This window comes from Globicephala melas, chromosome 1 (assembly GCF_963455315.2).
Source record: "Globicephala melas chromosome 1, mGloMel1.2, whole genome shotgun sequence".
Taxonomy (NCBI): domain Eukaryota; kingdom Metazoa; phylum Chordata; class Mammalia; order Artiodactyla; family Delphinidae; genus Globicephala; species Globicephala melas.
Window position 1 is genome coordinate 90,286,916 of NC_083314.1, and position 144,179 is coordinate 90,431,094.

At 41.7% G+C, this 144,179-nt stretch overlaps 6 protein-coding genes and 2 pseudogenes across 8 annotated transcripts in view; 4 read left to right on the forward strand and 4 right to left on the reverse strand.

The window, feature by feature from the left end:
* Positions 1-10,719: 10,719 nt before the first annotated feature.
* Positions 10,720-27,843, reverse strand: ATP5PB (ATP synthase peripheral stalk-membrane subunit b). Its single transcript, XM_030869016.2, has 7 exons — positions 27,709-27,843; positions 27,396-27,432; positions 23,529-23,674; positions 20,634-20,797; positions 20,120-20,245; positions 15,151-15,330; positions 10,720-14,087 (listed from the first exon to the last, which is right to left on the reverse strand). The coding sequence occupies exons 1-7, from the start codon at positions 27,746-27,748 to the stop codon at positions 14,010-14,012; spliced, it is 771 nt and encodes a 256-aa protein (XP_030724876.1). The 5' UTR covers positions 27,749-27,843; the 3' UTR covers positions 10,720-14,009.
* A 69-nt stretch (positions 27,844-27,912) lies between these two features.
* On the forward strand, positions 27,913-36,126 carry WDR77 (WD repeat domain 77). Of its 2 annotated transcripts, XM_030869015.2 has the most exons (11): positions 27,913-28,231; positions 28,493-28,678; positions 29,464-29,605; positions 29,884-29,933; positions 32,324-32,394; positions 32,531-32,585; positions 33,049-33,120; positions 33,722-33,830; positions 34,372-34,440; positions 35,026-35,101; positions 35,157-36,126. In XM_030869015.2, exons 1-11 carry the CDS (start codon positions 28,117-28,119, stop codon positions 35,217-35,219), a joined length of 1,008 nt encoding a protein of 335 aa, XP_030724875.1. In that variant the 5' UTR covers positions 27,913-28,116; the 3' UTR covers positions 35,220-36,126. The 2 variants fall into 2 exon arrangements, with proteins under 2 accessions (XP_030724875.1, XP_030724872.1); XM_030869012.2 differs by having other exon boundaries at positions 35,026-36,126.
* A 138-nt stretch (positions 36,127-36,264) lies between these two features.
* OVGP1 (oviductal glycoprotein 1) lies at positions 36,265-60,301 on the forward strand. The gene is given in 12 exon segments (XM_060301387.1): positions 36,265-43,002; positions 43,131-50,287; positions 51,268-51,324; positions 52,978-53,143; positions 53,628-53,752; positions 55,041-55,149; positions 55,250-55,435; positions 56,994-57,110; positions 58,314-58,449; positions 59,435-59,887; positions 59,890-60,039; positions 60,042-60,301. Coding segments are annotated over 11 exon segments (1,671 nt in total). The 5' UTR covers positions 36,265-43,002; positions 43,131-50,207; the 3' UTR covers positions 60,134-60,301.
* On the reverse strand, positions 38,517-39,190 carry LOC115859731 (NEDD8-conjugating enzyme UBE2F pseudogene; annotated as a pseudogene).
* A 45,977-nt stretch (positions 60,302-106,278) lies between the features above and the next one.
* LOC138842616 (acidic mammalian chitinase-like) lies at positions 106,279-111,417 on the forward strand (annotated as a pseudogene).
* Positions 111,418-112,119: 702 nt separating this feature from the next.
* LOC115859730 (ciliary microtubule-associated protein 3-like) lies at positions 112,120-116,682 on the reverse strand. The gene is made up of 6 exons (XM_030869017.2): positions 116,664-116,682; positions 116,288-116,430; positions 115,568-115,666; positions 114,703-114,833; positions 113,190-113,307; positions 112,120-112,188 (listed from the first exon to the last, which is right to left on the reverse strand). Exons 1-6 carry the CDS (start codon positions 116,680-116,682, stop codon positions 112,120-112,122), a joined length of 579 nt encoding a protein of 192 aa, XP_030724877.2.
* A 17,074-nt stretch (positions 116,683-133,756) lies between these two features.
* LOC115859733 (oviduct-specific glycoprotein-like) lies at positions 133,757-136,909 on the forward strand. Its single transcript, XM_060293822.2, has 3 exons — positions 133,757-133,836; positions 134,816-134,872; positions 136,520-136,909. Exons 1-3 carry the CDS (start codon positions 133,757-133,759, stop codon positions 136,731-136,733), a joined length of 351 nt encoding a protein of 116 aa, XP_060149805.2. The 3' UTR covers positions 136,734-136,909.
* A 4,442-nt stretch (positions 136,910-141,351) lies between these two features.
* The window catches only part of LOC115859906 (ciliary microtubule-associated protein 3-like), a 5,931-nt gene continuing 3,103 nt past the window's right edge, over positions 141,352-144,179 (reverse strand). For both annotated transcript variants that reach the window (XM_060287246.1, XM_030869314.2), the window contains 2 exons: positions 142,461-142,578; positions 141,352-141,420 (listed from right to left, as the gene is read on the reverse strand). In XM_060287246.1, the coding sequence (XP_060143229.1) occupies positions 141,352-141,420; positions 142,461-142,578 (187 nt within the window). The remainder of the gene's footprint in view (positions 141,421-142,460; positions 142,579-144,179) is intronic.

Sequence of the window (144,179 nt, forward strand, 5' to 3'; positions counted from 1 at the left end):
AAAATTTGTTAAAAGGGAAAGTGATGTATGAAGACAATGGAGCTGAGATGAGAGGAATGGGACTCACGCCTCACTGGAAAGGCAAGGTGAGTTTGTCACTTTAATTTGAGCGTAGACAACGAGTCCGAGTCTGCAGAATGGTTCACGGTCAGGTGATTGCTCTTTTCTTTCGAGATTTTGAAAGTCATGTTGGCATAGGTAAGTGCTTCCTCTGGGGGTGAAAACTACACAGGAAGAAGGAGGAGGAATGAGTGAGTTCAATTTGGAGGAAGGTGTCTCTTAGAAGCAAGTGACATTTAGAAACAACTTAAAGAGATCAGAAGAGCCTTTCAAAGAATCACTTGCCCAGTGTCCAGAGAAATAACACTACTCTAGTCGATAGAAGGAAATTCCCCTGGCAGCAGGCCTCCATATCCAGGAAACAGCGTGGTCGTCTTACCTCGGCTGGAGGAACTGAGAGGGGATCCAGGGCCCGGGGACTGGAGTGACCTGCCACAAGTGCCAGGAAGAAGAGGGACAAGTCTCACCAATGGGGCCTGGAGGAATTGGAAGCTGCTTTCTTCAATCTTGGGTGAAGGGATGGGGTGGTGGGGAGGTGTTGGAGGTGGGCGGGGTGGAGGGTTGGAGTGGCCAGGAGAGAAGTAAAGGGATTTGAGTCCTCGGTCTGTAGAGAGGGTGGGCTATGCAAATTTTACTCCCCCTTAAAGCTAACTCTATTCTCGGAGACAGAAAAAGAAGGGCTGTCGCAGCTCTTGGAGACTTACATTTTCTGTAGCTCTTTATGATGAGGAAGACAAGGGCCATCAGCAGCAGTGTCAGTAGAACCCCGCCAAGAAAGGTTAAGACCAAATATTCTTTGCTGTTGTGGCAAAGAAAATGAGCAGATGACCCGCTGGGCTTTTTGAAGACCTTTCCTAAAGACCAGAGGGTAACCTTTCCCACCTATGGGTAAATCCCTGAAATAGCTTTCACAGTGGTTAATTAACTTTCAATCTCACCCCCGGGTTTTCAACTTTTGGCTTTGGGGTTCCAGATCCATTTGAGGGCTCAATAAAAGCTGTGGCTCTCTTCCCCCTTAAAAATGTTCACAGGACTGCACAGAGCAAATTTTATCTATAAGCTTAGGGAATTCATGAGTCTCTCGAGGCTTGGGGGACCCCAGGTTAAGAAACACACTCTGAAGGTAAAAAAACTGATTTAGTTCCTCCTCTGTTTCTGGTCCCTTCTCCTCAGACCTCCCTCCCCAAGTCCATAAGGCAAAGCATTCAACGCAAAGTCAAATATCATGCGGTATGAGAGGAAACGGGTGGGAGGATGCTTGCTTACTCGGGGTGGCCAGAGAAGCAGGGTGCAGAGGTCACTGCCGGGGCTGCCGTGGAGTGGGTGCTTTGTCTGTCTTTGAGAGAACACGAAGGGCATTAGTGCATCTGCCACGTCTCTCTCCAGCTTTAGGGCACCCACATATCCCACCTTATCCAAGCAACCAGTGGAGACTAACGACAGGGCTACAGCTCCTCAAAAGGAGAGAACATTGTGTACTTTAACGTGAAAACTAGATCAGGAATTTAAACAAAAATCAGCTACACAAATGAAAGAAGAGCCTAGTATTTCTGCAGCCCCATATGTCCCTTTGATAAAGACATTGCAGGATGCTCCCTTAAAGATTTTAATAAGACCCTAGGGACAAATGCTTCCTGGGACTTAAGCAGAGAATTTCAAGGCCAGGGGGTAAAGAACCAAAAGTGAAACCCAGAACTAGCATTTGCCAAAGTCCTGGGGAATCTGACCTTGGGAATAGCTGCCTTTTTTTGTTCATTTGTTTTTCAGGAAAGCTATTAACAGTGGCTAGCCAAAGGCAGCCTTAGTGAGCTTTTCTAATACTTATGCCACAAGTAGAATAGCAGTTAAGGAAGGGAGCCAGAGTCTCGTAAACTACCCAGATGGTCTAATATTGAGCACAGAGATACCCTTTCCTCAAATTTGGAGGATCAGATAATTCTTCCTTGCTCCCCTTTTCACTCTTCTTGGCATTAGACCCTGCATCATGGTAAAATCTGATTTTTCCAACTTCGGAAATGTCTCATTACAGCCCTTCAGCAGTTTCTAGTGATTCCTGTCCCTTTTAACTCAGCAGTGAGGCAGGTAATGGGTTCTGTCCTGGACTTACTATTGTTTGGTTCAAGTTTGGAAATATTACTTCCCATGTTGCTTTCTCCTGAGAATTAAAAAAGGTGCCTCTTAGAAAGCTTGGAAAGGAGACGCAGCAGAGTGGCCAATTCTGAGACTGTGATCTTAAAATTAGAGCCGTAATGTGGGAGAGAGGCAAGTGGTGGGTGGGTGTTCTAGTGAGATCAGTGGTCACATACTTTACAGTGTGAGTACTGTAGCTCAGCAGGCAGTCCTCAGCTTTGCAGGTTCATAAATTTGATCATATCAGGGCACCAAGAATTGACTGATTGCTCCAGAACTGACTCACACCAACCAACTCACAGGAGACTGCTGTGTGAACTAGAATAACATAAGAAACAAGTTGGTATAACCAGTGCATTCTATCAAAATGTATGAGAAAGCCAATTAAAACCATAATTTTGCTTGATGAACATCGAACTGAAGTATGATAGAAGCAGAATGGCTGATTTTAACACTGAGTGCCATCTAGGTCTAATGCATTTGCTTCACTCTTCCCTGGCAGCGCTGGATAAACCGACTAACTTGTGCTTGAAGGTCCTTCCTCTAGGCTGCATCAGACACTTCTATTTTGTTCACACATTATATTTTCGAGTGTGAAAATGCCCTTATCTAAGCTATAGTTCTATTACGTTCAGCTTTCTGTATTTCCCTCATTTATTTATACTAAAAAGTATTAAGTACCTAAAAGCAGAAAAGTAAAATCACTCAAACTTCCACTACCTATCGTTAATATTTTAGTGTATTTCCTTTGTGTTGTACTTCATGCATTTTTAAAAAGCTAGTTGAGATACTTTTTCATATCTCCTTGTTTTGTTTTGTTTTTTTTACTATGATTTTTACCATAAACATTTTCCTATCTTACTGAAAATTTCTTTAAGCCTTTTAGTGGTGATAGGTCTTTCTGTTATAGCTATGTACTATAGCTTGCGTTTACAGTTTCCTGTTTGTTGATAAAAATTATTCCCACTTTTATTTAAACAAAACCAAATAACAAAAAATTTTAGGAGCCCACAATTTTACTTTATACTTAGGCAAACCCATGATAAGACTTTTTGGCTCTGCTATATCTACCGTATTCTAAGGTAATTTAGTTAGACAATAAATGCCATTGATCATTTGTGTTTAATTGCTCAGCTCTCCAAAGTGAATCAGTTTCTAAGTCCTTGGACATAGAGAGGATTGGGAGGAGGACACCTCATTGCCATGTACCAGTTAGAACAGCAACAGCAACATTATCAAGTGCCTTACAATCAAACAAACTTTTTAAGAGCATGTAATCTAAGATAACAAGAAAGGTGCCAACAGGGAAATTTGATGAGAATTCTGAGCCATGAGAATAGAAAGTCCGTCATCCATGGCAGAATCAACAGTGGCGACAATTTTTCCAGCACTTTTTGCTCCTTTTTTAATATAAAAGTCAACGGTGTTCTTTGTAGAGCACTGTAAAATATTTATATAGTATTTTTAAAATATTGAAATACACGTTTTACACTAAACATAGTATAAACATATCCTATGAACTTTTACTAGACTATATCACTGGGGAGGTGGAAGAGGGGAGGATCATAGGTTTCCATAAAATCTTAACCTTCCCATGAGTGGCTCTGAATTTACAACCATCCCAAAGAAATGTTAGCACAGCCATCTGAAACAAAAGCTCGGTCCCCCACCCTGAAAGACAAAACCATCACATGATGCCGCAGGGAAATAGTTACTTACAGATCCAGGCCAAAAAAAGCAGGAAACACATTCCCTTTGAAAACGACACTCCAAACATTTGATAGAAGTATAAATTAAAATAGAAACAGTGCTATATATGTATACTTTTTCATATTTTGTCCAGCATTGGTGAACCTTACTGACTGTCATAAAATCTGCCAACTAAATTCAGTCATTCAAATGCAACCCTTCCTCCATCAAATAAAGTTAAAAAGAAAAAAGTTACAGAAACCACTATAAATTAGGTAGCATTTTCTTTTGGTGATTATTTCGTCTAGATTAAAAGCATGGAGTAAACACGTTTACCTTTTAAGAAAAAGTCTGGTCCTAAGATGTCATTGTCTAAGACTGAACTTTTCACCTGCTGCTTCTGTTACCACCCCTAGTTTTCAGAATGATGCAATAGTGATTACTGCCACTGCCACTGCCACTGGCACTGCTACACCAAGCTGTGTGTCACAAAGATCTTGTCTAAACTCCAGGGCAGACATCCTCTTTGTGGCCAACACTGTATTTTTTTAATTCCATAAGCAGAGAGCTGCTTTTGTATCTTTTGACACATGAATGCCAGAACACAGGGAGATAAGTTTATTTCTAATTAAGTATTTATTGAATATGTGACCACCATGCCAGATATAGTAGGGGTCACAGTGGTGTGACATTATCATTGTCATCAAGCATGTCATAGTCCCACTCATTCTAGCCAGGGAAATGCTCTTGATAAAGAAAAACAAAGAGCAAATGGTGTTAAGAGTTTAGTGAGGGCTGGACAGACTTTTAAGTGTTTTAAGATCATGGAGATCTCTTCAAAGGGAAGGCGAATCATTTACCTTGTAAACATTTATCGATAAAATAATATTAATAAATATGCTTATTAAATAAACACAGTGGGCCATGCAGTGGGCTAAGTGCTGTGGGTATTTCAGAGCGAAGGCAGAAAAGCTCCTCATGGGGCCTACCGCCTAATTGAGAAGAGCAACGACAAACAAGAAAACAACAGATTAATCACGGATGTGTTACGGGCCATGAAGGAAAGAAGCAAAGGGCCATGCCGGAGAGTAAATGATGGGAGAACATCTTTAGATAAAATGGATGACCAGGGAAGGCCTGTCCAAGGAGTGATATTTACCCTGAGAACCAGAGGATGAGAACGAGCTGGCCGGGCAAAGAACCTCCTGGGGAAGACAGTTTCAGGCCGAGGGCAGAGCAACTCGCAGGCCTGGAAGAAGGGAAGGGCTGGCAGAGCTGGCAGAATCAGGCAGGACTGTGTGCAGGGAGACCTGGAGGGTGGATGGGGGAGAAGAAAGGGACTGCGTGAGGAAATGCCCAAGCCCAGGATTGGTTGCTGGGCGTTGAGTGATGGATTTCTGGGATATCAGCATGGTTCAAGAGTGGGGCCTTGGTAAAGGGTGAGACATGGAAAATAGTTGCATAGATAGATTTGAGACATATTGTGGAGGTCTTTAAATCCAAGCAAAAAATATATTTTAAGCATTAATGACAAACAACTAAAGGTTTTTGAACTGGGGTATAATATGATAAACATGGCCTTTAAGGAAGATTATATCACATCAAATAAGATAAATTGTGGGTAAAGAAAGAGACAAGGAAATAAGCTGGAGGAGTATGGCAATATCTCAGGTATTTAATAAGGGCGGGAGCATCAGGAATGGGGAGGCATCCACAGGTATAATAAGATTGGAATTTCTAAGACTTGGGACCTGGATACAGGGAATGAAATAGCAGAATGAGTCCATGATTACTCCAAGTGTTTGAATCTCAGTGGCCAAGAGAATTCATTTGTTCATTCACTCCAAAATTGCTTACTGAACGTTTACTATGTGCCATGTACTGAGTTCTACGTTCTGAGGACATAATGGTGGGCAAAAAAACAGCCTTTTGTGCAGGATCCCTGGCTGTATATGCCTATGATACAGGGAACGAGGGACAGCTTCCTGGAAGAGAATAAGCCAAAATCTTTTGTGAGCTGGAGTTCCACTAGGCCAAGATGGGGGTGGGTGGTGCTGGTGGTGGTAGTAACGATCAAAGGGAAGAGAACATTGAAATTCAAAAGCTCTGTGCAAGAAAGGAGGGCAGGAAGTGTCCCCCCGTGCCCCCTGAAAAAAAGGCTGGCGTGAAAGAGCAAGGAAGTGTGTGAGGTGATGCTGGGGTGCTGGGGTGGGTATGGAGTATGATGGGGATTCAGTTTAAGAACCAGGTGGGGGCCCGTTCCCTGAGAGCTTTTGTCTTTATGACAAGAGAGGTGGGCTTATCTGCACTGAAGGTATTTAAACAAGGGTGATGTGATCAGACTTGCTTTCTAAACAATCACGAAAACTGGGGGTGTGGGGGGGGTGAGAATAAATTGGAAGGGAGCCAGAATAGATATGACAAGACTGGTTAAGAGATTATTACAGCGATCCAGTTGAGGGATAATAGTAACTTGGACTAGGGTGGTAGGTAGCAGTGGAGAGACAAAGAAATGTAAATGAACTTGAGAGATGTTTAGGAGCGTGGTAGAAAAAACAAGGGAGGATAAAAAGTCGAAGACTATGATCAGAGATATCTCCAAAGGGCAGAAGGAGGAAGAGCAGCCAGAGAAGGAAACAGCGTAGTTCCAGACCTAGAGTGAGGATTAATTAATCAGACATTTACTGAGCACCTACTATGACCCAAACATACTGTTAAGTTCGGGAGTAAGTGTAATGAAATGTTGTAGATGCTGTGTCAGACATACAGGATGGAGTGGGACTCAAAGAGAAAGGGCTCAGGTTGCACAATAAGGAGGGAGAGTGGGGCTTCCCTGGTGGCGCAGTGGTTGAGAATCTGCCTGCTAATGCAGGGGACACGGGTTCGAGCCCTGGTCTGGGAGGATCTCACAGGCCGCGGAGCAACTAGGCCCGTGAGCCACAACTACTGAGCCTGCGTGTCTGGAGCTTATGCTCCGCAGCAAGAGAGGCCGCGACAGTGAGAGGCCCGCGCACCGCGATGAAGAGTGGCCCCCGCTTGCCACAACTGGAGAAAGCCCTCGCACAGAAACGAAGATCCAACACAGCAAAAATAAATAAATTAATTAATAAACTCGTACCCCCAATATCTTCTTTAAAAAAAAAAAATTCAAGCCTTCTCTCTTAAAAAAAAAAAAAAAAGGAGAGAGGGTGGGTGTCAAGAAAATCATCATAGAAAAAATGATGTTTGAGTTGCATCTTGAAAGATGAATCACATTTTGTAGGCAGACAGAGGAAGGAAGCATATTCCAGGCAGAGGAACAGCCTGAGCAAACACATGCTTTGTCATGTTTGTGATGTTCAGGGAAATGCAAGTATTTCACCGTCACTGGTGCTACAGGGAATGAGGGTGGGTGGGGATGGGGAATGGAAAGAGAAAGCCTGTAGAGGAAGGACAAGCTCACATGCTGGAGGACCCTAAACAAACCTCACCTTAGAGGCAATGGAGACAGTGCTGAAGGATGTAACATGATTACATTTGGGTTTGGGCAACAGAGTGTAGGAGGGACTGGTGAGGGGCAGTGGGACAGAGAGTGGGCAGGGAGTCCTTTAGTATGGCAGAGTTCTAGGTGAGAAACAGGGATGATCTGATTAGAGGCACAGGCTGTGGGGAAGAGGAGGTAGGGCAAAAAGATGATGAATCTAGTCTTTTTTCAGTTGTGAGAGGAAGGTAAGGGGGAGAGAGGAGCTCAAGATAACTCCCAGGTTTCTGCCTTGGATCACCAGCTGATGGTGAGAATACAGAAGGGGGGTGTAGGATTGGGCATATATAATGAGTTTACTTTTGGACACACTGAGTCTAGGGTGCCTACGGAGCATTCAGGTAGAGATGTCGAGAGGGATGTTGGTTGCACAGGTTGGGGGCTCATGAAAGAGATCTAGATTTGTGTGGTAGGGAGTACTAGTTCTCAACCCTAACCAGAGCTCCTCTCCTCCTGGCCTCCGAGCCTCATTTGTGGTTTAGTAGTGCCATGTGATAAGCTCTGGCTAATGGTCTATGAATGAAAGTGATGTATTTCCCTTTTAGTTGAAGCATTTAATTGCTTAAGGAAGACCTCCTCTGACCCCTTCCCCTTCAGGGTGATTATGGAGATTTTGTGATGAGAAGGTGAGGTTGCAAGCTCTAAAGCTGAATCACTGAGTCACCGTATGGAGGATAGTTTCTCTGGAGGGTCACCTGGACCTGCAGTGGATTCTGTGTGAGCAAGAAATAAACTTTTTCATGTTACACTACTGAGATTTTGGGATAGATTCTTACCTCACTTAACCTAACCTACCCTGCCTAATAGATGTGAGGTATAGATTAGGAAGCCGTCAGCATACACGTGATAGTATCAATAGAAGCCATGGGGATGGATAAGATCATCCAGGTACAGTTTGTGGAATGAGAATAAAACATTCTTAGAACTCTGAGGAATACCACTATTTAACAGGAAGGCAGAAAAAGTGGAGTCAGCTAAGGAAATTGCAAGGAAACAGTGACAGCAGTAATAGCACACATATGCTACTAGAAGCCAGGGAGGAAAAGAAGGAAGGAATAGCTGTGGCCAACAGTGCCAGGTGCTGCTGAGAGAGAGGCTGAGTAAGATGAGGACTGGAAAGAGTTGATTGAATTTGGAAATGAAGAGATCCTGATCTCTTTTGCTAAAGCAGCTTGGGGTGTAGTAGTGGTGGGGAGTCAGACTTCAGTGGGTTAAAGAGTGAATGGAAATCCCTAGACCTACAGCAGATTAGATCTTTTAAAGAGATCCTCTCGTTAAAGAACACCAGCAAATCCTGGATAAAACATTTGAAACACCATAATTTAAAAATGCATGGCTGGGGACTTCCCTGGTGGCGCAGTAGTTAAGAATCTGCCTGCCAATGCAAGGGACATGGGTTCGATCCCTGGTCCAGGAAGATCCCACATGCTGTGGAGCAACTAAGCCTGTGTGCCACAACTACTGAGCCTGAGCACCACAACTACTGAAGCCCATGCGCCTAGAGCCTGTGGTCCGCAACAAGAGAAGCCACCACAATGAAAAGACCGTGCACTGCAACGAAGAGTATCCCCCGCTCACTGCAACTATAGAAAGCCCGTGTACAGCAACGAAGACCCAACATAGCTAAAAATAAAAATGAATAAAATAAAATAAATTGATAAAAAAAAATGCATGGCTGAACTAGATGTTGGAAATCCTCAAAGATCAGAAAGAGAGAGTTGAGTGAGACCTGAAGCTAAGGTTTGCTCTGGGAATAGCCACCAATTTTTTGTGACCTGAAGATTGGGTCTGAAGGCCTTGTATGAGGTCAGGAAACCAAGTCTAAAGCCTGCACCAAAGTGGGAAATTGGATTGGACCCCCTGAAAGGGAACCCACAGTGGGTGAATCAGGAAAAATCATGCTGCATGGAAATGGTAGGGATCCTTGCTGTATCAGTTTTCTATCACAGTATAACAAATTATCACAAGTATAAATGGTTAAAACAGTACACATTTCTTTTCTCACAGTTTCTGTGGGTTAGAGGCTGGGACACAGCTTAATAGGGTTTTCTGTTTCAGGGTCTCACCGGGCTACAGTTCAGGTATTAGCTGGGGCCTTGGTTTCATCAGAGGCTTGACTGGGGAAAATCCACTTCCCCTATTTGCTGGACAAATAAATTTTCTTTCAGCTGTATAACTGAGGGCCCTGGTTGTCAGCTAGAGTCTGTCTTCAGGTCCTAGAAGCTGCCTGCAGTTCCCTGCCATGTGGTCCTGTCCACAGGCAGTTCACAACCTGGCAGTTTGATTCTTCAAGGCCAGCAGGAGAGTCTCTCTCCAGCCTGCTAAGATGGAGTCTTAACACAACGTAATGTAGTGATTGGAGTGCAAGTCTAGAATCATGTTATCTTCCTCCAAACAAGGTTTCTTTTATTGCTTTTGCCAGCCACCTGGGGGCACCAGCAATCTGTGATCACCTTAATCCAAGTTCGGGGCTTGAGTTTTTACTGGGTCATCTGTTCACAGCAGGACACTGTTCATTAAGGACTGGTTATTTATTTATTTATTTATTTTTGGCCACGCCCCACAGCTTGCAGGATCTCAGTTCCCCAACCAGGGGTTGAACCCACGCCACAGCAGTGAAGGCCCGGAATCCTAACCTCTAGGCCACCAGGGAACTCCCAAGGGCTGGTTATTTGTCTTCATCTTTATTCCTAGAGTGCAGCTGACTGTGCGAATGGTAGTGGTGGTGGTAGGCAGTGGTGGTTTACTAGGGTCTCTATTCTTGATGGGTCCTGAACTCCATCTTTTGTTCCTCTAGCCCTGTGAAGCGACCAAAAACATGACTAAGTGTCTTAGCCATATCTTTCAGATGGGCAAATGCTCCCAGGACAAAAATGGTCCTGAGGGCTAACCTCACCTCTCTGAATTTCCACTCTCTCTCAGTTCTTGATCTGATGATTTCTCATGATCTCTTGGTGCTTTAACATTTTTTAATTTTTACTGGAGTATAGATGATTCCCAATGTTGTTAGTTTCTGCTGTACAGCAAAGTGAATCAGTTATACATATACATATGTCTCCTCTTTTTTAGATTCTATTCCCATATAGGTCATTATGGAGAAGTGAGTAGAGTTCCCTGTGCCATACAGTATGTTCTTATTATCTATTTTATTTTATTCTATTTTTTTTTGGGGGGGGAAGATAATCTTTTTAGTAGACTGTGCTGAAACAATTGGGAATTCATATGAAAAACAAAAAAGTCTTAAACTCTTTATTTCACACCATCTACAAATTATGTAACATATCCTTACCTGTGGGAGCTAAAATTACAAAACTTCTAGGTTAGGCAGAGATTTTTAAATTTTTAATGGAGTATAGTTGATTTACAGTGTTTTTAGCTTCAAGTGTACAGCAGTGAATCAGTTATACATATACATATAGCCACTCGTTTTAGGTTCTTTTCTCATATAGGCCATTACAAAGTATTGAGTAGAGTTCCCCATGCTACATAGTAGGTTCTTATTAGTTATCTATTTTATATATAGTAGTGTGTGTATGTCAATCCCAACCTCCCAATTTATCCCCCCCTCTCCCCCACACTTTCCCCCTGGGTAACCATAAGTTTGTTTTCTGCATCTGTGACTCTATTTCTGTTTTGTAAATAGGTTCATTTGTACCATTTTTTTAGATTCCACATATAAGCGATATCATATGATATTTGTCTTTGTCTGACTTATTTCACTCAGTATGACAATCTCTAGGGCCATCCGGTGCTTTAATATTTTTAAGATATGTTTTATATTTCACCAGATGCGAAAAATTTCTTCAGTAGGAGAGTTGGTCTGAATTACCTAGTCTACCATTACTGGAAGCAAATGTTACAGCATTTTGCATCTTAATTGCATTTAACCTCAGCAACAAAGTTGCAGGAATCTGAATCTTAATTTTCTTACTCCAACAAACAGAACATTTACTTTTAAGCCAGGTACGTTTTATAATCTTAATAAAGAATAGAAAGTCTTTAGAATAAATCTTACAAAAAAAGGTACAGGACCTTAACAGAGAACATTAAAAATTTTAATGAAAAACACTATGACCCAATAAATGGAAGCATAATCCCTAATTTAATTACTTCCCCTGGTGTCATTTATAATGTCCCTCTATCTCCTGCATTTCCTGGAAACTGGAATTTACATCTTAAGTCCTGAGAGATTCAGGTTAAATACGTCTGGCTAGATTACATCACAGGTGATACTGTCTACTTCGTATTTCAGCAGATCAGGAAAGATATCTGGTTATTCCACCATGAATGATGCTAAGAATAGCCAGTGAATTAGTTAACTGACCACTTGATGGAATGATCTTCAGATTCTTATTAGTTATCATGGATTAGAAATTATTTTTACGGTCATTACAAAATTTATGACAAAAGAACCCAACATTTCCCTTTTATCATTGACAAATGTAATCCATTTCTTTTGCTAATACGAAAATACTTCAAATCAATTGAACTTTTTCATACCATACATTTAAAATATAACTGTGATACTCTTGAGACTGCACAACCAATTACCATGCAGCCAATTTGTACATACCAAACCACATCCACCACATAGAAATGAATTTCTGGTATTCTGAAGGTAAAGATTTGGGGCTGTAGTCTGGCGTTTCCCCTCTAGGAAACCTGCTCAGCTTATTACCTCCTTTTCATTCCTGACTGGCTTCACTTTGGGTTGTGATACCATGCTCCTTGGGCACAGGTAAGCAAACTCCTCCAGCACATCCTTGTCCAAAAGGAGCAGCATATGCTCTACAGCTGGCTGCAACAGTAAAGTCCAGGTGTCAGAGCATCGTGTTGGCTATCCATACAAACATGTTGTAATTGTTGCTGTGAGTACAGGATGTCATTCACCTGGTTCCCTGGTTCTGGGGACTATGGGGCACACTGTCAGTCTCTGCTTGGATCTGACAGCCTTATGAGGAGACCCAGATGAAACTGTTCTCATTATGAAGTGACTGGCCAGAGGACTTTGACAGCCTCATGCCTAGCCTAGCTGCCTTTGCGAATGCAAAGAAGCAACTTTGTGGCTTATACATACTGGTGCTAATCTGTTAACTCACCAATTGTAGCTGGGCCTATAACTTCCCAACCCTTCTCTGGGTCATCCTTCAGCTTCTCTAACCTTTGGACCAGGTGTGTGAGGAAAGGCTTGGGGTTTTGCAGGACAATCATACCATGAAGATCTGAGGTAATAAAAACTGACAAGGGTTTCAGTCCGTGCTTGTTATTTCTACTTGTTCCTACCCGCTCCCATCTCACATCCACCTTCCCTTCTTAAATGCCTGCTCCATGCACGTCAAGCTCCTTCATCAGAAACAAAGATTAAGAGCTTACAGAGATGGCTTAACCAGCTCCCGTGACAGCATAAAGTCAAATCCCTTACCTATAAACATATATCCTAGTAGCTCTGCTTCTCTGACTGAATGCTGACTGATACAGCTATGTACAAGGAAACTGCTGAGGTTATTGAGACTACCTAAAATGGTGCTTGTCATTACACTCTCAAAACACCTAAAATCTGTACTGTATCACATATTCTTACTGCCTTTCCAGTAGATATTTAACTCCCTGAGGTAGGAACTTTTTATCTGTATGACCAGTGCAGGATTGTGCTTAGCACGGCAATTCTTTGTTTAATGAATAATTTGGAACACCTCTGCTGACCCTATCAAAATCTCCTTTAAGTAACATCTTAATAATGATTATCAGTCTCATTTCTATATAAGATGAATACATTAGCCATCAATAAACAAATAAATACTGACTTAAATGATTGTTATATAATTAAAACCTTAGGAAGTCAATGAATATGGCAATTATCCATATGGTACGTATTTTCAAATATTTCCTATTATGTAAGTTATCCATCTGTTTACAAGTAAATCCTTATACAAGTATGGGAGAATTAAATATAGACAAACCAATGGAAGGGCAGAATCTTCTAACTATCTGCTGGATTCTTCAGAGTGATTTTATGACACATTGAGTCCATAATATTTTCTGTTGACATACTACTAAAATGAAAATAAAGTCAATGATATAATTTGATATACAAGATTTCCTTTAGTTATTTTAAGAATACTGAAGTTTTAAATTCTCCATAACCTGTCAGCAAGAAATAGCTTACCACTAAGTCTTATAAACAATATTATCAGCTCAATGACATCTTTAATTTTACCCGTATAATAAATGTTGAAATAACATTTCAGAAAATTATGCATCTTGAAAAACTTTGTTTCAACCGTCACTTTATTGTAAGATGACTGAATTAATTCAAATTTAAACTCTAACTTGACAATTTTTAGTCAGGTACCAAACTTTATTCAAAGCAAACTGCTTATTCAAAAGTGATCATGGAACAACTCAAAATGCAGAGCAAGAAGGATGAGAGAAACATCCTCCTGGCCAATAGATTGTTTTAATTCTCTCATTACATGAAACTCAAACTTTTCATTTTTAGGAAAGGGAAACTAACTTCAGTATAGAGCAATACAGAAAGATTTTGTCACATAGACTAGTTTCCATTTAGTCAGTCAACTGTTTCTAGCTGTCTCAATTGGGACAGATGCATTTACAGAACTGGCTGTGCTTGAGCCTTCTTTGCAAGCAGCTTTAGATCTGCAATGCACTTGGCAATTGTCTCCTTCTCCTGTGATAAGGAAAGAGAAAGCTGGTTAGAACCTTTCAAATCATGGAAGGGTATAAACACTGTAATTCTAAAGGATACCTCCTATAAGAGGTTCCTCGGAATCTCAAGATGGATTACTGGCTTAATATGATAGACTAAAAAAATTATTTAATTATTTAACATGGGGGAGATGCAAAATTTATTTTAAGCAAATGGAGGGAATTTAAAGTCCCCTGGCTCATAGCTTTCATCAGTGAAACCTGTTTAGAGGTTGAAGCTAGATACTCCTGTAACCATGTGCCACTGATGTTAGGTTTTACAGCTAACAGCTGCTTAAAAAAGACCAACCTAACAAACATTAGTAATAGAGAAATGTTAAGAAAGAATAAAAATAACTTTTAGTCTCTTTTGTATACTTTTGTCTTTTCAAGTTTCTTAAATAAGTATATAACTTTTATGTAAAAGACAGTTTATTTTAAAAAACCCAAGGCATTAAATGTTGACAGACCCTGTTTTTCTAGTCCTGCATGGTTATGCAGAAAATGATCAGAAATGCCTAAGTATACTATAAATCTAGGAAAGAAGAAATAAAGTCAAAAGTAAATAAAGAACATAAAATTTAAAAAGGAAATCACATTTAGGTAAAAAATAGAAAACATTTCTGTTCAAGACCAATGAATTAAGTGGCTGGGAAGAGGAAATGGCATGGAATGGAAATCATGGAATTATTCAGAAAATGGAAGAGGCTCAGAAGAAGACTTGTCCAGCCTCTGTTTTACAGAGAAATGAAATATGTTGCTTAATATTTCCCAAATGTTGGAACTTGAACATACGTCTGTTCAACGAGTGTTCTCAACCATCTTTCCACTCCTCTTGATCCATGAGGTGAGAGACTCTTTGGAAGCCAAACTTTGAGGAGGGAGGCAACCTACCAAGGCAGTTGTACAGCATCTTCTAGGTTACCACTAACCAGAAAAGTGAACCAGGACCACCCCAATGTCTCTAGGCTAAAGACTCCTTACCAGCTATTTTTATCCTGTCAGAGATATCAATACAACTCCAGAAGCTTCAAAACATCATGTACCTGCTGCGCAGAGATGCTCTGTACCACGTTCTTCTCCACCCAGTTTATCATGTGCTCTTGTTCCTTCTGACGTGTCATATTCTGCACAGAGATGTGATAGTCCAGGCGATTCTTTACCTCCTTGTATACTCTATGCAGTCGTTCCCGGTAAGCAACTTCCAAAGCCATGGCAATGTTATTCTGAAGAAAATTAAGAAGTGATGAAAACTGTTTGCACAGTTAAAGGATCACTTCCATTCTGAGGATTCTGCCCATTAGAATACCCATCATTACCTGTATTTTATGCAAAATTCATTTGTTTAATATGAATAGGTAACACATGCATGTGGTAGAAAAATTCTAACAGCATATAGTAAAAATATATTTAAAAGTATATGCAGTAAAAAATAAGTCTCCTCCAGCCCCTCCATAGGCTACCATCTTCCTCTATTTCTTGTATTCTCTCCCAGAAATATTTAATAAACAAAACATAGGTATATGTACACACACAAACATCACTTTTACTGATTATGACACAAAGACCCACCTTAATTTTAAAAGTTACATTGGATTCTACTATTTTGGTGTCTCATAATCCATAATTTATTTAAGCTCTATTAATAGATTAGGTTGCTTCTAATTCTTTAACAAATAATGCTGCTGCGTATATTGTATGTGTCTTTGCACTTATGTGTGAATACTTGCTGGGTCAAATAATAGCTAATAACTGTTGAGTACCTACTATGTTCTAAACACTGTGTGTCAATTCAATTAAATCTTAAAATCACACCATGGGATAGTTACTATTATTATACTCATTTTACAGTGAGGAAGAAACAGAGGCAGATGCTAAGGAATTTGTCCAAGGTTATAGAGCAAATGAACTGTGAAGCCAAGACCTGACTACAAGGAGTCAGGCTACAAAGCCCAGGCTCTTAAAGATCCATTGTAACTTGTGATTAACACTGTCCAATTCCACAGAAAAGTTGTACTGCTTCATACTCTCACCAGCAACACAAATGCTTGTTACTCTAAACCCTGGCCAATGGTGTTTATAAAACGTTTTACTCTCGACTATTCTGATAAGCAGAAAAAATATCAATTTTAATTGTCATTCTCTAAGGAGAAAATTTACATATTTAGAAGCCATTTACATTTACTTACATCTTTATAAATTGTGCATGTCCTACACCTAGTTTTCTACTGGGATGTTGGTCTATCCTAAGGTAACTACCCTTTTGTGTCATATGGAATGCATGTGTTCTTCCTAGTTTGTCTCTTAACTTTGTTTATGGTAACTTCTACATGTAAAACTTAAATTTTTAATGAGATCAACTTAATTTTTTCTCTTATAGTTCCTGGATTTTTAAAAATTGAAGTATAACTGACATACAATATTACATTAATTTCAGGCATACAAACACAATGATTCGGTATTTGTATATATTGTGAAATGATCACCACAATGGGTCTAGTTAACATACGTCACCACACAAGTTTCTGCATTTTGTTGTCTTTATTAGAAAGGCTTTGCCATTCCAAGGGTATTGTATTGTTTTTCATGTTCTCTTTTTCTACTTTTATGGTTTCATTTCTTATCTAAAGATCTTTAATTCATCTTAAATTTGTTTTGGTATAAGGCAAAAAGTAGGAAAACAACTCTGTACCTACAAAGATACCCGTCTGTCTTTCCCCTCTAAGATGAAAATGCCACCGATCTAAACTACCTTATGAGTTTAGGTCTATCTCTAGACCCTCTCTCAAGTGCTGTGCCAATCTGACTTTCTATTCATGTAGTGTGCCAAGCTATTTATTTAAAGTTCCTTTACAATTTTGAGCTTTAATATTTGGTAGGACTGTTCACTACTTCTCTTTTTCAGAATACTCCTGAATATTTTTTTACTTTTTCTAGTAATAATCAATTTGTTCAAGTCCCAACACCCCCTACTCCTAGTCTATTAGTATTTTCTTTCTAGGAATGTGTAAAATTTAGAGATTAAAGTAGGGAGAATTTGATATCCTTATATTATTGAGTCTAGGTTCTCAGAACCTTATACCTCACAAGCATTTCACATTTTTTAAAGTAAAAAGACTCTATTTCTAGTTAAGTTACTCCTAGGTATCTCTTCCTAAATGGTTTACCTTTTTCTCTTATATTTTCTAACTGATATTTATATACAGAAGGCTACTGATTTTATTAGATATTAATTTTGTACCCAAATACCTTACTGAATTTGCTTATGGTTTTAAGAGTTACGTTGATTCTCTCAGCTTTCTAAGGTATATCATCAGGTAATCTGTACGTAAGGATAACTTTATGTTTTCTAATTTTTATACTTCTTATTTCTTTCTCTTCTCTAATATCAGCTACTACTGCCAGAATAACATTGAATTAGTAATGGTGACAGGTATATTGTCATCTTCTAGTCTGTAATGAGAATGCTTATAGGTCTGCCTGTTTTATATAAAGGCTTCAGATATTAATCTCAAGTAGGCCCTTAATACTTCTAGGTACTTTTTTTTTTTTTTTTTTAGTCCATTCACTCTCCTGTTCTTCTTTCTCCTGAAATCTCTAGTATATCTCCTTGACTACTTTCCTTTTCAACAAATGACCTACCTTCCTATTTCACTGAGAAAAAGGAAACAAAGAACTTCACAAACTTCTACCACCATATAAACCAATCTACCTGGACCCATACTCACATACTTTGCCTTCCTTTAACTATGGCTGAACTGTCTCTGCTCTTGAAGCCAACCCTTCCACCTGTGTATTCTAAACTCTCTGGCCTACTGAAGGACATGGCTCCAGCAAATTCCTCCCTACTCCCACCCCTTTCTTGCATCAATTTTTCTCTCTCTACTAACTTCTATCAGATGCTAACATGTAGTTATACTTTCCATCTTTTAAAAAATCTCTCTTGATTACTACATCCTACCTTCTGAGCTACTGAGTCATTTCTTTGCCCAATACAGTAAAACTCCTTCACAATTTTGACAGTGATCTATACTCAGACTCCAATTTCTTTTCTTCCATTTTTTTTTTCCTTCAACTTACTCAAATAGCCCTTACCAAGGTCACCAACCTCCATGTTGCTAAATCCTATGCCAAATTCTTAGACCCTTACTACTTGACCATAAGTAGGGCAACTACAAATTAAAATAATCCTTGTTTCCTCCAGTTATTTTCCTTCATGTTCCAGTCTTACAGCTGTGCCTCTTGTAAGCTCATGATTCCCTCATCTCCAGTCTGGAATTCTTCCCAGTGACTCCAGACTCATATATCTAATGGTCTACCTAACAACTCTATTTGGCTAACTCACTGGCATTTCGAACCAATGCATACAAGATTGAAGGCTACTTTCAACAAGGCAATCAGAGTCGCCCTTCAAAACACGAGCAAGATCATATCACTCCTCTGCCTAAAAGATTCAATGACTTTCTCTCTCATTCTGAGTACAAGTCAAAGTTCTCATAGAAGCCTATAAGACTTTACATGACCTAGCCCTTGGCCACTCCCTGCCTTGCTTCCTTTTACCTTCCTCCTCACTCATTCCACTTCAGCTACAGTGGCTTCCTTACTTTTCCTTGTCTATACCAAGCAAGCTTCCAGGATTAGGGCCCTTGCAATTGTTCTTCCCTCTGCCTGGAATACTATTTCCTCAGAAATCCACACAGCCTGAACCATCACTTTGACAGGTCTCTATTCAAATTATCACATTAGAAGCCTTTCTAGCCTGCCCAATAAAAACAGTAACTCCCTCCTTCTAAAATCCCTTTTCCTTTAACATAAGTTCATTATTCTACATGTACTTCATACCAGTTGACATTCACATCTGCTTAATTATTTTTCTCCTGTCCTTCTCTCAACCCCTGGCTAGGAGAGAGACCCCAGGAAGGCAGACTTTGTTTTGCTCTCTGCTGTATTCCCAGCACCTTGCCTTGACCAGTGTTCACATATAAAATATACCTATTAAGTATTTCATAAATAAATAAAAATTTTAATGACTATCATTTGAATCTTATAAAAAAGCTACATCTTCAAAAGCCAGATTTTGTTTGTGCATACATAGTTTCTATGAGGCAGGAAGCATTTAGATTGTAACCTAAATCTGCACGGAAAGATATTTTAAAAATTTCCGAGGATTTCAAACATTTATGTGCTTAAGAATCTCTCAGGATCCTATTTAAAAAAAAATACAAACTCTTGGATAGCTCCTAACAGAGGTTCTAATCTCACAGGTCTTGGAATGGGTCCAAAAATTTGCATCAAAGATGACTGGTGCACATGGTACCGAGACTACACTAGGAAATACTGGCCCAAACCCTTAATATTTCAGATACTTATTTTACCTTAGCACCTAATTTTTCATTTCATAGGTGTTTCTATACATAAAATTTCAATATAAGCTCATCTCACTTTAAATATCAGGCATAAAGTACTGGGCTCAAAGTAATTAACAACAAAATGCTTGAACACGTTCCTAAAGTTGTTTTAGAAACTAAATATTTTAGAATCTAATTATGCTTTGATCATAGTAAAAAGCTCTCCGGCCATCTGAATCTGCTTTGTGAATCTGGAATGTAAGGTATCAGATTTTCTTATAGCAAGTATGTTAAGTAAGACTTTCTTATAGTGAGCATGTATGAAATGCACAGCATGTATTTCACCTACTGTATTTTACAGTGAATGCCATTTTTTAATCTGCTATAACTTAATGAATTATTTTCCCTCTGTGTGGACTCAAAATGTGTCCTTTTATACTTTTTACTCTTTCTAGTTTTAGAGTAATAATTCTAGTTATTTTTCTACTGGATAGGTCCACTGTATAGTTAATAGCTGTAACTGCTATTTAGACCCCCACCCAAATATTCTCTTTTCTAAACAAAATATGCTCAACTTATCCAACTATTCCTCATAAGATTCTAATTTTTTGTGTTAAATGCACACAAATGAGTAACTTCACTTGCCTTAGAAAGTTCTGAAACCTACCCTCTGGACATCAAAAAGGTAATGGCGCTTTTGAACCAGTGCCTGATGTGACTTCTCCAGATCAATTGCATCTTGGATTTGTCTGATGGAAGCCTGTTTCACTTCTTCCAGTTCGGCAATTTTTTGCTGCAATTATGATATTGATAACAAAGATCAGTGAAAGTACCAAGGGTAATAAAAAAGTTTCATTTTATGCTTCCTCAAAGTCATACCCCTCATTTGTGAAAACACCCACACATAGGGAGAACTATACAAATCCTTGAAAAGAGTTGCCAAAAATAGCTATGCAGTATCTTGTTGAATGAACAAAACTATGGAAAAGCTGGAGAAAGTTTGGTAGATTTTTAAAACTTGATCTCAAGTTAGTAATAACATTAACACTTATAACCGAAATCATTATAATTAGATTCATTTCTATATGCTCTGCCCCTATCATTCGTACCAAAAACATCACTTGATGGCTTTGACACGACTACTACGGTCTAAAATGGGAAATAAGGTTTATGGTTCTTACCTCATTGAGTTTATCAGCAAATTCACCAATAGAGGCACCATATTTTTTAATTACATAGATAAGCACCCCTATTGCTGAAATGGCAGAGAAGGTCTCTGCAGTTATCACATATATTTCTTTGGAGAGTAAATATAAGATAAGCCCAGTTCCAAGCACGTAGGGTCCTAAAAGAAGAAAAAGTTATTTTATGATGGATATGCTATGTCTAAAAGGGGAAGACAGAGATACTTCCGTACTTAATTAGTTGAAGGCAAAGTTAATAATGATTTTAAATAATCAGATTCAAAGATGGAACACTAGATGAGAACCAGTATGGTAGGGTTGCAAGAACAAGGATCTGGACCCATGGAAATCTGACTCTGCAACTTATAAAACACTGAGCAATATAGATGATCTCTGAGCTTAGTTTCCTTAACTGTAATATGGGAATAGTACCTTCCTCATAGGGTTGATGAAATTGAGAAATAATGTATATTAAGTATCTGGTACAATTGCTCAACAAACAGAAGTATTTTATAAAGATGTCAGGTTACTTCCAGAAGTAATTTGTGCAGCAAAATATACTATTTATTGAGTGGGGACATTGGTCAGAATAAAATTTATCCACTCTTGCCTATTTACTGAATAGGAACCTGACACTGAAAATAAGCAAACAAAACAGATACAACTATGAAGCATGTATGTAAAAGAACTAAATAACAGGATTCTCAACTCCTGTAGTGTCTTATTATAATGCTTCAAATATAGCCATCTTTTTCTTTAACCAGGCCATGAATTCTGAAAGGACACAAACCATAAGGTACATTTCTTTAGGATTTTCCTCTATGCCTCATTAGATGCTAGGTAAGGTCAAAGCAGGTCTTTGGGGAAGCAGTTTACAATGTTTTTGAGCAATACAGGTACCAAAGGATGTTAGGATGTACTATGAGAATAAAAGGGTTACATTCTCAAATATATTTTACCCAGTTTCCCATACAAAGTTTCAACAGTTTTTTTTTAAAAAATTTGCCTTCAATGTATAAATTTTAAATGTGAATTGATAAGAAAGGCCTATCATATGTAGCATTTTTATCAGCTATGGAGGTCTGAGGAAATTAATGTTTCCTGCAATTTTAGTTACAGAAATGCTACCTTAGGCCACTCCCTGGAGAGATTAAAAAAAAAAAAAACTTTGGTTTTCAATGTTTCATGGTCATAGCAATATTTGGGAACAGCAAGAGAGGCAGTGCATGTAGTAGAAAGAACACTAAACTTAACTGTAGAACCTGTGTTTAAGTCCAACTCAGTCACTAAAGAGAGAATAAATCTCAGCAAATTCTTTGTTTTCTAGTTCTGAGTAATAAAAATGTCTTCATAGGGCTTCCTGGTGGCACAGTGGTTGAGAATCCACCTGCCAACGCAGGGGACACTGGTTCGAGCCCTGGTCCGGGAAGATCCCACATGCCGTGGAACAACTAAGCCCGTGCGCCACAACTACTGAGCCTGTGTGCCTCGAGCCCATGCTCTGCCAGCAAGAGAAGCCACCACAGTGAGAAGCCGGCGCACCGCAACAAGGAGTAGCCCCCACTCACCACAACTAGAGAAAGCCTGCAAGCAGTAATGAAGACCCAACGCAGCCAAAAATAAATAAATAAATTTATTAAAAAAAAGAAAGTCTCGGGCTTCCCTGGTGGCGCAGTGGTTGAGAGTCCGCCTGCCGATGCAGGGAACACGGGTTCGTGCCCTGGTCTGGGAAGATCCCACATGCCGTGGAGCGGCTGGGCCCGTGAGCCATGGCCGCTAAGCCTGCGTGTCCGTAGCCTGTGCTCCGCAACGGGAGAGGCCACAACAGTGAGAGGCCCGCGTACAGCAAAAAAAAAAAAAAAAGGAAAGTCTTCATAGAACTGTTGTATGGATTAAATAAAGTGAAAGCATATAGTATTATAAAAATGTAAGGTTTCAGTACAGTTTATGCCTTTTTATTTATTTATTTTAAATAAAATTATTTATTTATTTATTTGGCTGCGTTGGGTCTTCGTTGCTATGTGCGGGCTTTCTCTAGTTGCGGCACGCAGGCTTCTCACTGCGGTGGCTTCTGTTGTTGTGGAGCAGGGCTCTAGGTGTGCAGGCTTCAGAGCACAGGCTCAGTAGTTGTGGCACACGGGTTTAGTTGCTCTGTGGCATGTGGGATCTTCCCGGACTAGGGCTTGAACCTGTGTCCCCTGCATTGGCAGGCGGATTCTTAACGACTGCGGCACCAGGGAAGTCCCTATGCCTTTTTAAAAGGAAAAAAAAAACCCTGATTAATATGGCCCAGCTCCTTTTTCGTAATTATACATACAACACAGAGTCTCTATTGCCTTACCTGGCTTTATTTTAATCCACAGCTCTTTCTATCATTACCTGAAAATGTATTATACAGTTACTCAATTTTGGTTTTTTTGGCCGCTCTGTGCGGCTTGCAGGATCTTAGTTCCTTGACCAGGGGTGGAAGCCAGGCCCCTGCAGTGAAAGCACCGAGTCCTAACCACTGGACCGCCAGGGAATTCCCCAGTTACTCATTTCCTTATTGTCTATCCTACAAAAGAATGTATGTTTCATGATGGCAGGCACTTTAGTTCACCACTGTATGCTGAGAACAGTGCCTAGCATACAGCAGGCAGTCAATAAATTTGGTGTAACAAGAAATGGAGACAATGTTATAAAATCAAGTTAAAATCCCAAACAAATTTATTCCAAAGACAAGTTAAAGCAACCATATCAATTCTTACATTGAATCACTTCCACACTTTACTTTAAAAACAACTGACTTGATTTTTCTGGTACACGTGGAAGAGGTTAAGAGACCACTAAAACGCTAGATTAACATAAACCATACCATCTAAACATACTATCAAACATTGGGCAAATGCTCACCTGTTACACCAGTTTTAGGATAAAGGAACTGGAAAAATTCCTCAGGGATCAGCCCAAAACGAACTTTTCCTCCATATTCAGGAAGAGGTGGTACAGGGGCAAGACTTGGCTGCCCTTTGTGAAAGATCCTTGTTGCCTGCAATACCCTACAGGTAGGAATTACACAAATTTAAAGCCTATTCTTTAAAGAGAACACAATGTATGAACAACTGTAGAAAAGAACAAATAGGGATGAGGATTGAGGCTGTTTCCCACTGTCTTAATGGGAACAGAACAGACCAAGAACAGGAAGGTTAGGGTCCCATAATTAGCTGTGTGATAAGGGGAAACAACTTACTTAAAGCTGTATGTAACCTTCTACCCAATACTAGAATTAGCTGTGTGATAAGGGGAAACAACTTACTTAAAGCTGTATGTAACCTTCTACCCAATACTAGAATCCCTTCTGTTAAGTCTCACGGGTCATCTGTCTAGCACTTTATATGTCTATTACTAGCAATGAATTATGTAAGAACATAGACTCTGCAGCGAGACTATCTGGGTTCAAATTTTAATTTATGCTTTTGTAGTCTCTGATTTCTCTAAAGTAAAGTAGGAACAAAGAATATGACCTTAGAGGGTTGCTGTGAGGATTAACTGAGTTAATAAATGTAAAGTATATAGAATAGTGCTTGGCATATGGTAAAGTTTTATGTAAGCGGTTAGCTATTACATGTCCACTGTGCTGTGAGCTCCCTGATGGCAAGAACTTTGACCTTTCTGAATATTCTCTGTATTGGGGTGCTAAATGACCACTAAGTGAAACATGCTTTTTCAGTGTTGGATAGCTCTAACTATGATCATCCTTTGAATTGAACTGCTACATACATCCTTGAAACCTCTATCCATTGGTTCTAATATTATTCTTCTATGTAAGTTAACACTCATGTATCTGGGTTAAACATCTCAGTTCCTTCACTGACTGTCCACAAGCAGCAAACTGGTTTTGTTTACAAAAATGAAGTATACAGAACTGAACATAATACTGAACTGAAATACAGCTTGACTAATTCATTCATCCTACAAATATCAATACATATTGAGAACTTGCTATTGCCATCACTGGGCTTGAACCACTGTACTATTATCATGGATCTGCGAACTATTTTTATCTTTAAAGTAGCCTAAGATTGTATCTGTAGCAGTTACAGCATACTGGTACATAGGATTCTGATGAAATAAAATCCTCTAGCCTTTTCATATCTGCTGTCGAGCTAAATCCCCTTCAAATTCTAAGTATGTTTTTGTCCCTCACCTCCCCCCTCTCTTATCTCCTTGCAATGTAAGAGTTTACATTATTTCATTGATTATTGTTCACTGCCTGTCTTTTGAATATTATTTCTGCTTCCCAATGTACTGAGTTGCCTCACCAACTTTTGAAATCTGAGAATCATGCTCAAGATTCTTTCATTTTAATCAGGGTTTCTAAACCTCAGCACTATTGACATTTTGAACTACTGACAACTCTTTGTTGTGGAAGGCGGTTCTGTGCACTTAGAGTAATTAGGAGGATCCCTGTGGCCTTTGTACACCAGATGCCAGTAGCATCCCCCCTCCTACCCAGTGGTGACAACCAAAAATGTCTCCAGACATTGCCAAAAGTCCCTTGGAGGGCAAAACTGCCCCAGGTTGAGAACCACTGACTTAAATCATAGCACTAAAGAACTTGCTTTAGGGGAACACAAATCCTCTCCCTATCTGGCTGTCTCACTTCAAGCCCTCATCTACTCCTGCCTGAACAAGTAAGTAACCCAAAATCTGTTCTCTTGGCTCTTCCTCAAATACCCCTTGAACCTAGCCCCCTCCCTCCTGCTTTGAAAGTTTTTAAAATGCAAATTTGACTTTAAAACTCTTCAACAGGCTCTCTTCTGCCCACAGAAAACAAACTACTTAATACAGCATACGTGATTCAGCACCTGTCAAATTTTATATCCTCATCTTCCTTCATTCTCCTACTCTCCAGCCATATGGAACTTACAGCTTTCAAAAACCAAAAAAAAAAAAAAAAAAAAAAAAAACCCTCATGCTGCTCCTTCTGCCTGGTATACCTTTCACTTAATGACTGCCAAGACCAACCAGCCTTCAGAACATCTTGAGTATATCCTTTATAAAGGCCTTCCAATCTTGGGTTGACAATTACTCACTCAACAAAACATTTACTGACTTTCTGCTTATATTAGGCACCGGGAGTATAACTAAGCAGACAAAGTCCCAGCCTCTGACATTCTAGTGGGGGTTTGGGAAGTGTGAGTGTATAGGTCCATACACAATTTCAGACAGTTGTAAGTGCCATGAAGAAAAACAGGTGAAGGAAGGGGCTAAGGAGCAATGGAGTGAGGGAAAGGCTTTTTTGGTAGATCAGATGACATTTGAGCCAATGACCTGGGGAAAAGAGAGAAGAGCAAGTACAAAGATCCTGAGGCAACAATAAGCTTGGCAGTTTTCAGAGGAATAGGAAGAAGGCCAGTAAGGCTAGAGAATGAGCTTAAAAGAGAATGTAAGAAGGTAAATCAAGAGGTAGGATGGGGTCAACTCATGTTGAACTTTCTGTGTTAAGGTAAGTTTGGATTTGATTTCAAGTGGGATGGGCAGCTCTAGAGGGTTCTGCAGGGGAAGGGTGGGGGGACTGACAGAATCTCTGTGGCTATTGTGAGGATGGCCTGTAATGGGACAAGAATATAGATTCAAGGAGACGAGTTAGGAGACAACTGAAATAGCCTAGGTGAAACGTGATGGTGGTTCACACTCCAGTAGCAGTAGTAGTGGAAGAAGTGGTCAGAGTCTGGATATCATCTGGCGAAAGAGCCTTACTAATGCATTAGACACGAAATGTGAAAGAGAAATCAAGGATGTTCCTTGCATTTTGTATATGTATTTATTATCTATATTACAATTATTTACTTGTCTATATGGAATCTTTCTTCTCCGAGAAGTTGGAAGCAGCCAATTATAGCCTCACTTTATTGCTTATACAAAAATTACAGATAAACCAAAGCCACTTTTTCAAGCTACAGGATTGTTATCAAATTTTTCAAGATTTAGGACTAAATCTGGAAGTAAAAAGAGAAATCCCAAAGAAAACTGACGTTTTATGAAATATCAGTAACACCTTCTAATATTTACTAAGCACATACTATGTACCAAGCACTGTTTTTAGGGTTCCCAGGAATTAATTCCCTTAATTTTCACAATCCATAATGTACTATTCTATTTTGCAGAAGGGGAAATTAAGGTCCCACAGTAAGGTCCCACTTGTAAGTGGAGGAGCCCGGTGTACCCTCTTTCAGCTGTGGAATCCTCACTGTAAACTACCACTTTATAGCTGCCTCCTCTGGTAGACTGTGCGTGAGGTCCACGAAGGCAGGTACTTAACCTTACTCATTTTTTTATGTTCGGTTACGTGCGTGGCAAGATAAATATCTACTGAAACGACGAATAATTTCTCTGACCTGACAGTAAAAGTTGGAATCTGGGAGGCAGATTAAAAACAATATGCTTCATTGTTTTATTTAACAAAACTTGTCCTAGGGTATGCAATCTAGTAACCCCGACTAGGGATGCCGCAGCTGTGCCTAGCTGAAGGTCACAAGGGAGAGGGGCGGGGCTTAGGGGACACCAAAACCAGTTTTTAGTTTAGTTAGAACACATTAAGTGACACAACGGTGCTCCAGGCAGTAACAGGAGCACACATGTTTGAATGAGACTTGAAGCGTTTCAAAATAACCTAAAGAAAGGTAATTACCGGCCCAAAGCTAAGAACAGATTACCCAGAAGTGAAATAGGTGATAAAACACGGACAAAAGGGAGTATTACACCCCTTACACTTACCCTGGACCGAGGAGGGCTGCGTTCTTCAGAGAGGGAGCTAGAAATACACAAGGCACAGGTTAGCAACGTCACCGTGAAATCTGGTTTGCCCCTTCCTCGGTCCCCGCGGAGCCCAATCACTAAGGCCATGCGTCCCCCATTCCTATCCCCCGAGACCCCACACTCTCCTTCTGAGCGGCACTAATCAACTCTCCACGCAGGCCCAAATCCCGCCGCGCCTTTCATCCCCTTTCCTCCCACCCGCTCCAAGTAACCCTAGACGCGCTGGTTTGCAATCAGTCTGCTAGCCTGGACTAGGGTCTGTACCTCTCACCTGCTGCGGTGGCGGCAGAAAGTACCACCCGGGACAACATTGTCAGATACCGCCCACACAACAGTCTTCGCGCCCCAGTGACCGCTACAGGAGACTCTGTCAGGGGCAGAAACAAGATGGTCGCTCACAAGTCTCGCGAGAAGAGAACAGCGTGCCCTTTTCATCAACTTCCGGTCTTTTTTTTTTTTTTTTTTTTTGCGATAAGAAGCACAGGGCACTGAGAGCCCGCGGCAAGAGGTTGCTCGCTGGAAACGGGAATGGAATCGTAGAAGCAATTCTCGCGAGATGTAGAGAGGCTGTAGCCTGGCCAGAGGGGCGGAGGCCTATAGCGGGGCCACGTGGTGGCTCGCGGAGCTGAGTCTCCGACGGGCGTCCAGTTTGGTCTAGGTTGGAGTTGGAATCGTGGAGATGCGGAAGGAAACCCCGCCCCCGCTAGTGCCCCCGGAGGCCCGGGAGTGGAACCTTCCCCCTAATGCACCAGCCTGTATGGAGCGGCAATTGGAGGCTGCGCGGTACCGGTCGGGTGAGCCTAGGTCCTGGGTTTGGGAGTTCCCTCACCCCACCCCGAATGCCCTTTCCCGGGACTAAACCTTCCAGCCTTCCCCCAGCCCCCCGCTTACCCCGCATGCCATCCTCACCCCTGCCTCGCGTCGCTGAGCTCAGTCCCCAGCCGTGCTCGGCGTTCCTGGGCTCCGATCCAGACCCGGCCAGCTGGCTGCTGGGCGGTCACCAGGGAGATTAGCCCTTCCACTCCTCACGCGCTGACAACTTGTATCTCCCTTAGATGGGGCGCTTCTGCTCGGGGCTTCTAGCCTGAGTGGCCGCTGCTGGGCTGGCTCCCTCTGGCTTTTCAAGGACCCTTGTGCCGCCCCCAACGAAGGTTTCTGCTCCGCTGGAGTCCAGACGGAGGCCGGAGTGGCTGACCTCACTTGGGTAGGGGACAGAGGTATCCTAGTGGCTTCCGATTCAGGTGAGTCACTTTCTCCTCAACCTTACAGGTGGGATGGAGGCCATGGGTATAGGTCGGGCTGTGCTCAATTTTTAAAATCCCATACTCAGTGCTTGAGGGAGCTTGAGGGTGTTGGTCCCGAAGGAGAGTAACTGTGTAGGTAGGAAATACCTTCCCCAAGATTCTAAATTGTTTGGTGGAAATTCCTAGTATAATCCATAACAAAATTAAGAAATTAATTGGAACTATTTTTCTTCTCTGTATCCACCCAACCCCAAACCAAGGATAATCTTGATCTTAAAGATGATGCCGAGGCCAATCTGTGCTCTTTCCATTTCTTCCCATTTTATTCTTAAATGCCTTTATTCTGCTTTCTTTGCCTTGAATGTCAGTCTCAGCAATGGAGGCTTTGACATTAAAAAAAAAAGAAATCAGAATATGGACGTTGGCAGGCATTGCATGGAAGGATAAGTGTGGGACATTAAAGATTGAGCCTCTCTGGCGATTGAGCTTGAACACTCTATATTCAGGGCAGCTGTCTGATGATTTTCTATACTTAGTCACTGTACAACATATTTTTATGTTATTCAACATATTTTTATGACTCTAAGACATTTATTCAAATTGTTCAACAAATACTTTAGTGTCCAAATAACTGGGAATATTTAACCATACGGCCTGTGTGCTACTCAGATCATTGGGGAGATTTCCTCCTTGTCTCCTGAGAGCTTAGAATCCTAGAAGCGAATTTCTGTCTTGGCATAATCCAAGCTTGTTTCCCTCACCCTACTCCCCACCCCCAACAGGTGCTGTTGAATTGTGGGAGCTGGATGAGAATGAGACACTAATTGTCAGCAAGTTCTGCAAGTATGAGCACGATGACATCGTGTCTACAGTCAGTGTCCTAAGCTCTGGCATGCAAGCTGTCAGTGGTAGCAAAGACTTCTGGTGGGTCCCTCCTCTCATCGCTCCTGTTTCTGGGCCTCCTTTGGGTGTCTTTAGCATCATATTAGCCTCATTAAATTATGTTTTGGGCTCATTATAAGAACCCAGTGACTAATTATGACATGCCTATAAGGTTTTCTTAGAGATTTTTGCAATCCATGGTAAAAGTAGGCTGTACCAGAAGTCCAGTAGGCAAAGACATAGGGCGTTCTTATTTGAACACACGTTTTTATGTAGGTAGTGTAGGTCAAATTAAGCCTCTGTTTCCTTTTGCTTCTTAGCATCAAAGTTTGGGACCTTGCTCAGCAGATGATTCTGAACTCATACCGAGGTGAGTGCATGTTCTTTCCTTTTCAGTCCTGGCCTTGGCTGTTTTGTTTTTATTCTCCCCTTTGGGCTCTTTGAACTTTGCTTGCATGTTAGTGATATCAATTCTTTGCTCTCCTGCCTGGTAGTATATTTCTTCCAAAACTACGGTCAGGCTCCAATGTCGATTCTAGCCCTTTTCATAATTTCCCTATATTTTTTTTTTTATTGACAGCCTCACCACCTTCTTGGTCACCTGAGGCTGAAAATCCCAGTCCTCTTCCACTCCTCCTGTTTCCCACTATCAGTTGGTCCCCAAGTTCTTTGGAGTCTTTTTCCATTTCGTCAGTGACCTTCCATTCCATTTCTTATGCTCCCATTTACTTTCAGGCTTTATCTTATTACAGACGGTGGCACTCATCTCATTGTTCTGCCTGTAATCTTTAGTCTTTCATTGGTTTCTTGTGGCTTGCAGGTTAAAATCTCATGTTCATGTCCTGGCATTCAAGCCTTTTTCCTGTCACTCCTTCAAGCATACCATGCTATCTAAACCCAATCACAGTAGATCTTTGGCATTCTCCAAGTATAAACCCTAATACTTGTGAATCTTGAACTTTTGAATATTCACCTCTATAAAATCTCATTTTTTTGGTGAGAACCATCACTTTCTATTAATGTTCCTTTTTCTGCTCACTTTCATTAGCAGCACTAGCAGTTGACTTTATTTTGGGAGCCATTCCTCATGAAGATACCAAATCTTAATGAAGATAATGTATAGAGCGTTAATGTGTGTGTGGCTAAGAGATGTAGATATGGGTGATCACTGGTTCCCCCAGTGACTAAGTGCCTTTCTCTGCCAGTTCTAACTTCAAAGTGCGTGATTCAGATATGAGCGAAGCAAAATCATAAACTCATATATCTCCTGGAGCTTCATGGTCACTTGCAGATAGTTAGACAATAATGTTAAAATGTCAGTGCTCAAAGTCTACTGTACTTGCCTTTTGTTTCCTAGACTTACGATGTGTTTTTCTGGTCAATGCTAAATAACTATTTTTCAGCACTTGTTCCTTTCAGCCTTTTTAATTAGTTCTTTGTGTTTATTCTTATTCCCCCCACTGATTCCAAATTCCTTGAGGGCAGAGGAACCACATATTTTTTTTTCATCTTTTGTACTCCCCCATGGTGTTTGTCCCAAAGCTTTGCTTTTCTCAAGTGAGCAATACATTCCTTTTCCTCGTGTTGGCTTTCCATGGATTCTATGGAAGGTAGTTTGAGCCCACACTTCTGTCTCAGGGCAGAGCCACATTCAGACTATCTCAGAAAGTCTGGCTAAATCACTTTGGAGAAGGTGGTTTCCACAGCCTGTAATTAACATTTAGCGGAGACCTTTAACATTTTTAGCATGTAGCCCTAAAAGAATTTTGAAAAAGTGTACCCTCTCACACATTTTAAAATTAGTATCTAATTTAAATTTAACTAGTTGCAAAGAAAGTTATATCTGGCCATGTCATTTATTGTACACTTTTATAATATATGTTTGTCAAAATTTTGGATTTGCAGATTAAGCTCATTTAATTTATGTAAAACATCTACCAAATAACCTAACTGCCAAAAACCATATGCACTGTTAAGCCAGTTGGCCAAGTGGGACTTAACTTTCAGTCAGAAAAAGTCTGACTTCATTTTTAAATTCAGATAAGCTATGTACGTCCTTATGACAACCACCTGTCATATGTTTCAAAATTCTCATTATTAAAGAGAAGAGATCAGTCACAGAACCACACTTGTGTTTGTGGTGTGGCTGAGAAAGGCCAGCCTCCTTCACAGAATTTTACACAAGTGCTCTTTCTTTGTCTCAGGAAAAGCCCCTTTTGTTTTATGCCTTAGGTTTTTATACTCCTGAGCATCATGGTAAGGTTTGGGGTGGGTGAGAGGTGTGTATTTCTTCTACACATGGGAGAAGGGTGACTGTGAGAGTAGAGGTCAGCACTGCTGGCAGGTTATAGGCAGCTTCTCAGTTCAATATGGAAGAAGAACATTAGAGAAATTCCCTTAAAACTCGCAGTGTCCAGAACTCCCTCAGAAGTCTTTGTATGCTACCTGGAGGCAAGTGTGCTACTGCTATTCTAGGATGTCTTTACTGTAAATTCCTCTCCTGTTCTTATTCAGCATTTAATTTATCTTTCATGTCTTTCATGATTCATTTTTCTCCAGGCCTTTTGAGTTTTTATAATGATATCAACATTTCCTCTTAGGTTTCATCTAATCCAAAAATCTCACAGAATTTGTTAATTTGCATCATGAGACTAGGCCTATTTCTCACACCCTCCCTCCTACCCCTTCATAGTGTCTGGACTGCTTGATAGTAATGCCTGCATCTTCTCTGTCTTATTTCTTGTTCTGTCTCCTTTACAGCTCACTCTGGGCAGGTCACCTGTGTTGCTGCCTCTCCCCACAAGGATTCTGTGTTTCTTTCATGTGGTGAGGTGAGATATAATCTCTTTTTCCCTTCCCACATCCTAACCGCACTCAGACCCTTTAGACCTAAGTCTAGCGTGGAGGGCTTCTGGCCAGCAGCTGCTTCTTTGGATTGTGAAGCCCTTTTTCTGTTCCTTCTTTTAGGACAGTAGGATTTTACTGTGGGATACCCGCTGTCCCAAGCCAGCATCACAGATGGGTGAGTCTGAGAGCCAGTGGTGGGAGAATGATACTAGGAACCCACCTGGAAGAGGCTTTCCTTGGCCAGAGTCAGAGGCAAAGCTGCCAGATGCCCAGTCACTGACACAAATGACACAATTGCTTTCTTTCCCACTGAGGCACATTGTGTGCAGTGGGTCCCAAGAGGAAGGGCTAGTTACTGGGTGGGTCACTTACATTTCCTGGATGGGCGAACAAAGGGGTCAGAGCTGTTATCTTCACGCTTTGTTTTGAAACTTGCCCGTGACTCACGTCTGGAAAGGGCAGGAGGCTGATGGGTAGATGTAGGTTGTGAGGGTCAAGGAGGAGGACAGGACTGCCTTAGCAGGGCTTGGGACACTGAATAAAGGTGCTCCTGGGATTTCGAGTGACTTCACCTGGGAAGCTTTGGCTCAGAGCTGGGCTCGGAGTCTCGTTCCAGACCCCTCTTCCTCCCTTTGCAGGCTGCAGTGCCTCTGGCTACCTTCCCGCCTCCCTGGCTTGGCATCCTCAGCAGAGTGAAGTCTTTGTCTTTGGTAAGGCAGCATGTCGAACTGTGTGTTGACTCTGGGGAGGGGAGTTTGAGTGAGAGAGCTGACCCCATAACTCGAGACTCTGGCTGCTCAGTCTCATCAGCACACCTGGGCGCAAGGTGAATTATATTAACGGGGGTGTAGGGAGGTGGGATGATCCAAAAGTGGTTTTAGTTTAGCTTTGGAGAACATGGTGATTTTTGCCCTCGTAGATTTGATTCCTGACTCTTTGCTGTGGCTCTTGTATTCATGGCTAGAAGTCAGTGGACCGCAAAGCAAGTGGATTGCTACATGGGGAATATGGTTGTATAGTACGGACAGTTGCATTAACACGGTGATATGGCTGTGTGTGTGGTGACATAGTTTATGATAACAATTATGTCATCCATTAATTTAATTTCCAGAACCCCCAAATGACTAGTTATTCCTACTTTACCAAAGAGGAAGCTGATGCTCAGTTTCTCCCCTTGCTCTGTAATGTTTCTCTGTAATGCTTAGGGTGGTTAACTTGTTCAGGATGGAGGACCTAGCATTCAAATCCAAATCTGGCTGAGTCCACAGCCCATGCTCGTAACCTCTGTGAGGTACTCCCTCTTTCCTTCAGGTGATGAGAATGGGACTGTCTCCCTTGTGGACACCAAGAGTGGAAGCTGTGCCCTCAGCTCAGCTGTGCACTCCCAGTGTGTCACTGGGCTGGTGTTCTCCCCGCACAGGTACTGTTCTTTGTCATCAAGGGCCTGGTGGGTATGAATAGGCAGAATGAGGGGGGATGCTTGTGTTGACGTATCATTAGCTGATTGGTAGCTCCTTAAAGCAGGCACTGTCGTAGCTGAGGTTTTGGAATGTGAAAGATCTCTTTAAGACTGTAGTCCATTTTGGGGGTTGTATGGTCTCTGACTGCAAATGGCTAAAATATGGTCTTGTTCCTGCTCGACACCCAAAATGATTAATACTGTGGGCTTGTAGGGCTGTGTGGTTGGAAAACCTGTGTTTCTGAATCATCACTGAAGCTACAGGGAGGGACTAGATGGGATGGTTAGTTGCCAGGATGGCTGTCAACCCTGACTTTGCTCCATTTTCCTCATCTTTCCTTGGAACTTGTACCTAGACTTGAGTGGTAGCCAGGCCTTAACCCAAAGTGGGGATCAAGCCACCTTCTCTGATCATTTTAGGTGGGCTTTGGGGACTGCCCAGTCAGGTTTTGTCTTGAGAACCATGGGCTTTATGTTTCCCAACCTCCTCCTTGTCTCCTAGTGCTCCCTTCCTGGCCTCTGTCAGTGAAGACTGCTCCCTTGCTGTGCTGGACTCAGGCCTTTCTGAGGTGTAAGTGTGCCGTGGAGCCCTGTGATCAGGAATCAGGGAGGGGAGCAACACGTGGCTGGGTCCTTTTTCTCTTTGGAAAACTGGGTTGTCTCTTTCAAGGAGACTTGGTGATGGAAGCAGGCCGACTGCTGACTGTCTCCCTGTTCTGGGGGCTGACTCACAACCAGCTCTGTCCCTGGTAGAGGAGGAATGTGGTGGTGGGTGTGATTTCTGAGCCTGGCATTCCGACTGACTCCCAGAAAGAGACGGTCTACCCTTTTCACACAAAGAACCTCATGTAGGAAATGCAACCTGCTATAGGGTGAAAGGCACCAGACAGAAGATCTGATTGTACTTCCTTCTTTGCCATGAGATGCTGTCTGATACTGGCTCAGATCACCACCCTTGGTCTAGCTATCATTTCTTCTATGAATATAGGGTCCTAGACTGGATGATGAAGTCTTCTGTGGGTAGCTACACCACTATGCTGGTGACTAGGCCATATATATGGTGAGGTGTGCCCTGGGTGTGTTGGGTCTCTTCTTTCCATTTCTGCTTTTTCCTCTGTCTCTTACTATGCCCACACTTTTCTTTGTTCTCTCGTAGGTTTAGAAGCCGAGCCCACAGAGACTTTGTGAGAGATGCTACTTGGTCCCCGCTCAATCACTCCCTTCTTACCACGGTGGGCTGGGACCATCAGGTCATCCACCATATCGTGCCCACAGAACCTCTCCCAGAGCCTGGACCTAAGAGTGTTGCTGAGTAGATTGGATTTCAGACAAAAAGCAAATCCCCAATGAGTATCCACTCCCTTTGCCCCTTCCCTCTCAGTTGGTGAGACAACACAGGAGCCTTTTACAGTATGTTGGTACACCAGATCTGTGCAGTTAATAGGCATTGTCTCTCAGCCTGGGGTAGGCTGGATTCTGGGGTCCTGTAGCCAGGGAAGAAAAACTTCCTTGAACATGGATCTGAGTGTGTATGTGGGTAAATAGTTTTTGTTGATGGGAGGAATAAAAAATCCATCCCGCTTCTTTCCCAAGGCCCAATTCCCATTCCCCCCCGCCCCGCACCCGCCCCAAAGTTAACAAAAGATTTTATGCTTCCCACGTAGCTTTGCATGAGGAATTTGGGCCATGTCTGGTTGAGGTATGGGATGTGGGCATCCCTGGATTCTTGGAAGCAGCTCATAGAGATAGGAGCAATTTTATTTTTTTATAGAGCTTAAATTCACCTTTGTCATGGGCAGTGCTTCCATTCACATCCAGACCAGCTGACCTTGAGGAAGAGCCAGGACACTCACCACAGTTTTGCGCATCCCTTGTTATTAAACTGAGCCAGAAGTCCAGTTTCTGGCTTAATAAGAAGTTTGGCTGGTACCTGTGTAATGCCCCCACCCCACCCCCGACCCCCATGGAGTTGTGTATATGAGAGATGAGTGTATTTCTGTCATAGATGCCATAGAAGAGTTTCAGGATGGAGAGCTTAAAGGCATTTCAATTAAAAACTGACACAGACTTGCATAGGAATGTCTGCCACTTTCCCACCTGAAAACAGTCTGGGGCCTGACCTTTTTTGCCTCTGGGCCCCTGTTTCTGGATATAGGAAGCCTAAATGCTATTTTGGGGGACTCTGAAAATTTGGAATTCAGCATCAGAGAAAGAATCGGAAGTACTGGTCAGTGAAATAAAAAGTTGATTCATTGTTGGCTTGTCTTGTGAAGCGTGTATGTCATGTGCCGTTAGACATGCTACTTATGTGAGTCACCAGGGTATCACTTATAGCCTGTTACTTTTTTGTGTGCTTCCCCAGCCCCCCAGAGTAGCTAGTTGGAACTTAAGGTAAATATTTGGTTACTTGGTTGGTGGCTACTGCCACTTAGAAGTTATGGATCAATTACTGATTGTATTGAAACTAAATTAAATCAATTATGTCCTTTGTGTTTTGCAAGTTTCGTTTAGCTAAAATATCATGAAACTGGGGCAGTTTCATGGGCAAAGTATTTGTAAGTAAAGCTTCTGTGTTTCACCCTTGCTGAGCGTGAGCTCTGTTCTCACAATTACCCTGAAGTAAAAACATGGGAATTTGTTGTCATATGATCTAACTGTCGGGTTTGGGGGGAGATGGAATTGAAGCCCTCACTGTTCGTAAGTGTAACTTCTTGGGAGGTAATAGGATGTGTTGGTAGAAACACTTAAGTTCTTCCCAGCGGTAAAAGCTTAAAATTTGTGATCACTTAGAGAAAGTGAGGTAGAGGGTGAGGTGGGTAGGAATTAAATTTTCATGGGCATGTTCCTCATGGACTGAAGAATGGTAGAGAGAAAAGTCAGTGAAAGAGATAAGAGTCCAAGGAAATGAATATAATGTGTCAAGGTGGTTAAAATGACATCAGCAAAGGAAAACCTAGAGTTTGAAGAACGATGTTACTTAATGTAAAAAATATTAGTTTAGATTCAGATAGATCTGTGCTGATGCAAGTAATTCACATCTATTCATGATCATCACCAAGACATTTGCAAATGTAATCGAAGTCACAGTAGGAATGACCCTCACAATTGTGATTGAATGTGTCTATAACAGTGAGAAAAAAAAAAGATGGTTCAAAATAGAAGGTGACCTCAAAATAATCAAAAATGTAGTATCACATGCAGTGCTGTTTACTAGGCCATTGACTTGGGAGTAGTTTCAGTAGAGTGAGCACAGATTTGCTGACCACAGATGGAAATGGGCTCATTTTGTTTTCTTTGTTTAAAACCATACAAGCATATATTTTGCATTTAATGTCACTGGTTCAAATATCCAATTGCTGGAGTAAGTCCATTTTCCTATCCTTATTCTTACTGTGAAGTCCACTAACCTGACCGATTCCACCTCTGATTTCTGGTGCTCAGAACAACAAACACTGAGGTTGGCTCAAGTACTGTTTCAGGTAGCTCCAGACACCAGGCTGGTTCTCCAAGATCTGTCCTGCCCTACAGGACGGTAGGAGGCTGGTCAATTACCAGCTCTATAGGCATTAACTGCTGATCCACAGTCGCATTGAGGCAGCAAAATCACCCAAGCTCTGACTGCTCTGGACTCCCAGCTATGTTTCCTCTGGGCAGCATTATAGAAAGGGCAGGAGATTGGGACGGTGGGTGTGGGAGGGTCCCTGTAGTTTATTTATTTATTTTTTTTGCGGTATGCGGGCCTCTCACTGTTGTGGCCTCTCCCGTTGCGGAGCACAGGCTCCAGACGCTCAGGCTCAGCGGCCATGGCTCACGGGCCTAGTCGCTCCGCAGCATGTGGGATCTTCCCGGACCGGGGCACGAGCCCGTGTCCCCTGCATTGGTAGACGGACTCTCAACCACTGGGCCACCAGGGAAGCCCTCTGTAGTTTATTTTTTAATCACTCAGTTACAGAGGGCTCCAAAACTCTTGCCACATCTAGACCCAAAAGTAAAGGGCTCTGATTTGTAAAATGCAGATTTCTTGTTGCATTTGGACAATATGAGCAATGTGCTTTCATATTCTTTGTATTTCTGTAGTTGTTTGACTTAACTGTATCTACAAACTAAAAGAATAGAAAAAAAAAAAGGTTTGTTCCAAACTATACTTACATAAGCATTTCTTTCAGTAAGACATACATCAAATATTTGTATGCATCCTAGGGAAGTTTTAGGGAACCTAATGAGAGCTAACATATGTGAAAGAAGCTGAAAGAATTCATATCAAATCACCATTCATAGCAACTTTCTTACTGCCAATCTCTGGGTCACACTGAAATTTAGAATCACTTGTGCAGGGAACTGATTTTGTTTGGAAAAAGGGTGAGGAAGCTCTAGTCTCTATTTTGATGTAATTAAAATCTCTCAAGAGCATCAGCAGTCTATATAGCTTGATTTTGGAAAAGTAAAGGAAGCAGACCAGTTTTGAGCCCCAAACACATTTTCTTATTGAGTTCTCCATCAAAAACGGGCAGTTGTGGAGTTTTTCATCTTCATTACATGGTCGTAGGACTAGTGCAATCCAGGGAGTGAAGGAGGTACAAAGGTCAGGACAGGAAGCGTTAACTCATTTTAAGTTATAGATACAGTCACTGATCGTAAAATCTTTTATCATCTAGAGTAAGGTTTAATGTAGTCCTCAACGTATTCTGGAAACTCTCCTTGTCTTGTAAATGATGTTCTGCTTCTTCAGTATATAAGAGATCGTCAGAATTCAAAAGGTCAGTAAGTAAAGGGTTTCACCCCCAAACACCATCCTTTCAACTTTCTGGTGGGAAAGCCAGTGCTACTGGGTGCAAGTTCCTTCAGTGAATGTAGACATTTCATTGTCACTGTGATGTTGGTTGTCAGATTCTGGTATATTTCACTTAGGGAGGCACCATGTTATAAGCATTAGGAACTTCAAACTAAAATTTTCCACTCCAATGGTAACCCTTATCTAGGATCTCAGCTGAAAGGATTGAAGCTTGTTTGAATCAGAAAATGTACTTTACATGTGTAAGTATATCAGCTTCAAATTCTGCCAGATCTTTAATAAGCAACTTGTCTCTCACAGAAACCCTCTGATTAGGATAGAAACTGGCACATGTACAGACCCCTGGCCATTATCCGATGTCAATTTGCCTGGCAGAGTTAGCATTAATGCTACCTTTGACCTCGGCACCTGGAGACACAGGCTGGGTGCCCCACACCATTCCTGGGCCCCTGTTGCAGTCTGTACTTGGCAGGGCCAATGTGGGCCTTGTTTATTTTTCTTAAGTTGTTTTTTAAAAAAACATATGGCAAAATATAAAATTTACCATTTTAACCATTTTAAGTGTACAGTTCACTGGCATTAAGTACATTCACATTGTGCAACCACCATCCATCATCCCAAGTTGAAACTTTGTGCTCACTGAACAATAACTCTCCTTCTCCAGGACCTTGACGACCACCATTCTACTTTCAGGTCTATGAACTTGACTATTCTAGGTACCTCTATGAGTGGAATCGTACAGTGTTTGTGCTATGTGTCTGGCTTATTTGATTTCATAAGGTGTTGACTTGCTCCTCAGAGTGTGGTCTGTGCACCAGCAGCATTGGCATCACCTAGAACTTGTTAGAAGGGCAGAATGTTCAGACCTCCGAAATCAGAGTATATTTTCACAACTTCCCCAGTGACTCCTGCATGTTAAAGTTTGAGAAGCATTGGCTTTAACTACTGAGAATTCTAGATGGGTCAGGAACCAGGCAGGGAAGTCACCAGCCATTCAAGAGTGAGCAGCTGTGGTGTATCAGAAGCTTTTGGGCATTGTGTGTGGTAGTGAGCAAGACAGACATGGTCAGTCCACACTTCAGCAGCTTAGTCTAGAGAGAGAGACAGGAAGGAAATAATGTTTTAGTGCTAGCCAAAAGAAATAAAGGTTGCTAAACAGAAGGATGATAGCCAGACATGAAGAAGTGGCAAATCTTCCCTGATGAAGTGACATTTGGATTGAGTCCTAAAGGTTGGATGTGAGTTAGCTGATGCTTGGGGCTGGGGAAGAATTCCTGATGGAAGTGGCAGTGTGAGTGTCCTGCTGTGGAAGGAGCTTAGAGCTTTCTAGAGAAGGAGGTCACTGCAGCTAGAGCTAAATATGGAGGTGGGGGTGCAGGATAAAAGGAGATGAGGTTGGTTGCCGCTGGATGGTGGGTGCTGTGAGCCACGCTGAAGATCTCAAACAGCGAAGTAATGTGTTGGATGCGCTTTTGAAATGGATTCCACTGATGTGCTTTGGAGCGGAGACTATGGAAGCTTAAAGGGGCCTAGGTTTTGTTTTTTTTTCTTTGACCTAAGCCACCAGGGTGTAGGCAGCTGAACTAGGCTTGGCCATTTGGCTGCTCCCATGTAGGACTTAAATCTGGAGGCAGTGCAGCAAAGATTCAAAGAATGGGTATCTGGCAGTGACGAGTGACAGCCCAGTGGCGGCAGCACCAGTCCCACCAGTGGAACTTTCTAACCAGACTTTCCATGGCAGGACCCCGGCAGTCTTTTTTTTTTTTTTTTTTATAAATAGTCTTTCTTGGATCCTGACTGTGTTTTAAGACTGGTTCTTGATACTGAGTTGTATGAGCTGTTTATAAATTTTGGAAATTGACTCCTTACAGGTCATATCATTTGCAAGTATTTTCTCCCATTCAGTAAGATGTCCTTTCATTTTGTTGATGGTTTCCTTTGCTGTGCAAAAGCTTTTAAGTTTGATTAGGTCCCCTTTGTTTAATTTTGCTTTTAATTATTTTGCCTTAAGAGACAGATCTAAAAATATATTGTTATTTATGTCAAAGCGTGCTCTGCCTGTGTTCTCGGAGTTTTATGGTTTCAAGGCTCACATATAGGTCTTTAATCCATTTTGAGTTTATTTTTGTATATGGTGTTAGAGAATGTTGTAATTTCATTCTTTTACATGTAGCTGTCCAGTTTTCCCAGCACCACTTATTGAAGAGACTGTCTTTTCTCCATTGTATATTCTTGCCTCCTTTGTCATAGATTAATTGACAATAAGTGTGTGGGTTTATTTCTGGGGTCTCTATCCTGTTCCATTGATTTATGTGTCTGATTTTTGTGCCAATACCATACTGATTTGATTAACATAGCTTTGTACTCAAGCTTTGTGGTATTATTGTTCTGAACACCTGAATTAAGGAAGTGTGATACCTCCAGCGCAGTTCTTTTTTCTCGAGGTTGCTTTGGCAATTTGGGGTCATTTGTGGTTCCATATAGATTTTAGGATTACTTGTTTTAGTCCTGTGAAAAATGTCATTGGTATTTCGATAGGTATTGCATTAAATCTGTAGATTGCTTTGGGTAGTATGGACATTTTAACAATGTTAATTCTTCCAATCCAAGAACATGGGATGTCTTTCCATTTCTTTGTATCATTTTCAAATTCCTTCATCAGTGTTTTATAGCTTTCAGAGTATATGTCTTTCACATACCTGGTTAAGTTTATTCCTAGGTATTTTTTTATTTTTGATGTGATTGTAAATGGGATTGTTTCCTTAATTTCTCTTTCTCATAATTCATTATTACAAACAAAGAACCCAATTAAAAAATGGGCAGAAGGCCTGAATAGACATTTCTCCAAAGAAGATATATAGATGGCCAACAGACACGTGAAAAACTGCTCAACATCACTAATCATCAGAGAAATGCGAATCAAAACCACAATGAGATACCACCTCACACCTGTTAGAATGGCTATCACCAAAAAGTCTGCAAATAACAAATGTTGGTGAGGGTGTGGAGGAAAGGGAACCCTAGTACACTGTCAGTGTGAGATTGTGAATTGACGGAGCCACTATGGAAAACAGCATGCAGGTTTCTCAAAAAAACTAAAAATAGAAGTACCATATGATCCAGCAATTCCACTCCTGGGTATGTATCCGAAGAAAACAAAAACACTAATTTGAGAAGAATCTTGCACCCTAATGATCATAGCAGCATTATTTACAATAGCCAAGGTACGGAAGCAACTTAAGTGTCCATCAACAGATGATGGGTAAAGAAGATGTGATGTACGTACATACAGTGGAATATTATTGAGCCATAAAATGAAATTCTGCCATTTACAACAATGTGGATGGACCTAGAGAGTATTATGCTTAGTGAAATAAATCAGACAGATAAAAATAAATACTCTGTGTTATCACTTATGTATGGAATCTAAAAAATAAAACAAATGAATGTATATAACAAAACGGAAACAGACTTGCAGATACAAAGAACAAACTAGTGGTTACCAGTGCAGAGGAGGAAGGGAGGGAGAGGTGAGATAGGGGTAAGGGATTAACAGACACAAAATACTATGTATAAAATAAATAATCAACAGGGGTATATTGTACAGCACAGGGACATATAGCCATTCTTTTGTAATAACTTTAAATGGAGTTTATAAAAATAATGAATCACTGTGTTGTACACGTGAAACTAATATAATATTATAAATCAACTGTACCTCAATTAAAACAACAGACTGATTCTACAACATGCCCATTGATTCTAAGTTGCCTTACAGGCTTTCCTTTGAATTCCCGTTTTGATTGATTTAGCCAGAGCTGGTGTCTGTTGTTTGCAGCCTCACCACCCTGACAATTACTGTCTTGGTCCAGTGGGGAAAATGCTGCATGTTCTGTGAGGTTGGAAGTGAATAGAAGCTGTTGTCAGAGTTACGGGAATCTTCCAGCAAGGTCATCACTGTCATCAGGAATAACAGCCCCTCTTCGTTGATTTCTATGAAGGGTATTTTCTGTCTTGTTCTGACCCTGCTCTGCTGACTCCACCCCCGCCCCCTTCCCCAAGAGTCTTTCTGGGCCCCATCCACTCTCATGTGCCACCAAAGGTTGGGCAGCTGCCCATTAACATACACTTTAATAACAGTGTAGCAGGCGCAGTTGGCTGTCGAATAACTATTCTCCCTCCTTCCTCCATATTTACCAACAGGACTTTGATTTTGTTCAGATACAGGTGACCATGTCCTTTAGAGAAGAAACACATCAAGAACTTGGGTCCTGGATGATTGTGCTGAACACCTGAATTAAGCAGTGCTGATTAAGCCACCTCTTTTGGATTTCTTTTAATGTGAGTTAATAAGTTTTAATTTTGATTAAATTGCTTCTAGTTGAGTTTTCTGTTGCACCTAACAAATGCAAATAGTTAATAGTGCATTATATTTTTGAGTATTTACCTTTTAAACACTCTATTTAAAGTAATACTTTTAATCATCTGGATACTCTGAAAGGTAATTATTACTACCTTTGTTACGTTGATTCATTTTTTGTTTTTAGATTCCACATGTAAGTGAAAACATACAGTATTAGTCTTTCCTTATCTCACTTCACTAAGCATAATACCCTCCAGGTCCATCCATGTTGTTGCAGATGGCAACATTTCATTTTTTTTGATGGCAGAGTAACATTCCATTGTACATACATACCGCATCTTCTTTATCCATTCATCAGTTGATGGACACTTAGGTTGCTTCCAAATCATGGCTATTGTAAATAATGCTGCTATGAACATTGGGGTGCATGTATTTTTGTCAAATTAGTGTTTTCATTTTCTTTAGATACATACCCAGGAGTGGAATTGTTGGATCATATGGTAGTTCTATTTTTAATTTTGTGAACAACCTCCATACTGTTTTTCATGGTGGCTGTACTAATTTACATTCCCACCAAAAATGTACTAGGGTTCCATTTTCTCCATATCCTTGCCAACATTTATTTTATTTTATTTTTATTTATTTTTTTCCAACATTTATTATTGTTGTATTTTTGGTGATAGCCATTCTGACAGGTGTGAGGTGATATCTCATTGTGGTTTTGATTTGCATTTCCCTGATGATTAGCAATGTTGAGCATCTTTTCACGTGCCTGTTGGCCATCTGTATATCTTCTTTGGAAAAATGTCTATTGAGGTCTTCACCCATTTTTTAGATTGATTTGTTTGTTTTTTGAATTGGCTGAATTTTTTGTGTATTTTTGAATTTACTCCCTGGTCAGACATATCACTTGCAAATCTCTCTCCCATTCAGTAGGTTGTCTTTTCTGAAACATAATTATTAATATTTTAATGTTATAGGTGGGAAAACAGGCTCATAAAGATTAAGCAACATGATCCAAGATTATATGGTCTGTCAGTCAGGGTCCTAAGGAAAACAGGTGGTATACTCAAATTAAGATAATGTGAAGAGGGTTTATTTACAAAGAGACTAACTACAGAGTTTGGGGAGTGGTGTAGGGGAATCATAGAGCTAGTGTAGGAAGCCAGGGCTAGAAGAGTGGAGCTGTTACAGGGCGAGGTTACCTGAAACTGGAAGAAGAGATAGTCAGGTCGAGCAGTCTTCCTTGAGAGGAGCAGTGAACCTCGAAGGAGGGTTATGGTCATCTTGATGTGACCTCACAGGGAGTGATCCTTAGGGGAATAAACACCCTGACCTCACTCTCCTTCCTCCCTCTACTCTTCTGTTAGGCAGAGCCCACTGAGCTATTGGATGTAGTCCAAACAGACTGACTTGCAGGGGCAGAGAGCAAGGTGGAGAAGGATGGGGAGATAGAGGGACAATTGGAAAATATCTGTTGTGGTCCAGCCTCTTTGCCCCCTACTGTCCTCTCTTGTCCGAAATGCAGGTCAAATGTCGTCACCTCAACACAAGAGATGCCCAAAGTTCCATCAGCTATTTATCATCATGGGATGATGTTCATTTGTTCATACTTTCACATTAAACCTAAACAATTAGCCATCAACAGTGCCCTCATATAAAGTAACAGGAGGGAAATGGGAAGATAAAAACAAGTAATATAAAATATAGCTGTTACAATCCCTGCTTCTATAAGTGGACCCAATGCCAGTTGCCTCTTTCTAAGCCAGAGTGTGCTCCTTGGCTGTGCTTTTCCTTAGCTCATTCATTCCAAAGGCAGACCATTTAATTGCTGGTTCTGGAGCTACAAAGATAAATCAGTCACGTATTCTGACTAAAAGAGCTCACAATAGATGAAATAGTTATTTAATTTTAAATTTAGGGTAATAAGGGGTAAGTAGATACCTGATCTCTGGTTTGTGATGAAATTAAAAGAACAAGAACAACAATGAAAGCAACTCTGCTTTAACTGGGTTTTTTTTCACCCTTGGGATTATTAATTATCAATAATGGATTATTCTTTGCTGTGGGAGGCTGTCTTGTGCTCTGTAGGGTGTTTAGCATCATCCTCAGCTTCTCCCCACTAGGTACTAGTAGCACCCCGCCTCCATCGTGACAACCAAAATGTCTCCAGACTTTGCCAAGTGTCCCATGGGGAGCAAATTATTGCCCAATTGAGAACAACTGGCTTAAAAAGTAAAGAAAGAGGCCACTGCATGGATGTGTAGCAACATATTTATATGTCTCCAAATAATGGCTATTTAGTCAGTTGGGATTTCCCTTTTGTTTTGTTTGTCTTTTGTTGTTACAAGTAAACCTGCAGTGAACATACTTTCTTTGCGTACTTGGGCAGATATGTCTGCATGGCAGATTTCTAAAAGTGAAGTTTCTGGGTTATAGGATTGTGATGTTCTCAAAATGACTTCTAAGGGATTGAATAAATAGTGTTACCTTTACTGCTTTATTAAAATATTCTTTTTCAAATTGCCTCAAGTTTTACACTTAAATAATATCTAAGAAATAATGGCGTTTTTGGATAATTACATTTTATAACACAAATTAAAATAAACACATAGGGGCTTCCCTGGTGGCGCAGTGGTTGAGAGTCCGCCTGCCGATGCAGGGGACACGGGTTTGTGACCCGGTCCGGGAGGATCTCACATGCCGCGGAGCGGCTGGGCCCGTGAGCCATGGCCGCTGAGCCTGCGCGTCCGGAGCCTGTGCTCCGCAACGGGAGAGGCCACAGCAGTGAGTGGCCCGTGTACTGCAAAAAAACCCCAAAAAACCCCCCAAAAACCCACATAAATATTAAAAAATCCTAACGCACAACCAAAAATCATCTTTTATATTAAATATTGGGAAACAATGCTCTAGTCTATCTCCTTCATTTTAGAGATGTGGTAAGGCTATTTCAAGTTTACACTGATCTGGAGTCAACACTCTTTGTGTTCTTATGTTATTCAACCAATTGCTTTTGTTCGAGTCATACTTCTCCAATTCTTCCGCATGAGAATCATGAAAAGTTTGGTCAAATGCTTTGTTAAACCCACAGCCCTTCACGTCTGTGATCTTGCCTTCATCTAGTTGAGTGTGTAGAATGTGGAAAAGGTTGTGCTGCAGTGGGGATTTCTTCAGCAAGCCAACTAAAAGGTATTGTACGTGCCTCTTCTCATTTCGTGAGAACAGGCTGAGCATTGGGAAGGAGTGTTTCCTAAGCATCTGGGTGGGTGTGTGAAAATACAAAGCAACGGTCATACTTTTGACAGCAGGAACCCAAGGAGGAGGATTGGGAGCGAGCAGTGCAACATGGCACAGTGACTTTCAACCTGACCCTCACTCAGCATTTCACTGTTCATCATCTCCTACACACAGAGGCTTAGTTGCCAATTCTTTGGCACAGTCATCCCTGAATGAAGCAGACGTCACTCCTGGGCATCCATTGTTATATCTTGCCGTTCTTCTCAGCATCATTAGTCACTTTTGAAAGTATGGAAGAGGGAGGTCTGGGATCCAGCCTTGCCCACTGCAGCAGACTAGGAGCCCAGAACACTGAGCCAGGTTCAAGTGAAGGAGGTTCAGTTGGCAGGCAGATCTGGCCCTGTGATGGGTACAGCATGAACAGCTAGTGCTCCTGGCAGGAGTCTGGGTGGAAGGGCACAAACCTCGTGGGAAATCTCAGTGATGTGGTATCTGGGGAGCAGGAGGTGGGGTGAAGGGAGGCTTAGAAGCAGAGAGAAACAGGCATTCACATCAGGGTGGTCTTAAAAGACAGGCAGTAAGGCCCCAGGAGCCTGGCAAGAATGAGTCAGGACCCAGGCCCTAGGAACCAACTGTGGTGCCTACAGTTATAAACCAGGAAGAGAAATCAAAGCAGAGACCCAGAAACAAGACTTAAGGCACATGGGCTGGGAATTGGGAAACAAGTAAGAGCTTGGTCACTAGAGTTAGAAACCGCACCAGGGGTAATCTGCCAATGGTGCGAGATGTTGCCAGATCTAATCCAGCACTGCATTTATGAGGCTTAAGTATCTCCTGATTCTGGTTAATATTAGCTCAAGGTATGGAGGGTGGCATTGAACATGCAGGTGAGACCTAATGGTAGTACAGAGCGGGAACTGGATCTCAAGGTTGTTTGGAAACAAAACTCATGTGCTTTACTCTACACTCATCCGAGAGATACAAGAGAGGGACACACACTGGCTCTGAGGAGTGTGATCCATGTGCTCACTAAACTAGAAGCTTCTTGAGCAGAAACTGTCTTCATCACCACATACCTAGGGTGCCTATCAGGGCCTGGCCTGTGCTGAGTGAATATTCGTTGAATACATAAAGGAAGGCAAAGAGGGCTGAACAAATGGAGACACAGCCCCTGTTGGGTGGGGTATTCTCTGGCTTTCCCAAGTTTCAGTGAAATATCCTTGCCCTAAACATTCTATACCAACTTATTGTTCTTATTCCATGATATCCAAGCAACCTGCTGTTACAAGTTAAACTTTCCTAGTTTCTTCATATTGGAAATGAAGTGAGTTCAACCACTAGTCATTGTTACTTCCCAGTGTCATTTATTATATTGACATCTGGTTAGCACCTCAGTGGCATGTGGATTAGGTGAGCTGTGTAAGTCTCCAAGAGGATGAACATCGTGGATACATTGAGAACATCCAGTTTCTGGTTCCCCCTGATTGAGGTTCACACCCTGAAATATGGGACCTACTCATGATCTGAGAGCCTCGATAGCAGAAAAGAAAACTAGTAGATCATGAAAACACTGGAGTATAGATCTATGTTATTTATCCTTCATATTATTGTTATATTTTTAAAAAATTGGCTCCCAGGTGTCCAAAATTGGGTTCATTATATTGCTTAGGTTCATGACACCTCTCATGACAGTGTCACCATTGGCTCATATACTGGCTCAAACATTGCTGACTCAAACAAAAATTCAGATTTCTGTCTTCTCTTGAGAAATTGAAGAATCCTCCAAAAGATTGGTTCTATTTCACTGTAAGGCAGAAATTAGTGGCTACTCAGTGCTGTCCCTGTTCATACCAATCTCTGTTGTCTCCTGATAAGAGAAGTTGAAGTGTATCACTGGACTTGAACCGTTATTCTAATCAAGTGGAAAGTAAACTATTCTCTTGTGTCCACTTCACCGATTTACATTACCTGCCTGTCAGCATTTGAGTTTGAGAACCCTGCTCTGGGAGGAAACTCCTGTGCCATCCCTAATAACTACTACCATTCACTGAGCCCTTACTTATAGGCAAAGCACTGAACTAACAGTTTTTCACACATTATCTCTATTCATATAAAACCCTATGAGGTAAGATAAGTGTTATCTCCATTTTACAGGTGTGGAAACTGAAGCTCAAAGAGCTAAATAACTGCCCAAGATGATAAAACTTCTAATTTTTGACACTGGAATTCAAACTTTGGCCTGCCTGAGTCCATAGCTGGGCCTTTTTTGTTTGTTTGTTAACATCTTTATTGGAGTATAATTGCATTACAATGGTGTGTTAGTTTCTGCTGTATAACAAAGTGAATCAGTTATACATATACATATGTGACTGGGCCTTTTAAACTTTACATTACACAGCTTTTCTAACCACTAATCTTATAACAATAGAATTACTGCTGCCCTTCAGTGTTTCTTCCTCATACTCAGTCCACATGGGGCTGAATTCCAGAAAGAGGGGCTGAGTGCCACCCTGCCCTCGCCAGGGCCCATGGTGGACACCCGCTCTGTGCCAGTGTCAGAGGGAGTTGTTGCTTTGTTGGATCGGAGAGCTATAGCTCTGCTGGACGGGAGGACGGGAGATGCTGGGGTCACTGTGACTCTGGGGCAGCTGCCCATTAATCACTGTTCCTGGTTTTGTGTGTGTTTAGCTGGGCTATCCCAGTGTTGTCCCAGCGTCATACCTGGGGAAGAGCATATAAAGGGGCTCGAGGTCTAGACCTGCAGCTCTCAGACCACGGAGATGGGGAAGCTGTTGCTTTGGGTTGGTGAGTGTGGTGGGTCCCAGCCCCGCAATGTCTCTTAGTTCAGGAGGTGCCAGGCTTCATAAGCTCATTGTCTCGCTGGTTCCTGGGAAGCATTCTGCGACTCGGGGCCCTGGATTTAGTAGAGGTAGGACAGGACACAGTGAAGGGCCAGAGGGGCCCAGGGAGGAGAGATCAGAGCAGTGGTGGTACCCTGGCTGCACATTAAACATTTTTATGCCTGGCTTCCACCTCAGACCAGTTCATTCAGAATCTCTGGGGGAGGAGCCAGGATATCACTACTTTTAAATTAGCATCCAGGGTTGAGAACCATTGACCTAGAGCTTTTGCTGGGACTTCTAAATGTCATGGTTGTCCCTGTGCAAAGCATGTGTGTATACGTATGGTGTTTACTGAAGTGGAAAGGAGATCAGATAGATCTGACTTCACCTGCTCAGTGCAGAGAAGAGGAAAGAGGGAAGGGTGTGTGTGTCTCCATTTGCTTGAGTTGGTGGGTGTACTCAGAACTGGAGGGTGTGCTGGGGTGTGTCACTCCGGGTGTGCCTGTGAATCTGCGTGTGATTCCTCCTTTGTGTCCTGCAGGGCTGGTTCTTGTGCTGAAACACCACAATGGTAAGGACCCTGTGTGGTCCTCTCCAGAGCCAGGGAGAGTGTCCACCTGAGAAGTGCTCCATGTCTAGCGCTCTTGCAGCCCCGCCCTGCCCTGGCTCCGTGTCAGGGATCGCTGACTCAATGCAGTTCAGCAGAGGATTTTCAGTCACCTGCTGTTTGGCTCACTCCTTGTGCCAGGATCCAGACTCGAGGATCCATTCTGAACAGGGTTTCACAAGGCATTCTTCCCCCCGCCCCCGGGGACCCCAGCAGTGGGGGAGGGACCTGCCTTCAGTGTAGCTCTGGGGTGTGAGTGGGGGGGTGTTACTGTGGCCTTGCCTCTTGAGCTGTGTCCACGCTGCTCTGTGGAAGCTGAGCTCCATCCCCACCTTGGTTTCTGCCAACAAATGCCTGCTCTCCCCTGCCAGGTGCTGCCCACAAACTGGTGTGTTATTTCACCAACTGGGCATTTAGTCGGCCCAGCCCTGCTTCGATCCTGCCCCGGGACCTGGACCCCTTTCTCTGCACCCACCTGGTGTTTGCCTTTGCCTCAATGAACAACAATCAGATTGTTCCTAAGGATCCCCAGGATGAGAAAATCCTCTACCCAGAGTTCAACCAGCTCAAGGAGAGGTGTGTTCCCTTTGGATGTGGGGCTGTATTTTACAAATGGAAGAGAGTTAATCCTTTTCTGCTGTGAGTCGTCCACTTTCCTCTGATTCTTGTATCCTAACCTCCTGTCCAGGGCTCTCCGGAGCTTCCCTGCCTTGGGAGCTCCCCACTGACCAGCACTCTCAGCTCGTCCTTGCCTCCTTGCCTTCGTGGCTGCTGTGGCCCCTGCTTGGAATGCCCTCCTCTCTCTTCTCTGCCTGGCATCCCCCAACTCACCCTTCAAGCCCCGTGTTGAGGATTCTATGTGTTAATGCTGTTCAAGCGCTTCAGGGAGGGCTGTGCATCACAAATGCTTCACAAATGCTAGTGTTTCTGTTACCATCTATCACCTGCAAATGAGCCCCCCAAGGGAAGGGCCAATGTCTGTGATATCTTTGTTCACCAGTGGCTGGGTCAGTGCCCGGCAGAGAGCTGGTGCTCAGTACTCCCTCCCCAGGACTCCTGGGCTCTCCTGTCCAGGGGGTGGTCTGTCACTGCATCCATGGTTATAGAAGGGTGGGGAGAATCCATGTCACTAGATTACAAGCTCTGGAGAGGAGAGCAGGGAGCTTATCCTCTGTTCACTGCTGGATCTCAAGCACCTAAAGCAGTCAGTGGCAAATAATAATTGCTCAGTAAACGTTTGTGACTAAGAAAGTGAGTGAAGAGAAATTTTAGGAGGCTTTTTCTTTTCCTTTTTATGGGACTGTCATGGGAGCGGGGAGTTTGGGGGCCTTTGGGCAGCCTTGGCGTTCCTGGGTGTGATGACTTTTGTGTGGGCTGGTTGTTCTCCCTCTTTTCCTTCTTCCCTTCTTGGGTTCTGCTGGGCTCTGCTCTTTTCTTCCTTAGGTTCCCCCACCCGTCTCCCCCGTTCCGTTCCTGTCCTCCCATCCCACTTACTTGCCACAGTCCCCAAATGAATGAATGAGAACCCAGCTCACAGACTCTGTCCTGCATCACAGGAACAAGGAGCTGAAGACACTGCTGTCCATCGGGGGGTGGAACTTCGGCACATCGAGGTGAGACTGTGCTGTCAGGTCTTCTCTCTGGGGTGGGGGCGGTGTATGGGGGAGAAGCAGGCAGGCCGGAGGTGAGGACAGAGTGGGGAGCCAGCTGGGCTGTGGGGAGACACGCTACTACTCCCCCGAGTCCTGACCTGGCCCTGGAGTCCAGGGTCCCCCGACCTCTCCTCCATGGTGAATGAGGGGAGACCAGGCAGGCTCAGGAGATGGTGAGAAAGGGGCTGGGGGGAAATGACGGGAAAATGGGGTGCTCACAGTTGTCCCCTCAATGCTTCAGAAGAGGCAGGGCTTTTGCCTCAGAGGGGAGGAGTCTTGTTTAGGACTTGGATAAACCCCAAGCCTCCCAGGGCCTGGGTTTCCTCGCTTTATAAATGGAGCCAGTGGTATCAACCTGAAAGGATGGGAGGAAAGAAAGTGATATAAACCAGATGCTCAGCTGAGCACCTGGGCACATGGTCTGTGTCCAGTGCATGGTGGCTACTCTTCGTTACCCTCCACTAGGCAGTGTGGAGGTGACAAACTGCCTTCATGTTCTCTGAAGAAACTTTCCCCCTATTTCATGGCTGAGGCCAAGGGTAGAGAGTTGCCTCCCTTCCTGCCTTAGAGGAAGGAGCTGTAGGAGAGGGGCACCTGGAAGCCTGAGAGTGAGGGACTGTGAGGAAGCACCTGGCACAGAACCCAGGAGCAATGCAGGGAGGATGCAGGGAGCTGGGTGAGAACTGGCTCTGCCTGACCCCAGGCCTCGCCTCTCCCTGGGCCACGACTTCTTGAACATTCACTGTGTACAAACGCTGGCCAGAGGCTTTGCATGCATTATCTCATGGTTACTTGGGAGAGGCTTACAAAGTGGCTGTTTACATTCTAAATTTGCAGAGAAAAGCAGGAATGCGAGCTTAAGAAACGTACCATATTTCACACAGGTGACCATGAGAGATGGCCCAGCTATGGGTGGAAACCAGATAATGGAACTAGGCCTGCCTAAGTCTGAATCTGGTTAATTTTCTAATCATTGCACTCAGGACTAGTCCCAAATTGCTTAACGTTCAACTCCGATAACTTACAAGTTTTCCAATAGTGTCTTCACTGTGAAAGAGAAAGCACTAGAAAAAAAAAAAAGAAAGAAAGAAAACAATCAAACAGCCAAAGAACAAAAGAGCAAAGAGTACAGAACTCCTAGTCTGAGCATGGCCCTCCTGTGCCACGTTAGCTCAGAGGTCTTTCTGGAAATGCTGGCCCTTGGCTCATGTTTCCTCCGCTAATCTGTTCAGGCAGAGAAAGTCAGTGCCAGGACAGGGTGTCAGGACTGAGCTGTTACCCACGAGGAAACAGCAGAGGGACAGTGCGTGGCTAGGGGCGGACCATGCTTTCAGAGGCCAAGCTGGCCTGAGCCTGCTCTCTCCACCCCAGGCTGTGTGCTTGTTTCCATCTGGCAGGGGAAGTTGTGGTTTGCAAATCCTCCCTGGAGCCTGAAGTCCCCATTCCTGGGTATTGGAGCCCCGTGCTGGGAGGCTCTGAGAGTTTCAAAGACCTGCCTTCCTTTCCTCAGTCACATCCACTGTCCCCTCCATGGGGTGCGAACCAAGGGGTCTTGTAAGGGAGGCTGAGGTTGTGCAGAAAACACTCCTGGCCTCACCTCTGGTCTCCCTGCAGGTTCACCACGATGCTGTCCACATTCGCCAACCGGCAGAAGTTTGTCAATTCAGTGGTAGCCCTCCTGAGGACACATGGCTTTGATGGTCTGGACCTCTTCTTCTTGTACCCTGGACTCAGAGGCAGCCCCAGGCATGACCGCTGGACCTTTGTCTTCTTACTTGAAGTAAGGCCAGCCTGGCAGCTCCCGAATCCAGAAATGATTCTACTTTGATCATATCTGGGCTCAGGGCACAGGGGAAGCCTAAGGCCGGGGAGAAGGGCAAGACAGCGGTAACAGAAGGTTGTTTACTGCCATCACCTGCAGGTGTTGGACAAAGAGCTGCCTAGCAAGGGCCCTATGGCGGCTCTTTCTCTCTGTCACATCCGGGCCTTGGCCCAGCCCTCCAGCCTGAGTGATGCCTTCTCTGTGCAGGCCCTGGACTCCCTCAGGTGGGCTGTCTGAACTCTGCTCCTGGGCCTGCTGCCAGCCTTCTGTTCAATGACTTACCACATTGGCTCACGTCCGCCTTTCTCACGAGCCGGTGGGCAGGGCCGGTGTCTGACTCTCCTGGCTCAAGGGGCTCCGTAAATAAAGGTTTCTTGGATGAGTCTTGTTTTCCCAGACTCTGCTTTGTCGGGTTCTCGCGTGTGCCTCTCTTTCTTCCCAGGAGCTCCTGCTTGCTTTCAGGAAGGAGGCGCAGCTCACCATGCGTCCAAGGCTGCTGCTCTCTGCTGCTGTCTCTGGGGATCCCCGTGTCATCCAAAAAGCGTATGATGTGCACCTCCTGGGGAGGTGAGTGGGTGCTGCGTTGGTGGGCAGGACATTGGAGGGAAGGAGACATCTCACGCTCAGAACCCCAGAGGTGCCCAAGGACTGTCCTTGAGCTTTTCAAGTTCCTGCCCTGCTGTAAGTGCACCTTTGGGAGGTGGGCTGATTAGGAGCATAGGTGGGGACAAGGGTTATTCCATTATATTCTGGGCTTTCCTTAGGAGATCAGAGGGAGGTGATGTAGTACCAGTCCACACCACAGCATCCTCTTGGGTAGAGATCTGTATCGCCTATCGCTGGGTCTCTAGGAGAAGAATCCAGGAGTCTGGCCTCTGCTGTCCCAGAGTCCCCTTAGACATACACTGTGTGCCAGATGGCTGGTATCATAGAGATGGATTAATTACCAACTACTGCCACTGAAACAAAAATACGAATGCCCAGTCAGGCCCAGTTTTCAGAGCACAGGTCTTCATGCAAAAGTTACAAAATCAGGCAAAGAGAGCTCCTAACTTTCTGGACAGCTCTGGACTAATTTTCTCAAAGCTCAAGAATCGGGTATTCACAGATGTGATAACTGAGGTAGAGGCAGAACACAAGAAATCACATGCAATTTTTGCATGTGATTACACTTAAGGAGAGTGGTTCCATGGTGGCAGGAAAGGTGAGAGACATAGTGGGGCACAATTGGCTAGTGTTGGTCTTACAGCCAGGCAGGGTTGAGTGAGACCACCTTCACCTAGCTGGGTCACCTTAGACAAATTAGATAACGGTCTGAGTTTCAATTTCTTCATTTTAAAATGGAGACAATTGTAGTACTTAGGGCATTGGACAGATTAAAATTAAATTAGATAATCCATGTTAACCTGGACACCTGTGACCTGGTAGGGCTCAATTATACTTTGTCATTTGGAAAGCTTTCTGGAAGAGATAGGTTTCAATGGTTCCTATAATGGTAGAAGGACAGAAGCTTTTTCATGCTGTGGGTCAGAACTGCTTACACATGACGATTTATGCAGACCTCTGTTGCACTTGTATCAGCCTGAATGCCTTTGTTTTCTGTTCTGACCCCTGCTCACTCCCTTGGTTACTCTCAGCATGGCATAGGTCCTGATGCACCGCTGTCCCTAACCAGCTGTGTGTTCCAGGGGCAGCCTCTCAAGTGGAGGGCACAGCTTGGGCCGTCCCCACAGGCAGAAATGGCAGGGAAGTTGGGTGCCCAATTTACAGCTAGTTAGCTAGTCATCGCTGTGATGATCGGACTTGAAAATCTAGCTAGCACGATCTTCATATCTCCTCTTCCTGCCCCTTACAGACTACTGGATTTCATCAGCGTCTTGTCTTATGACTTACATGGAAGCTGGGAAAAGTTCACAGGACACAATAGCCCGCTGTTCTCTGTGCCCAAGGACCCCAAATCTTCGGTAAGAAAGAGAAAGCTCTCATGTGGCCCAGAAATCTGTCCCTGAGTCAGGCCATTGGCTCCTGGTAAGAAGGAGGGGTTTGTGTTCTTCCTGCCTGCAGGCATATGCCATGAACTACTGGCGAAAGCTTGGGGCAGCACCTGAGAAGCTCCTTATGGGGCTCCCCACCTATGGACGTACTTTTCGCCTCCTCAAAGCCTCTGAGAATGAGTTGTGGGCAGAAGCTGTGGGACCGGCACCTCCAGGGAAGTACACCAAGCAAGCTGGCTTCTTGGCTTATTATGAGGTGACAGGAATGGGGAGCTCTGTCTATTAGTTAGGGCTCTCACACCCCAGCCCAGGGCAAGAGCAAGGACAGGGAGAAAGGCAAGAGTGAGGGCTGGAGACAGGACAAGGAGGTGGTTTCCTGGGGCAAGGGAAACCCACTCTCTGGGATATTCTCTGTTTCTTCGGGGGAAGTTATTTGAGTCCTTTGTTAGGGGTGAGGGACTAGGTGGAGTCTGAATGGAGCAGGACAGATAATTTTACCCCTTAGAAGAATCTTAAAAGATATTTAAGTCAATCCTGACTTAATATATGGCCTAAACATAATTAATATTTGCTATATATATATATATATATATATATGTCCTCTCACTCTCCCTGATTTCCAGATACCCCTCACCCAGCTTCAATCAATAACCACTCATGGCCAATCTTGTTTCTTCCCTGCTCCCTGAATCGCTCCCTCCCACTACTAGATAATTTTGAAGTAATTCAAGGCATCTCCCATCACAGATTCTTTCTCCTCTACCCTAATTCCACTCCCTAATCCCCATCTCAGCAAAGCTTACTGTTGACTGAAGGAAAGAGACATGGACCCAAGGGATGTGAAACAAAAGAGAAGACAGTAAGGGGCACTGAGTGGGTGGCTATATTACCTGTGAATGTCTTATGGCACAGGTGGATTTTGAGCAGATCTTTGAAGCACAGGTAGAGTCCTGATGGGCAGGAATGACAAGATGGGAAGGACCTCCTAGGCAGAGAACAGCAGGCACATAGACACAGGTGTGTAGGGGCGCCAGGGGGTGAGCTGTGTCTTTACCTGAGGTAGTAGTGGAGGTGCTGGTGTCTCTCCAATCTCTATTCTGTGCTGGCTGCCTGGAGATGTTTTCCTGCTAGTCCAATGAAGCATGGTTATGAGTGATAACATAGTTGAAGGAGTGTTCTTGAAAGACATTATGGGTCAAAGAAATTTTGGTAGACTAAACCTTTAATTAAAAAAACAAAAACAAACCTTACACATTAACTTCTGCAGCCCAACTTGAACACATCTACGTCTTTGCAGTCTATGGTCTCCGGCTCAGGGATGGGTACCCAGTCCACACTCAATGCTTCTTTGATTGTGATAACCTAGTTCTCCCTACCTTCAAGACCTTTATATTTATTATAGATTCGAAAGTTAGTTTGATAACTACCTAGATGGGGTAGTTTATGTTGGTTTTAATGAACAGAGGAGATACTTGTTCATGAAAATTCTTTGTAAAAGATACAGTTTGGTCCAGAGTCAAGTCTGTTACTGTAGTAGTTTGGTATTGACATTATTTACCAAACCCTGGTTTGGTTACTTAAGGATGTCAGCCACTCCTTGGTTCTCTCTCTGTTTATCCATTGCGGATGTCAGAGGAAGGAATGTGCAGTAGTAGGAATTTTGCAGAATAGAGAGAAGGTCCCTTGTGAGTGGCTTCCCCGCCCCCTCTTTGGTCTGCCTTCTTCTCACTCCCTGGTGGGGGATTCTTGGGTTCTTTATCCTTGCTGGCGCTTCCCTCCGTGGCACAGAACTGACCTGGTGATCTTCTTGGCAGATCTGCTCCTTCATCTGGAGAGCGAAGAAGCGCTGGATTGATGATCAGTATGTCCCATATGCCTACAAGGGGAAGGAGTGGGTTGGCTATGATGATGCCGTCAGCTTCAGTTACAAGGTGAGACCTTGTTCCTTTCTTGCTCCAGCATAGAGTTTCCCTCTGCTTCCATGAGGCCTTTGTCTGTACAGTGTGTGAGTGTATGTGTGTGTGTACCTATAAAACTGGCAGGTTAACTTGTTAGCCTGTAAGTAGAAAAAAATCTCAGAATCTTCAGTTTCAAACTTAACAATTATGGGGTTCATTCTTATTTTACATTTGGGAGAAGTAAAGCCCAGAAGGAGCCAACTGATTTGGCTTTGGAGCTGTTTGGATGTGACAGATTGTATCTTTTCCATCAGCCTTACAGAAAACACTCATAAAGTAATAATAAAACCTGGATTCAAGGCTAAACATCCTCCTTTCAGTTATATCTGAAGTTTAAAAAATCATGGATAAAAGCCTTTATTTTCTTATATGTGTAAAGGGTACAATATTATGTGCTCTACTCCTCCTTTCTAGCATCGCTACGGTATAAGGTATGTTGATGTGATTTTTAAAAACTAAAGCAATATCTATCATTTAATATGATGATAGTGGTGATTAGCAGGCTGGGGAGCCAGACAGTATTTAACATTTATGAACATTTACTATGTGCAAAGCATTGCTCCAAATATTTTACATGTAGGAATTTAAAAATTGTTTTTCAAATCGTGGCAAATTATATACAACATAAAAGTCACCATTTTACCCATTTTGTTACAGTTCAGTAGCATTAAGTACATTCACATTGTTGTGTAACTATCACCCTTATCCATCTCAGAACTTTCTTGTCTTCCCAACTGAAACTCCACACCTATTAAACAACTGCCCGTTCCTCCCTCATTCAGCTCCTGCTAATCCCAGCTCTACCTTCCATCTCTATGAATTTAACTACTCTAAGTACTTCTGTGAGCGGAATCATAGTATTTGTCTTTTTGTAACTGGCTTATTTCACTTACCATAATGTCTTCCAATTCCATCCATGTTGTAACATGTGCATGTAGGAGTTCTTTGGATCCTAAAAATGTTGGAAATGTTATTATCCATTTTTTTTTACACATGAGGCAACTAAGACACATAGCTTTATGTAACTTTTTCAAGATCCCATAGCTAATAAGCAGTAGAGGCTAGATTCAGATCCAGACTACATGCCTAACCATCCTGCCATATTGCCTTCTGAGAGCCCATCTGTTTTTGCCATTGTACCTAGTACAGTGGGTTGACTGACTACTGCTTTTTCAGGCTTTTTTCATAATGAGAGAGCATTTTGGGGGGGCCATGGTGTGGACACTGGACCTGGATGACGTCAGGGGCACTTTCTGTGGAACTGGCCCTTTCCCCCTTGTCTACACGTTGAATAATCTCCTGGTGAAGGCTGGTGAGTAGCTATGACCTGGAAACTGGGGTTGGCTGTTGCACACCCAGCTACTGGTGCGTGCTTTCTGTTAGATCTAAAGGCTTTGGTGAGGCAGCATGACACTGAAAGAGGAGAATAAACTTTGATGCCACGCTAGTCTGCTTTCTCATCTTGGTTTGAGTGCATGCTCTATTTGACCTCTGTGACCTTTGTTTTCCCCATCTACAAAATGGGAGTAATCCTTACACTCAGGACATTATACAAACTAAATGAGATATGGAATGAAAACTTGCTGGCTCATAGTGAACACAATATATGTTAGTTTATTTCTCTATTTCTTTTTCCTGTTTTCATGGGACAAGAGCCAGAAAAGGAAATTAGGTTTCTTTTTGATATCTCTTTGATAGTAGAGACTGCCTTGGCAGTTAGGAGATGGAACCTGGCATGCTAGAGCTGCAACAATCTTGGAGGTGGTCTATAACCCTCATTTTGTGAGGAGACTAGGGCTCAGAAAGATAATACAGCCAGTCGGGGTGAAAATGGGACTCCAACCCAATTCTTTACAGCATGCTGTCTAGAGCAGCTTCCTGGCCCTCAGCCTTGTTCCTGGTGCCTCCCAGGATGGGGGGACACAAAAGGGTTCTCCTTGAGGATTCCACAAGTAAGAAATAGGCTTTGGGGGCAAGGTCTTACTCAAGGTGCAAAGGTCAAATCAAGGGCTTAAGCATAGAGAACTGGCAGACTCATCCTTGGGGTTACTCACTGGAAATGTAACAGACCCACTGAGTACCCATGGGTCCCTGGGATCATGTTAACATGATGAGGTAGGGGAGCAGGGCTTCCATGTGTTGAGATTTTGTCTATGTCCTCAAGTGGGTACATTAGGAAATCCTCCAATTCTGGTTTGGGAGCAGGTACTTCAGCCCTGGAGTGGGTCTAGTCCTGCCAGTAATAGGATGGGAAGGAAGGGGTAGGAATCTCAACCTTTTCTGATGATTTCCTCTAGAGTTCAGCTCAACTCCTCCACCAAACTTTTGGCTCTCAACTGCTGTGAATTCTTCAAGAATTGGCCCAGAAAGGCTGACTGTGATCAAGGATTTGACCACTGATTTGGGGATCTTGCCCCCAGGAGGGGAGGCTGTGGCCACCGAGACCCATAGAAAGTCTGAAACTATGACCACAGTCCCCAGAGGTGGGCTTGTGACCCCTACAAGGGAAACTCTGTCCTTTGGAAAACACCCCCTAGCTCCAGAATGGAAGACTGAAACCCCTGGAGAGGAGACCATGACCCCTGTGGGCCACCAGGCTGTGACCCCTGGAGGGATAACTGTGGCTCCTATGCATCTTCAGACTGGAGAGAAAACCATGCCCCCAAGAAGGAAGGCTGAAGCCCCTGAGAAGATGACCATCCCCTCAGGAAAGATGACAGTCACCCCTGCTGGGCAGACTGAGACTCTTGAGAAGAGAATTTGACTTCTGAGGTGGACCCTGAACCCCTGGTGGGTTACTTTGGTCTTCACAAAGAAGCTGAAAACTGGATGCTACTCTCTGGTCCTGTCATCTCGCCCCCAGGACACACTCCTCTTGCTTTTGACAAGCCCTTTGTTCCCACTGATGGAATCATTCCTCTGATGACTCAGTAACCTTTCCAGTGAGTCCTCTCTCTCTAAAGAAAGAAAATCCAGAAAACTCTGCTGTGGACTGAGGATCCTAAGATCTGTTGTTGGCAGAAACTGGGGAAAGTCCTTGCCTTTTCTTCTAGGTCCCCTGACCAAAGCTGCCTGTGCCCAGCCATTCATAAACCATTCTTGGGGCAAAGCAGGCCCCAGGCCACACTGAGTTAATCTCTCTTCTGTTGAATAAACTGGAAGCATAAGAATTCATTTGAGTTCTCTGAAGTTCTTTTCTTGAAATGACCTGTGCTAGCCAGTTATCAGCTTCTCCCTTTCAAGGTCACTTTCCTCTCCTGTTATTTTTGGAAAGAGGGAGTTTTTGTCTAGCCCATGCTAATGTGGATTCCAGTGTCCATTATGTGCTTCCCTCTCTGCCATGAACAACTGCTGACTTCACTGTTGGTCAGAGCCAGAATCTCCTCTAGAGAAGTTTTCCATACTCCCCAAGGGGGCTGAGAGAAGGAGGAGGGGGTTGTGCCTTCCAATTATATTCCCTACTTTGTAAAGTCTTAGTTGTCTCTGAAAAAACACCCCCACCTATTCTCTCCATAAGAAGTGGTGGAGGGGAAGACAAAATCGTTATTTTTTGTGTTACCTGCAAACTTCTAGGTCTCCTCCAGAAACACCAGTTCCTATACTACACACTGCAGTCCACCTACAGAGTATTTTCCTGGGCATGATTGACCCTCATAGTCAATATAGACACAGGACCAATTTCTAGCCCCCCTTTTCTGGGAAACAGTGATGCTAGTGAGTGTCAGATCTACCACCAATATTACCTTTTCTTTTGCAAGTGCAGCCTCCAGGACTTTAAGATAAGGGTCTCATTAAAATACCTGTGGGAGCAGGCACCTATCATAAATGATTAAAGCAGGTGTAGTCTGTATCCACACATGTGTGGGCACATGTTCCCTGGACCATGTTGCCACACCATAAATCCCAAATCAGTTAAGCTGCGAAAGAAACCAACCTCAAAACTTAGTGGCTTACAAAACAGCTATTTATTTAGCTCATAGATCTAAAATTTGGTAACTTAGGCTGTGTTCAACTAGGTGGGTTTTTTTTTTTTTTTTGGATTGAAAAACCAGGTTGTTTTTATGGTCTGAACTGGTCTTGGCTGGAATGGCTCAGGCATCTTCAGTCAGCTAGTGGGTTGGGTTGGGGTGGACTGGTTTGTCATGGCCTCAACTGGGCTGACTGAGGTCTCTTTGCATGAGAACTTGCATTCTTCAACTGGCTAGTTTACATGGTTGTGGTCTCATTGTTACTAGAAAGCAAGAGAGAAATCTCCAATAGACAATTTTTAAGTCTCTGCTTGAATCTTATTTACTGTTGTTCCATTGGCTGAAGCAAGTCAAATGACCAAACCCAGAGTTAGAATGGTAGGGAATTATCCAAGTGGATACAGGGAGGCAAGAATAAACTGGAGGATATTACCGCAGTAACCTACCATACAAGCTCAATATTCCTGTGTTTAAGAGAAGCTAAACTTACAGGTGTGTGTGTGTGTGTGTGTGTGCGTGTGCACGTGCTTTGATAGCACAATTGGATCAAAGGGTTCCATGTTCGTATTAAGGTTTAATGGAATAGAGGTGGGTTGTCATTTCATTCTGGACACCGGATTATCTTGTTTCTTCTTCTACTTTTTGTATAAACCCTATACTCATCTCCTTAAAGGTTAGGGCTTATATATTTAATTGGTCTTTCTTATAGTATAGAAAAGAGAGAGAGGTGGAGCTTTTTCCACTAGCTCCTATATGGACAATAAATATTTCTGGTGAATCTTTGTGATTTTTTTTTCTGTCCCCTTTTCTGCATGTGCTTTATTCAAGGGTAATGTGTCTGGCCGTTTCTATTTATCTCTATATTTTAAAAATCTTACTTATAAGCTTCTGGGAACTTATCTTTTAGCTGTAAATTGGTTGGAACTTCCAACTTCATCATCTCTTTCAAAACATAGATCAGTGGGCAGTCAAGGTTCTACCCTGTATTGGTCACAAGTAAAGGGGAAGCGGGGAGTTCAATGTTGAGGTCACACATTCTCTTGTGAACTTGTTCTGAAAGTGAACTCATTCTGCAACGAAACCTGACAAATACTGGTTTTATTCTGGTAGGCCATGGACTCAGGTAAATATTAGGATTTTTATACTATGACATATATAAAAGTAAGGACAGATATTGGGGGTAAATAGCAGTCTTTGCCATACATCTGCCCTTTTGGCCATTCAAATATCTGTGCAAACCCTTCTTTTATGTTTAGAACCACTTATTATCTTCCTGGAAATTGACTCCAAAGTCCCTTCAATTACTGCCTGCAGCTCAAAGGCCAAGGTTTTTGGGTGGTACACAGTCCTCGTGATTATGCCCTAAGTTGACCCCCATGGCCTGATAACCTATAAACTACAAGGCAAGTTATTTTCATCTCCCCCAGTAAAAATTCCCTTTGGAAAAATAAAAGAATGGGAAACATTACAAAGTTCATATCCTGTTGACTATGAATTACAAAGACTCCCTCCTTGGCAGGGTGTGAGTTCTTTGGTTAGTTCACCTGCCAGCCCCTAGTTCTCTCTGATAGGAATCTCTTGTCCATTTCAGAGAAGAAGCAGAGTGTGTGGTTAATGTGTGTATCCAGACCAGACCGTGTTTATTCTGATCTTTGCTTTTTTGTGACCTTGGGTAGGTTACTTACCTTCTTCAGGCTTCAGTTGCCTTGTTGGTAAATGTGAGGACTCAGTGTGTGAATTGATATGCTTAAAACACTTAGAAGAGTGCCTGGCACGTGATACACATGCCATATTCCTGACTGCTGTCTCGGAGCTTTCTCTTGCCCATTTCCTTCATGACCGCTTCTGAAGCAGGCTGTGGAGAGTCTACACTTCCAGTGGGCTGTGCAGTATTTGTAGCTTGTTTTTTTTTTGTTTGTTTGTTTTTTTAACGTGTACAGCATTATTATTTCTACTTCTGTATACACTACAGTGTGCTTACCACCAAAAGTTTAGTTTCCATCCATCACCACGTAGCTTGTTTCTTGATGGTGCACTTTTGCGGGGTGAGGAGTTGTTTTAAGATTTGAAAAATCACAGAATTTTCAGGCTGAGCTAGAGTGCTTTAGAAATACAAATTCCCCAAAGCTTGGCAGGGATAGAAATATATGAACAGAATCCAAATTTAAAGTAAGATGATGCTAATAATTGTCAGGCTGAGAAATCACACAACCCAAGAAGATGATGTTCATTTTCTGTTTTACCCCACTGTACCTACTCTGGGGTGGTCAGTAGAGCTGGATCTCTCTCTCTCTCCTCTCTCCTCTCTCTCTTACACACACACACACACACACACACACACACACACACACACACACACACACACAATCTCTGCCTGCTTTTATTTGCCTTAATTTTGCAGACAATCTTCTTCATCTGATCAAGTCGATTGCTGCTGGAATCCCCAAAGTAATATCTTCCCAGTGAAAGGAATACTTATCTCACATGATAACTCTATGTCAATTGCAAGAAAGACCCTGGTGGCCTCATGAGGGTCATGTGCTAATCCTGGTATCAGTCATTGTTTCTAGGGAATGAGGCTCCAAAATTTTTCTGGGCCTAAATAATGTACCCATCACTGAGACCAGAAGTGGGAGAGGGAGCACTAACAAGGTTTGCCTCTCTTGAAGGAAGTGGAGGTAGGGGAAGGGTGAATTCCTAGGGAAGGAGTTTGGAGCTGAAAAAATCTAATATAACTCATGATATTGTTGTGAATGCTTGTTGAACTATAGTATATAAATACTATATCTAAAACGAAAACAAAAACACTAATTTGAAAAGATACATGCACTCCAGTGTTCATAGCAGCATTATTTACAATTGCCAAGATATGGAAACAACCTAAGTGTCCATCAACAGATGAATGGATAAAGAAGATGTGGTATATATATACACAATGGAATACTACTCAGCCGTAATAAAGAATAAAATTTTGCCATTTGCAGCAACATGGATGGACTTGGAGGGCATTATGCTATGTGAAATAAGTCCAACAGAGAAAGGCAAATACTGTATGATATCACTTATTATATGTGGAATCTACAAAATACAACAAACTAGTGGATATAACAAAAAAGAAGTGGACTCACAATTATAGAGAACAAACTAATGCTTACCAGTTGGGGGTGAGGGAACAAAAAAGGGGTAGGAGAGTGGAGATACAAACTATTGGCTTAAGGATATATTGTGCAACACAGGAAATATAGCCAATATTTCACAATAACTGTAAATGGAAACCTTTAAAAATTATATTAAAAAATTAAAAATATTTTAAAAATTTAAAAAGTAAAGAATTATGGAGAGCAATCAATGAAATACCTTCTAACTACACTTAATATATGCAAAAAATAAAAATTATAAAAATACAAAGCCTATAAGTTATATAATCATGCTGGTCTATAAAGTTAATTAATGTAGTCTATCCAATTATAAATAAAAGTGTACCTCTAGAATTCTGAAAGTAAGCACGTATTTTAGCTGTTCCTCCAGAGGGTCATATGTTCATTTATTAACAGCAGAGTCAATAACACAATGCTTTAAATAAACATGTATCAATAGGCTTTACAATCATGCTTATATTGGTATCAAGTACCGTAGTCCAGTAGTGCCACACATGGTGCTCTGGTGTGGTAAGGCATGTCATAAATAATTTGACAGAATAATAGTTAAAATACTGAAGGTAGTGACTATGTACTGCTTTAATATAATTGAAGACTCAAGAGTTTTCCTATTTTACCCTTATAGTCCTTTTCATTTCAAATGTTTTCTTGAGCAGAAAATAATTTTCATAGCTACAATTAGCATGATGAGAATTGTGCAGATCCAGTGCAGGTCCTTTGGTTGTGTCTTGGCTGGTGAGAAACCATGTTGAGAATTGCCCTTCTGGCTACATTCATTCGTCATAATGTTCTTTGAACTCATCACATAACTTTCTTCTTTTATGCTATTGCTCAAACTTTTCTTCTGCCTCCAATGGCTCTTCCACTTCCCTTACTTCCTCATCTAGCTTCCTGTAGGATTGTTACTCAAATGTTACCTCTTCTGTGAAGCCTTTTTATCCCACCAGGAGCTATCACTTCTTCTCTGCTTGCTTTATGAATACTCTTAATTTCACTCTCATTCATTCAACATCCATTTGAATGCCTAGAGTGATATTCAAGCCACATAGACTCCTAATTTGAATATGTTTCAGTCATTCCAGCAGGAATGCAGAGGTTTACGTACAAGGACCATTTCTTAATTATCTTTGTACTCCCAGAGCTTAGTGCAGAGGTGAGCACAGAGTAGGCATTCAATAAATTCATGAACTAAAAAAAAAAAGAACATAGTGTGTCATGGACTATGAGAATCATATATGAAGGCTATAGGTGAGACTAATCAAAGCAAGAAGGAGGAAAAGGAGAAGCAGTAGAGAGTACACTGTAAATCTCAAAAAAGCACATGCCTTCTGGAGCCAAATAGCAAATTGTTCCATTGTTCTGGCGTAAGTTGCCAGCAGCCATTTCCCAGTAGGCAAGGGTGCCAGGATCCTTTGTCCCCAATGCATTTTACATTAATTATCACATCCTAATCTTTAGTTTCCATCAGCAAAGCCATTAACTGCTTTTAAAATTGGCTACAAAGTGGATATTAAAGCCCGTGCACCACAATGAAGAGTAGGCCCCACTCGCTGCAACTAGAGAAAGCAACGGAGACCCAACGCAGCCAAAAATAAATAAATTTATAAACAAACAAAAAAACATGCAGCAGTGTTAATTATATTTATCATGTTGTTACATGATATTTTTATCATTATATTACATCCCTAGTACTTGTTTATCTTGTAACTGAAAGTGTATCTTTTGACCACCTTCATCGAATTCCCCCATCCCCCCACCCCTTACCTCTGGTAACCATAAATCTGACCTCTATTTCTATGAGTTTTTTATTTGTTCATTTATTTTTGAAGTATAATTGACCTACAACACTATGTTAGTTCCTGGTGCACAACATAGTGATTTGATATTTCTATATATTACAAAATGACCACCAACGATAAATCTAGTTACCATGTTTCACCACACAAAAATATGACATTATTATTGTCAATATTTCTCACTCTGTACATTTCATCCTTGTGACTCATTTATTTTGTAACTAGAAGTTTGTACCTCTTAATCTTCCTTACATTTTTCACTCATTCCCCTATCCCCCTCCCCTCTGGCAAACACCTATTTGTTCTCTGTACCTATGACTCTGTTTCTATTTTGTTATGTTTGTTCATTTCTTTTGTTTTATAGATTACACATATAAATGAAATAATATTATATTTGTCTTTCTCTGACTTATTTCACGTAGCATAATACCCTCTAGGTCCTTCCATGTTGTTGCAAATAGCAAGATTTCATTGTTTTTTATGGCTGAGTAATATTCCATTATATATATATATATATATATAATATTTTCTTTATTCTTTCATCTATCAGTGGATACTTAGGTTGCTTCAACATCTTGGCTATTGTAAATAATGCTGCAATGAACGTGGGGTACATATATCTTTTTGAATTAGTGTTATTGTTTTCTTTGGATAAATACCCAGGAGTGGAATTGCTGGATCATACGGAAGTTCTAATTTTAATTTTTTGAGGAACGTCCATACTGTTTTCTATAGTGGCTGCACCAATTTACATTCCCACCAACAGTGCACAGGGTTCCCTTTTCTCCATATCCTCTCCAACACTTGTTATTTGTTGCCTTTTTTATAATAGGCATTCTGACAGGTGTGAGGTGATATCTCATTGTGGTTTTCATTTGCATTTCCCCGACGATTAGTGATGTTGAGCACATTTTCATGTGTCTATTGACCATCTGTACATCTTTTGGAAAAGTGTCTATTCAGGTCCTATGCCCATTTTAAAAATCGAGTTGTTTGTTTTCTGATGTTGAGTTCTATGAGTTCTTTGTATATTTTGGATTTTAACTCCTTACCAAATATATGGTTTGCAAATATCTTCTCTCATTTAATAGGTGGCTCTTTTGTTTTGTTGATAGTTTCCTTTGCTGTGTAAAAGCGTTTCAGTTTAACGTAGTCCTATTTTTTTGGTTTGTTTTTGTTTCCCTTGCCTGAGGAGACATATCTGAATAAATACTGCTAAGAACAATGTCAAACATCATACTGCCTATGTTTTCTTCTAGTAGCTTTATGGTTTCAGGTCTTACATTAAGTCTTGAATCCATTTTGAGTTTATATTTGTATATGGTATGAGAAAGTAGTCCAGTTTGATTCCTTTGCACATAGCTGTCTATTTTTCCCAGCACCATTAATTGAAGAGCTGTTTTTTCTCCACTGTATAATCTTGCCTCCTTGTCATAGATTAAGTGACCATAAAAGTGCGGGTTTATTTTTGAGTGCTCTATTCTGTTCCATTGATCAATGTGTCTGTTTTTGTGCCAATACCATCAAACGATTACTGTAGCTTTGTAGTATAGTTTGAAATCAGGGTGCATGATATATTCAGCTTTGTTGTTCTTTCTCCAGATTGTTTTGGTTATTTGGGGTCTTTTGTGTTTCCACACAAATTTTAGAATTATTTTTTCTAGTTCTTTGAAAAATGCCATTGGTATTTTGATAAGGATTGCATCGAATCTCTAGATAGTCTTGGGTAGTGTGGTCTTTTTAACAATACTGATTCTTCCAGTCCATGACCTCGGTATACCTTTACCTTTGTTTGTGTTGCCTTCAATTTCTTTCATCAGTGTCATACAGTTCTCTGAGTACAGATCTTTTACCTCCTTGGTTAGATTTATTCCTAGGTATTTTTTCTTCTTGATGCAATTGTAAATGGGATTGATTCTTAATTTCTCTTTCTGATACTTTGTTGTTAGTGTATAGAAATGCTACAGATTTCTGTATATTAAATTTGTATCCTGCTACTTTACTGAATTTATTTATTGGTTCTAATGATTTTTTAATGGCATTGTTGGGATTTTCTATATATGGTATCATGTCATCTGTAAACAGGGACAGTTTTATTTTTTCCTTTGCAATTTGGACTCTTTTTATTTATTCTTCTAATATGATTGCTGGGGCTAGGACTTCCAATACTATGCTGAATCAAGATGGTGAGTAGAGGCACCCTTGTCTTGTTCATTTTAGAGGAAAAGATTTCAGCTTTTCCTGATTGAGTATGATATTGGCTGAAGATTTGTCATAAATGGCCTTTATTATGTTGAGGTATGTTCCTTCTATATCCACTTGGTTGAGAGCTTTTAATCATAAATGGATGTTGAATTTTGTCAAAATCTTTTTCTGCATCTATTGAGATGAACATATGATCTTTATTCTTCAGTTTGTCAATGTGGTGTATCACACTGACTGAGTTGCAAATATTGAACCATACTTGCATCCATGGAATAAATCCCACTTGGTCATAGTGGATGATTCTTTTAATTTATTGTTGGATTTGGTTTGCTAATATTTTGTTGAGGATTTTTGCATCTATGTTCATCAATGATATTGGCCTGTAACTTTCTTTTTTTGTGGCATCTTTGTCTGGTTTAGGATCAGGTGATGCTTGCCGCATGGAATGAGTTTGGAAGCATACTTTCAACTTCAGTTTTTAAAAAGAGTTTGAGAAGGGTAGGCATTAACTCTTCTTTAAATGGTTGGAAGAATTCACCTGTGAAGTCAACTGGTCCTGGACTTGTGTCTGTTTGGAAAATTTTTTTCTTATTCAATTTTCATACAGGTAATTGGTATTTCTTTCTGATTCAGTTTTGGGAGATTGTATGTTTCTAGGAATTTATCCATTTTTTCTAGGTTTGTCCACTTTATTGATATATAATTGTTTATAGAAATCTCTTATGATCCTTTGTTTTCCTGTGGTGTCAGTTGTAACTTTTCATCTTTTGTTTCTAATTTCATTTATTTAGTTCCTGTCTCTTTTTTTCTTGTTGAATCTGGCTAAAGGTTTATAAATTTTGTTTAACTTTTCAAAGAACCAGCTCTTAGTTTTATTAATTGTTTCTATTGTTTTTTGTCTTTATTTCATTTATTTCTGCTTTTATCTTTATTATTTATTTCCTTCTACTAACTTTGGGTTTGGTTGTTCTTCTTTCTCTAGTTCCTTTAGGTGTAGGGTTAGATTTTTCTTGTTTTCTAAGGTAAGCTCATATTGGTATAAACTTCCCTCTTAGAGATGTTTTTGCTGCATCCCATGGATTTAGGATCATTGTGTTTCTGTTTTCCTTTGTTCTCTAGATATTTTTTGATTTCCTCTTTGATTTCTTCAGTGACCCACTGGTTGTTTAGTAGTATATTGTTTAGTCTCTCTGCGTTTGTGTTTTATGCAGTTCTTTTTTCTCATAGCTGATTCCTAGTTTCATTTTGCTGTGGTCAGAAAAGATACTTGATATGATTTCAATTTTAAGTTTATTGAGACTTATTTTGTGGCCTAGCATGTGATCTATCCTGGAGAATGTTCATGTGCACTTGAAAAGAATGTGTATTCTGTTTCATATGGATTGAATATCTGTCTATCTATCTATCTATCTACCTACCTATCTCTCTATCTATCTACCTATCTTATATATATATATATATTATATATATGAAAATTCATCTGATCTAATGTGTTGTTTAAGGCCAATGTTTCCTCATTGAATCTGTCTGGATGATCTTGACATTGATGTAAGTCAGGTGTTGCAGTCCCCTTCTATGATTGTGTTACTGTCAATTTCTCCCTTTACATTTGTTAATATTTGCTGTATGTATTTAGGTGCTCCAATGTTGGGTGCATATATATTTATAATTGTTATATCTTCTTCCTGGATTGATCTTCTCATCATTATGTAATGTCCTTCTTTGCTTTCATCTTCATTTTAAAGTCTATTTTGTCTGATATAAGTACTGATACTCCAACTTTCTTTTCATTTCCATTTGCATGGAATCTTTTTCCATCCCATCACTTTCATTTTGTACGTGTCTTTAGATCTGAAGTGAGTCTCTTGTAGGCCACATATGTATGGGTCTTGTTTTTGTATCCATTCAGTCACTCTGTGTCTTTTGATTAGAGCATTTAGTGCCTTTACATTAGAAGAAATTATTGATATGTATGTATTTATTGCCATTTTGTTAATTGTTTTGGGGTTGTTTTTGTAGTTCTTGTTCCTTTCTTTTTCTTTTGCTCTCTTCCCTTGTGATTTGATAACTACCTTTAAGTTATGTTTGGATTTCTTTCTTTTTGTGTGTATGTGTATCTATTATAGACCTTCAGATTTTGGATTGTGGTACCAATGGATTGTGGTACCAAAGTAATTTATATATATATATATATCATGTAACATATATATAATATATATAATATATTTGTAATATATATATAACATCTATGGAAAAAACCAAATGAACTTTTTGGCCAGCCATATATATATATATATTTTTTATATATATAAAACAACCCTATATATAAAAAACATAAGTAATATATATTATATATAAACAAACATAAGTTATATATATAAAACAACCCTATATATGATATATATAAAACATAAGTAATATATATTCTCTCTCTATATATGTATGCAATTATTTTAAGTTAACGATCTCTCTTTTTTTTTAATTTTTGGCTGCATTGGGTCTTTGTTGCTGTGCATGGGCTTTCTCTAGTTGTGGCAAGCAGGGGCTACTCTTCATTGCGGTGCTCGGGCTTCTCATTGTGGTGGCTTCTCTTGTTGAGGAGCACGAGCTCTAGGCATGCAGGCTTGGTCCTGGGACCAAAGCTAGCCCACTGGTAGCTGCAGCCAAGTCCTTGTGCAGCTGGCTGCAGGGCCTGGGTGTTATGGGTCTAGTGGCAGCCACTGCTGGGTAGTTATGGGTTCTGGGGCAGCTTTATGGGGAGCCTGGGGGAGCTCAGGGCTGGTGCTGGTCTGCTGGTGTGTGAGGCTGAGTTCCCACGTGGCTGGCTCCTCAGCCTGTGTGGTTCTGGGACTGGTATCCACTGGCTAGTGGGCAGGTAAGCCCCTGGCACTAATTGGCTAGAGGAAGAACTCCAAAGCTAGTACCAGTGTCCTCATGGTAGAAGGAGCTCCACCAAAGGGCTGCTGCTAGTGTCTGTGTCCACAGGGGGAGTCCCAGTTCCCTCCTGCCTCCCCAGGAGGCTCTCCAAGATCAACAAGTGGGTCAGACCCAGAATCCTTTCTAAATACTGTCTCTGCAATGGATCTCAGAGTGTGTGAGATTTTGCATGTGTTTTATAAGAGTGGAGTCTCTGCTTCCTACAGTCCTCTGATTCTCCTGTAGGCAAGTCCCACTGGCCTTCAAAGCCAGACATTCCGAGGGCTTGGCTTCCTGGTTACAGGATCCCCAGTCTGGGGAGCTCAATGTGGGCCTCGAACCCCTCACTTTTTGGGGGAGAATCTCTACAATTGTGATTATCTTCCTGTTTGTGGGTCACCTTCATGGGTGTGTGAGTCTTGACTATACCACATCTCTGCTCCTCCTACCCATCTCATTGTGGTTCCTTCTTTATATTGTTAAATGTGGAAAATCTTTGCAACTAGTTTTCAGGTCATTCTCATCAATAGTTACTCTGTAAATAATTGTAATTTTGGTGTGCTCATGGGATGAGGTGAGCTCAGAGTAGAGCTCCTACTCTACCATCTTAGCCACTCCCCCAATAGAGGATTTTACTTTTGAGCACTTTTCCTGTTTGAAGTAAGCCCAATAGCTGAATTTGCAACACACTGTTATCAGTAATCTGGAACAGGTTCTTCCCATGCAGAAATGCTGCCTCCAGGGAATTAAAAACTGTTATTGCTGTGGGACCTCAAAACTTCAACCAATATAATTAGGACATATCTGGAAAGAAAGATGCAAAGCATTATCAATTCAGATGTATGTGGGTTGGTAGTGGTGGATGTAGGTATGTATTTTTCTATGTCATTTCATCAGCGGTCTCTACTAACACATAGTGCATTGATTTTATTGAACTGAGTTGTCTCTGCACTTGAGTCATTCCTTCTTTCTTTTCTGCTGCATTTGTCTAATGGAAGAAATAGATTCTTTTTGTCAAAGGGAAGGGAGTTGCAGGTTAACCCCAATTCACCTCCATCCTCATCCCCTGCCTTGTCAGCCACTGTTCCTGCCTCAGTATCACTTCTATTCATGTTCTGGCCTTTGACCTCAACTATTCAAAGCAAAGATCTTGAGTTAGAGATATAATTTCTGGAAAGTTCTCAATACTGAGATACAACAAAATGCAAGTTATCTTGAGTTACCTGAAATTCATCAGCAGGAATCAGCCTGCTGGAACAACATATGAGGTATGGGTAAAGCCAGAGCTAGAAAATTCTATCTGCTCCTGGATTCTAGAAAATAACACCCAACAGAAACTACTCCACAAGTTAAAGTCTGTTCTGCCTTGACTATCACTGTGGAATGGGGACATGATTTATTAATATGTGACTGTTCCCTCACCTTTACTAGCACCCCTCTGTCTCTACTACCCTAAATAAAGATCTTACCTGCCCAATGATCATATCTTCTGTGATAGAGAATTGGAGGACTGGGAAGAGAGGGAGAGAGAGAACAAGTCCAGAAAGATAGGAAGATAGATGATAGTATTTAGATAGAAAGAGCTGGGAGGTAACATGGAAGTGAGAAGGGATAGTAACTATGGAGGGTGGAGGTGAAGATAGAGCTCTGTTGGGGAAGATGTTCCAGAGCAACATCCCTGGAGGGGAACGTATGATGGAGATTTTGAGAAATGTTACCTATGCTTACAAATTCTAATTTTTAATGTTCTTCAAGAGCTATAAGTAGAGATTGGAATTCCCCTTTATTTATCATTGGCAGCTGTAATGTGCTTTGTTTTTTCATTTTTAAAAATTTTACTGAAGTATAGTTGATTTACAACGTTGTATTAATTTGTTTTGTACAGCAAAGTGACTCAGTTATACACACACACACACACACACACACACACACACACACATATATATATCCTTTTTCATATTCTTTTCCATTATGGTTTATCACAGGGTACTGAATATAGTTCCCTGTGCTATATAGTAGGACATTGTTGTTTATCCATCCCATATATCACAGTTTGCATCTGCTAATCTCAAACTCCCAATCCATCCATCCCCCAACCCCTTCTCCTCCTTGGCAACCACAAGTCTGTTCTCTATATCTGTGAGTCTGTTTCTGTTTCATAGATAAGTCCATTTGTGTTATATTTTAGATTCCACATATAAGTGATATCATATGGTATTTGTCTTTCTCTTTCTGACTTACTTCGCTTAGTATGATAATCTCTAGGTCCATCCATGTTGCTGCAAATGACATTATTTCATTATTTTTATGGCTGAGTAATATTTCATTTTGTATATATATACCACATCTTCTTTATCCATTCATCTGTCAATGAACATTTAGGTTGTTTTCATGTCTTGGCTATTGTAAATAGTGCTGCTATGAACATAGGGGTGCATGTATCTTTTCAAGTTATAGTTTTGTCTGGATATATGCCCAGGAGTGAGATTGCTGGATCGTATGGCAACTTTATTTTTAGTTTTTTGAGGAACCTCCATACTGTTCTCCATATGGCTGCACCAATTTACATTCCTACCAACAGTGTAAGAGGGTTCCCTTTTCTCCACACCCTCTCCAGCAAATTGTCTTCATTTTTTCCCTCAAAATACAAAAGTAACACACTAAAAGCATAACATAAATATTCCATAATGTGGCCGATGGAATTTGCTATAGTTTCTGTCCACTGATTCTAAAGTCAGCAAACACTGCTTGGACCCAGAGATGGGCCAGACAGAGGAGAACCCAGAAATAAAGCACATGGCCCTGGTAAAAACTGAATTCATGAAGACAATGGCCACTTGGGATGCTAGCTTATATTTTGGTTACACTTGTTATACTTAAAACAGGTTCTAGACATTTCTTTCTGTTTAACTATTCCTCACGATGTCATCTCTGGTCAAATATCACTAATTCATAAATATTGATCAAAATCTCAGTTTATGTAAATAAAATTTTCCCTGATCTCTGACATTTTTCTCCCTTTCCTGTGCCTACTGTCCCACTCCCTATGAAGAGGTACAGCACTTGGTATCTCTGATAATGCATTACACAGTGCATTGGATTTTACCCATTTGCATGTATATCTCCACAACTAGTTTATGATTTCCTAGAGGAAAGAGGCTGTGTTATTTTTCTCTTTAAATCACCAGATCTTAGGTGTCTTGCAGATAAGTACTTAGCAAACATCTGTTGTACTGCCAAATTAATGAAAATACAAGTGAGATAAATGCTGTTACAGTGAATTCTGCCTGAGAGTTTCAGGAAAGAAGAAGGTATCACAGAGGAAATTAACTTTGGCCTTGAAGTGTGAGTAGGAACTCATCAGGTAGGGAAAGTAAAAAGGCATCTCATGCAGAAAAACAGCATAAGAACAACACAGAGGCTTGGAAGAGTTTGTGCCATTGTAGATCAGTGGGGACTCTGAATTGGCTGGAGCACACAGTACCTGGAAAGGATAGCAGGGAATGAGACTGCCAGGTGGGTTGGATCAGATGGGCATGGCCTTGCTAAAAGTCTGGACTTTATTATCTAATCGATGGGAAACACAGTGGGTTTAGAAGAAGAGAGAGAATGATCAGAACATTGTTTGAGGAAGAGAGGTCTGCTGGCAGGGCCCCTCTGCTCCACAGCCCTCAGTTGGGGTTCCTCAGGTTCCCATACCTGGTGGAGACACAACTCCAGAGAGAGGCATATTCTTCATTCCTGGTAGAGCTTCTGCCTTAGGACCCTAGCCATTTTCCTAGCTCATGGTCATGGCTGAGAGACCTAAACAGAAGTGAAAGACCCCAAAGCCCAGAATTTAGAGCCAACCCAAATCAGGGAGCTCTCAGCTTCCCTATTTCTTAGTTCCACTGTGACTCTTCACTTTACTATCCAAAAGTCACAGGAACCACAAAAACAGCTCCCCACAGTCCTGTTGGCATGTTGACCAAGGCCTCCTTCCCTGTCCTTCTCACAGTCAAAGACATGGCAAAAGGATTTTATCTTCTTGAGAAGTTTTGACACATAATGAGTTCTCTGAACTTGGCCACAGCTGGTGAGGGGTTGACAACACAATAGGCTGCCCAGAGACCTTGGGAATGGGACAAGTGTGGAGCTGGATGCAGGCTCTGCAGCTGGATTCTGGTACAATACCTTGTGCAGCTGTTCTACTGTCACAGGGATAACGAGACCCCTCTCAGCTCAGATCTTACACAGAGTGATGGGCCCCAGGTCTTTGTGTGGGGACTGTATTAGAGATGGGGAGGATGCTGCTTTGGGCTAGTAAGTAACACAGACCCACTCCCCTCTTCTCCTCTAAATCCAGAGAATCCTCTTCATCAAGGCATCAGAAAGCAGGGATCCAGCCCCTAGCTTCAATACAAAAAGGCTCTGTTTGGATTTTTCTATTGTCATTTCTCTCTTGTCCTGGCATGTGCCATCTCATCAAGCCCCTGCTTTGTTAGGCTATGGCTTTCTCTCTCTTTTGCATATGCTCAGGGCCCAGAATGAAAAGAGTGACATCCTCTGTGCATTGATAGAAAGTGCTAAAGCAGCAAAGAACTGCATTTCAAAGTCTAAGCAGGTGTGTCCCAGAAAGTCATCCATTCCCTGCATGTCTCTGGCTCCCCTGGGTGAAATGATTGTGCCTCAGAGCCATCCCTACGGACATATTGGGTGTTTCTTCCATTTTCTTTCCTCTTTCCTTCTCTCTTTCATCCCATTAATGATGTGCCACTTTATTCTGTTGCCTAAGTACAAGGAGGAGGCAAGTAGGGAGGGGGAAATATGGCTCCAAGGGAGTAGGAGATATCTGGAATGAGATTGGGGGATCTAGGTCAGGGCAGATTCATATTCCTATTCTAATCACACCACTCATTCAATCAATAAGTATTTATTAAGAAGTTACTATAGGACAGGTACTGGGCCATTTTTTAACCAAAAAGCAAATCTCAATATTATCAGACAGTATTTGACTCCTGTTCAATCCCTTGTGTTTTTAGAGCTCTTTCACATTCATTATTTAATTTTATGGCATGAAAACCTAGAGTTGACAAAGGTCATAGTATTACTCCGTCTCTGACAAGGGAGTGAAGACTTAGTCCAGGGTAGTGAATCTACTTGCCTGAGTGCTTGCCCTGAGCCCAAGCCCAAGCAGGGCCTGCATAATGGTCTCCTAGAGACAGGGCATCTAAGCCAAGGCACTGCTTCTATAGCTTCCAATCCAAGTCCCATTTCCTCTCTCTCTCCAATATTTTACTTAATAGAATAATTTTTACAACTCCTAGTCTCCTTTATCCATCACTTCTCTCACCACCCATTTGTTGCCCAATGAGGCCTTCTGTAAAGGAAGAACTAATGCTACCCTCAATGCTCAGATCCATGAGCTGGCAACACCCCACTCCCAAAGAGCCTTGGAAGGCTGTGGTCCATGAACACCTGAGGATGCTGAACACCACCAGGGGGAACAGCTCATCCAACAGGCTCTGGGGTGTCCTGGGCATCAGTGAGAATGCAGAGCTGTTCAGCTGTGCCCTCACTGAACATTCAGCTGAGTTAAGACAAGAGCAGAGGGCTTCCCTGGTGGTGCAGTGGTTGAGAGTCCGCCTGCCGTTGCAGGGGACACGGGTTCATGCCCCAGTCTGGGAAGATCCCACATGCCGCAGAGCAGCTGGGCCCGTGAGCCATGGCCACTGAGCCTGCGCGTCCAGAGTCTGTGCTCCGCAACGGGAGAGGCCACAACAGTGAGAGGCCTGCGTACTGAGAAAAAAAAAAAAGAAAGAAAGACAAGAGCAGATAAGCTGGATCTTGGCTTAAGGTCATTGTCGAAAGGTGAGAATCCAGTCCATTGGAGCCTTGATGAATACGCCAGGTAGATGGGCTAATGGTTTAATTAACACGCATTGGGAGAGACCTTCAAGTTGGTGGAAGAATAAGACGTGGAGATCACCTTCCTCCCCACAAATATATCAGAAATACATCTACATGTGGAACAACTCCTACAGAACACCTACTGAATGCTGGCAGAAGACCTCAGACTTCCCAAAAGGCAAGAAACTCCCCACGTACCTGGGTAGGCCAAAAGAAAAAACAAAGACAAAAGAATAGGAACGGGACCTGCACCACTGGGAGGGAACTGTGAAGGAGGAAAAGTTTCCACACACTAGGAAGCCCCTTCACTGGCAGACATGGTGGGTGGCTGGGGGTAAGCTTCGGAGTCATGGAGGAAAGTGCAGCAACAGGGGTGCAGAGGGCAAAGCGGAGAGATTCCTGAACAGAGGATCAGTGCTGACCAACACTCACCAGCCTGAGAGGCTTATCTGCTCACCCACCAGGGCTGGTAGGGGCTGGGAACTGAGGCTCTGGCTTCGGAGGTCAGATCCCAAGGAGAGGGCTGAGGCTGGCTGCGTGAGGACAGCCTGAAGGGGGCTAATGCACCACTGCTAGCTGGGAGGGAGTCCGGGAAAAAGTCCACCTCTGGACCTGACTAAGAGGCAAGAGACCATGGTTTCAGGGTGTGCAAGGAGAGGGGATTCAGAGCACTGCCTAAACGAGCTTCAGAGACGGGCGCGAGCTGCAGCTATCAGCACAGACACTAGAGACAGACATGAAACGCTAAGGCTGCTGCTTCAGCCACCAAGAAGCCTGTGCGCAAGCACAGGTCACTATCCACACCTCCCCTCCCGGGGGCCTGTGTAGCCCGCCACTGCCAGGGTCCCGTGATCCAGGGACTACTTCCCCAGGAAACACACAGCTCACCTCAGGCTGTTGCAACGTCATGCTGGCCTCTGCTGTCACAGGCTTGCCTTGCATTCCATAACCCTCCCTACCCCCAGCCTGAGTGAGCCAGAGCCCCCTAATCAGCTGCTACTTTAACCCATCCTGTCTGAGTGAAGAACAGACGCCCTCAGGTGACCTACACAAAGAGGCGGGGTCAAAGCCAATGCTGAACCCCAGAAGCTGTGCAAACAAAGAAGAGAAAGGGAAATCTCTCCCAGCAGCCTCAGGAGCAGAGACTTAAATCTCCATAATCAACTTGATGTACCCTGCATCTGTGGAATACCTGAATAGACAACGAATCATCCCAAAATTGAGGCAGTGGACTTTGGGAGCAACAATATATATATATTATTCCTTTTTCTCTTTTTGTGAGGGTGTATGTATATGCTTCTTTGTGTGATTTTGTCTGTATAGCTTTGCTTTTATCATTTTTCCTAGGGTTCTGTCTGTCTTTTTTTTTTTTTTTTAATATAGTTTTTAGCCCTTGTTATCATTGGTGGATTTGTTTCTTGGTTACGTTGCTCTCTTCTCTCTTTCTTTTCTTTTTTCTTTTTTAAATTACTTTTTAATTTAATTGTTTTAATTTTTAATAATTATTTTTTATTTAATTATTTTTTCATTCTTCCTTTTTTTCTCCCTTTTCTTCTGAGCCATTTGGCTGACAGTGTCTTGGTGCTCTGGCTGGGTGTCAGGCCTGTGCCTCTGAGGTGGGAGAGCTGAGTTCAAGACACTAGTCCACTAGAGAACTCCCGGCTCCATCTAATATCAAATGGTGAAGGCTCTCCCAGAGATCTCCGTCTCAACGCTAAGACCCAGCTCCACTCAATGACCAGCAAACTACAGTGCTGGACACCCTATGCCAAACAACTAGCAAGACAGGAACACAACCCCACTCATTAGCAGAGAGGTGGCCTAAAATCATAATAAGGTCACAGGCACCCCAAAACACACCACCAGGCATGGTCCTGCCCACCAGAAAGACAAGATCTAGCCTCATACACCAGAACACAGGCACTAGTCCCCTCCACCAGGAAACCTACACAACCCACTGAACCAACCTTAGCCACTGGGGGCAGACACTAAAAGCAACAGGAACTATGAACATGCAGCCTGCGAAAAAGAGACCCCAAACACAGTAAGTTAACCAAAATGAGAAGACAGAGAAACACACAGCAGATGAAGGAACAAGGTAAAAAGCTACGAGACCAAACATATGAAGAGGAAATAGGCAGTCTATCTGAAAAAGAATTCAGAGTAATGATAGTAAAGATGATCCAAAATCTTGGAAATAGAATGGAGAAATTAAAAGAAACGTTTAACAAGGACCTAGAAGAACTAAAGAGCAAACAAACAATGATGAACAATATGATAAATGAACTTAAAAATTCTCTAGAAGGAATCAGTAGCAGAATAACTGAGGCAGAAGAATGGATAAGTGACCTGGAAGATAAAATAGTGGAAATAACTACCACAGAGAAGAATAAAGCAAAAACAATGAAAAGAATTTACGACGGTCTCAGAGACCTCTGAGAAAACATTAAACTCACCAACATTTGAATTATAGGGGTCCCAGAAGAAAAGAAAAATAAAGGGACTGAGAAAATATTTGAAGAGATTATAGTTGAAAACTTCCCTAATATGGGAAAGGAAATAGTCAATCAAGTCCAGGAAGAACAGAGAGTCCCATACAGGATAAATCCAAGGAGAAACACACCAACACACATATTAATCAAACTATCAAAAATTAAATAAAAACAGGGATTCCCTGGTGACGCAGTGGTTGAGAGTCCGCCTACCGATGCAGGGGACATGGGTTCGTGCCCCGCTCCGGGAAGATCCCACATGTCACGGAGTGGCTGGGCCCGTGAGCCATGGCCGCTGAGCCTGCGCTCTGCAACAGGAGAGGCCACAACAGTGAGAAGCCCATGTACTGAAAAAAAAAAAAAAAAAAAAAAATTAAATAAAAACAAAAAATATTAAAAGCAGCAAGGGAAAAACAACAAGTAACATACAAGGGAATCCCCATAAGGTTAACAGCTGATCTTTCAGCAGAAATTCTACAAGCCAGAAAGGAGTGGCAGGACATATTTAAAGTGATGAAAGGGAAAAACTTACAACCAAGATTACTCTACCCAGCAAGGATCTCATTCAGATTCAATGGAGAAATTAACACCTTTACAGAAAAGCAAAAGCTAAGGGAATACAGCACCACCAAACCTGCTTTACAACCAATGCTAAAGGAATTTCTCTAAGCAGGAAACACAAGAGAAGGAAAACACCTACAATAACAAACCCAAAACAATTAATAAAATGATAATAGGAACATATATAATGATAATTGCCTTAAATGTAAATGGATTAAATGCTCCAACCAAAAGACCTAGAGTGGCTGAATGGATACGAAAACAAGATGCATATATATGCTGTCTACAAGAGACCAACTTCAGACCTGGGGACACATACATACTGAAAGTGAGGAGATGGAAAAAGATATTTCATGCAAGTGGAAATTAAAAGAAAGCTGGAGTAACAATTCTCATATCAGACAAAATAGACTTTAAAATAAAGACTATTACAAGAGACAAAGAAGGAAACTACATAATAATCAAGGGATCAATCCAAGAAGAAGATATAACGATTGTAAATATTTATGCACCCAACATAGGACCACCTCAATACATAAGGCAAATGCTAACAGCCATAAAAGGGGAAATTGACAGTAACACAATCATAGTAGGAGACTTTAACATCACACTTTCACCAATGGACAGATCATCCAAAATGAAAATAAATAAGGAAACACAAGCTTTAAATGATACATTAAACAAGATGGACTTAATTGATATTTATAGGACATTCCATCCAAAAACAACAAAATACACTCTCTTCTCAAGTGCTAATGGAACATTCTCCAGGATAGATCATATCTTCGGTCACAAATCAACCCTTGTTAAATTTAAGAGAATTGAAATTGTATCAAGTATCTTTTCCGACCACAATGCTATGAGACTAGATATCAATTACTGAAAAAAAATCTGTAAAAAATACAAACACATGGAGGCTAAACAATACACTACTTAATAACCAAGAGATCACTGAAGAAATCAAAGAGGAAATCAAAAAATACCTAGAAACAAATGACAATGAAAACACAATGACCCAAAACCTATGGGATGCAGCAAAAGCAGCTCTAAGAGGGACGTTTATAGCAATATTTCCTACTTCAAGAAAGAAGAAGCATCTCAAATAAACAACCAAACATTACACCTAAAGTAATTAGAGAAAGAAGAAGAAAAAAACCCCAAAGTTAGCAGAAGGAAAGGAATCATAAAGATCAGATGAGAAATAAATGCAAAAGAAATGAAGGAAACAGTAGCAAAGATCAATAAAACTAGAAGCTGGTTTTTTGAGAAGATAAAATTGATAAACCATTAGCCAGACTCATCAAGAAAAAAGGGAGAAGACTCAAATCAATAGAATTAGAAATGAAAAAGGAGAAGTAACAACTGAAACTGCAGAAATACAAAGGATCACGAGAGATTAATACAAGCAACTGTATGCCAATAAAATGGACAACCTGGAAGAAATGGACAAATTCTTAGAAAAGCACAACCTTCCAAGACTGAACCAGGAAGAAATAGAAAATATAAACAGACCAATCACAGGCACTGAAATTGAGACTGTGATTAAATATCTTCCAACAAACAAAAGCCTAGGACCAGATGGCTTCATAGGCAACTTCTATCAAACATTTAGAGAAGAGATAACACCTATCCTTCTCAAACTCTTCCAAATTATAGCAGAGGGAGGAACACTACAAAACTCATTCCATGTGGCCACCATCACCCTGATACCAAAACCAGACAAAGATGTCACAAAGAAAGAAAATTAGAAGCCAATATCACTGATGAACATAGATGCAAAACTCCTCAACAAAACACTAGCAAACAGAATCCAACAGCACATTAAAAGGATCATACACCATGATCAATTGGAGTTTATCCCAGGAATGCAAAGATTCTTCAATATACGCAAGTCAATCAATGTGATACACCATATTAACAAATTGTAGGATAAAAACCATATTGATCATCTCAACAGATGAAGAAAATGCTTTCAACAAAATTCAACACCTATTTATGATAAAAACACTCCAGAATGTAGGCACAGGGAACTTACCTCGACATAATAAAGGCCATATATGACAAACCCACAGCCAACATCGTCCTCAATGGTGAAAAACTGAAACCATTTCCACTAAGATGAGGAACAAGACAAGGTTGCCCACGCTCACCACTATTATTCAACAGAGTTTTGGAAGTTTTAGCCACAGCAATCAAAGAAGAAAAAGAAATAAAAGGAATCCAAATTGGAAAAGAAGTAAAACTGTCACTGTTTGCAGATGACATGATGCTATACATAGAGAATCCTAAAGATGCTACCAGAAAACTACTAGAGCTAATCAATGAATTTGGTAAAGTTGCAGGATACAAAATTAATGCACAGAAATCTCTTGCATTCCTATATACTAATGATGAAAAATCTGAGAGAGAAATTAAGGAACACTCGCATTTACCATTGCAACAAAAAGAATAAAATACCTAGGAATAAACCTATCTAGGGAGACAAAAGACCTGTATGCAGAAAACTATAACACACTGATGAAAGTAATTAAAGATGATACAAAAAGATGGAGAGATATACCATGTTCATGGATTGGAAGAATCAACATTGTGAAAATGACTATACTACCCAAAGCAATCTACAGATTCAATGCAATCACTATCAAACCACCAATGCAATCACTATCAAACCACCAATGGCATATAGAACTAGAACAAAAAATTTCACAAATTGCTAAGAAACATAAAAGCCCCTGAATAGCCAAAGCAATCTTGACAAAGAAAAATGGAGCTGGAGGAATCAGGCTCCCTGACTTCAGACTATACTACAAAGCTATAGTAATCAAGACAGTATGGTACTGGCCAGAAACAGAAACATAGATCAATGCAACAGGATAGAAAGCTTAGAGATAAACCCACACACATATGGTCACCTTATCTTTGATAAAGGAGGCAAGAATATACAGTGGAGAAAAGACAGCCTCTTCAATAAGTGGTGCTGGGAAAACTGAACAGCTACATGTTAAAGAATGAAATTAGAACACTCCCTAACACCATACACAAAAATAAACTGAAAATGGATTAAAGTCCTAAATGTAAGGCCAGACACTATAAAAGTCTTAGAGGAAAACATAGGCAGAACACTCTATGACAAAAATCACAGCAAGATCCTTTTTGACCCACCTCCTAGAGAAATGGAAATAAAAACAAAAATAAACAAATGGGACCTAATGAAACTTAAAAGCTTTTGCACAGCAAAGGAAACCATAAACAAGATGAAAAGACAACCCTCAGAGTGGGAGAAAATATTTGCAAATGAAGCAACTGACAAAAGGTTAATCTACAAAATTTACAAGCAGCTCATGCAGCTCAATATCAAAAAAACATACAACCCAATCCAAAAATGGGCAGAAGACCTAAATAAACATTTCTCCAAAGAAGATATACAGATTGCCAAGAAACAGATGAAAGAATGCTCAACATCATTAATCATTAGAGAAATGCAAATCAACACTACAATGCGATATCTCTTACCGGTCAGAATGGCCATCATCAAAAAATCTAGAAGCGATAAATGCTTGAGAGGGTGTGGAGAAAAGGGAACCCTCTTGCACTGTTGGTGGGAATGTAAATTGATACAGCCACTGTAGAGAACATTATGGAGGTTCCTTAGAAAACTAAAAATAGAACTACCATATGACCCAGCAATCCCACTATTGGCCATATACCCTGAGAAAACCATAATTCAAAAAGAGTCATGTACCACAATGTTCATTGCAGCTCTATTTACATTAACCAGGACATGGAAGCAACCTAAGTGTCCATAGATAGATGAATGGATAAAGAAGATGTGGCACATATATACAATGGAATATTACTCAGCCATAAAAGGATACGAAATTGAGTTTTTTGTAGTGAGGTAGATGGAACTAGAGCCTGTCATACAGAGTGATGTAAATCAGAGAGAGAAAAACAAATACTGTATATGCTAACACATATATATGGAACCTAAAAAAAAAATGGTTCTGAAGAACCTAGGGGCATGATATGAATAAAGACACAGACATAGAGAATGGACTTGAGGACACGGGGAGGGGGAAGGGTAAGGTGGGACGAAATGAGAGAGTGACATGGACATATATACACTACCAGATATAAAATCGATAGCTAGTGGGAAGCAGATGCATAGCACAGTGAGATCTGCTCTGTGCTTTGTGACCACCTAGAGGGGTGGGATAGGGAGAGTTAGAGGGAGAGGCAAGAGGGAGGAGATATGGTGATATATGTATATGTATAGCTGATTCACTTTGTTATACAGCAAAAACTAACACACCATTGTAAAGCAATTATACTCCAATAAAGATGTTAAGAAAAAAAAAAACCACACATTTATTTGATTCTCACTATAATGTCACTTCTGTAATGTTAGATAATGTCACTTCAGTTATCTAATACTCACAATATATTTTGAAGTGGGTTTTAATCTCCGCATTTCTATCCGTAAGCAAATTGATATTAGGAGTCGTGTGACAAGGTATCCGGCATCCTGCAGCTGGAAGGAGAAGAGCCAGGCTTCAAGCACAGCAGTATCTGCTCAGAGCCCATGCTCTTTCCACTCACCACTCACTAGGTGGTGGGGAACCCAGGTCCAGGATCCCCTCCTCCCCAGGGTGGCTTAGGCACATGTTGTGAAGAAGAAGATCTGTGCAGGACTCACCAGGAGCTGACTGTTCATTGTTAGTTACCCAGCAGGGCAACAGGTCTGTAGCTTCCCCAGGAAGCCCGGAGCTGAGTCATGTATTTATTGCCTTTTTACAGGTCTGGCTGTGTTGCTGCAGCTGCAGCTTGGTAAGCATCATGAGTGTCTTCCCTTTTGACAGAGGAGTTTCCACCATCGGCAAACATACATATTTGAAAATCTGAGAGAGCTGGAATCTCCACCTCCTATAAGACACTTAAAATTGTTACAAAAAAGAAAGAGAGAAAGGAAAGAAGGAAGGAAGGAAGGAAGAAGAAAAGAGAGAGCTTCCTCAACTCTACCTCCTACACCCCCGTATCCACATTCCTATGAACTAGAGATGGGAATAAGAGTGCTGAGGCTCACGATGACCCTTGTCAGGGTAAGGAATTAAGATAGCAGTACAATGGGTTAGTTTAGAGTGGACCAGTCTTCAACTCCATAGAAATTAGAACTCTTCAGGGAAGGTGGTCCACTTTATCCTGTATTTGTTGTGACTCCATTCCCAGGCCTTTGAGAGGGGAATTTTAGCTTGTAGTCTTACCTCAGCAATCTGAGCCTTTCTCATGTCTTCCTCACACCCCCAGTGTACACAGCTCATCTATGTCTTCACCACTATGGTGTTGGGGTCCAGGGCAGGCCACCCCAAAACATGCCTCAATGGCATATTGACTATTTTGAATTAAATTTGCTTAAGAAATGGCTGCTGCAAGAGGAACACTTTGACCCTCCTTTCTGTCTCCCTGAAAGCAGGAAATATATCTCTCATGTGAAAGGGCCACTCCCTGCATCTGGAGGTAGAAGGACACCCTTATCCCCAGAGACAAGGAATTCAGGACCAAGAAGTCTGCATAAACAAATTTTGTTACTTCTTCATTAGTCTGCTACCCCAAGCGCTCACCCCTTTGTTTTTTTAAATCTTCACAAGTAAATGTTTCTTTGTTTAAAAATGATATATAAACAGTCTTATTTGGTCACTTTGGGGGTCTGATTTCTTTGAAACCTCCATGTTTATGAATTAATTTTTTTTTTTACTCCTGTTAATATGTAGTGTGTCAATTTAATTATTAGACCAGCCAAAAGAATTCAAGAGGGGTAAAGGGGAAATTTTCCTTCTCCAAGAATGGTTCAAGATCAAGATGTCTCCCAGTGGAGTGATGATGCCATTTACCCCGTGTTCCAGGCCCTCAAGCAGCAGTGAGTACCTTGTCCTGGAATATCTGGGAGAGTCCTAGGACAGACATTCTGGGTGGACTTGAAACTCAAAGCTAGTTTTGGGAGCCATCTCCCAAATCAGGGCTAAATTATGCAATACGGACAGGGTGGCTCTGGTGGAGACAGGAATGAAAATGACAAGCCACTGTGACACAAATCAAAATGACTTCCCTTTCCTCAGCAGTAATTTTGCATGCCACAATAACTGCCTTCATTGCTCTAATCTTCTCTTTCCCTTTCCTTAACCTTACTTTTGTGAAAATTAATAAAGACGAACTTCTTTTAAAATGGAATTGAGATGCCAGAAGGGGAAGTTCTCACACAGTACCCCTCAAGGTCAATAACAGGAAGGACAGTCGCTTAGAGACCCCAACAGGAAGAATCATCATCAGGAAAGAATCGTCAGTTACAGGACTCAACAGGAAAGATGTACTTGCATCTCCTACAGGAAATGGACAACCCCAGCTACCTGGCCTATGAGAACCCATCATCTCTCTGAACTCCCACTTTCCTCCTTTCCTTCAAAACAACCCCTCCCAACTTCCTCCTTTTTACTCTGTAAAATAACTTTCCTCTCCTTTGTTTGTTAGATTTCCCTTGGCTTTTGCTATAGCCTGCATATCCAAAATTGTAATTCTTTGCTGTTCCTGAATAAACCCATTTTGCTTGAAAAATAACTGGCTGTTTTATTTTTTAAGTTCACACCTGTAAATTGGAAGGCCCTGTAGTGCTCCATCACGTGTCCCTTTGAAGCTACTTAGCTGAAGGCAGTGAGCAAGGGAAAGTCCAGAATTTCCAGAGGGAATTAACAGGAAAGTAATCTCAGAGACTGATTGAAATTAGCCTCAGTTAAAGAACTTTCTAAGTGAATTACCTTCCTACAGACATCAGGATGAGAGGAGTCAACCCAGTTTGGAAGATCCTCATTTTTTTCTGTTTTCAAATTGGTGAAGCAATTGATAATTTTGTGTGGTGATGTGGTGGTGGTGAGGATAACCTCTAGAGTCTCAGGGGTGCCTTTGGATAAATAGAGTTTATCCACATCTAGGATAATAGGATGAAGAAAGGCAGAGAACTAGAGAAAGAGAACCAGCATGAAGGGTTACGCTGTGGAAGGAATCTGTCATATGACATACATATAGTATATGATAAGTTTATTTGCAGTGCTTCCATTTATTTCAATAAGTATTTACTGAGTCCGTTATTACGTGCTTAATACCATGATAGGTACTAAGATAAGATAGATGCAAGATATCCAAGGAAGAAGGAGCTATAAGAGAAGATATCTTAATACAATGTCTCCTACTATGTCAACTAGAGCAAAGAAGATAAATAGGGGGATATTGCCAGCCTGGGGAATGCATGAAGGATATTAAATATTGTTGGGATAACCCAAGGATATTAGATATCTGTTAATTAGCATAGAGTCAGAGCCTTTCAAGACACTATAGGAGAGAAAACGTGAATGAAAGAGTCCCAGGAAGCTTTTTGTCTAGTGGAGAAACAAACATGTATACACCCAGCTGAAAACGGCAATGGAGTGCCATGGTGGAATACGTAAAATGTCGTCAGAAAATGATGAGAAAGCAATGGTAAATTCTGCTTGGGTGAAGGATTTAACGGTAGGTAACATTTGAAAAAGGCAATGAATAATAAGTAGAAATTTGTCAGAGAAGAATGGGAAGGACATTCCAAGAGAATGGAACTCCTCGAGCAAAGGAATAGAAGTGCGAGTGTATAAAATGAGTGTTTGGGCGAACTTTGAGCAATCGAGTAGCTGTAAAACCATATCCTAAAGAGAGGAAAAGAGAAAGAGGGAGGGAAGAGTGATAATGAATATTTTGTGAAGGGAGATGTCATTTTTCTTTCCCTACTGCTGTATTATGATGCCCTTGCTGAAGGGATTTGGGAGTTAATGAGAGGACATGGAGTGTGACTGGTAAGTGGCTTCAAGAAGACCCTAAAGTAACTAAGGGATTGTTCATCTGCAAGCACCAAAAGGCCAGGTTAGCTATATTGACTGCTTTATAGGCTCTATAGGAGAATTTTTTTTTTTTGGTATCCCTTCATCTATCGCTACTATAGGAGGATTTTTATGATAACAGACTACCAGGAGCAGATGCTGGAGATGATGATGGATTGCTCAGGACAGGGCTGCATGGGCTGGTGATGATTCCTTTGATATTTCTTGGAGCTTGGACTAGATCAAATCCATATGAGTGAAAGAAGGAAAGGGAACAGGTGATGGCATCTGAGTGCCACTCAAGATCATGCCTTCCCCAGGTTCACCTCCACGGTGGCCAAGACTGGCAACTGTAAGGTATTCATTGACTCAGTGATCACATACATCTGGCTGGATGAGTTTGATGGCATTGACCTTGACTTTGAGTACCTGGGCCCCCAGAGCAGGGGAAAATATTCCAGACACTTTGGTTTCAAGCCTTAACTCATTCACATACACACACACACACACACACACACACACACACACACACACACACACACATACCTGGTAAACATACATTCCAGTCCACACAGGGAGATTTTTTTCCCTACCAAATATTGTTATATTTTATATATATAAAATTTTATTTTATACAAATTTATATTTATTTATGTATTTATATTTATTTATACAAATTTATATTTAAATATAAAATTTTATATATTTAACTTAAAATTTGGTTCATGTATGAATACTGTATCTTCCCTAAAATTATTACTATTATAATCACCAATACTGTCCTATCTTTTCCAACAGGAAATGTTATCAGCTTTTTTTTTTAACAACTTTATTGGAGTATAATTGCTTTACAATGGTGTGTTAGTTTCTGCTTTATAACAAAGTGAATCAGCTATATATATACACGTATATCCCCATATCTCCTCCCTCTTACGTCTCCCTCCCACGGTCCCTATCCCACCCCTCTAGGTGGTCACAAAGCACAGAGCTGATCTCCCTGTGCTATGTGGCTGCTTCCTACTAGGTATCTATTTTACATTTGGTAGTATATATAATACAATGGAATGTTAGCCATAAAAAGAAACGAAATTGAGTTATTTGTAGTGAGGTGGATGGACCTAGAGTCTGTCATATAGAGTGAAGTAAGTCAGAAAGAGAAAAACAAATACTGTATGCTAACACATATATATGGAATCTAAAAAAAAAAAAAGGTTCTGAAGAACATAGGGGCAGGACATGAATAAAGATGCAGACCTACTAGAGAATGGACTTGAGGACACGAGGAGGGGGAAGGGTAAGCTGGGACGAAGTGAGAGAGTGGCATGGACTTATATATACTGCCAAACGTTACCAGCTTTTGAGGCTGAGGCTCAAGCCATCTCTGTCTAATGATCTTGGCAGTTATGTCTGCAGGCAAAGGAACTGTTGTTTTGTGTTATGAAATGGCCAAGATCAGAGCATGAGTCAGGTAGCAATACCCAAAGACCTGAACAGCAAGTCTCATTCCAGTGTGAAATTTAAACCTGAGGGACCCATGGAGCTGCAGTCAGACTAAACTTAACATAGTCTGTACATCTTTGCCTGATGTTTGTGGGGTTCCCCTCCCCTTTCTCTTCCTCAAGTCTCTTGCCTGACAGTTGCTGTATGCTAATGACTCTCGTCTCCTGCTTAGGGCCTAGAGAGTGTTCCATGTGTCCTACATGACTTGAGGCTCTCCATGGGCTTGCATGAATGCATGTGGCCCAGCTACTGTACTGATCCAGGGAGAGGAAGGCTTGTTGCATCCACTGAAGGCATGCCACTAGTGAGAGCAGAAGAGGAGAGTTAGAGAAAGTTCTTTATTCTGAGTGCAATCAAGCTTACTGTCAATGCCCGCCTGAACAGTGATGGGGCAAGCTAGGTGTGTTGATAATTCCTCTGCTTGTATTTTCCCTAGGACCGTTCTGGGAAAATTTTTTTACATTATAGCCTGACACTAGGCATGAAGAGGTGAAAGGGGTCTGGCTCCAGGGCATTCTTCCCAAGACTCCAGCAATAGCTAGTTCATCAGCCCCCTGATCTATCCACTGCATGAGAAACCAGAGGGGTCTCTGAGGTCATGGAGCATCATTATCTAGAGCTGAAGGAAGCCTACTTGGAATGGAACTGAATGGCACACTAGTTCATTGGAGATTTAAAGGAATAGAGAAGTTTTTTTCCTGGAAGAAATTCTGAGATCCAAGTTGACAAATAATCAAAGTGCTTTGCAGAGTGACTGTAGTTAATACAGTGTTGCATATTTTTAAAAGTTGCTAAGAGAGTAGATCTTAAAAGTTCTTATGGGACTTCCCTGGTGGAGCAGTGGTTAAGAATCTGCTGCCAATGCAGGGTACATGGGTTCAAGCTCTGGTCCGGGGAGATCTCACATGCCACAGAGCAAGTAAACCCGTGTGCCACAGCTACTGAGCCAGCACTCCAGAGCCTGTGAGCCACAACTACTGAAGCCCGTGAGCCTAGAGCCCATACTCCACAACAAAGAGTAGCCCCCACTCACTGCAACTAGAGAGAAAGACTGCGTGCAGCAAGGAAGACCCAATACAGCCAAAAGTAAATAAATAATAAATTTTAAAAAATAATAATAACAGTTTGGTAATGATGTATAATAAAGTTAATCTAAAAAAATTAAAGTTCTCAACACAAGGAAAAAAATTGTAATGATGTAAGGTGATGGATATTAATGAAACTTACTTTGGAAATCATTTCATAGTGAATGCAAATATTGAATCATGTTGTATACCTGAAACAAATATAACATTCCATGTCAATTATTTTTTAAAATAAACTGCTGAGTATTTTGTTGTTGTTGTTGTTGTTGTTGTTGTATGCGGACCTCTCCCTGTTGTGGCCTCTCCCGTTGCGGAGCACAGGCTCCGGACGCGCAGGCTCAGCGGCCATGGCTCACGGGCCCAGCTGTTGTGCGGCATGTGGGATCTTCCCGGACCAGGACACGAACCTGTGTCCCCTGCATCAGCAGGCGGACTCTCAACCACTGCGCTACCAGGGAAGCCCTGTTAAGTATTTTTTTAAATTAATGAAACTACCATATGATCCAGCAAAAAAAAAACCCCAACAAAACAAAAATAAAGTGGGGTAGGGGAATCACGTACAATTACATCTGAGAGCACAGACTTGTTTTGTTGGTCCTGAATGAAAAGCTAGTGCCAACAGGAAGAAATTACAGGGAATCATTTTGCAGATCAATAAAACAATTAACTTTCTAGGGCCAGTTGTTAGATTGAGAGCCACATCATAATGATATCAAATGCCTGATTAGGTGGTTAGCTCAAAAGTGTCCAGCAAAGGCTAAATGAACCTTTTTAATGCTCTGGTGGGAACTTACATCAAACCAGTGGCTTTAAAACTTTTGAAAAAGCATTGTAACTCCTTCTCAAATGAAATATTTGTCAGATCTCTAATCAGAAAAGATATAAAATTGAAGGGATTCTGGTTGACATGGTTCATGCATCCTTGTCCAGGTTTCTAGGATTCTGTGGATCACCACTGGAAAACAAAACAAAAACCCACACCACCAGATAATCCACTGGGTCCCTGAGAAACGTCTCAGCTGCAGGTATAGCCATGGCCATGGCCTCCGTCTCAGCCATCATGACAATGACAGCTTCAGCGAACAACCCTCCTGTGCCATTTCCCTCCTAGGCTCCTGGGCTTCATCATGTGATGACCTATGATGTTCATGGAGGTTGGGACACTGGCACAGGACAAAACAGCCCCCTGCACAAGGATTCCATTGACCATGGAAATTTTGTCTATTTCAACACTGTAAAGTAGGAGCCATTGGTTAGGACTGGGAAGCAGAAATGGGGAGGAGGGTAGACAGGAACTGGATTTGAGCCTTAAGCTGAATATTCCCCCAGGAACTTGCCACAAGAATATTGGTGAGATGATGGAGTTCCTGATGAGAATCTCATTATGGGGTTCCCCACGTATGGACAGACCAAACACCTTACTTCTTCAAATGGTGGGCAGCACCCACCTCAGGACAGGGTCTATTGGGACCCACACCCAGGAGGCTGGCTTCCGATCTACCATGAGGTAACTCCTCCCAGGAGAGACTGCAGTGGAAACTCTGGTCAGTTAGGGAGTGAGATTAGATAAATTTGGGATCCTTTTGCTAATAAAATAACTCTTGTTGCATAATTGCTTATGTCTCTCCATATACCCCTATTGGAGATGAAAAACATTCCCCAGGAAGAGATGAATCACCTTGGAAATTGAAGTGGTCTTCCTATGTATAAGATAACCTTAGTTTGACTTATAGGAGTGGTAAGCTCATTTTAATAGTAAGAGTTTAAACCCAAGTAAAAATGCAAAATTTTAAAATCTCTGCTTTTTAATTTTTAGAATGCAAAAGCTTTCAGGGAAATAACTCTTTTGTGAGCTCAATGTAATACTCAAGCTACTTCTGTTTAATAAGTATGTCTAAGATAACTTATTGGGCACTTATATATGTCAGGCAGTGTGCTGGACATTGGGAATATAGTTAAGACATAGTTTCTGCTCTCATGGAGTTCATAGCCCAAGTATAGGAAGCAAAAACACAAAGGAATAATTACAATAAAGTGTGATTTGTGCAACAGTAGAATTGTTCGCATGTGAACATCTAAGAAAAATATTCACCTTTCCTATTGACAACCCCATCACCATGATTTTGCTCACTTGGGTACCTCTGATTAGATATTCACATTTCTTTTTACCTCAAGCCACCATCTCATGGATTAAAGACCAGAAGCCCCCTTAAGACTACAAAGGAATGCATGGATTTGGTTTGACAATACTGAAAGCTATGAGCATAAGGTAAGTTTCAGCCCATGGACCTTAAGACTATTAACATTATCTCTGCCCTTGAAAAATTCATTAAGTGGGAAGAGCCCTAGTTAAGGTGACAGGAAATAACAATTACAGTTACAGCTTTGTTATGGTCTCACTGTGATGTTAAGCCAATAATTCCCATTATTAAGCCTGTTTCCTAATTTTTAAAACAAGGCCACTGGAATGGATAATTTCTGAGCTGCCTTTCCTATGTTCTTGGAACATAGGAAAGGCAGCTCAGAAACCAATGATTGAGATAGCCTTATACACCAGAGGGCAGACAGCAGAAACAAGAAAAACTACAGTCCTGCAGCCTGTGGAACAAAAACCACATTCACAGAAAGATAGACAAGATGAAAAGGCAGAAGGCTATGTACCAGATGAAGGAACAAGATAAACCCCCAGAAAAAACAACTAAATGAAGTGAAGATAGGCAACATTCCAGAAAAAGAATTCAGAATAATGATAGTGAAGATGATCCAGGACCTGGGAAAGAGAATGGAGGCAAAGATCGAGAAGATGTAAGAAATGTTTAACAAAGACCTAGAAGAATTAAAGAACAAACACCTAGAAGATTTAAAGAACAAACAAACAGAGATGAACAATAAAATAACTGAAATGAAAACTACACTAGAAGGAATCAATAGCAGAATAACTGAGGCAGAAGAATGGATAAGTGACCTGGAAGACAGAATGATGGAATTCACTGCTGTGAAACAGAATGAAGAAAACAGAATGAAAAGAAATGAAAACAGCCTAAGAGACCTCTGGGACAACATTAAACGCAACAACATTCACATTATAAGGGTCCCAGAAGGAGAAGAAATAGAGAAAGGACTAGAGAAAATACTTGAAGAGATTATAGTCAAAAATTTCTCTAGCATGGGAAAGGAAATAGCCACCCAAGTCAAGGAAGCACAGAGAGCCCCATATAGGATAAACCCAGGGAGAAATATGCCAAGACACATAGTAATCAAATTGGCAAAAATTAAAGACAATGAGAAATTATTGAAAGCAGCAAGGGAAAAACGAAAAATAACATACAAGGGAACATCCATAAGATTAACAGCTGATTTCTTAGCAGAAACTCTACAAGCCAGAAGGGGGTGGCATGATATACTTAAAAGTGATGAAAGGGAAGAACCTACAACCAAGATTACTCTATACAGCAAGGATATCATTCAGATTCTATGGAGAAATCAAAAGCTTTACAGACAAGCAAAAGCTAAGAGAATTCAGCATCACCAAAACAGCTCTAAACATACGCTAAGGGAACTTCTGTAAGTGGGAAACACAAGAGAAGAAAAGGACCTGCAAAAACAAACTCATAACAATTAAGAAAATGGTCATAGGAACATACATATGGATAATTACCTTAAATGTGAATGGATTAAATGCTCCAACCAAAAGACACAGGCTTGCTGAATAGATACAAAAACAAGACCCATATATATGCTGTCTACAAGAGACCCACTTCAGACCTAAGGACACATACAAACTGATAGTGAGGGGATGGAAAAAGATATTCCATGCAAATGGAAATTAAAAGAAAGCTGGAGTAGCAATACTCATATCAGATAAAATAGACTTTAAAATAAAGAATGTTACAACAGACAAGGAAGGACACTACATAATGATCAAGGGATAAATCCAAGAAGAAGATGTAACAATAATTATATATACACCCAACTTGGAGCACCTCAATACATAAGGCAACTGCTAACAGCTATAAAAGAGGAAATCGACAGTAACACAATAATAGTGGGAGACTTTAACACCTCACTTACACCAATGGACAGATTATCCAAAATGGAAATAAATAAGGAAACAGAAGCTTTAAATGACACAACATATCAGATAGACAGTCTCTTCAATAAGTGGTGCTGGGAAAACTGACCAGCTACATGTAAAAGAATGAAATTAGAATACTCCCTAACACCATACAGAAAAATGAACTCAAAATGGATTCAAGACCTAAATATATTTAGATATTTATAGGACAATCCATCCAAAAACAACAGATTACTCTTTTTTCTCAAGTGCACACGGAAGAGGATAGATCACATCTTGGGTCAGAAATCAAGCCTCGGTAAATTTAAGAAAATTGAAATCATATCAAGCATCTTTTCTGACCACAACACTATGAGATTAGAAATGAATTACAGGGAAAAAAAACGTAAAAAACACAAACACATGAAGGCTAAAGAATATGTTACTAAATAACCAAGAGATCACTGAAGAAATCAAAGAGGAAATCAAAAAATACCTGGAGACAAAAGACAATGAAAACATGATGATCTAAAACCTATGGGATGCAGCAGGAGTAGTTCTAAGAGGGAAGTTTATAGCTATAAAAGCCTACCTCAAGAAACAAGAAAAATCTCAAATAAACCATGTAACCTTACACCTAAGGGAACTAGAGAAAGAAGAACAAACAAAACCCAAAGTTAGCAGAAGGAAAGAAATCATAAAAATCAGAGTAGAAAGAAATGAAGTAGAAACAAAGAAAACAATAGCAAAGATCAATAAAACTAAAAGCTTTATTCCTGTTTCACCCCTAGGTTTTTCATGACATTTTTTTTTCTTAAATTCCATATATATGTGTTAGCATACGGTATTTGTCTCTCTCTTTCTGACTTACTTCACTCTGTATGACAGACTCTAGGTCTATCCACCGCATTACAAATAGCTCAATTTCGTCTCTTTTTATGGCTGAGTAATATTCCATTGTATATATGTGCCACATCTTCTTTATCCATTCATCCAATGATGGACACTTAGGTTGTTTCCATCTCTGGGCTATTGTAAATAGAGCTGCAATGAACATTTTGGTACATGACTCTTTTTGAATTATGGTTTTCTCAGGGTATATGCCCAGTAGTGGGATTGCTGGGGGCTGAAACAGGAATAAAGACACAGACTTACTAGAGAATGGACTTGAGGCTATGGGGAGGGGGAAGGGTAAACGGTGACAAAGCGATAAAGAGGCATGGACATATATACACTACCAAACGTAAGGTAGATAGCTAGTGGGAAGCAGCCGCATAGCACAGGGAGATCAGCTCGGTGCTTTGTGACCGCCTGGAGGGGTGGGATAGGGAGGGTGGGAGGGAGGGAGACGCAAGCGGGAAGAGATATGGGAATATATGTATATATATAACTGATTCATTTTGTTGTGAAGCTGAAACTAACATACCATTGTAAAGCAATTATACTCCAATAAAGATGTTAAAAAATAAAAAAATAAAAAAATAAAAAAAATAAAAATAAAAGCTGGTTCTTTGAGAAGATAAACAAAATTGATGAACCATTAGCCAGACTCATCAAGAAAAAGAGGGAGAGGACTCAAACCCATAAAATTAAAAATGAAAAAGGAGAAGTTAGAAGAGACACCACAAAAATACAAAGCATTCTAAGAGACTACTACAAGCAACACTACGCCAATAAAATGGGCAACCTGGAAGAAACGGACAAATTCTTAGAACCGTATAACCTTCCAAGACTGAACCTGGAAGAAACAGAAAATATGAACAGACCAACCACAAATAATGAAAATGAAACTGTGATTAAACATCTTCCAACAAACAAAAGTCCAGGACCGGATGGCTTCACCGGTGAATTCTATCAAACATTTAGAGAAGAGCTAACACCCATCCTTCTCAAACTCTTCCAAAAAATTGTGGAGGAAGGAACACTCCCAAACACATTCTATGAGGCCACCATCACCCTGATAACCACACCAGACAAAGATACTACAAAAAAAGAAAATTACAGACCAATATCACTGATGAATATAGATGCAAAAATCCTCAACAAAATACTAGCAAACAGAATCCAACAACATATTAAAAGGATCATACACCATGATCAAGTGAGATTTATCTCAGGGATGCAAGGATTCTTCAATATACGCAAGTCAATCAATGTGATACACCATTTTAACAAATTGATGAATAAAAACCATTTGATCATCTCAATAGATGCAGAAAAACTTTAGACAAAATTCAACACCCATTTATGATAAAAACTCTCCAGAAAGTGGGCATAGAGGGAACCTACCTCAACATAATAAAGGCCATATACAACAAACCCACAGCAAACATCATTCTCAAAGGTGAAAAACTGAAAGCATTTCCTCTAAGATCAGGAAAAAGACAAGGATGTCCACTCTCACCACTATTATTCAACATAGTTTTGGAAGTCCTAGCCACAGCAATCAAAGAAGAAAAAGAAATAAAAGGAATCCAAATTGGAAATGAAGAAGTAAAACTGTCACTGTTTGCAGATGACATGATACTATACATAGAGAATCCTAAAGATGCTACCAGAAAACTACTAGAGCTAATCAATGAATTTGGTAAAGTTGCAGGATACAAAATTAATGCACAGAAATCACTTGCATTCCTATACACTAATGATGAAAAATCTGAAAGAGAAATTAAGGAAACACTCACATTTACCATTGCAACAAAAAGGATAAAATACCTAGGAATAAACCTATCTAGGGAGACAAAAGACCTGTATCTAGAAAACTATAACACACTGATGAAAGAAATTAAAGATGATACCAACAGATGGAGAGATATACCATGTTCTTGGATTGGAAGAATCAATATTGTGAAAATGACTATATTACCCAAAGCAATCTACAGATTCAATACAATCTGTATCAAATTACCAATGGCATTTTTTATGGAACTAGAACAAAAATCTTTAAATTTGTATGGAGACACAAAAGACCCTGAATAGCCAAAGCAGTTGAGGGAATAAAATGGAGTGGGAGGAATCAGACTCCTTGACTTCAAACTATACTACAAAGCTACAGTAATCAAGACAATATGGTACTGGCACAAAAACAGAAACATAGATCAATGGAACAAGATAGAAAGCTTAGAGATAAACCCATGCACCTATGGTCAACTAGTCTATGACAAAGGAGGCAAGGATATACAATGGAGAAAAGACAGTCTCTTCAATAAGTGGTGCTGGGAAAACTGACCAGCTACATGTAAAAGAATGAAATTAGAATACTCCCTAACACCATACAGAAAAATGAACTCAAAATGGATTCAAGACCTAAATGTAAGACCAGACACTATAAAACTCTTAGAGGAAAACATAGGAAAAACATTCTTTGACATAAATCTCAGCAATATCTTTTTTGATCCACCTCCTAGAGTAATGGAAATAAAAACAAAATAAACAAATGGGACCTAATGAAACTTCAAACCTTTTGCACAGCAAAGGAAACCATAAAGAAGACAAAAAGACAACCCTCAGAATGGGAGAAAATATTTGTGAACGAATCAACAGACAAAGGATTAATCTCCAAAATATATAAACAGTTCAGGCAGCTCAATATTAATGAAACAAACAATGCAATGCATAAATGGGCAGAAGAGCTAAATAGACATTTCTCCAAAGAAGACGTACAGATGGCCAAGAAGCACATGAAAAGCTGCTCAACATCACTAATTATTAGAGATATTCAAATCAAAACTTCAATGAGGTATCACCTCACACCAGTTAGAATTGGCATCATCAGAAAATCTACAAACAAAAAATGCTGGAGATGGTGTGGAGAAAAGGGAACGCTCTTGTACTGTTGGTGGGAATGTAAATTGATACAGCCACTATGGAGAACAGTATGGAGGTTCCTTAAACAACTACAAATAGAATTAACATATAATTCAGCTATCCCACTACTGGGCATATACCCAGAGAAATCCATAATTCAAAAAGACACATGTACCCCAATGTTAATTGCAGCACTATTTACAATAGCCAGGTCATGGAAGCAACCTAAATGCTCATTGACAGATGAATGGATAAAGAAGATGTGGTATATATATACAATGGAATATTACTCAGCCATAAAAAGGAACGAAATTGGGTCATTTGTTGAGACGTGGATGGATCTAGAGACTTTCATACAGAGTGAAGTAAGTCAGAAAGAGAAAAACAAATATCAGATATTAACGCATGTATGTGGAACATAGAAAAATGGTACAGATGAACCGGTTTGCAGGGCAGAAGCTGAGACACAGATGTAGAGAACAAACGTATGGACACCAAACGGGGTAAGCTGCGGAGGGGGGTGGGGATGGTGGTGTGATGTATTGGACGATTGAGATTGACATGTATGCACTGATGTGTATAAAATTGATGACTAATATAACCTGCTGTATAAAAAAATAAATAAAATTAAATTTAAAAATAAAAAAAAGAAATCAATGATTTACATATATGTCAGGATTCATGTTTATGTATTATATATAATTTATATAACACATATATAATATATATATATAATACATGAACATGAATCACTGACATTTACCTTCTTAGACATGTACACAGACACACATATACACTAATACCCAAAAGACCTTTACAAATAAACACGCTCACTTCTTGTTCTTTGTAACCAAATCCAGGGGTTGTGGTAGAGAAGAAATTGAAACTAGAATATTTGTTTTTTCTTCACCAACCCCGACCAACTCTTTTATCTCTAACTGCATGTTCTGCCTTGCCTTTCTATCTCTGTTCTCCCTCCTTCGATAAGTTTAGAGAAGAGTAAGCAAAGGTAAGATAAAGGAAGATGAGACTGTCCTGGGGCAGCAGGAGGGAGGTTCTGAGTGTTCATACCCCTTTGTTCATAAGAGAGGAGATAGAATTAAAGCTGCCAAGAGGAGGAACATTACCCCTTATATTGATGAGCAGGGTAATGATGCCATGGGGGGGTCACAGAGGGCCCAATAATTTTGCTGGCATAACTTTTAAGAAGGAGATGGTAAAGCTAACCATAATCAACCCTATTACCACTAATGCAAGTGTGTGAGAAGTGGGTAGCCTCAGTCTCTCAGACCTTGACGATTCATTGGTGACCAAAAGGGGACTTGATGGTTCCTGTAGGTGCATTTGCCAATAAAATCCTGGCCTCAGGACCATGTCTGCATGCTTGTTGGAGGCTGCTGGCACTCCGTAAGCGTAACTGAAGACAAAGCTCCCTCTGCTTAGAGAGTTCCTTTTTGAGATTATGACAAATTTTTTTTTATTCCATTGAAAGAGAAGGAAATGTACATGTTACTGGTTATTTACAATGTGCTAGCTTTTTAACATATGTTATTCCATTTAATTCTTATAATAAGCCTAGAGGCTGGATTACATGAAGAATGCATGATGAATGTATGCTCAACAAATGGAAGTGTTATTATTATGAAATATGTATTATAATTTTCATTTTCTAATAAGGAAATTGATGCTAAGAGAGGTTAATTTACTTTTGGAGGACATATAGTAAATGGTGTACTAGTATTTGGTTTACAGGTCTGAATAATTCCAAACTTATCCTCTATTCACCACACCTTAACAGACTCCCAGTTTGTAAGAACATTTGTCATTCCAAGAGCCTCTTGTATAGGGTTTGGTTGGCTTCCTCTTTTGGAAAACAATATGGCTGTATATAACAGGAATTGTGTAAATATGTATACTCTTTAGCCTCCAATTTCAATTTTTGGGTATTTTTGGAAAGACAATATGATCAAAGCATTTATGTATTAAGGTATTTCTCAGAGTCTTGCTTATGATTGTAAAATATCACAAGAATGAATAATGGTGTATTAAATTATATTTCATAAACATGAAGAAGTATTATAATCATTAAAAATAAGTATAAAGATTAAGCAGAAACATGAGAAATGTTTATTTGTCATCCAAAGTGAAAACAAAGATAAAAAACAGGATTTTTATGCTGTGATGGTGACCTTGTAAATAATGATGGTGGGTGCATGAAGACTGTGATTAACATGCAAAAGTGATGAGTTACTTTACAGTGGTATGATGATGTTTTTCTTTATATTATCTTTGTACAAAGGTATTGCATAATGCTTTCAATAATTTTATAGTGTTTTAAGAGACTTTGTGCTGGGTTGTTAGATGACACTCATATCACAAGTGAAGTTTCTGAAAGCCAATGGATTTGACGGATGGTGCCATGGTTTGGGGTCTTGGCTTAGATGACTTCTTGGGAAACTTCTGCAGTGAGGGTTTGTACCTTCTGATCTCCAAGCTCAAGTCTCTGCTGGGGCTTTAGACACCAGGTAATTAGAGAAACACCTTGAACGAAAAAAACTATACTTCCATACACATTGGTTCACTTACTGATTCTCTAGGAAACAGAGGCACAAGGCATGATTCCTGCTGTGGGGATTTAAATTTATTTTTGCAGAGAAAAATTAAAATTTCTAGCAAGGATGACCATATGCTTTACTTCCCAACCTGGGATACTTTTTTTCCCCTTCTCTAAAAACAACTTTATTGAGGTATAGTTTACATACCATGAACTTTACTCATTTTAACAATACAATTTTACAATTTCACTCATATTGCGATTCAAAGATTTTTGTAAAATTTACAGACCTGTCACCACAAATCAATTTTAGAACATTTTCATCATCCTAGAAAGATCTCTCAGGGAACTTTCCTGATGATCCAGTGGGTAAGACTCCACGCTTCCACTGCAGCGGGTGTGGGTTTGATCCCTGGTCGGGGAACTGAGATCCCACATCCTGCGCAGTGTGGCAAAAAAAAAAAAAAAAAAAATCCCTCAAACAACCCATTTGCAGTCACTCCCCATTCCTGCTCAGCCCCAGGCAACACTAATCTGCTTTCTGTGTCTACAAATTTGTTTCTTCAGGATACTCATATGCATGGAATTGTAGTATTCATGTTGTAAATGTATCAGTACTGGGACATTTTTGAGTGAATAATAGTACAACCCTATAGAGTCCACAGAAACGTGGGATGGATGGTCATCTTATTTAGAGTAGGCCAGAGCCCATGAACCATTTCACCTAGGCATAGGACATTACAGTTTAAATGATGTACCATGAACGTCAGTACCTTGAACATCAAGACAACTTATGGTTTCTAACATTCAATAATTTCTCATCTGAGAGTTTGAGATGGGCTTTTGAGGTAAATTATTGAACAAAACCCTAGAAAATATGCACTTTTCCATCTGTCAGTATGTTATATACAAAATTACTGCCTTGCTATGGTGAACTTGAGACTAATTCATTTTGCCTATCAAGAAACAGCTATTGCTGTGTAACCCAGCAAAGAAACGAAATACCAAATATTTCAAGACTATATATTTTCTCCAGTCTATCTAGTGAAAGGAATAAAACTAGCATTCTTTTCACTTTGAGCAAAGAATCCTGTGGTAATCTGCAACTCTGCTCTAATCTTTGGTGAAAAGCGTCCTCCTACCTCTAATCTGGATTGATTTGGATTTAAGAAGAGAAGACTTTTCTAATTTTGTATGTTTAGGGTATTGACCCCTCTACTATTCTAGTGAAGATCTCACTTTAGACTTATCTGAATGTGGAATCAGTATGTTGTTTTCTTTCCAGAGATTACCATTGATAAAAAGATGATTCAAATTATAATAAACTAAAAGATCTAGATGAACAAGTTGTAGGGAAACATGAACTAATCAAATTGACATAAAAAGAGGTAGAAAACTTAAACAGACCAATAACCTTGGAAGATGTTGAAAGTGCTATTAAAAATTACCCCCAAAGCTACCAGGCCCAGACAGTCCTCAAACATTTAAGAAAGAATTAAGAACTTCCAGAGCCTAAAAAAATCTTTTCAATTTATTTACATTTCAACTAAACCTGATAGAGATAAAGAATAAGCATATATGTATTGAGCATCTATTATTTCCCAGGATTTGCTAGGCCCTGGGGATCAGAAGCAAATAAAATATATAAATTTCTTTTCTTCATGGCTTTTCTAATCCATCAGAATAAATCATATACCTATATGGGAAAACTCAACATTATAAATTTGTCATTTTTCACATAGTAATTTCTAAATGTATCACAATGTAAAAATCCCAGAGCTGTGTGTGTGTGTGTGTGTGTTTTAATTGGATAAACTGATTATCAGGTTAATCAAGAAAAATACACTAGTGAAAGTGGTCAAGGAAATATTTCTTTAAAAATTTGGAATAAGGCTTCCAAATTGCCTTTCAGTGATTCTTGCCTCCTTGTCTTCATGCCCTTGTATCATCCCCTCCCACACTGATAAGACTGGCCTGTGTAACCAATAAGGACACTGTGGATACGTTGGAGTGGGACTTCCGTCATGCTCTTTCTTGGTTCATTTACCCTGGGAGTATCAGCTGATATTCCCCCAGGCCCACAGGGAGGTACTGAGACCTCCTGCCAACAGCCAGCACCAGCTTACCAGTCATGTGAGTGAGTCATTTTAGGAATGGATCCTTCAGACTCAGTCAAGCCTTCAGTAACTGCTCCAGTCAACATCTTGACTGCAACCTGCAGTCCTCATCAGAGAACCCAATCCAGAACCACTCAGCCAAAGCTGCTCCTGAATTATAGACTCTATATGAAATAATACATATTTCTTATTGTTTTAAGTGGCTAAGTTTGGAGATAATTTGTTATACAGCAATAGATAACGAATAGAGTCAGGAATAGCTTGGTTGTTGACATTTGTCCATGAGATTGCCCAACACCAAAACTGTTGAAGAAGAGACATCCATTTATTCAACCAACTTGTATCAAGTGCCTAGTCTGTGTCAACTTCCAGGGATCCAAAGATGAACTCGAGAAGACTTAAAGGAGGCTAGATACACTGAAGAAATTCTTGGCTCAACCTGAGGACCTGCTTTAAGGCCAAGGCTGGCAGCTGCCCCTCCACCTGTGCCAACTCTTAACTGCCCGGTTGGCTTAGGGCCAGGTTTGAGAGATATGGCTGCTGGTAGTGGCAAATCTATGGCCTTGGGGCATCAGGTGGGATAAAACAAGCCCTGACCTCTGTAACTCCTGCCCGCCTTGTAGCACTGACTACTCTCCCAGGAACACCTCTCCTTCCTTCCCCCACACCTCTAAACCTCATCTGTTTTTCCTAAGGAGTCAAGCTCTAGCAAAAATAAGACACAATGTTCCTTGTACCCTAATACCCCCATCCCTCCAAGAATGAGGAGGAGGAGGCGGAGATACAAGGTCGATGTTTCTCTGGCAGCAGCTGCTTTCTTTCCATCTCTCCCCTGGGCTGGAATAAGAGGGGAGAGCTGGCAGCTGCAGCATCCTATGTCTGCCCCTGTCCTTTCCCTCCAGAACTATGACAGTAAAATCACTAGGGGACAAGGGGGAGAAGATGAGCAGGGCTAACCCTTCCCTGAACCAGGTTCCTTCCAGGACCCTTGCCACTGGCCTTAAATGGTCCTATAAGAGGAAAATTACATGCCTTAAATGAATACTCAATATCGCAAATAACCGCCCTCTGCAATGTGTTTTCCTGGTTCTGGGCCCTTACCTTGGGACCCTCACTCCAGCATTGTGCCCTTCATTCCTTCCCTGGGCTTCCACATCCCCAGGGAGACTTGGCCTCAGTACTAAGCTAAGGCTTCCATTTGTAAGCAGTTCTTTCAAAGTAGCCAGGCCTGGGCTAGTGAGGGAACTCTTCTGGGATTCTCCTCCCCTTAGATTCTCATGAATCTGGGATGAAATGGGATGGGTGGAGATATGAATGTGACAGCCTCGGGCATCTGTGATCATAACGTGGCAGCTGTGCTGTTATCAGAATGATAAAAGGGGTCTCCTCTTTACATAAGGACTGCACCAAGAGGCTGCCCAAGGTGGCCAGTGTGTAGGCATGGTGGGGAGGATGCTGCTCTGGGCTTGTGAGTCTCCTACTCTTTTTGCCCTTCTTCCTTCCCACAGGTCATGGGGTGTCCCTGGGAATGGGGAGGAGGGCAGGCTTCTGATTCAGTGAGGCTTCTACATGCCGCCCTCCCCCTCCCCCACCCCAATGCCTTGGGCTCTGAAAGGCCACTGATAAATCCAAAGGCCTTTGGGCCCTTGACATCCTGGAAGTCTCCTGGGTAGCAGCAGGTCCTAACTGGGAAACCCATTTGAGGACTCCTTGTTTTTGTATTTTGTTTCTTTGTTTGTTTCAGGCTTGGCTCTTCTGCTGCAGGTACAGCTAGGTAAGGAGTAACACAGCTTCCTGTCCACACTCCAGTTTTCCTGATCATTACTCCTTTTTCCGTCCTTCCTTCCAACTCTGCATTTCCTTCTCCTTTCGTGACGTCAGGACTAGAACCCCAGTGTGGGTTGGGGCGCAGGCTGCTGTGGTCCCAGCAGCGGTCAGCATCCCAGACTGATCCTGATCCACTGCCTCCTTAGGCTCCAACAATGGCTGCCCTTGCCCTGTTGAGATGCCTTCTGGGTCCAAGCCAGCTACATCCCTCACAACTACACAGTCCGCTGGGCCATAGCAGCCCTGGCCCTACTGCGGAGCTGCACTGCAGAGAAAGAGTAGCCAGAGCGGGTGCTCTACTGAGGCTGGGGCACGCACTGGGGCAGTGGTGGGAAACCGGTCTGAGTCCCAGGCAGTTTCAATCTGCTTCCTCCACCTTGTTTTGAGGATTAGCAAGTGTGTGTACACTCTTCAAGAGTGGAGTCTAGGCTTCTTATAGCTCCTTGCCAGTCCCACTAGTTTTCAAAGCACCTAAGGGGACTTATCCTCCTGGTGTTGGACCCCAGGGCTGGGACGTCCAATATGTAGCCCGCCAGGGAGGATCTCTGAGCCCACATAATCCTCCTCCTCTTCTGTGTCCCCTCCCAGGGGTGCAGGTCCTGACCTGATCACTTCTCTTCCCTTCCTACCCGATTACATGTGGATCTTTCTTACAGCTTTGGTTGTATAAAAGTCATTCTGCCAGTCTCCAGTTTGTTTTCAGTGAGAATTGCTCCACATGTAGTTGTGTTTTTGATATGTTCATGGTGGGAGGTGAGCTCCACGTCCTCTCACTCCGTCATATTGATCTCCCCTCTGAGGGTGTATAAACATGTGTTTATAGACTATAAAACTGCTGACTATGGCAGAGGATCTAAATTTTCTAGATATTAAGACACCTTCAAATACAGGATTCAGAAAATATTTAATAGCATATTCTTTGTGGTGTCAGAAGTGCCTCATTAAATGTATTCACAGATTGTAAATCACATCTTAATTTGGGAGCAGTAAATATAAAAAACAAACATCATAGAATCAAAGAAATATAGTTATCTAAACCACTGCCCTTGAAAGATCTCACTACAAAAGAAAATGTACATGTACCTTTGATCTTATGAATAAGTAGAAAAATACTATTCAATGGGTATACCAAAGAAAAAAAAGTTTAAATTAAAAATCCATTAATTAACATTAACATTTTTGAGTTCATCTTAACTGTAAAAATACAACAGGGGTTATAATAAAATGCAAATTAAAAATTAATATTAGAATGGTGTGGGGAGGATTCCTGGATCTGTGATGTTAATACAGATAAACTCTCTGCCTAGATTCACCACCATGGTCTCCACAGCTGTCAAAAGCAAAATCTTCATCTGTCCTGTCATTGACTTCCTTTGTCAACATGGATTTGATGACATTGACTTGGATATAGAATATCCAGGGATATAGAATATCCCAGGGAATATCCCTCCCACCTGAGGACAAACAGTGATTTACCATCTTGATTAAGGTGGGAATGAAGCACTAGCTCTGTGTCCTCTTGTAGGGAGGCTGGTACCTTAGTAGATTTTCTGTAAGAGTTGCATTTCCTGGGGATAGCAAAGGATGCTGCCCTCGGAAGTACACTAGTGAAGGTGTTTGTGGTTTGCAGGCAACAGAAACAGACTAGCTAACTCAAGCCAAAAGAGGATTTATTGAAAGGATACTGGTATCTGAAGGAACCCAAGGAGGACATTCTTGAGTTGAGGAGGTGGAACCATTTGTTATATCATTTGTTCAGTAAGTATTTATTAAGCATCTACTGTGATCCAGACATTGTGCTTTTCACTAGAGATAGAGCAGTGAACAAGACAAGCATGATCCCTGCTCTTGTGGGGTTACAGCATAGTGGAGGATACAGAGGGGGAAAAAAAAAAGAAAAGAAAGAAAAATAAAATGAAAAAAGAAAAAATCAAATAATTGCAAATGGTGATAATAGCAGTGATAGCAGCAAATAGGATGGTCGGGACAGGGGGCCTTCCCAGAGGAAGTGATATTTAAGCTGCAATATGAAGAGTTAAAAGGAGCCAGGCATACAAAAGATAGGAAGAAGAATTTTCTAAGGAAGTGGTAACAGCATTAGCAAAGCACTGAAGGCAGGAAAGAGGCATGGCTATTAAAAATTGAGAGACTAGAGCTTTAAAAGGGAGAGTGAAGTCACAGCAGGCAAGATAGCTCCTAGACTCTCTGCCAGGAGTTCCTGGGCTTTTTCTTTAGAATTGTCATAAAGTGTGACTTGGATTCAAGGACTGTTAGTGTCCTTGTACCTCTTTGGTCCAAGTTACACCTTGCCAGAACCTATCCCTATATTTCAGGGGTTATTTCCAGAAATAAGGGAATAGCTACAAGCTGGAAAGCAGCCCCAAATGTACATACTATTGGACAGAGATAATGAAGACAACCGCAAAAATTCACCCTTTGTTCTCTCCAGGAAATGCTACGGGCTTTTGAAGAAGAAGCTAAGGAAACAGGATACCCAAGACTACTGATCACAGCAGCTGTATCTGCTGGCAAAGGGACCATTGACACAGGATATGAAATTGCAGAGGTTGGGAAGTGAGTGTGATGAACTTCCCAGGGCCCCCAAATCCTAGAGCAGAGATTTGTAAACTTTTTGGTGGAGAGCATCCCAAGTAGTTATGTAAACATAATGTTGAGAAAGCTGGTACCTTCAATTGCCAAAGAAGTTTGGGGAATTAATGGCTTCGGGATAAAGAGCTGACTCCTTTAAATTGCCACTATGATGGGTGTTGGGGAAAAGAGGAACAAGATTCAAGACCTTGGCAAATCCTTATGTGTAATAGAAATTACCATTAGCAGTTCCTTTTGGAAAAGGTTGTAAAATCAGGAGAACTATTATTGACAAAGCTACTCATTTGTGCTTACCATGGCCCTGGAGATGTGTATTTCTAAAACACACTCTTCTAACAACATATCTTTCCCTCTTCTCTGGGTTTGCCCTTAATCTTTCAAGGAAGTAAAGGAGACTTTCTGTCTAGTCCTATGGGAGTCACAGAAGATAATCTGCTCCCTGGAGACACCAAGGAAGCCACATTAGTGGGGCCATATGGACATCTACTTGACATCATGAATTTCCACAGCTACCATTTCTTGCTCTTAAATTGTCTATAAGAAAATGCTCCCAGGATCTTGATGGCTCAAAATCTCTTGTTCCAGGCTCCTTGATCCCATCAGTGTGATGACCTATGACTTCCATGTTGTCTGGGGCACATATACAGGACACAACATTTTCCTGCATGTAGGAAGCAAGGATGGAGGTGACATGTGTTATTGCAACTGTGTAAGAAAGAAAAGACTCAAATCATATGCAGAAGGGAGATGGGGAAGGGATTGGGAGTCTTGGTTGTTGGAAAACAGGGTTTCTCTTTGGGGGACAATTAGCTAGACTTTGTTGATCATATGGAACAAACACTGGTGAGGAATAATGTCTGTGTCGCCTTCTGCAGGAATATGCCATGAAGCCCTGGAGAGACAGTGGGGTCCCTTCGGAGAAGCTCATCATGGGTTTCCCCACCTATGGGAGGACTTTCCGGCTCAGCATTTCTGACACCTCAGTCTGTGCCCAGTCTCTGGAGCAGGGTCATCTGGTCCTTACACAGGTGAGGCTGGCTTCTGGGCTTACTATGAGGTAACTAACACAGCTAATTCAGGCTAAAATGCCCTGGGGAAAATTCTTCCACTCTCCAAGTCATCTTGCTACCCTTCTGCTCTTGAGATCCTATATCCATCCCAGCTTTCACAGATCTGACAGCTCTGAGCATAGCAGCCTGTGGAAAGGCAGGTTGATGGCTGTAATACTTTTCACTTAAAAAAATCAATCTCAATTTCCTTTTTGGGTTTTGAAGTGTATAGCACCATCTTTGCCACAGCCCAAAGCAATACTGAATTTTAGTACGCCCGCGTAAATAGGTGGAGAAGGATTTCAACAGACTAGCCCGGGGATGGCAAATATTTTGATCTCCCTGCCAATCTGAATTGATTGATTTTACTCAAATTCTATGCTGAAAATCCAGGGAATGATTAGCAGTGTTTGCCAAAGACTAGAGTGTTTGTGGAAGAATGATCTCAGCACATATGGTCATGCTTACCATTTCTCAACCTCTGGGTACAGAATTAGAATTTCACTTGTTCATAGCCTGTTTTCATAGAAATTTGTGTTCATTTTATGAAACAAAATCACTTTTGAGAGAAATATGTGAAATTAATGGTGATATTTCATAACGTCCCCTTTTCTATCCCCCTCCCATTTCTTACTATTTTTCTCCCATTTAAGTCCTTTTTCTTCCAATATATGACATTGGACGTGTCATATATTGGACGTGTTCAATGTTGCCTTCTTCATTCCCCGCATAGATCTGCATATTCCTAAATAAAGCCACAAATGCCTGGACTGAAGACCAAAAAGTCCTATATGCTTATAAAAACACTGAATGGTTTGGTTATGACAATATTGAGAGCTATGGATATAACGCATGAACAGTGTAAAAAAATTACAATTCTAGCTTTGAATCTTAAGCTCATCAGGAGCCCATTTCACTAAGATCTATGGTTTCAAAGTTTTAAATATGCACAAAGTGGAGTAGACACCAGGCAATGTCTAGATAAGTACTTCGAATGTGGCTCCTATGAGGTCTGACCTTGACACACCTACAGTAACTTGTGAGACTTCAGAGCATCATTACAACTGGGAGTGGAGGACAGATACAATCCACTAGCCTCCCTGGGGAGTCCTTCTCATACTTCAGCCAGGCCCAAGGAGCCAGTAGATGAGTTTATTTTGATTCCTGCTGTATCCCCAGTGCTTGCCACTACCTGATCCATGGTAGGAACTCAATATGATGATGACTGACAGACTAAATAGATGATGTAATGGTAAAGGAGGATTTTTAATTTATATATTTATTTATTTATTTGGCTGCATGTGGTCTTAGTGGTGGCAGGCAGGCTCCTTAGTTGCAGCTCCAGGGCTCCTTAGTTGAAGCTCACCGGCTCCTTAGTTGGAGCACGTGGGCTCCTTAGTTGCAGCTCGCCGGCTCCCTAGTTGCAGCACGTGGGCTCCTCAGTTGTGGCAGGCAAACTCTTAGTTGCGGCATGTATGTGGGATCTAGTTCCCTGACCAGGGATCGAACCCAGGCCCCCTGCGTTGGGAGTGCAGAGTCCCATCCACTGTGCCACCAGGGAAGTCCCTGAAAGGGGCGATTTTTGACTCTGTGAGTTTTACATGAATATGGGAAAGGCAATCAAATCAGGACATTCCCACTCCATGCCAGGGAACTCAGACACTTGGAAGAGCTCCTTTTCAGTTATTGTATTCTTCAACTCTGTTTGGTTGTTCTTTATATTTTCTAACTCTTTGTTAGAAACTTCTTGTAACTTCTCACCCTGTGCATCCATTCTTTTCTCAAGTTCTTGGATCATCTTTACAATCATTACTTTGAACTCTTTCTCAGGTAGATTGGCTCTCTCCACTTCACTTTGCTGTTCTTCTGGCGTTTTATCTTGTTCTTTCATCTGAAAATATTCCTCTGCCATCTCATTTTGTCTAAACTTCTATTTGTATTTTTATGTATGTGGAAGGTTAGTTATATTTCTCAGCCTTGGAGAAGTGGCCCTCTGTAGGGGATGTCTTATGTATCCCAGGAGTACACTCCCCTCTCATCTCCCAAGGACCAGGGACCAGCTGGTCCCAGGGTGGGTTCTGAACTGTGTTTGAAGACTCAGTTCCACAGGCTGCAGGACTGTAGTTTCCTTGTTTCTGGTGTCTGCCCCCTGGTGGGTGAGGCTGGTCTAGAGGGTTGTGCAGGCTTCCTGGTGGGAGGGGTCAGTACCTGCCCACTGGTGGGTGGAGCTGGGAGTCTTGGCCCTCCGGTGGGTAAGGCCATGTCAAGGGGCATGTCTAGAGGTCGCTGTGGGCTCAGGAAGTCTTTTGACAGCCTGTCTGCTGATGGGTGGGGCTGTATCCCCATCCAGTTTGTTGTTTGGCCTGAGGCGTCCCAGCACTGGAGCCTAGAGGCTGTTGGATGGGGCCAGGTCTTGGTGCTAATGACCCAAGCAAGATGTCAGCCTCCAGCAAGAGTTCATGCAGATGAACACTCCCCAATACTTTCACCAGCACGGTCTCTGTCCCCAGGATGAGCTGCCCTCGCCCCCCCAGGAGAACCTCAAATACCAGCAGGTAGGTCATGCCCAGGCTCCTATGAAGTTACTGCCTTTGCTCTGAGACCTGGTGTGTGTGAGATTTTGTGTGCACCCTTTAAGTGAGGTCTCTGTTTCCCCCAGTCCTGTGGAGCTCCTGCAATTAAGCCCCACTGGCCTTCAAAGCCAGATGCTCTGGGGGCTCTTCTTGATGCCGGACCTGCAGGCTGGGAGCCTGATGTGTGGTTCAGAACTCTTACACCTGTGGAAGAACTTCTGTGATATTATTCTTCAGTTTGTGGGTCACCCACCCAGGGTGTATGGGATTTGATTATATCATGAGTGTGCCCCTCCTACTGTCTTGTTGTGGTTACTTCTTTATGTCTTTGGATGTAGAATATTTTTTGGTAGTTTCCAGTCTTTTTTTATCGATGGTTGTTCAGCAGTTAGTCGTGGTTTTGGTGTGCTTATGAGAAGACGTGAGCTCAAGGTCCTTCTACTCTGCCATCTTGTCCAGGAATTGGAAGAGCTCCTAAAACATTATTTATTCTGCCTTAAGAATCCTCTACATACAGCAAGCCCAAATACAAGGCCAAGCAAGCCATCCAAATCCGTGATATGTGTAGACCAACAGTCTCCTATCACCAGGACTAGTGGTAGAAAACATAAAACTCGTGCCTGAGAATTAGAGCTAGAGGCCAGGGACCCACAAGTATTTCAGTAAAGTAAAGCCACCCCCCTGAGCACTCAGTAGAAACCCCCCTGACCCATCTACATGTATATACAACAAACCAGCACATGGAGAGAGAGATCTCTGAACTAATCTTTATGCTGTTATATAGTAGTTATGAGCCCCTTGCCCCTCCCTGTGCCCCATGCTGGCAGACAGGCAGGCCAGAGCAACGCAGAAGGACAAAAGCAGCTCTGTCCTCAATCCTGGAGAGTCTGTGGTCAGGAGGAACACGTGAAGGTAGTCACAGCTTTTCAGTTGTAATACAGGCTTAGGTAGGCCACAAGGTTCCGATGCTTTCTAAAGTCTTTGTCTGTGGGCAGCTGCAATGGAAGAATGCTGTCTAGGTTAATATTAGAATGAGAACCCTCTGCCTCTGGTCTTCTTGGCTGTGCAAAATAGAACTGTATGTTAGAGCTGTTGTGGCCTAGCTGAATCCCAACCCATAGAAGCCTAGCCTTAGTGAGTCTCTCAACATTGCTATGTACATCTACCCTTTGTCATCTTACTCTAGGATACATCATAGGAATTATTTTCTCTTGATAAATACCCAAGTATAGCTGGTAAATTTCTTGAAAACAAAGATGTTCTTGAATGTTACCCATCGGCCCTATCACAATTATGTTAATTCATTTGGCATTTAATAAATACTTGTAGAATTAATCCAAAGTTCCACTAGGGGAAAAAAGGGCACTTCTGGAATTATGATAGCTGACACGGATTGAGTATTTATTATGTTACAGGTACGGTGCTAAACACTTTTCTACGACCTCTCAATCTTCACAACTTTATCAGATTGAGTCTATTATTACATCCATTTTAAAGACAAGCAAACAGAGACTTAGAAAAGTTAGAGGACACACAGCAAGCAAATATAAAAGTTAGAAGACACACAGCAAGCAAATATGGAATTCGTATTTGAACCCACTCAGTCTGTCCCTGGTATCCATGTTCTTGCCAGAATGATCTACAGCCGTTTGTAGATCAAGTATTGTAATGGAAAGAGCAGTGGCTTAGGAGTCACAGCTACAAGCAGCTTAATCCATCTGAGCTTCCGTTTACTCCTCAATCATAGAGGAGAATTATCTTGGACTACCATAAAAGATTGTTTGATGTTTAAGTAAGAAAATGTGACTTTTGTTCAGCACACACACCTTTAAAAGTCAAGTGAAATTGTGTAACTCTCCAAAAAGATCCCCATATCCATATACACACAAAACAGTGCAAGGACTTCTTGAAGCTTATTCACGGACTCCTGGTTAAGAATCACTGATACATGTGGAAGTATTAAATACAGGGCTCCACAGAAGTCCAATCTTATTACCTCAGCTTTCAGGGTTCTTTTCTGTAGACATGGAACCTGGGCCCAGTCTGGAGATCCAAATTTCATTGGCCAGGTGACTTTTTTGGGTGCCTTTGTCTCTGGGTTATATGTGTCAGGGCTAGAAATAAAAATATAAAATATTATGTTGAATGAGTTAGTGACCATATACAAACCTCATCAGTACCACATGTGCACCTGAGCTAGTCCTCACTCCTTTGGAAAAGGCAACAGACTGATTAGATCTTAATGTCAGGCAAGCATAGTGTTCCTTTGCCTGTTAATGTATTTCTAAATAGGTGTTAGTGTTCAAGATTTCTAGTCTTGACATGCAGTGAGGGTAAAAATCGACTCTAGTTTAAAATATTTCTGAACCTCAGTATTCTTAGCTGAGAGACCAAAAGATCCCAGAAATGGTGGATGATAAAAGAGATCTTCCACAGTGATGCTTAAGTTCTGCCCATGATGTGAAATTTCCTGACAATGGGATATTTTGTATTGCCTTTGTTCATAACACTTTGTCTTTCGGTGTAGACTCTTTGCTGTGGAAATAACACATAGAGTGGTCATGGGAATCAAGATTTAACACTTCTACTCCTTTACTGAAACCTTGAGAGAGTTACACTCACTCTCTGATCCTTGGAATGCTCACCAGTAAAAGAAAGGCCTTGACCCTGTGCCCTACAATTCCGCATACTCTGAATGGCTTCCTAAAGCACTTAGAACGCATTCCTTGGTCTACTAGGCCTATATACTCTAGCCCCTCCTCCTCCTCTGTTCTCATTTCCTCCTTGCCCACTACACTGTAGCCATACTAGCCTTTTTTCTTTTTTCCTCACACCAAATTCTTCCCAATTTACAGCCTTTGTACTTGCAGCTCCTCCTGCCTGGGAAGCTCTAGGCCTAGGTCTTCACAGGGCCATTTTAGTCTTATCACTGTGATTTCAGATCAGGTGTCATTTCCATAGAAAGACTTATCTTGACAGTCCTTGCCAAAATAGATTCCAGCCATCACTCCATATCATATCATCTTGTTTCGTTTTATTAAGCACATCACTAGGTCACTATACTTCCTGGTGTGCTCATGACAGCCCTAGCTTATGGCTACAGTCTTGGTATAATTATTAATAAGATCCTCTTTCACTCTCGGAAGTGACACACTAGCTAATAAATTATATGGTCACTCTCCTTATTACCACTGATATTTTCTTGTTTATTTGCTTCTCACCTGTCTGGACTCTAGAGTGTAAGCTCCAAGAAATCAGGAACCTTGCATGGTGGGTTTAGTGCAAAATCTTCAGAGCCTACAAAACTGCTTGGCCATTTATAAATATTTATTGAATGAATCACTATCCTCTATAATAATTTTATAATTCTAGAGATCTGGAAGGCAAGAGGTTGAATCTTTAAAGATAGATGATTTCTTATTTAGAGGGCATAGTTGGGATGTAACCCCTTTTTGTACTTCCTTTCCTATTGCTCTTTGTTGAAGTGCACCAGAAAGAGGGGCACTTACCCAGGATAACAAGTGTCCTTAGAGTATGTCCTAAATCGAGGCAACAAGGCATTAAATGGAGCAAAATTTTGTTTGTGTGTTTGCTCCTGAGGACCGACTGTTTGGTACATGCCTGGGTAAGGTGTCATATCCTATTTCCAAGAAAAAGATCAATAGTTTAGAGGGTAATATATATACATGTAAAGCCTTCTAAGTAGAAAAAACAACATCATCCTCTCCCTGTTCATGTTATCAGCTATGATTGAACCACCTCAAGCTATAGAAATAGACCTACAATAAGTAGAAAACCAAGATAATGGTATGGTTCAGCTACCTAAAGGTACCTAATGCTTAGGTTGTAGAAATAAACCTATGGTGGGTAGAGAGCCAAGGTAACTATTGCAGCTACTACCCCCACCATCCCACCATCCCACTCAGAGATTCTTTTAGAGCCAGTATCCCTCTGGAGCTTAAGCATCAAGAAAATGTCCAACAAGAGGTTAGGAGCCTATACTGAAGACTCGAAGTCCAATCACACAAAAGGGTGAAGAAGCTGGAATTTGTTTTTTAACTGGCAAGATAATATGATGCACATAAACAAAGCTTCCGGTATTTTAACATCAGGTATCTCAGGACTGAAGCCCTGCCTTGGTACCATTCCTTCTGAGAATTATTTTCCACTGTCTCAGGACACTCACACATACACATTTGCAATGTTAATATCTAAGCTTTTCATATAGGCTTCTTAGTAGCTTTCTTCTAAATGACATTTTTTCTTGAATTTCAGGGCATGTCCTTTAGGTAACCTCTAGCTTTGCTCCCCAATGCAAATACATGCAGCATCATGGATCACACTAAACTCTAAGTACATTCAGCCATTTCTAACCTTGCTGATTGGCTTAAACCTCACGGCTGTTCTGGCTCCCAAAGCATATCCTTTTGTACTGGTCGGGATCTTAGAGAGGTTGTATGCCAAGCCATACCTCTTCCGGTAGTATATAGAAAACAAAGAAAAAACATACATAGAGAACATTATAGTTATTAAAACAGAATGAACTTAGAGTATTCCTGAATCTTCTCTGCCACAGTTGCTCTTTCTTTCTTGATTCCTCTGCATCAAGACCATACAAGCAATTACATAAGTAACCCAGGCAACTCTACAAAGGAATGTGGCTGGATAGGTAGAGTGAATGACATTTCTATGCATTCCAGTGAATCCAGTTTTCTAAGGCCCACAGAGCTGAATCTGCTCTCATGCAATTGTCAGTCTGATTATATGATTTCATAAACTGACCTACCAGCACAGCCACAGTCCAGGTTTGGATTAAGGGGAGCTATTGATTCCTTTGTAGGTGGGAATGGTGTGGGAACTATACTGGGGGCCGCATAAGGCCAAGGCTTGCATTTGGTGGGGATTCAAAGGGGAGCAATGCAAGCAATGCAATTTCTGATATTGGCCCTGACAGCTGGTTGCAGAGGACCAGGTCACTTTCTCATGTTGGGACCCTGAAGGTCACAAATCTCACAGGGCTTTTCTTCCAGGAAACTCAAGCACCCTTAGATAGTCTGGGAACTGAGACCTACTTAAAGGAAAGTGAATACTCACATCTTCTGCTATGTAACATCCAGGCCCTCTGTGGGGCACTCCCCTAAGAGGGAGAAACTTGTTCCCCAACAAGTTTGGGGGGTGGAAGTGAGGAAAGAGCTTCCTCCGTTGACATGTTCCAAAGGAGCAGTTAACCAGCGTCTCTGGAGAGCAAGAAAGAGGAGAAACTCCACATGAGGGAAGGCCCCATGGTCTAAGTGAGAGCCTGGAGGCAGGTGGGGTGTGGGGAGGGGGAGCAGAGACCTGGGCAGACAGTACTCTGAACAAAACCGTGACCAATCCAAGGAGGGGGGTGAACAAATTTCCCTCCTTTCCCCCTCTTTCCCAGTCTCCCCACTCTTCCTCCTGCCTCTACTCTTGACTCATCCCTCCTCACCTGCTTTGTTGAAGCACATTGTGCCAGTGCCACTAAGACCAGCGTTTGTGTATTGCGTTGCCTAGGAAACAGAAGCTGGCCGGCAGCTCCAGCTCTGTTGCTCCTTGAGGGGAGTGGCTCCTAGTACACATGCGCGGCAAGCGGAGCTGCCGCGGAGCTGCCCCGGAGCTGTCCCGGAGCCACGTTGGGTGGGAACATGCACCTCCAGGGCCAGGAGCCCAGGAGAGTGTGAACTAGCAAAAACAAAGTGACTGTATGTGTACCAAGGATATGAGGGACATAAAAAGGCTGAGGAATTACTTCCGACTGAGGGATATTGATGAAACATGAAAATCTAATGCAACACGTATTCCTGAATGAATGAGATAAGAAAGATGTGTTGTTGTGACAATTGCCAAATTTGAATAGGGTCTGTGGATTTAATGATAGTGTTTATCACTGTTGATTTTCACGTTGGTAGGGGTGTATGGTCATAATGTTTGAGAGAATCTCTGGGAGATTAACAGTAGAGTTTTTAGGATGGTTGGGGAATCATAACAGAAAAATTATCTATACGTGGGGCGGGGGTGGGGGCGGGGGGAGGGAGAGAGAAGTAACATTTAACAGTAAGAAATAGAACCTAATTTTAAAAATGGGTAAAAATTTGAATGGGCACCTCAGAGAAAAGAATGTCCAATCTGTACTACCTGTATCTTTCCGTTTCTTCCCATTTTGCTTTCTTTGTTTTGAATGTCAGGCTCAGCAATGGAGACTCTGGAATTTAAAAAAAAAAAAAACATCATTTGGGTGTTGGCAGACATTGCATGGAAGGTAAGAGTGGGACATTAAAGGTTGAGCCTCTCTGGCAGTTGAGCTTGAACACTACTTATTCAGGACAGCTATGTGGAGGGTTTTTGAACTTAGCCAGTCACTGAGAAGACACTGAATTATTCAACATATTTTTTACGACTCTGTAAGACATTTATTCAAATTGTTCAACCAATATTTATTACTGTCCAAATAACAGAGAAGATTTAACCATACTGGACTGTATGCTATGCAGATCATTGTGGCGATTCATCTTTGTCTCCTAAGAACTTATTTTGCAATGTTTTCTTACTGGAAGCAGGATAATGGATTTTACTAGCCATTCCATCTTTCTCTGTCTTTTTCTAGAAGCTTTCCCCACCTAATTTTCTGGACTGTTAGTAGGACATCAGTAATGCCAGAACAAAGTCAAATGGCTTGAGAGTTAGTTAAACCTTCTAAAGATGCAGACTTTGCTTTTATAGGAATAACTTAATTTGTTAGTTTATTGACAATGGACTACTTGAATCCTAGAAGTGAATTGCTGTCTTGGCATAATCCAAGTTTGTTTTCCTCACCCTCTTCCCCACTCCCAACAGGTGCTGTTGAATTGTGGGAGCTGGATGAGAATGAGACACTCATTGTCAGCAAGTTCTGCAAGTATAAGCATTATGACATCATGTCTACAGTCAGTGTGCTGAGCTCTGGCACACAAGCTGTCAGTGGTAGGAAAGACTTCTGGTGAGTCCCTGCTCCCACTGAGTCTCTAGGCCTCCTTTGTGTGTCTTTAGTGTCATACTGGCCTCATTAAGTAATGTTTTGGACTTATTATAAGAACCCAGTGACTAATTATGACATGTCTATAAGGTTTCCTTAGAGATTTTGCAATCTACTGTAAAAACAGGCTATATCAGCTGTCCAGTAGACAAAGACATAAGATGTGTCTGTTAAAGGAATTTCTTGTTTGAACACATGTTTTTATGTAGACAGTGTAGGTCAACATTAAGTTTCTGCTTCCTTTTGCTTCTTAGCATCAAGGTTTGGGACCTTGCTCAGCAAATGGTTCTGAATTCATACCGAGGTGAGTGCATGCTCTTTCTTTATCAGTCCTAGCCTTGGCTGTTTTGTTTTTAGATGGTACTAGGAATCCACCTGGAAGAGGCTTTCCTTGGCTAGAGTCAAAGGTGAAGGTGCCAGATGCCCAGTCACTTTGACACAAGTGACAAAATTGTTTTCTTCTCACTAAAGTTCTGCTGACCCCATTTCATGCAGTGGGTCCCAAGAGGAAGAGCTAGTTACTGGGTGGGTCACTTACATTTCCTGGATGGGCGAACAAAGGGGTCAGAGCTGTTATCTTCACGCTTTGTTTTGAAACTTGCCCGTGACTCACGTCTGGAAAGGGCAAGAGGCTGATGGGTAGATGTAGGTTGTGAGGGTCAAGGAGGAGGACAGGACTGCCTTAGCAGGGCTTGGGAAACTGAATAAAGGTGCTCCTGGGATTTCAACTGACTTCACCTGGGAAGCTTCGGCTCAGAGCTGGGCTCGGAGTCTTGTTCCAGACCCCTCTTCTCCCCTTTGCAGGCTGCAGTGCCTCTGGCTACCTTCCCGCCTCCCTGGCTTGGCATCCTCAGCAGAGTGAAGTCTTTGTCTTTGGTAAGGCAGCATGTCAAACTGTGTGTTGACTCTGGGAAGGGGAGGATGAGCCAGAGAGCTGACCCCATAATTCGAGACTCTGGCTGCTCAGTCTCATCAGCACACCTGGGCGCAAGGTGAATTATATTAATGGGGGTGTAGGATGATCCAAAAGTGGTTTTAGTTTAGCTTTGGAGAACATGATGATTTTTGTCCTAGTAGATTTGATTCCTGACTGTTTGCTGTGGTTTTTGTATTCATGGCTAGAAGTCAGTGGGCCAGAAAGCAAGTGGATTGTTACATAGGGAATATGGTTGTATAGTAGGGACAGTTGTGTTAACATGGTGATATGGCTGGATATATGGTGACATAGTTTGTGATAACAATTATGTCATCCATTAATTTAATTTCCACAACCCCCAAATGACCAGTTATTCCTACTTTACCAAAGTGGAAACTGATGCTCAGAGTGGTTAACTTGTTCATGATGGAGGGCATTCAAATCCAGATCTGGCTGAGTCCAAAGCTCTTGCTTGTAACCTCTGTGATGTACTCTCTCTTTCCTTCAGGTGATGAGAATGGGACTGTCTCCCTTGTGGACACCAAGAGTGCAAGCTGTGCCCTCAGCTCAGCTGTGCACTCCCAGTGTGTCACTGGGCTGGTGTTCTCCCCGCACAGGTTCTGTTCTTTGTCATCAAGGGCCTGGTGGGTATGAATAGGAAGAATGAGGGGGGATCCTTTTGTTGACATAGCATTAGCTGATTGGGTACCTCCTTAAAGCAGGCACTGTTGTAGCTGAGGTTTTGGAATGTGAAAGATCTCTTAAGACTATAGTCCATTTTTGGGTTTGTATGGTCTCTGACTGCAAATGGCTAAAATATGGTCTTGTTCCTGCTTGACACCCAAAATGATTAATACTGTGGGCTTGTAGGGCTGTGTGGTTGGAAAGCCTGTGTTTCTGGCTTTTTGCCAAAGCTACAGGGAGGGACCAGATGGGATGGTTAGTTGCCAGGATGGCATTCAACCCTGGCTTCCCTCCATTTCCTTTATCTTTCCTTGGAACTTGTACTGTAGACTTGAGTGGTAGCCAGACTTTAACCCACAGTGGGGATCAAACCACCTTCTCTGATCATTTTAGAATGGGCTTTGGGGATTGCCCAGTCAGGTTTTTTCTTGAGACCCATGGGCTTTACCTTTCTCAACCTTCTTCTCTCTTAATGCTCCCCTCCTGGTCTCTGTTAGTGAAGACTGCTCACTTGCTGTGCTTGACTCAGGCTTTTCTGAGCTGTAAGTGTGATGTAGAACCCTGTGATCAGGAATTAGGGAGGGGAGCAGCAAATCGCTGGGTCCTTTTTCTCTTCTGAAAAATATTGTCTCTTTCAAGGGGACTGGGTGATTGAAGCAAGCAAATTGTTGACTGTCTCCCTGTTCTGGGGGGCTGACTCAAAACCAGCTCTGTCCCTGGTAGAGGAGGAATGTGGTGGTGGGTGTGAATTCTAAGTCTGATATTCCAGGGGTCAGTGCTGTCCAGAAGTGTGCTTTCAATGTTGCAGCTGCACCCTGAGTCAGCACCCCAGAGCCAGCTCTACCCACCAGTACACCTACAGCAGCTGTTGCTAAGCTTCACTTTCAGCCAGATTGGAGGCTAGTCCCACCTACCAGCACACCTACAACTGTCATAGAACCACCACAACAGGAAGGCCCATGCAGGGTACACCTCTAGAGTGCCTGGCTTTGGTGACCAGAAGTGATTGCTCTCTGGTCCCCATAGGAATTCTTCTACATAAAGCCACCCCTTCAAGACTGGGAGATGTAGGTGATCTATCTAATATATAGAAACAAACAGAGAGTTAGAAAAAATGAGGAGACACAGGAATATGTTCCAACGAAAGAACATGACTAAACCGCAAAAGAATAATTGAACAAAATGGAGATATGTAATCTACTGATAAGGAGTTCAAAGTAATGGTCATAGAGTAATGATCATAGAGTATGAAAGGGTGAACACAGTGAGAATTTCAACAAAGAGATAGAAAATATATAAAAGAACAAATCGGGAAGAATACAATAACTGAAGTAAAAAATACACTAGATGGAATCAACATCAGATTAGATGACAGAGAAGAAGAGATCAGTAATCTGAAAGACATAGCAATGGAAACCATACAATTGGAACAGCAAAAAGAAAAAATAATTTTTAAAATGAGGAGAGTTTAACAAACTTTGGGAACAACATTACATTGTAGTAACATTCATATTATAGGAGTCTGAGAAGGAAGAGTGAGGGAAAGGGACAGAAAGCTTATTTGAAGAAATAATAGCAGAAAACTTCCCTAACCTGGTGAAGAAAACAGACATCCAAGACCAGGAAGCACAAAGAGTCCCAAGCAAGATGAACTAGAAGAGACCCACACCAAGACATAATTAAAATGTCTAAAAGTTAAAGATAAAATAAATCTTAAAAGAAGCAAGAGAAAATCAACTAGTTACAGGCAAGAGAACCCCATAAGACTATCAGCTGATTTTTCAGCAGAAAATTTACAGGCCAGAAGGGAGTGGCATGATATATTAAAGGTGCTGAAAGAAAAAAAAAAAAGCAAGACTACTCTACCTAGCAAAGTTATCATTCATAACTGAGGGAGAGAAAAGAGTTTCCCAGATAAGCAACTGTAAAAGAAGTTCATTACCAGTAAATTGGCCCTGTAAGGAATGTTAAGGGATTTCTTCAAATGGAAAAGAAAAGGCCACAACTAGATACAAAAAAATTATGAAAGAAAACTCTCACTGGTAAATGGAAACATAAAGTAAAAGGCAGTGGATCAAGCACCTATAGCTAGTATGAAGGCTAAAGGACAAAAGTAGTAAAATAATCTACATCTAAAATGATTAGTTAAGGGTATGCAAAATAAAAATATGTAAAAAATGACACCAAAACTATGATTCTCCCACAAAAACAGACACATAGCTCAATGGACCAGAATAGAGAGCTGAGAAATAAATCCATGCTCATATGATCAGTTAAGCTATGACAAAGGAGGCAAGAATACAGAACGGGGGAGAAAAGAGAGTCTCCTCAATAAATAGTGTTGGGAATATTGCACAGCTATATGTGAAAGAATGAATTGGGCCACACTATCTTACAGCATATACAAAGCTGAGTTCAAATTGGTTTCAAACACTTGAATGTAAGAATGTAAGACCTGAAACCATAAAACTCCTAGAAGAAAGCATAGGCAGTCAGATCTTTGACTTAGATCTTAGCAATATTGTTTTGGATCTGCCTCCTCAGGCAAGGACAACAAAATGGGGGGGAGGAAGAAAGAAAGGAAGAAAGAAAGAAAGAAAGAAACAAAGAAAGAAAGAAAGAAAGAAAGAAAGAAAGAAAGAAAGAAAGAAAGAAAGAAAGAAAGAGAGAAAGAAAGAGAGAAAGAAAGAAAAATGGAGCTATAGCAAATTAAAAAGCTTTTGCAAGGAGAAAGAAACCAGCAACAAAACAGAAAGGCAACTTATGGAATGGGAGAAGACACTTGCAAATCATATATTCAATAAGGGGTTAATATCGAGAAAAATAAAGCATTCATATAACTTAATATCAAAAAACCCAAACAACTGGATTAAAAATGAACAGAAGACCTGAAATACATTTTTCCAAATGTAAATAAATAAATAAATATGGCCACCAGACACCTGAAAAAATGCTCAACATCACTAATCATCAGGAAAATGCAAATCAAAACTACAATGAAATAACACCTCACACCTATCAGAATGACTATTATCAAAAACCAAAACATAAACAGGACAGCTCCATGTAAAAGAATGAAATCAGAACACTCCCTAACACCATACACAAAAATAAACTCAAAATGGACTAAAGACCTAAATATAAGGCCAGACACTATAAAAGTCTTAGAGGAAAACATAGGCAGAACACTCTATGACAAAAATCACAGCAAGATCCTTTTTGACCCACCTCCTAGAGAAATGGAAACAAGAACAAAAATAAACAAATGGAACCTAATGAAACTTAAAAGCTTTTGCACAGCAAAGGAAACCATAAACAAGATGAAAAGGCAACCCTCAGAATGGGAGAAAATACTTGCAAATGAAGCAACTGACAAAAGGTTAATCTCCAAAATTTACAAGCAGCTCATGCAGCTCAATATCAAAAAAACAAACAACTCAATCCAAAAATGGGCAGAAGACCTAAACAGACATTTCTCTAAAGAAGATATACAGATTGCCAACAAACACATGAAAGAATGCTCAACATCATTACATTATTAATCATTAGAGAAATGCAAATCAAAACTACAATGAGATATCATCTCACACCGGTCAGAATGGCCATCATCAAAAAATCAACAAACAATAAATGCTTGAGAGGGTGTGGAGAAAAGGGAACACTCTCACACTGTTGGTGGGAATGTAAATTGATACAGCCACTATGGAGAACAGTACAGAGGTTCCTTAAAAAACTACAAATAGAACTACCATACAACCCAGCAATCTCACTACTGGTCATATACCCTGAGAGAACCATAATTCAAAAAGAATCATGTACCAAAATGTTCATTGCAGCTCTATTTACAATAGCCAGGACATGGAAGCAACCTAAGTGTCCATCATCAAATGAATGGATAAAAAAGATGTGGCACATATATACAACGGAATATTACTCAGCCATAAAAGGAAACAAAATTGAGATATTTGTAGTGAGGTGGATGGACCTAGAGTCTGTCATACAGAGTGAAGTAAGTCAGAAAGAAAAAAACAAATACCGTATGCTACCACATATATATGGAATCTAAAAAATAAATAAATAAAAGTGGTCATGAAGAACCTAGGGGTAAGATGGGAATAAGGACACAGACCTGTTAGAGAATGGACATATATACACTGCCTGTGTTTCAAGACTATTCTACAACATGCTCACTGATTGTAAGTTGCCTTACAGGCTTTCCTTTGAATTCCTGTTTTGATTGATTTAGCCAGAGCTGGTGTCTGTTGTTTGCAACCCCACAACTCCAACAATTACTTGGTCAGTGGGGAAAATGCTGCATGTTCTGTGAGGTTGGAAGTGAATAGAAGCTGTTGTCAGAGTTATGGGAATCTTTCTGTGAAGTCGTCACTGTCATCAGGAGTAACAGTCCCTCTTCATTGGTTTCTGTGAAGGGTATTGTCTTTCTTGTTCTGACCCTGCTCTTCTGACTGCAACCCCCCAAGAGTCTTTCTAGGCCCCATGCACTCTGGTGTGCCACCAAAGGTTGGGCAGCTGCTCATTAACATACACTTTAATAACAGTGTAGCCTGCATAGTTGGCTGTCTAATAACTATTCTCCCTCCTTCCTCCATATTTACCAACAGGACTTTGATTTTGTTCAGGTATGGGTGGCCATGTCCTTTAGAGAAGAAACACATCAAGAACTTGGGTCCTGGATGATTCTGCTAAACACCTGAATTAAGCAGTGCTGATTAAGCCATCTCTTCTGGACTTCTGTTAATGAGTGTAAATAAGTTTTCATTTTGGTTAAATTGCTTCTAGTTGAGTGTTCTGTTGCACCTAAAAAATGCAAATAGTTAATAGGCATTATATTTTTGAGTACTTACCCTTTAAACGCTCTATTTAAAGTAAGACTTTTAATAATCTGAACACTCAGAAAGATAATTATTAATATTTTAACATTATAGGCGGGAAAACAGACTCATAAAGATTAAGCAACATGATCCAAGATTATATGGTCTGTCAGTCAGGGTCCTAAGGAAAACAGGTGGTATACTCAAATTAAGATAATGTGAGGAGGGTTCATTTACAAAGAGAGTAACTACAGAGTTTGGGGAGTGGTGTAGGGGAATCATAGAGCTAGTGTAGGAAGCCAGGGCTAGAAGAGTGGAACTGTTACAGGGAGAGGTTACCTGAAACTGGAAGAAGAGATAGTCAGGTTGAGCAGTCTTCCTTGAGCGGAGCAGTGAACCTCGAAGGAGGGTTATGATCATCTTGATGTGACCTCACAGGGAGTGATCCTTACCCTGACCTCACTCTCCTTCCTTCATCTACTCTTCTGTCAGGCAGAGCCCACTGAGCTATTGGATGTAGTCCAAACAGACTAACTTGCAAGGGCAGAGAGCAAGGTGGAGAAAGATAGGGAGGTAGAGGGACAATTGGAAAATATCTGTTGTGGTCCAGCCTGTTTGCCCCCTACTGTCCTCTCTTGTCTGAAATGCAGGTCAAATGTCATGACCTCAACACAAGAGATGCCCAAAGTTCCATCAGCTATTTATCATCATGGGATGATGTTCATTTGTTCATAATTTCACTTTAAACCTAAACAATTAGCCATCAACAGTGCCCTCATATAAAGTAACAGGAGGGAAATGGGAAGATAAAAACAAGTAATATAAAATATAGCTGTTACAATCCCTGCTTCTATAACTGGACCCAGTGCCAGTTGCCTCTTTCTAAGCCAGAGTGTGCTCCTTGGCTGTGCTTTTCCTTAGCTCATTCATTCCAAAGGCAGACTATTTAATTATTGGTTCTGGGGCTACAAAGATAAATCAATCACTTATCCTCACTAAAAAAGTTCACTTTGCAATAGTTGAAACAGTTGTTTAATTTTAAATCTAGGGTAATAAGGGGTAAGTATATACGTGATCTCAGGTTTGTGATGGCATTAAAAGAACAAGAACAATAATGAAAGCAACTCTGCTTTAACTGGGTTTTTTTTCACCCTTGAGATTATTAATTATCAATAATGGATAATTCTTTGCTGTTGGAGGCTGTCTTGTGCCTTGTAGGGTGTTTAGCACCATCCCTGTCTTCTACCCACTAGGTACTAGTAGCACCCCATCCCCATCGTGACAAGCAAAAACGTCTCCAGACATTGCCAAGTGTCCCATGGGGGTGATTTATTGCCCAGTAGAAAACCACTGGCTTAAAAGGTAAAGAAAGAGGTCATTGCGTGTATGTGCAATAACATATTTATCTGTCTCCAAGTAATGGTCATTTAGTTAGATGGGAATTCTCTTTGTTGTTGTTACAAATAAACCTGCAGTGAACATACTCTCTTTGTGTACTTGGGCAGATATGTCTGCATGGTAAATTTCTAAAAGTGAACTTGCTGGGTTATAAAATGCGTTTAGGATTGTGGTGTTCTCAAAATGTCTTCTAAGGAGATTGAATGAATAGTGTTACCTTTATGACTTTATTAAAATATTCTTTTTTGAATTGCCTCAAGTTTTACACTTAAATAATATCTAAGAAATCATGGGGTTTTTGGATAATTACATTTTCTAACACATTAAAAATAAGCACATAAATATTAAAATTAAAAAATCCTAATGTACAGCCAAAAATCATCTTTTATATTAAATATTGGGAAACAATGCTCTAGTCTATCTCCTTCATTTTAGAGATGTGGTAAAGCTATTTCAAGTTTACACTGATCTGGAGTCAACGCTCTTTGTGTTCTTGTGTTATTCAACCAGTTGCTTTTGTTTGAGTCATACTTCTCCAGTTCTTCTGCATGAGAATCATGAAAAGTTTGGTCAAATGCTTTGTTAAACCCACAGCCCTTCACGTCTGTGATCTTGCCTTCATCTAGTTGAGTGTGTAGAATGTGGAAGAGGTTGTGCTGCAGTGGGGATTTCTTCAGCAAGCCAACTAAAAGGTATTGTACGTGCCTCTTCTCATTTCGTGAGAACAGGCTGAGCATTGGGAAGGAGTGTTTCCTAAGCATCTGGGTGGGTGTGTGAAAATACAAAGCAACGGTCATACTTTTGACAGCAGGAACCCAAGGAGGAGGATTGGGAGCGAGCAGTGCAACATGGCACAGTGACTTTCAACCTGACCCTCACTCAGCATTTCACTGTTCATCATCTCCTACACACAGAGGCTTAGTTGCCAATTCTTTGGCACAGTCATCCCTGAATGAAGCAGACGTCACTCCTGGGCATCCATTGTTATATCTTGCCGTTCTTCTCAGCATCATTAGTCACTTTTGAAAGTATGGAAGAGGGAGGTCTGGGATCCAGCCTTGCCCACTGCAGCAGACTAGGAGCCCAGAACACTGAGCCAGGTTCAAGTGAAGGAGGTTCAGTTGGCAGGCAGATCTGGCCCTGTGATGGGTACAGCATGAACAGCTAGTACTCCTGGCAGGAGTCTGGGTGGAAGGGCACAAACCTCGTGGGAAATCTCAGTGATGTGGTATCTGGGGAGCAGGAGGTGGGGTGAAGGGAGGCTTAGAAGCAGAGAGAAGCAGGCATTCACATCAGGGTGGTCTTAAAAGACAGGCAGTAAGGCCCCAGGAGCCTGGCAAGAATGAGTCAGGACACAGGCCCTAGGAACCAATTGTGGTGCCTACAGTTATAAACCAGGAAGAGAAATCAAAGCAGAGACCCAGAAACAAGACTTAAGGCACATGGGCTGGGAATTGGGAAACAAGTAAGAGCTTGGTCACTAGAGTTAGAAACCGCACCGGGGGTAATCTACCAATGGTGCAAGATGTTGCCAAATCTGATCTAGCACTGCATTCAGGGACTTAATTATCTCCTGATTCAGGTTAATATTAGCTCAAGGTATGGAGGGTGGCATTGAACATGCAGGTGGGACGTAATGACAGTGCAGAGCAGGAACTGAATCTCAATCCTGTTTAGAAACAAAACTGATGTGATTTCCACTGCACTCATCCAAGAGATACAAGAGAGAGACACACACTAGCTCTGGAGGATGTGATCCATGTGCTCACTAGACTAGAAGCTCCTTGAGCAGAAACTATGCCTTCATCACCACAAACATAGGGTGGCTATCAGGGCCTGGCCTGTGCTCAGTGAATATTCATTGAATACATGAAGGAAGGCGAAGAGGGCTGAACGAATGGAGACACAGCCTCTGTTGGATGGGGTATTCCCTCAAGCTTTCCCAAGTTTCAGTGAAATATCCTTGCCCTAAACATTCTATACCATTGTTTATACTTATTGTTTTTATTCCACGATATGCAAGCAACCTGCTGATACAAATGAAACTCTCCTAGTTTCCTCATATTGGAAATGAAGTGAATTCAACCACTAGCCATTGTTATTTGCCAGTGTCATTTATTATATTGATATCTGGTTAGCACCTCAATGGCGTGTGGATTAGGTGAGCTGTGTGAGTCTCCAAGAGGATGGGCATAGTGGATACACTGAGAACATCCAGTTTCTGGTCCCCCATGATTGAGGTTCAGAGCCTGAAATATGGGAATTCTCATGGTCTGAGAGCCTCTGTACCAGACAAAAAAGCTGATGGATCATTGGAGTATAGACTTATGTTATTTATCCTTCATAAATTGTTGTACCCTTCATATTATTGCTGTATTATTGTTGTATATTTTAAAAATCCAGGTGTCCAGAATTGGGTTCATTATATTCCTTAGGTTCATGACACCTCTCATGACAGTGTCACCATTGGCTCATATACTGGCTCAAACATTGTTGACTCAAACAAAAATTCAGATTTTTGTTTTCTCTTGAGAAATTGAAGAATCCTCCAAAAGATTGGTTCTATTTCACTGCAAGGCAGAAATTAGTGGCTACTCAGTGCTGTCCCTGTTCATACCAATCTCTGCTGCCTCCTCATGTTAGTTGAAGTGTATCACTGAGCTTGAACTGTTATTCTTCCAATTAAGTGGAAAGTGAACTATTCTATTGTGTCCACTACACTGATTTACATTACCTGCCTGTCAGCATTTGAGTTTGAGAACCCTGTTCTCGGGGAAACTCTTATGGTATCACTAATACCTGCTACCATTGACTGAGCCCTTACTATATGCAAAGCACTGAACTAACAGTTTTTCACACATTATCTCTCTTTTTTTAAAACATCTTTATTGGAGTATGATTGCTTTACAATGTTGTGTTAGTTTCTGCTGTATAACAAAGTGAATCAGCTATATGTATGCATATATCCCCATATCCCCTCCCTCTTGCATCTCCCTCCCACCCTCCCCATCCCACCCCTCTAGGTGGTCACAAAGCACCGAGCTGATCTACCCTTGTGATGCTGCTGCTTCCCACTAGCTATCTATTTTACATTTGGTAGTGTGTATATGTCAATGTTGGGACGAAGTGACACATTATCTCTTTAATATGTATAAAACCCTATGAGGTAAGTTCAAGTGTTATCTCCGTTTTACAAGTGTGGAAGCTGGAGCTCAAAGAGCCAAGTAACTGTCCAAGATGATAAAACTTCTACTTTTCTTTTTATATAAATTTATTTATTTATTTAATTTTTATTTTTGGCTGCGTTGGGTCTTCGTTGCTGCGCACGGGCTTTCTCTAGCTGTGGCGAGCAGGGGCTGCTCTTTGTTGCAGTGCGCAGGCTTCTCATTGCAGTGGCTTCTTTTGTTGCGGAGCACGGGCTCTAGGTGCGTGGGCTTCAGTAGTTGTGGCACGCTGGCTTAGTAGTTGTGGCTTATGGGCTCTAGAGCGCAGGCTCAGTAGTTGTGGCGCACGGGCTTAGTTGCTCCGCGGCATGTGGGATCTTCCCGGACCAGGGCTTGAACCTGAGTCCCCTGCATTGGCAGGCAGATTCTCAACCACTGTGCCACTAGGGAAGCCCTATAACTTCTAATTTTTGACACTAGGATTCAGACTTTGGCCTGCCTGAGTCCATGTCTGGTGCTTTTTAACTTTACATTACACAGCTTTCCTAAACCACTAATCTTAAAACAATAGAATTACTGCTGCCCTTCAGTGTTTCTTCCTCATACTCAGTCCACATGGGGCTGAATTCCAGGAAGAGGGCTGAGCACTGCCCTGCCCTCGCCAGGGCCCATGGTGGATACCCACTCTGTGCCAGTGTCAGAGGGAGTTGTTGCTTTGTTGGATCTGAGAGCTATAGCTCTGCTGGGTGGGAAGACAGGAGATGCTGGGGTCACTGTGACTCTGGGGCAGCTGCCCATTAATCATTGTCCCTGGTTTTGTGTGTATTTAGCTGGGCTATCCCAGTGTTGTCCCAGGGTCATACCTGGGGAAGCGCATATAAAGGGGTTCCATGTCTAAGTCTACAGCTCTCACAACATGGAGATGGGGAAGCTGTTGCTATGGGGTGGTGACTGTGGTGGGTTCCAGCCCTGCAATGTCTCTCAGTCCAGGGGTGCCAGGCTTCATAAACTTGTTGTCTCTCTGGTGCCTGAGAAGCATCCTGGGACTCAGGGGCCTGGATTAGGTAGAGGTAGGACAGGACACAGTGAAGGGCCAGAGGGGCCGAGGGAGGAGAGATCAGAGCAGTGGTGGTGCTCTGGCTACATGTTAAACATTTTTATGCCTGGCATTCACCTCAGACCTATTCAATCATAATCTCTGGGGGAGGACCCAAGATAACACGACTTTTATTTTACTTATTTATTTATTTATTGAAACATCTTTATTGGAGTATAATTCCTTTACAATGATGTGTTAGTTTCTGCTTTATAACAAAGTGAATCAGCTATACATACACATATGTCCCCATATCTCTTCCCTCTTGCGTCTCCCTCCCTTCCACCCTCCCTATCCCACCCTCTAGGTGGTCACAAAGCACCGAGCTGCTCTCCCTGTGCTATGTGGCTGCTTCCCTTTAGCTATCTATTTTACGTTTGGTAGTGTATATATGTCCATGCCACTCTCTCACTTTGTCCCAGCTTACCCTTCCCCCTCCCTGTATCCTCAAGTCCATTCTCTAGTAGGTCTGTGTCTTTATTTCCATCTTGCCCCTAGGTTCTTCATGACCTTTTTATTTTTGATTCCATATATATGTGTTAGTATATGGTATTTGTTTTTCTCTTTCTGACCTACTTCACTCTATATGACAGGCTCTAGGTCCATCCACCTCACGACAAATAACTCAATATCGTTTCTTTTTATGGCTGAGTAATATTCCATTGTATATATGTGCCACATCTTCTTTATCCATTCATCTGTCCATGGACACTTAGGTTGCTTCCATGTCCTGGCTATTGTAAATAGTGCTGCAATGAACATTGTGGTACATGACTCTTTTTGAATGATGGTTTTCTCAGGGTATATGGCCAGTAGTGGGATTGCTGGGTCGTATGGTAGTTCTATTTTTAGTTTCTTTTTTCTTTTTTTGCAGTATGAGGGCCTCTCACTGTTGTGGCCTCTCCCATTGCGGAGCACAGGCTCCGGATGCGCAGGTTCAGCGGCCATGGCTCACGGGCCCAGCTGCTCCGTGGCATGTGGGATCTTCCTGGACCGGGGCACGAACCCGTGGCTCCTGCATTGGCAGGCGGACTCTCAACCACTGTGCCACCTGGGAAGCCCTATTTTTAATTTTTTAAGGAACCTCTATACTGTTCTCCATAGTGGCTGTATCAATTTACATTCCCACCAACAGTGCAAGAGGGTTCCCTTTTCTCCACACCCTCTCAAGCATTTATTGTTTGTATATTTTTTGATGATGGCCATTCTGACGAGTGTGAGATGGTATCACATTGTAGTTTTGATTGGTGTTTTTCTAATGATTAATGATGTTGAGCATTCTTTCATGTGTTTGTTGGCAATCTATATATCTTTTTTGGAGAAATGTCTATTTAGGTCTTTTGCCCATCTTTGGATCGGGTTGATTTTTTTTTGTTTTTGTATTATTGAGCTGCATGAGCTCCTTTTAAATTTTGGAGATTAATCTTTTGTCAGTTGCTTCATTTGCAAATATTTTCTCCCATTCTGAGGGTTGTCTTTTCGTCTTGTTTATGGTTTCCTTTGCTGTGCAAAAGCTTTTAAATTTCATTAGGTCCCATTTGTTTATTTTTGTTTCCATTTCTCTAGGAGGTGGGTCAAAAAGGATCTTGCTGTGATTTATGTCATAGAGTGTTCTGCTATGTTTTCCTCTAAGAGTTTTATAGTGTCTGGCCTTACATTTAGGTGTTTAATCCATTTTGAGTTTATTTTTGTGTATGGTGTTAGGGAGTGTTCTGATTTCATTCTTTTACATGTAGCTGTCCAGTTTTCCCAGCACCACTTATTGAAGAGGCTGTCTTTTCTCCACTGTACATTCTTGCCTCCTTTATTGAAGATAAGGTGACCATACGTGCATGGGTTTATCTCTGGACTTTCTATCTTGCTCCATTGATCTATATTTCTGTTTTTGTGCCAGTACCATACTGTCTGACTATTGTAGCTTTGTAGTATAGTCTGATGTCTGGGAGCCTGATTTCTCCAGCTCCATTTTTCTTTCTCAAGATTGCTTTCGCTATTCGGGGTCTTTTGTGTTTCCATACAAATTGTGGGATTTTTTGTTCTAGTTCTGTGCAAATTGCTATTGGTAGTTTGATAGGGATTGCATTGAATCTGTAGATTGCTTTGGGTAGTATAGTCATTTTCACAATGTTGATTCTTCCAGTCCAAGAACATGGTATATCTCTCCAACTATCTGTATCATCTTCAACTTCTTTCATCAGTGTCTTACAATTTTCTGCATACAGGTCTTTTTTCTCCTTAGGTAGATTTATTCCTAGATATTTTATTATTTTTGTTGCAATGGTAAATGCCAGTGTTTTCTTAATTTCAGTTTCAGATTTTTCATCATTAGTGTATAGGAATGCCAGAGATTTCTGTGCATTGATTTTGTATCCTGCTACTTTACCAAATTCATTGATTAGCTCTAGTAGTTTCTTGGTAGCATCTTTAGGACTCTCTATGTATAGTATCATGTCATCTGCAAACAGTGACAGTTTTACTTCTTCTTTTCTAATTTGGATTCCTTTTATTTCTTTTTCTTCTCTGATTGCTGTGGTTAAAACTTGCAAAACTATGTTGAATAATAGGATAACACTACTTTTAAATTAGCATCCAGGGTTGAGAACCACTGACCTTGAGCTTTTGCTGGGACTTCTAAATGTCATGGTTGTCCCTGTGCAAAGCATGTGTGTATATATGTGGTGTTTACTGAAGTGATGTTGATTTTTTTAGGTAGATCTGGCTTCGTCTGCTCAGGGTAGAGAAGAGGAAAGAGGGAAGGGTGTGTCTGTCTCCCTTTGTGTTAGTTTGTGGATGTACTCAGAACTGGAGGGTGTGCTGGGATTTGTCACTCTGGGTGTGCCTGTGAATCTCTGTGTGATTCCTCCTTTGTGTCCTGCAGGGCTGGTTCTTGTGCTGAAACACCACAATGGTAAGGACCCTGTGCGGTCCTCTCCAGAGCCAGGGAGAGTGTCCACCTGAGAAGTGCTCCAGGCCAAGTGCCCCTGCAGCCCCGCCCTGCCCTGGCTCCATGTCAGGAATCGCTGACCCAATGCAGTTCAGCAGAGGATTTTCAGTCACCTGCTGTTTGGCTCACTCTCTGTGCCAGGATCCAGACTCGAGGAACCATTCTGACCAGGGTTTCACAAGGCATTATTCCCCCCGCCCCCGGGGACCCCAGCACTGGGGGAGGGACCTGCCTTCAGTGTAGCTCTGGGGTGTGAGTTGGGGGGTGTTACTGTGGCCTTGCCTCTTGAGCTGTGTCCACGCTGCTCTGTGGAAGCTGAGCTCCATCCCCACCTTGGTTTCTGCCAACAAATGCCTGCTCTCCCCTGCCAGGTGCTGCCCACAAACTGGTGTGTTATTTCACCAACTGGGCCTTTAGTCGGCCCAGCCCTCCTTCGATCCTGCCCTGGGACCTGGACCCCTTTCTCTGCACCCACCTGGTATTTGCCTTTGCCTCAATGAACAACAATCAGATTGTTCCCAAGGATTCCCAGGATGAGAAAATCCTCTACCCAGAGTTCAACCAGCTCAAGGAGAGGTGTGTTCCCTTTGGATGTGGGGTTGTATTTTACAAATGGAAGAGAGTTAATCCTTTTCTGCTGTGAGTCGTCCACTTTCCTCTGATTCTTGTGTCCTAACCTCCTGTCCAGGGCGCTCCAGGGCTTCCCTGCCTTGGGAGCTCCCCACTGACCAGCACTCTCAGCTCGTCCTTGCCTCCTTGCCTTCGTGGCTGCTGTGGCCCCTGCTTGGAATGCCCTCCTCTCTCTTCTCTGCCTGGTATCCCCCAACTCACCCTTCAAGCCCCGTGTTGAGGATTCTACGTGTTAATGCTGTTCAAGCGCTTCAGAGAGGGCTGTGCATCACAAATGCTTCACAAATGCTAGTGTTTCTGTTACGATCTATCACCTGCAAATGAGTCCCCCAAGGGAAGGGCCAGTGTCTGTGATATCTTTGTTCACCAGTGGCTGGGTCAGTGCCCGGCAGAGAGCTGGTGCTCAGTACTCCCTCCCCAGGACTCCTGGGCTCTCCTGTCCAGGGGGTGGTCTGTCACTGCATGCATGGTTATAGAAGGGTGGGGAGAATCCATGTCACTAGATTACAAGCTCTGGAGAGGAGAGCAGGGAGCTTATTCTCTGTTCACTGTTGTATCTCAAGCACCTAAAGCAGTCAGTGGCAAATAATAATTGTTCAATAAACGTTTGTTGACTAAGAAAGTGAGTGAAGAGAAATTTTAGGAGGCTTTTTCTTTTCCTTTTTATGGGACTGTCATGGGAGTGGGGAGTTTGGGGGCCTTTGGGCAGCCTTGGCGTTCCTGGGTGTGATGACTTTTGTGTGGGCTAGTTGTTCTCCCTCTTTTCCTTCTTCCCTTCTTGGGTTCTACTGGGCTCTGCTCTTTTCTTCCTTAGGTTCCCCCACCTGTCTCCTCCTTTCTGTTCCTGTCCTCCCATCCCCCCAACTTCCCACTCACCAAATGAATGAATGAGAACACAGCTCACAGACTCTGTCCTGCATCACAGGAACAAGGAGGTGAAAACACTGCTGTCCATCGGGGGTTGGAACTTCGGCACATCGAGGTGAGACTGTGCTGTCAGGTCTTCTCTCTGGGGTGGGGGCGGTGTATGGGGGAGGAGCAGGCAGGCCGGAGGTGAGGACAGAGTGGGGAGCCAGCTGGGCTGTGGGGAGACACGCTAGTACTCCCCCGAGTCCTGACCTGGCCCTGGAGTCCAGGGTCCCCTGACCTCTCCTCCATGGTGAGTGAGGGGAGACAAGGCAGGTCCAGGAGGTGGTGGGAAAGGGGCTGGGGGGGGAAATGAGAGGGAAAATGGGGTGCTCACAGTTGTCCCCTCAATGCTTCAGAAGAGGCAGGGCTTTTGCCTCAGAGAGGGGAGGAGTCTTGTTTAGGACATGGATAAACCCCAAGCCTCCCAGGGCCTGGGTTTCCTCGCTTTATAAATGGAGCCAGTGGTATCAACCTGAAAGGATGGGAGGAAAGAAAGTGATATAAACCAGATGCTCAGCTGAGCACCTGGGCACATGATCTGTGTCCAGTGCATGGTGGCTACTCTTCGTTACCCTCCACTAGGCAGTGTGGAGGTGACAAACTGCCTTCATGTTCTCTGAAGAAACTTTTCCCCTATTTCATGGCTGAGGCCAAGGGTAGAGAGTTGCCTCCCTTCCTGCCTTAGAGGAAGGAGCTGTAGGAGAGGGGCACCTGGAAGCCTGAGAGTGAGGGACTGTGAGGAAGCACCTGGCACAGAACCCAGGAGCAATGCAGGGAGGATGCAGGGAGCTGGGTGAGAACTGGCTCTGCCTGACCCCAGGCCTCGCCTCTCCCTGGGCCACGACTTCTTGAACATTCACTGTGTACAAACGCTGGCCAGAGGCTTTGCATGCATTATCTCATGGTTACTTGGGAGAGGCTTACAAAGTGGCTGTTTACATTCTAAATTTGCAGAGAAAAGCAGGCACACGAGCTTAAGAAATGTACCATATTTCACACAGGTGACCATGAGAGATGGCCCAGCTATGGGTGGAAACCAGATAATGGAACTAGGCCTGCCTAAGTCTGAATCTGGTTAATTTTCTAATCATTGCACTCAGGACTAGTCCCAAATTGCTTAACGTTCAACTCCGATAACTTACAAGTTTTCCAATAGTGTCTTCACTGTGGAAGAGAAAGCACTAGAAAAAAAAATAAAACAATCAAACAGCCAAAGAACAAAAGAGCAAAGAGTACAGAACTCCTAGTCTGAGCATGGCCCTCCTGTGCCACGTTAGCTCAGAGATCTTTCTGGAAATGCTGGCCCTTAGCTCATGTTCCCTCCGCTAATCTGTTCAGGCAGAGAAAGTCAGTGCCAGGACAGGGTGTCAGGACTGAGTTGTTACCCACGAGGAAACAGCAGAGGGACAGTGCGTGGCTAGGGGCGGACCATGCTTTCAGAGGCCAAGCTGGCCTGAGCCTGCTCTCTCCACCCCAGGCTGTGTGCTTGTTTCCATCTGGCAGGGGAAGTTGTGGTTTGCAAATCCTCCCTGGAGCCTGAAGTCCCCATTCCTGGGTATTGGAGCCCCGTGCTGGGAGGCTCTGAGAGTTTCAAAGACCTGCCTTCCTTTCCTCAGTCACATCCACTGTCCCCTCCATGGGGTGCGAACCAAGGGGTCTTGTAAGGGAGGCTGAGGTTGTGCAGAAAACACTCCTGGCCTCACCTCTGGTCTCCCTGCAGGTTCACCACGATGCTGTCCACATTCGCCAACCGGCAGAAGTTTGTCAATTCAGTGGTAGCCCTCCTGAGGACACATGGCTTTGATGGTCTGGACCTCTTCTTCTTGTACCCTGGACTCAGAGGCAGCCCCAGGCATGACCGCTGGACCTTTGTCTTCTTACTTGAAGTAAGGCCAGCCTGGCAGCTCCCGAATCCAGAAATGATTCTACTTTGATCATATCTGGGCTCAGGGCACAGGGGAAGCCTAAGGCCGGGGAGAAGGGCAAGACAGCGGTAACAGAAGGTTGTTTACTGCCATCACCTGCAGGTGTTGGACAAAGAGCTGCCTAGCAAGGGCCCTATGGCGGCTCTTTCTCTCTGTCACATCCGGGCCTTGGCCCAGCCCTCCAGCCTGAGTGATGCCTTCTCTGTGCAGCTCCTGGACTCCCTCAGGTGGGCTGTCTGAACTCTGCTCCTGGGCCTGCTGCCAGCCTTCTGTTCAATGACTTACCACATTGGCTCACGTCCAGCTCTTTCCATCGCACTGCTCTGTCATTTCATCTTTACAGAATCCTGGTCAGGAGAAAGGGGCTGTATGGTGCAGTGGTTAACAGTCTAGACTTTGGTGTCAGATATACCTGGCTCTCAAGTCCTGATCTAAGACTGGGTGACTTCCCAGAAACCTGTGAAAGAGTAATAATAATAGGATCTACCTAGTAGTTCCTGTGAAGATTAAGCAAGTAATGAATGTTAAAATGTAGCTTAGCTTGGAATACTAGTATTAAATAAATATTAGCTTTGTTTATATTAATACCCAAGAGTTTATTAACTGGAGCAAGAAAACAAAAATAGAACTGAGTTAGACAATCATACCTTGAATTCACAAAGCACATATCCTTTCATAAAAGAAAAATTCATAGGGTTTCAACCCACTTGCATTTTTCTCCCTAATATCCCCTTGTCACCCTGTACTCCATCCTTTGTTGTGTAGATGCCATTCGATTCTGGCTACCAAGTGCTCTTTGTGTCTGCAGGTTGACTTTCTTAAGGAGAACAATTTTGGTGCGGTCGTGATTTGGGCCATTGATCTGGATGACTTCTTAGGCTCCTTCTGCAATAAGGGCAAATATTCACTCACAATCAAGCTGAAGTCACTCCTGGGCTTGTCCTCAGGTGCATCACTACTAAGTTCACCACATCGTTCTAAAGATGATGTAGGTCAAGCTGCAAGAATGGCAACTGCAGAGGGGCAAGAGTGCATGGAGGTGGCCACAGAGCATCATGTGAAAAAGGGACAGATTTACAGGAAGAGGTTTTTTAGAAAGACTTTTTTCAACCAAGAGGCCAGTCTAAGTTCAGTAGCTATGTGGGCAAAGATTTGAATATACCTTATACCCTAGAGGTGGGGCTTTCTTCTCAGGAAAATTTTGTCTGGGAGGAAGAATCTGATATCTTGAAAGTGAGTCTGATGCATGTGCTGACATTTTCTCTAAACTAGACAGCTCCCCTGTCAGTGCAGTGCACCATATCCTAACTTAGACATAAGCAGGCCAGCTTAGCCACTACCCACCTGCCTTAGTTACAGCTTTTGTCTTTGGGTGCTAGTGGGGAGGGTTGGAGGTAGGTCTTGAAGAAGAGCAGGCACAAAGGCTCACATTGCTGATTGGTCCATGACTCAGCAGTGTGAGGAGAGAAACCCCTGCTCTTCACATGCTTTGTATGTTCCTTGGTTAAGCATCCCTGGGGTAAGGCTAAAGATGGAGGTAGAGAAGTAGAAGATATAAGGGTTCTGTATGTCTCTATTCTCAGGATATTGACAGAATAATTGATTTTTTTAAATTGTAAAACCTGTTTAGAGATGATTATAAAAAGATGGGCTCAAATTGTAGAGTGAGGGAGTAAGAGGCAGCAAATTCTAGTGGTGGAGAGGGTTCTAGTAATACAGTAAAATGAAATATAAAATGTCTGAATTGCCAGGGGGAGAAAAAGGGGATAAAAAGCAATGTTGAAAGGAAACAAGTAAAAATAAAGTATAAGAAACAAAACAAGATGAAAAATCTAAGTATAATACGGCTAACAAGATGACAAAATGCAGATGTATTACTTATGACAGAAATATGGATAAGCCTCCTCTACGAAGACACAAGTATTAATTAGTCCCCCACATAAAACCCTTGGTCTAATCACGGTAGGGTTGGGTTCACTTCTCCCTGAGTAGAAACGTAGCATAAGCCCAGGGCTGACATCCTGCTAGGACTCCAGTAGCCCTTGTTCTCCCTTCCTCCTTGCTTTGGACATCTGTCCCCTTGTAACATTCTTCTCAACCATAGCTTGGGAACTCTCACAGGGCTCAAGTTCTTGGAGAACAAAACTGATATAAGAGGAGATCTATAACTTTTGCTTCTAGGTTCAAAAACAGCTTATGATGATGTTCTGAAATGACCTTTTTGTTCTTTTAGAATGCACTCCACCAGCCACCAAGACCTGGTACAACCCACCAGTGACACCTGGAAATGAAGTTTCCTGTGCCAGTATCGGTGGAGACAACCCACCAGGGACACCGGAAGTGAAGGTTTCTGTGCCAATATCAGTGGAGACAACCCACCAGTGACACCCCGAAGTGAAGGTTTCTGTGCCAGTATTGGTGGAGACAACCCACCAGTGACACCCGGAAGTGAAGGTTTCTGTGCCAATATCAGTGGAGACAGCGGCAGTGGTGGAGAAGGTGGTGGTGATGGAGGAAGTTGTGGAGGTGACGGTGATGGGGGCAGTGGAGGAGATGAAGGTTTCTGCACTGGTAAAGCAGATGGCATTTATAGCAATCCTAAAGACACCACCAAGTTCCACCAGTGTGTTGGAGGCAAGACCTTCCACTCCCAGTGTGCTCAGGGTCTGGTGTTCCACCAGAACTGCAAGTGTCGTAATTGGCCTTCAATTTAAAATGTTGGAAAAATTCTACTTTGTCGCAAATTCTCTTGTGCTGCATGTCAAACTTAATCTTCCAATACTCCATGTAGTCTACATATTATATCAATTTATCTGTCAATTTGGAAGCCCTACCTTACTAAAACAGAATTATAATTAGGTTTTACTCCATTAAGATCTAAAAAAACTGTAAACCCCTTGAACAAAATCCATATGTAAAATAAATGACACTGTATGCTTTATGTTTTGTACTCATTTGTATTTTTTCTTAAGTACTTGTATATACAATTAAGCATTTCAAGGGACCCTGGAGGTTAACTGAAGCTATAGTAAAATTTTTACTTTTTGTCAAATCAGATTACTATTTTAGAAAGGGGAGTTGCCTTCCCTGGCAAAAGCCTTGAGAGTATGAACCAAAAAACAGTGTGAAAGATGTTCTCTCATCCCTGTCAATATCCTCCAAAGAAGGGGCCCAAGACCCTAAGTCAGAAAAAATAATGAATGCTAAATTACCACCTCTGGAAAAAGCAGCATGTGTGTGGATCCAGAGGAGAAAAGGGAGGGAGGTGTGCAAAAGCGGTGAGAAATGTTAATCTTGATTTATCTCAAGTCATAAAAATACTTCTTGACAAGATAAGAGAAATCTTTAAATGATCAGATTAAATGAAGTAAAAGTTTTTAGACTGAGGTATATTTAACATTATCTCAATATTCTAATTTGATTTCCAGTGGACTTGTCTTTCACCATTTTTCTTCAGAAGATCTTGGCCCCTAAGGAATTAGGCCTCTCAGCATCATACTTCCAATAGGTTTCAACTCCTAGTGCTTCTTTCACCAGCTAACACTTATCATACGCTGACCCTGAAGAGTACATCAGGCTACAGCTTTTTGAGGCACTAGCAGCATCTCACTCTTTGGTATCCAGACACATGAAGACTTGCCATCGGTCTGATAATTACTAAGAAGGCTAAGTAGGCACAAAAGGACCTTCCCATTAAAAGATAAGGTAGACTGTACTTAATGCCCTTTCTGAAGGAACCATACTTGAGTTATTTCAGTTTGTGCTGGAAGGAAAAGGCCTGTCTCCCAGGCCAGTGTCTAGATAAGTACATTGAATGTGGCTGCTATGAGTTCTGACCTTAACACACCTAGAGTAACTTGTAAGGCTTCAGGACATCATTCAAACTGGGAGTGGGGAACAGATCCAATCCCTTAGCCTCCCTGGGGAGTCCTTCTCATACTTCAGTCCAGGCTCAAGAAGCCAGTAAGTGAGTTTATTTTGATTCTTGCTGTATCCCCAGTGTTTGTCACTCTGCCTGATGCATGGTAGGAACTCAATATGATGATGACTGAAAGACTAAATAGATGATGTAATGGGAAAGGGGGGATATTTTGATTCTGTGAGTTTTACACAAATCTGGGAAAGGCAATCAAATCAGGACCTCCCCAATCCATGCTGGGGAACTCAGACACTTGGAAGAGCTCCTAAAACCTAAACATTAACACTGCCTTTAAGTATCCTCTGCTTCTAGCAAGCCCAAATACAAGGCCAAGCAAGCCATCCAAATCCTTGAACAGTCACCTATCACAAGGGCTAGTGGTATAAAACATAAAACTCGTGCCTGAGAATTAGAGCTAGAGGCCAGGGACCCACAAGTATTTCAGTAAAGTGAAGCCACCCCACTGAACACTCAGTAGAAACCCCCTTGACCCATCTACATGTATATACAACAAACCAGCACATGGAGAGAGAGCCCTCTGAACTAGTCTTTATGCTGTCATATAGTAGTTATGAGTCCCTTGCCCCTCCCTGTGCCCCATGCTGGCAGACAGGCGGGCCAGAGCAATGCAGAAGGACAAGAGCAGCTCTGACCTCAATCCTGGAGAGTCTGTGGTCAGGAGGAACACGTGAAGGTAGTCACAGCTTTTCAGTTGTAATACAGGCTTAGGTAGGCCACACGGTTCCGATGCTTTCTAAAGTCTTTGTCTGTGGGCAGCTGCAGTGAAAGACTATTTTCTAGGTCAATATTTGAATGAGAACCCTCTGCCTCTAGTCTTCCTGGCTGTGCAAAACAGAACTGTACGTTATAGCTGTTGTGGCCTAGCTGAACCCCAACTGCATAGTAACCTAGCCTTAGTGAGTCTCTCAACATTGCTTTGTACATGTACTCTTTGTCATCTTACTCTGGAATATATCATTCTAGGAATTATTTTCTACTTGGTAAATTATCAAGTATAGCTGGTAAACTTCTTGAAAATGAAGATTATGTGTTTAATACTTGAATGTTACCCATAGGCACAATGATGTTAATACGTTTGGCGTTTAATAAATATTTGTAGAATTAATCCAAAGTTCCACTAGGGGAAAAAAGGCACCTCCTGAATTATGATAGCTGACATGGATTGAGAGCATTTATTATGTTACAGGTACTGTGCTAAATGCTTTTCTACAATATCTCAATCTTTACTACTTTATCAGATTGAGTCTATTATTATATCCATTTTAAAGATAAGCAAACTGAGGCTTAGAGTAGTTAGAGGACTTGGACAGGATCACAAAGCAAGCAAATATGGAACTAGTATTTGAATCCAGGCAGTCTGTTCCTGAAATTCATGTTCTTGCCAGAATGATCCACAGCCCCTTGATGATCTAATAAGCAAGTGGTGTGATGGAAAGAACACTGGCTTAGGACTCACAAGACCTAGATTCAAGTTGAGTAACTTCTACAAGCCACTTAATTCATCTGAGCCTCAGTTTTCTCCTCAGTCATGGAGGGATAAGTATCTCAGACTACTATAGATTACTTGAGAACTAAATAAGAAAATGTGACTTGTTTGCTCACACGCACATTTAAAAATCAAGTGAAATTGTGTAACTCTCCAAAAAGATGCCCATATGCATATACACACAAAACTGTGCAAGTAATTTCAGGGGGACAATGATTTCTTGAAGCTTATTCACAGACTCCTGGTTAAGAATCACTGATATACATGGAAGTGTTAGGTAAAGAGCTCCGTAGAAGTCCAATCCTATTACCTCTGCTCTCAGTGTTCTTTTCTGTAGACATGGAACCTGAGCCCAGTCTGGAGATCCAAATTTCATTGGCCAGGTGACTTTTTTGGGTGGCTTTATCTCTGGGTTGTATGTGGTGGGGCTAGAAACAAAAACACAAAATATCATATGTAATGAGTTAGTGGTCATATATGAATTTCTACCTCTGATCTAGAGTTCTAACTTTTTGGGGAAAGGCAGCCAACTGATTAACATAGCGTTCCTTTACCTTTTAATGTATTTCTAACTAAGTTTTAGCGTTCAAGATACCTAGTCTTGACAAAGTAAAAATCAACTCTATTTTAAAATATTTCCGGAACTTCAGTATCCTTAGCTGAGAGACCATAAGTTCCCAGAAATGGTGGGTAATAAAAGACAGCTAACACAGTGATGCATAAGTACTGCTCATGATATAAAATTGAGGATAAAAGTGCAGTGCTAATTTAAAGTTATCAGTAATCTAGGGACAGCAAAGCAGAACCAGGTGAAATTTCTTGATAATGGGATTATTTAATAATTGCCTTTGTTCATAACACTTTGTCTTTTGGTGTAGACTCTTTGCTGTGGAAATAACACATAGAATGGATGAGGGAATCAAGATTCAACATCTCCACTTCCTTACTACAACCTTGAGATTTCTCACCAGTAAAAGAAAGACCTTGGATTTCTCACCAGTAATCCTTGGATTTCTCACCAGTAAAAGAAAGACCTTGTGGCTGTATCAATTTACATTCCCACCAACAGTGCAAGAGTGTTCCCTTTTCTCCACATCCTCTCCAGCATTTATTGTTTCTAGAATTTTTGATGATGGCCATTCTGACCTGTGTGAGATGATATCTCATTGTAGTTTTGATTTGCATTTCTCTAATGATTAATGGTGTAATGATATTGAGCATTCTTTCATGTGTTTGTTGGCAATCTGTATATCTTCTTTGGAGAAATGTCTATTTAGGTCTTCTGCCCATTTTTGGATTGGATTGTTTTATTGTTATTGAGCTGCCTGTAAATCTCAGAGATTAATCCTTTGTCAGTTGCTTCATTTGCAAATATTTTCTCCCATTCTGAGGGTTGGTGGAATGTAAATTTATACAGCCACTATGGAGAACAGTATGGAGGGTCCTTAAAAAACTACAAATAGAACTACCATACGACCCAGCAATCTCACTACTGGTCATATACCCTGAGAAAACCATAATTCAAAAAGAATCATGTACCAAAATGTTCATTGCAGCTCTATTTACAATAGCCAGGACATGGAAGCAACCTAAGTGTCCATCATCAAATGAATGGATAAAAAAGATGTGGCACATATATACAATAGAATATTACTCAGCCATAAAAAGAAACAAAATTGAGATATTTGTAGTGAGGTTGATGGACCTAGAGTCTGTCGTACAGAGTGAAGTAAGTCAGAAAGAAAAAAACAAATACCGTATGCTACCACATATATATGGAATCTAAGAGAAAAAAAAAAGGTCATGAAGAACCTAGGGGTAAGACAGGAATAAAGACACAGACCTACTAGAGAATGGACTTGAGGATATGGGGAGGGGGAAGGGTAAGCTGTGACAAAGTGAGAGAGTGGCATGGACATATATACACTACCAAACGTAAAATAGATAGCTAGTGGGAAGCAGCCGCATAGCACAGGGAGATCAGCTCGGTGGTTTGTGACCACCTAGAGGTGTGGGATAGGGAGGGTGG

Excerpts from the sequence above, each read along its gene's own strand:
- ATP5PB (XM_030869016.2), bottom strand. The coding sequence starts at position 27,748 with ATGTTGTCCCGGGTGGTACTTTCTGCCGCCACCGCAGCAG. Across the intron at positions 23,675-27,395 it reads GCAGCCCTCCTCGGTCCAGG|GGTATTGCAGGCAACAAGGA; the intron begins GTAAGTGTAAGG and ends TCCTACCTGTAG. Across the intron at positions 20,798-23,528 it reads TCCTAAAACTGGTGTAACAG|GACCCTACGTGCTTGGAACT; the intron begins GTGAGCATTTGC and ends TTCTTCTTTTAG.
- WDR77 (XM_030869012.2), top strand. The coding sequence starts at position 28,117 with ATGCGGAAGGAAACCCCGCCCCCGCTAGTGCCCCCGGAGGCCCGGGAG. Across the intron at positions 28,679-29,463 it reads CCTAGTGGCTTCCGATTCAG|GTGCTGTTGAATTGTGGGAG; the intron begins GTGAGTCACTTT and ends CACCCCCAACAG. Across the intron at positions 33,121-33,721 it reads GAGTGAAGTCTTTGTCTTTG|GTGATGAGAATGGGACTGTC; the intron begins GTAAGGCAGCAT and ends TCTTTCCTTCAG.
- LOC115859730 (XM_030869017.2), bottom strand. Across the intron at positions 115,667-116,287 it reads GATGTTACATAGCAGAAGAT|AGGTATGGCTTGGCATACAA; the intron begins GTGAGTATTCAC and ends TACTACCGGAAG. Across the intron at positions 112,189-113,189 it reads AAAGAACCCTGAAAGCTGAG|CTGCCCACAGACAAAGACTT; the intron begins GTAATAAGATTG and ends CTTCCATTGCAG.
- LOC115859733 (XM_060293822.2), top strand. The coding sequence starts at position 133,757 with ATGAACAACAATCAGATTGTTCCCAAGGATTCCCAGGATGAGAAAATC. Across the intron at positions 133,837-134,815 it reads TTCAACCAGCTCAAGGAGAG|GAACAAGGAGGTGAAAACAC; the intron begins GTGTGTTCCCTT and ends CCTGCATCACAG. Across the intron at positions 134,873-136,519 it reads TGGAACTTCGGCACATCGAG|GTTCACCACGATGCTGTCCA; the intron begins GTGAGACTGTGC and ends GTCTCCCTGCAG.